The following is a 144,179-nucleotide window of genomic DNA, read 5'->3' as shown; positions in this document are numbered from 1 at the left end:
CATATCATGAAAGCATTTTAAATGTAGCTGCTCAAAGTCCTCCGACATTCTTAGTATCAGTTTGTATCCTATTTCCTTGAATATAATTTAATAAGTGCCAAATCTTGGCAATGTTTAGTGAATTTGGGCCTTAGTGGTCGGTTCAATATAAAGAAAAGAAATAAAAGACAAGCTTTGCTAAACGCTGGGATTCTCATTTTAAAATACTTTTAACACTGAATATGATGCTATACATTAGAAAATGTAAAGAATAAAAAAGTTGGGGCGATGAATCTACCTTAACATATCCATTACAAAGCACAAAGATAAAAAAACAATACATGAAATACAGAAACCAACTGTGACCTTGTCTATCTACCAAACTGAGGCAAAACGTTGAGCAAAAAACATAGCATTCAATTTATCAAAGCAAGAAATTCAGTTGAAGGCAATGCTGTTTTTTTTCTCATAAATGTAGTGCTATATTTGTGTTCCCCTTTGGCAGAAGAAAGACCAATACATTACCCTCATGGTTTGTAAGACACACTTGCATATCCCATCGGCAATCTATGAATATTTACAACATGAACTGTCTGCAAATACTATGTACATCTGGGACCTTTAGTCCTTACCATTAAAAACGTACTGATTCATGAAAGTTCTCTTTTGGTGTGTTTCAAAAGCAGGTGATCTGCTTAAATTATTTTCTAGCTATTGTTATGTTGCTTTTATCATACTGATCACATACTTGTTAAATCTAGAAGTTTGGGATTGAACTTCAGATAAATAGATATAAAATCATTAAAACAATTACTGTCAAGCTGTTGCTTTAGTCCTCTGGCTGCAACTTTCATCAGCATGGGACCTGAGGGAGATTTGTTGTTCTTACACGTGTATGTGCTCACTCGCACATTTCTGCAAGGAGATGAGACTGAAGGGATGTTTTCAAGTCATTTTAAAGACTTGAGGGGGGGGGGGGGCTATTCAAATATCTTCAATAAGTGATTTAATGCTTGTAAAGTTCACCTTACAAGCGATTTTGCATGTGTAGCCACTCAGAAAGCCATAACATGTCAAAATCACCCGTAAACGGCTTTTTTACAAACGATACCACTTTTGCAAAAACAAACCAAGCGGTAGGTCAAAAAAATGCTGAAACTCGCATTTTTTTTGTGCCACCTAAAGGGTGGTGAGATACTATAGGATTGACGATTTTCATCAGGTGGAGTACATCTTATTTCTACTACATGGGATTGAAGCTTGGGGTCTCTGGAGCTGACCCAAATTAATTTTAGCTCCGGGAACCCGCTGCTTCAATCCTATGTAATAAAAATAACAGCCGAGCTTCATTACCGTAGTGGCTAACCGCTAAAGTAATGAAGGTGTTAAACAACAGTACCTGGTTGGTGGCAAAGCGTGATGGTGCTCGTCTAAAATCAGGAGGCGGATTCGCAGGGCTGAGGTAGAGATACAAATAAACCGAACACAACCCAGGGATAGAGTCCTGTAAGAGTATCCATAGTTGGTATGGAAGCAGGGGTCAGGGCTGGCGGCAGAGTTGCAAAGTCCAGGGGACAGTTAGAGAGAGTTCAGGGCTGGAGGCAGAGGTGCATAGTCGAGGAGGCAAGCGGAGGTCAGGTCAGGTGGAAGGCAGCGAGGTCGGGGTCACGGTTTGGGGTCAGCAACAGGAATTCAAAACAAGCAAGAGGATAAGGTATAACTGCAAAGACCGTCAGGAGCTGCAAACACACCAAACTTTGCTCGGCGATTCCCTATTGTAACTGCAGCCTTATAAAGCAGGCTGCCAGTACCCACAGAGAGCAAAAAGGGCACGTGAGACAGAAAACCTGGACTCAAGTGAAAACCCGTCATGGATCAAGCAGAATCCTTACACAGAGGTGGTGGGTGATGGTTGAAGTTGCCCCAGAGTAGGTGGCTATGCCTCCTGGGAAGGTTCTGGGAGGGGTTAACCCCTTCATTACCTTAGCTGTAGTAACTGCTAAGGTAATTAAGTGGTTAACCCCTCCCACTACCCACCCGGGAGGTCTAACCACCCACCCGGGTGAAACTACCCCTTCACACACCCGCTCTGCCACCAAAAAACTAACCAATTCATGGCAGAAAACAATTGGTGGGCAGTGCACAGCTAATTCAAAAGATCAAACGCAACTTGTTGAAAAAAGGAGATTTAATTTGAAAAAACGGACAAAATATATAGACAAGCGCACTCTGACGCGTTTCGTTCCGATAGGAACTTGTCAGAGTGGATGTAACCAATTGGTGGATGTACCATGTGATGCCTTCCCTTTTTGGGTCATGTGATGTCACCTTGAAAGGAAGGGAAGCATATGGTACCTAATTAGTTGTTCTTCCCTCGTTTTAAGGTGAAGTTACAGCACCTAAAATAAGGGAAGGCTTCACATAGTACATCCACCGACCGGATTGGTGGATGTACCATGTGATTCCATCAATTTTGGTAGAGAAGTCCTTCTCTGCCCAACTTGATGTCTAGACACATGGTACATCAACCATTCAGATTGGTGGATGTACCATGTGTCTGTCAAATGTGATGTCACAGGCCTTATATAAGGCCTGTCACATCTCATTTGATAGGAAAAAGAAGGTGTGTCAAAATCTGCTGGACCTATTGAAGAAAGAAGAAAAGAAAGAAGAAAAGAACATCTACTCACCGGTGACTTCCCTTCAAGCAAGGGGGATCATGAACTTCTGCACATCAAGCTGTACTTCAAGATGAGGATCATTGCTTCTTGGGTCAAGAGTTGATTGGTGCCACAGTTGGATTGAGGAAGATAAAAGCCTACATCCTGGCAGGGGTTAGAGACACATTGATTGACTATAGGGTGCCCATTGATTTTCGATAGGGCTATCTTTGCCCCTGTTGAGAACATAGACAATCACAGTTACATTCAATGGATTTCTTGCATTGTACTGTGTATTTTATTTAACTGTGTTTATTTTATAAGCCATATTTGGCTAATAGGGCTATTACCCATTTGAGTGTGGGGTGATGGGAGTTAAGGGGGTAGACATGGGGGTAGTTGCCCCGGGGAGTGTGGATAGGCATTCCGGGCGGTTAGCGGGGGGGTTAACACTTTAAATTACCATAATGGTTACTACCCATTAAGGTAATTAAGGGGCTACTGGCAACTGTCTTCTGTAGTGTGTTACTGTAAATGATGGTGCCACTTAAGATGAGGACAGACTTCATCCTGGCAGTGGGTAGTACAACTGTTATTTACTATAGGGTGGCTGGCTATTGATTGATTTTGAATGGGCAAAATTGTTATTAGGCAGATCTAGCTAATAGGACTATTGCCCATTACTGTGTGTGGTAGGGGGGGTTGATGGGGGTAGAGAGGTTGGGTAGTAGGAAGACCATTGATAGCCACATTGGCAATCTATGCCCCTGTTGAGGGCATAGGTAACCACAGTGACAATCAATAGATTTAATGGCTAGTATTTTTTTTTATAGTATTGTAATTGGTATTTTATTATAATGTGCAGTATTGTATATTTGAGTAGGCAAAAGCGCTATTAGCCATATTTGGCTAATAGGGCTTTTGCCCATTCCTCTATGATGGTAGTGGGAGGGTGGGGATTTGTTGGTGGTAGAGGGGGTGGGTGAAGGGGGTAGTTGCTTGTGGTGGTTGGTTAGGCATCCTGGGGGGTGGTTGCGGGAGGGGTTAACATCTTCATTACCTTAGCGATAGTAACTGCTAAGGTAATAGAGGGATTAACTCCTCCCGCAACCCTCCCTGGAAGCCTAACCACCCACCCTGGGGCAACTACAACTATCATCCACCACCAACATAGAGAATATTGGTGGTTAACCACTTCATTATCTTAGCGGTTAGCCACTAAGGTATTCCTCTGCTTGAATTTTAATAACATAGGATTGAAGCAGGGGGCCTCTGGAGCTGAACTGCATGACTTTAAGCTCCGGAGACTCCCTGCGTCAATCCTATAGTACGTTATTAAAATTAAAATAAATACAGCTCTATCTCCTGTACGAGCTGTGTAGGGAGATGCAGTTTCTCTCTGTTATCTCTGCACAGCTATTCCCAACTGATGGAGGGAAATCGCACGTTAAGGGCATTTCACTGGTAAAGCAACTACACTGGCGACACACTTTATTCGAGCTCGGCTAGTCCCACGAATTCGGGTATACCCGGGTGTATTGAGGTTTGTGACTGTTTTCTGCCCGAGTGCATTGAGGTATTTTCCAGGCAGGGATTGAAGCATTTTATTCCCGCTGGCTGCAATACTGCACAGTATATATATATATATATATATACTGCATTACAATTCATGAATTTATGCCATCTGGTAGACACGCGAAGCATTGCAGCCTATTAAATCCTAATCATTATCATTTAACATATCAGCCGCCCGTCAGCCAGGCATGAACCCAGGCTGGGAAGGCAAACGCAAAGGGGCTTGTCTGAGGTGAGGAGCGGCGCATTCCAGGTATCTGCCAGGTACATACTGGGTATTTGCTCGAATAAAGTGTGTCGGTGCAGTACTAACTTGTGCGGTGTGTAATTTTTTTTAACAAACGTTATTTAAAACGCGATTTGCCTTACTAAATAAAGTTTTTTTTCACATATTTCATGCCAACATGTTTGATTTTGCAATGATAAAATTAAAGCTACTTGAATAGGCCCCTCTGTGTATTACTAGTGATACTGCTCTGGGCTAAGAAAAATATGTAGGAACCTTTCTACCGTGCAGCTGATTCATACAGGAGTCTGAACCATTTACTGCATTTTTTGGGATAGTTTGGTAATTGTATATTAATTATCTGACACTGTTTGAAAAATAAATTATATGTCGGCAATGCTGCATTAATGCAAAAAACAACAACAAAAAAAACAAAGCTGTTGTAATGCGCTAAACAATTTAAAAATTGTATCTGCGTGAAATGTATGAAAGACTTGTGCCTGGTTTGCAACCATTACAAGTTTCACAACGCAGAAGCAGTGATCAAGTTGAAACTGAAGGGTCCACTGAACGCCTTGTTCCAGATTCAGCTGATTAGCTTGTAATACTGCAGGCACAAGCTCCAGGGACTCCATGTAACAACGGATAAGAATCTGAAAGTGATATACAATACCCAGTGTAGTCATTTGCATGTCGCTACCCAGAATTCTAGTGTAACGGTGTTTCCCCCATCCAATCGCAGATAGGGACCATTACAGGGTGTATGGTTCATATACCTGCTGGTAACAAGAGGGCTGAGTCGTCTGCGATGACATTGGGACACAGGATCAGGCTTCTGGGGTCCATACCCCTGATAATACTTAGCAATGCAGCGCCTCCATCTGCCGTAGGCTCCAAGGATGTATGGAGATGATCTCCCATGGTAGAACTTGTACTTTCCCCCCAGTTAGATCACATACCAGGCCGGAGGTATATTGCAAATAGGAACAGTTTATTACTACACACTTTGCCTTAACACAGCTACCCAGCAATCGTCTGCCGGATACAGTCTCCTTAGATCAGCTTTCACTGGAGATGGTCCCTGGACCGTCACTACAGGCCAAGGGCACCCGCAGCCGTCCTAACTCAGAGTTATAATCACACTCACTCCTCTCCGCAGGGAAGAGCACATGGGTAGGCCCCAATCTCAGGCTCCCAGAAGTGTGACCTGCCTTCCTCAGAGGTAAGGAACAACCTCCAAATTTAGGGCGGTCCTGCCCTTAAGTACAGCCAGAAGGCGGACACCCCGTTGTCCCAGCTACAACAGGATGTACCACCCCCTGCTGTTACTCAAGTGCAGTACCAAAGGTGAAGGGGAAAACCCCCATACCAACTACTGGCAAGCCTGTGAATACCAGGGTTTACTGCCAGCACATTGGGTAGAATAGTAGCTAGGGGGTACCCCGCTACACTAGTCTGCAGCTTAACCACCGAATGATGTAACAATGAGGTGAATAAAGCTTGAGGGACCTGTGAATGGACATGCAGAAACAGTACACTCATATACTCTCTATCTTTAGGTTATATTTGTGTGTAACATGCTCCCCCACCCTAAGGAAGATTCACTGCTTGTTACCTGGGTTTGATGCTACCTGTTAGGCTCACAGAAGGCTCCTAGCATCCGCCGCTGGTAGTGGGTTTAAGCAGGACAGGCTTTTGGTGCATGGTACATTCTCTTTTTGGTGCAGCGCCTCCATTCCAACAGGGCCTATCAGGAATATGTGCAGTCCCCTGTTGGAAAATACTCTCACCTCCCCCTGAAGAACTGCAGTCTCAGGCAGGAGTATAAACCAGAACTGGGGTCTTTATTCTCATACAGCAATGCACAGCATACATTACACTGACATCATCCAGCACTCGTTCGTCCCTGGACTCAATCCCAGGGCTTGAGGCACCTAAGGTCTATCCCTGACTCCCATACTCCCTTGTAGAGTATGAGGTAGATGATCCCACTCCCCGGAGGGAGGGGAAGGAAGGTGAACCAGAGCCCTAGCTCCAAACTTCCACAACACAGACTAATTTGGCTGCAGCCCCTTTTTGTGCCCTGGGGAGGGTCCCAGGTCGCAACCCTTATTATAGGCAGTACCTCGGTCTTGGGGACCTCCCCCCTATCACTTCTAGGGAGTTGTTTACTTCAGGTGGCCAAGATTAACCCTAACACTGCCTGCACTGGTACCAGGGCTTATGTGTAAGGCAGGGCAGATTAGTAGCCCACGGGGCGCCTGGCTTCATTTGATACACATCATTAGCAAGGGAAAGTAACACTACCTCACTCACACCATGCAGATATCTTGGACACAAGTAAAAAAAAAAAAAAAAAAAGATGAATAAATAACTCATAGAAACACAGAACTAGATGCCACCCTTCTTACTTACTTCTAATGATACCTAATAGAAAGCTAATGCATACAGGACATACTGACCCAAAGGATCTATTTGAAGACAAAAAGAAGAGCGAAGTCTGAGGGTGGAGATATATATTTTTCCAAATACATGTATCAACTTATTTCCCAATATTGTTTATGAAATCCCTGTCAGTAGCGCACTTTGGTAGAACCGCCATATTAAATAAGCCCATTATTAGCCACCAGAGCAGTGTGTATTTATGTTGAATAGCAGTGTGCTTTCTCTTTATAACAGCGCCAATATATTCTGCTAATTGGGGTTGTGCCTTTAACAGTAGGAACAATTTACAGATATGAATCTGTTAAATCTTGTGTAAGCTCCACACCTTTAATAGGTTGTGGCTGCCCTTTTGTATTATTAAATGTCACATAGAAAAAGGTTATCCTTCAGTGGAGATGATATTAAAAACCTAAATCCACTGCAAATAGAAGAAACGTCTTTCTGTACTGTCTCAAACTTTTTCTCGGGAATGCTTTCCTTGAAAGAACATTGAAATATTTATGTTAACCCTTTATATCCTTAGTTACTGTTAGGGTTGCCAGGTGGCTTCTCCAAAAATACTGGACACAATGGTAAAAGATGCGACCCCCCAGCCCCCCTCAATACATATAAAATTACAACCCCTCCCCCCCAGATGTGGACAGCTGTTCTCTGTATGTGCCAGGGATAATTCTTTATTGTGAGCTTTTGTGTTTGTGTCAAACATGAAAAGATTTTTTCAAGCTTTGTACATTAAACTCAAATATCATTGACAGACAATTTCAGCTCAAATCTAGATGTTAAATTAGTGTAGCCCCCTGTAAACAGCACAGGCTATACCTATCTTCCTTCTACTGTGATAAGCCCTGTTAAGATCAGGCACCAGTAATCATTATGGGTTTTCCCCCTTCATAGCCGCCCTATCCTGAGTGGTAGACGCAGGCCTGGACTCTGCTGCAGGCGTGAGCATGAGGGGAGGTTCTGCTGACACCACGAGGGGCGGGGCTAGCTCTATATTTAGCAGCCAACTCCGGTGAGAGTGGTTTTTTTCTTTGTTCTTCGTTCGAGAGAGTAGTTAGGAAGAGTTCGAGTGAACAGTGATAGAGAGTCTGGAGTTGCCGGTTAGTATGCCGTGAGCCAACGAGTCCTGCGGATCGGTCCGAGGAGTATCAGGAGGCTGCGGTCTCCCTGGCGCAGCGTGCCGGATCAGAGAGAGAGAGGAGCGGAAAATAATCAGCGTCAATAGGTAGAGCTGATACAATTATAGACTGGTGGACCAATGCCCTCACCCCACTGCCAGGGGTGATGGGGGAGAATTCAAGACCCACCTCGAGGCTAATCTCGGGGGTGGGCCACGGGGTATTGAAGCCCTAGCTCAGACCATCCTGCCGGAAGAGTGACTTGGAGGGAAGGAGAAGAGGAATTATTTGGGCGAAGGCGAGTGTCGTGATAACCCGTCTTGAATATTGTTGTTCCGGCTGTTGGAAGCCACTATCGAGAGGAGAGTGCTGCTCTGTCAAATAAAGAGACTATTCGTTATTATCAAAGACTGTGTGTGACTTGGAGAGTATTACCCTGGGACCCAAGGGGTTCTTCTATACTGGTCCTGTCACATATTCCTGGGAGTATAGAAGATGGAGGCGCTGCACCACTAAGAGATCAATGGAGGCTACCACCCCAGAAGCCCGGTCCTGGCTCCCCCACAACATCGCGGAAAGCTCATGCCCTCCTGTTCCAAACAGGTACTGCACCACCCACCACCATGTAATCCGCCCTCACGCACCCTAGATACATCAGTTGAGTCTAGGGGGGGGGGGAATAAGGGTTACATTAATATTCAACAACTAAAGATATCTGAAATTGTAGCAGACATTTTGAGAACCAGGTGACTTTAGCCAATTATTTGTGTGAAAAATGTTGCACAAATCTTCCACCGTAAGTACATACCTGTATATACATGCTGCAGCTTTCAGATTAAAGCAATAAAAGCATTGTCAAGCATGCTTAAACCTATCTCACTGACTGCCCCACGCCTCTGGAATGCCCTTCCCCTTAATATCCGACTACTACCCTCTCTGTCCACCTTTAAGACCCACCTTAAAATAAAACACACTTCCTTATCGAAGCATACTGTATGAGTAGCTCTTCGTAGCTGATACTATACACTCATACTTAAACCTTGGCCCCTTGCAGATGTACTTACCAGAACACCATCCTACTGTCTCTATACCTTCCTTCTACTTTCCAATTGGATTGTAAGCTCTTCAGGGCACTTCTTTTCCTAAATGTCACTTTTATGTCTGAAGCACTTTTTCCCATTATGTGTTATTTGTATTATTTGGTATTTATATGATTATCACGTGAATTACTGCTATGAAGTGCTATGTTCATCAATGGCGCTATATAAATAAAGATATACATATATACAGTGGTCGACAAATCACCAAAAAATCTACTCGCCAAACAAAAAAATCTACTCGCCACCTAGTACCAAGCGTGTGCTGCTTGGGCCAATAGGAGTTCGCCACGATGTTAAATCCACTCGCCCGGGGCGTGCAAATGTATAGGTTTGTCGAACACTGCATATATACATACATGCCTAGCATGCTGTACTGCCCAACTGAGATGCTGTAAATTTGAAGAGATCAATATTCATTATGGAACTAGAAAAAGTGCAGGGAAGAGTCACCAAATTAATAAAGAGGATGGAAGATCTGACTTATGAGGAGAGGCTAGCTAATGTATATTAGTTTACATTAGAAAAGAGGCATTTGAGAGGGATATGATAACTATATAAAAATATATTTGGGGGCAATACCAGGAGCTTTCAAAAGAACTGTTCATACCATCGGGTGGTACAAATGACACGCGGTCATCCTTTAAGGTTGGAGTAAAATATATTTCACCAGCAACAAAGGAAAGGGTTCTTTGCAGTAAGGGCGCTTAAAATGTGGAATTCATTACCCATGGAGACTGTGATGGCAGATACAGTAGATATCTTCAAAAATAGGTTGGACATCTTTTTAGAAAGGAAAGGTATACAGCTATATACCAAATGAGTAAACATAGGAAGGATGTTGATTCATGTAGAAATCTTATTGCCAATACTGAAGTCATGGAGGAATTTTTTTTTCCTCTTATGAAACATAATTGGATCATATTTTACTGTGGGGGTTTGTTTGCCTTCATCTGGATCAATAAACTGTAAGTACAAATATAGGATAAGTATCAGACATCTAAATATAACATATATTGAGCTCAATGGACGTATTTTTTTTCCAACCTCATCTACTATGTACCTACAGTATTAGGGTAGTGATTCTCAAACCTCTACTTGGGGACTACCAGCCATAACCAGGTTTTAGGGATAATCAATACAATAGTTTAATGCATGATTTGCTTTGGAGTAGAATGTTGGGTGGTTGTCTCAGAAACCAGGTCTGACTCAGGTCCCGGAGGAGCGGTGTAAGGACTGCATTAGGGTACTCTTATGCGTTTTTAGGCTGAGACAGGTTTGTAAACATTACATCAGCTTTGTGCTTTCATTATAAAAATAGCATGCACCCAAACTGGATTAACTTGCTACATTCAGTGTCTTTTCATAAAAAAAAGAATGATATCAAGCGTATATAGAACATACAAGCTCACTATAAGAAACTGTCTTGGTGGAAATTTGATTATGGAAAAGAATGCTAAATCTAAATGAAACACCCCTATCACCCCTAAGGGAGATCTGTAGTTACATGATGTTACTGTGGTGCTGTGTAGCTCACCTGTAGGCTCTCAGGAGGGCTGAGTCTCTGCGTTAGTATGAGAGTAGGCAACAGGACAGGTTTTCAGTCTTTGGTGCAGTGCCTCCATCCTATAGGTTATTCCCACAGGAACACTCTCAGTAAAGCAGCCTCATACCAGGAACTGTATAACATGGTTTATTGGCAGACCAGCTCACGCTTCTCTTTCTCGCCATCTTCTCTCATGCAAGAGAGGTACTTATCACACAGCATTATTCATTGGACATTTCCCTCGCAGCTTGCATCTTGATCATTTTCCTTGACTAGGCCCCCAGGAGCTTGAGGCTCCTGGGCTAGTCCTTACGCCGTTACCCCCTGATGGGGCAAGGTAGAATCCAGAACAGAACTAAATTTGGAAGGATGCCATGTTTTACACCAGGGAGTAACATATTTTACTGCAAGTGAAACTTCCTCTATTTACTCATTTGTCTGAGTCATTGAATGTAGAGGAAGACACTTGCAAGAGTATGAAAATATCATTTGCATATTTTTTGAATTTCTGTGATCTAGAATTCCTTTAAAGTACCACCCAGCACTTAGTTTTATTAAAGATCAACACAATTCATTTTACAGGGAACTACACAGTACAGTATGCTAGCACGCTTTGTTAATAAATAACTGTATGCTGCCACCTTGTGGTTTATCAATAGAAGGCCACTAATGTAATTATTTTAGTATACTACTATGCTGCATTATTATTATTATCATGGATTATTTGTAAAGTGCTAATACATGCGGCATTGGGGGTACAGAGTTATGTAAATTACATAAACAGAATGACATAACAAATAAGGACAGACACGCGCCAACAGATACAAAGGGTGATGATGCCCCTGCTTGTGAGAGCTTACACTCTACAGGAATAAGGGGTAATGTTACATAGTAGATGAGGTTGAAAAAAGACATATGTCCAGCAAGCTCAATCTTGTTTAATTTTAAACGGCAGCTACTTATCCTATATTTTTATTTACAGTATTTTGATCCAGAGGAACAAAAACCCAAGTGAAACATTATCCAATAATGTCTATGGGGGGAGAGGGGGCATCGGTTCATTCTTGACTCCAAATAATGGTAATCGGATTTCTGCCTGGATCCACATCCTTTCTAAAAAGATGTCCAACGTTTATTTTTTTTAAGATATCTATTGTATCTGCCATCACAGTTTCCACCATGGGTAATGAATTCCACATTGTATCTGTCCTTACTGAAAAGAACCATTTCCTTTGTTGCTGGTGAAATATCCTTTTCTCCAACCTTAAAGTATGACCCTGTGTCATTTGTGCTGCCCTTGAGATGAATAGTTATTTGGAAAGCTACTTGTATTGACCCGAATATATTTGTATATAGTTATCATAACCGCTCTTAGACGCCTCTTTACTAATGTAAACAAATCTAAATTAATTGGTGGCTCTTCTCTGTACTTTTCTAGTTACATAATGTATTTTTATGTAGTGGTGCCCAAAACTGTACTCCATATTCACTGTGTGGTCTTACTAGTGTTTTATACCGTGGCATAATTAGGTTTACTTCCCTTCCATCCATTCCCCGTTTAATGCAATACAAGATCATATTTGCCTTTGTAGCTACTGCATGACATTAGGCACTATTGCCAATCCTGCTGTCTACAAGCACTCCTAAATCCTTCTCCATCATGATTTACCTAATTTTCCCCATTTAATTTGTAAGTCGTCTGTTTATTCTTAACCTTAAATGTATCCATATTAAACCTCATCTACCATTTACATGCATAAGTTTCCAGGCTCTCCAAGTCCTGGAAATTACATCCTGCTTTGATTTTACTGCCTTACACAATTTAGGGCCTCATGCAGTAAAGTCAGATAGAAAACTCGCCATGGATTTGAAATCCCCATTTTTAACAGCATTGCTATCACGGTATGCAGAAAGCCCCGAATACCAGTGAGAGCAACATTTGCAAACATGGCGGCAGAGAGAGAGAGCCGCCTCTCATATGAGTGTGAGTAAGGATTTTAGTTGTGACATGAGTTAGAAATAAGATTATATTTCATACTTTGCTAACTGTACATTCCTAGAGTACAATTTCTATAGCAACAACTAGTTGTATTTAATTTTAAGATACCTAGAATGATTAATGATATTTGCACACAAACAGCAGCTGATTATGAAATTAACACGTAAATAAACTATACACACTACAGTACTTTTACTGTAAAATATCACAAAGATATGAAGAGAATTACATTACATAGGATATTATAAATAACAGAGCCAATAATGGTAATCATCAAAGCTTAGATGCTCGTTCTTACCTGTATAATTGACCACCTTTTTCAAAACAATCTGGAAAATAAATGGCTATAAAATCATCAAGGTTCTTGACTTGATAAACAGAAAGGGACCGAATCAGAAAATAAATATCAACTCTTTACTACTTTCTTAAAAATGAAGCAATACAGACAGAGAAAGGACAGAGGTAGGTTGTGTAAAACAGAACATGGCGGATTCAAAATACAGAGGTATGGAGTGCCGGTATCAACGTAAAGTTTAAATGTCCTGGTCACGTGATGTGGGAGAATTAAACCTGCCAAGATACCGGCACCCCATACCAGTGCATGTAACGCGAGAACCAGGGGGTTCCCGGACCTGAAATGAATGCAATTCAGCTCTGGAGATCCCCTGCTTCAATACAATACTGTAATTAAAATAAAAGCAGCTTCATTACCTTAGCTAGCCGCTAAGGCAATGAAGGGGTTAAATCAAAGTACCTGGTTTGTAGGGGGTAGAGGTTGTGGGTGAAGGGGTTTTGGCCACAGGGTGCCACAGTTATCTTAGCGGTTACTACCGCCAAGTAATTAAGGGGTTAACCCCTCCCACAACCCTCCAAGTAAGCCTAACCATCCACCCAGGGGCAACTACTATCTTCACCCACCCCCTCTACCCCTAACAACTTGTACCCAAAAAGGAATGGGCAAATGCCCTAGTAGCGAAATATGGCTACAAGCGATTTCACCCATTCAAATATAGTAAAATATAGTACTGTACAAATTAAATTAATAAATGTTTTACTTACCCCTGCCAGGCATCCTCCTTGTCTTCTGCATGAACATGTAAGGGCCGATACCCAACCATTAAAACACCAAAAACCTTATTAAGGTTACTACCACTATAGTAATGAAAGGGTTACTGGTGTTTTAATGGGGTGGCTGAAGAGTGCTGTATTAGCCCTGGGAAGGGTGGTTAGGCCTCCCAGGATGGTTGCAGAATGGGTTAACCCCTTCATTATCTTGTAACTCTTCCCGCAACCCTCCCGGTAGTCCTAGCCACCTGCCCCTCAACAACAAACCCTCCCCCCCAACATGGACAGTAATGGGCAAATCCAGATGTGGATTTGCCCATTAAAAATAAACATTACCCAGCCAGCATATATTAAATAAAAGTTGTACTTATCTCTACCAGGATGAAGGTCATCCTTGTCATCTACAGCCTCCGTGTCCTCCTAATCTTCAGTGGACACTGACGGTAAAAAAAAAAAAAAAAACAACTAACTGCCAACCAAGGGAGTAGGGTAAAAAAATAAAATACTTTATTAGAACATTGTTAGAAAAGGATATTCACGGCTCTCCTACGCATTTCGTACAGTGATGTACTTTATCAAGGCGTAAAAACACATTTTCCTGAAATCCTTTTTAAATCTGAAATTTGTGACGTTTTCGCTCCAAAACATCATGAAGTCACGCGCGCGCACCCCCTTGCGTGAGCGGGCATCCCCCTCTGACGTCCGACCGCTCGATCAGCCTCACAGCCCTTCAATATAATGGAGGCCTGCAAGCACCTCTTCCCATAAGCCGCACCCCCTGTCATGACGCAGCGACGCACGGGTGCGCGGGTGCGTGAGCCCACACGTGCTTGCGCATGGGCAAACCATCCCCACACATCACCCGCCCAGCTGGAGGACACAGACAAACGGGACAAGGGCTACTGAAACAATTATCTGCATGTACACTGCAGCTGGGTGGGAAATAATAACGTATGGCCATTACCAATGACACAATAAAACTTAATATCAACAAAAAGTGCAAAAACAAACATGCAGGAAAATCGTTACATGCGTCTATCACTATGTAACGGAGTGCTCACCACAAACAAGGCGTGACCGTGAGGCCGAGGTGGGATATACAGCAACAACCCACAGCCGCGTGGGCTCGTTTGGAGTGTAGATTGGTCGGGATAGTCGGGTCGGTATTGGAGTGGTAACAGTAGTCAGGGGTACTTGCTGATGTCAGGGTTGGAGAGGTGCGGAACATTGCAGGTACTTAGCCGTGGTCAGGATTGGAGAGATGCGGATCGTCGTGGTACTTTGCCAAGGTCAGGATTGGAGAGGTGTGGATCGTCATTGGTAGCTGGGGTCAGGAGATTAGAAGAGCGGAGTCTAAATGAGTAGCCGAGGTCAGGAACAAAAGGAGCTAGGAACCGGAGTACAAGACAAGACTGTGGAGGCAAGGGTAGCAGTGAACACTTCGAACAAACAATTGTTTATGCTCAGCCGAATTGCCAGTGTGATGGCTGAGCATATAAAGGAGACAGGCACCAGTGAGGATGCAGAGTAGAGGTGCGTCAGCAGCGCCTGCTGTGATTGGCAGTTCCGGTGCAAGAGACAGGTGTGAGAAGGGTCCGTGATGATGGAGAGTGACGCGGTGCTGGCGCTGCGCTGACCGTGCAAACAAAAAATATGCTATAAACATGAGGCCAGTTTCCTCCTGGGTTTCCCATTGCCACCCTTTACCTCCCGATATGGCAGCGGAGGAGTGTGGGGAGCTGCGGCTGGTGCGGGCACTTAATGCAGGCACTGCTGTAGGTGGGGCAGACCTGCAGGTGTTCAGGATCGCGAGCGGGTTGCTGGAATTCCGCGGCGGGTCCCGTTGCCGGGCGCCGCCATCTTCTAGCTGTCGCACCTGCACAGAACGTTTCGCGCATGCGCAGTACAGGTATGGGTTGAGGCGGCCATTAGAGAGATGGTGCCATTACAATATAGCTCCGCATAGGGAACTATAATTCCCAGCAGCCCCAGGGGCTGCATAGATCACATGCAGCCAGACAGCCAATAGTGCTGCATGGATTATGGCTCAACACACACATTCCCAGCTCGCTCAAACTCCTACACCCACCACATCACATCATGAATATATATATGTCAAAAAGAGTGCTACTGGGTGTGGCAAATGTACACAACAAAAGACAGGGGTGCCTAATGCTACACCCAATTGACAAAACATATAAAGTAATAAGTATAAAGTTTAAATACTTCACTATTAATAATAATAATATTTACTTGGTTATTTAGTTAAACCCTTTGGCCAAAGCGTCATAAACCTGCATACCATGTCAAGGTATAACCAAAATTAATGCAGGTCCTACACTGCTCTGTGAACCCTTTCCTTTACCTCTGTATGAGGGAAAAGAACCAAAGTAGATCCTGTTCTTTGCAGCAAAGTGAAAAGACCTCCCAAGTTAAAAAGGTGAGGCTAAGTGAGATCTGGGGAAGGTGCCACCTACCTCCATACAACTGTTACCAGTCAGAAATTAATTAACACACACACATTCCCAGCTAGCTCAAACTCCTACACCCACCACATCATGAATATATATTTACGTGAAAAAGAGTGCTACTGAGCGTGGCAAATGTATAGAGGTATAGAGGTGACGCTTTGGCCAAAGGGTTTAACTAAATAACCAAGTAAATATTATTATTATTGAAGTATTTAAACTTTATACTTATTACTTTATATGTTTTGTCAATTGGATGTAGCATTGGGCGCCCATGTTTTATTGGGATTATGGATCAGTCAGAAAGATACATTTGGTGCGCTTGCAGCCACGCCAGTCGGAGCTGGGAGACAGGAAGGTGAGGTTGTGTGCAGGGTGTCAGTGACCCCTGCACTAGGCCAGAGATCCCCTATAGGCTCAACTCATCCCTAAGCTTGTGGCTGCTGCAGGGACAGGCCCATTAATTAGGGACACTACCCCTGTAGTGCCAAGTGTGAGAAACACAGCCAGGATGTGGCAGCGAACTGGCAATCTGGTGGTCTGGACCACATCACCCCACATAGAGACTCTCTTCATGGTGGAATCATCCAGCTCGATACCACCCCACGCAGAGGTGGAGGCTTCGCTGACAACGTCACTGGATCAACAGATCCCTGCTATCCTTCTGTCGGCGCTACCAGTTAGAGAACCCGGCAGGTATACCCTCCTCTACTAAGTGCATTAACGATACATTGTGGGCAGCGCTGTCGCACACATTGGGTGAGTTGGCTCTTGGAATCCCATCAGAGTGTGGACATTGCGGTTGGAGGGCACTGTGGGGTTACGGCTGTGCGAGGCCTATCTGTTATGTGTTGAAGTGATATACTTATTCATATCTGTGTTCAGTAAACTGTTATTATATACACGGTGTGATCTTATTGCATTGGGTCCTGTGAAGGGGTTATCCAGCTCTCTCAGGATCCCTCAGAGGTGGAGGCGCTGTCACCAGACGATCCAAGAACACCCTAGGCTCCCAGCAGCGGAGGTTCAGGCCTCCTGTGACCCACAGGTAAAACACCACACAATCAGTAACCATTACATTTCTCATAGGGTGGGGGAAACTGCGCTAAAAACATAACACAAAAAGTACCTCCTATTGATTTATACAAGATATTTCACAAATGAACAATAATAAAACAATAATTAAATACTTGTCTATTCATTTCAAATATATTCAGCTAAAATATGAATAATAATTATTAAATGTGTGAGACTCCCTTGAAAGGATGTAGGAAGGAAGGGGGGGAAGAGGGAAATGGGAAGGGGAGGAGAGACAGGGACAGGAAGGAAGAAGGAAAGGGGGGTGGGGGGGAAAGGAAACATACCAAGAAAGGAAGGAATATGAAGAACATGATTAAATATAATGGAGTGTGTTAATAACCTCTTATTTATGCAGAATTGATTTAAGGTTCCACAGTAGGGGGAAATATATAAACTATGTAAATATAATCCAGGAACCCAAATCAAAACTTGGTTAAAAAAAAAACATACAACCCAAGAAATTACTAAAATTCCATTCTACATTCATGCCTTCTGGAGCACGTGTTCTTAAAGTGAAAACCAAAAAAGATTCTCTACGGTCCAGTAGGTTCTTTGTTACCACCACGCTCATTCAGGGTGATTTTCTCAATCCCCATAAATGAAAAATTATTTATACCCCCCTGACCGCACTCAGAGAAGTGTTTGGAAAACGGATGGGTAAGGTCTTTTTTCTTGATTAATCTTGAATGCTCCATCACTCTTAACTTTCAGGGCTCTCGTAGTCCTCCCTATATATCATTTCCCACATCCACAATTCAGCATATAAATAACATATTCGCTGTTACAGTTTAAAAAAAATCTCAATCAACAGTTTTGTTATGTGGGAGAAGAAACATGTGGAGGGTCTTATATGTGGGCACACCTTACAGGTCCCACATCAGTATGAACCCTTCATCAAAAAAGTGAAGATTCTCTCGCCTGGAGTATTCACTACATTCAGTGCTACAAATGACGCAATGGTTCTTACCCGTCTGTACCCAAATCTAGGCCCTGAATCTACATATTTACGTAGATTATGATCCATTCGGAGTAAGTCCCAATGTTTGTGTATTATGGTTTTAACTTGGTTGCTACACTGATTGAATTGTGATATGAACAATGGGACCTCATCCCTTTGCTGAGCAGCACTATTTGTCTGTCCACTCCAATGTGTTGCATTTTTGTTCCAGAATCCTTTATTTGATTTCACCCTAGAGCATGGATCAGGAATAAGAGTTTGTCTATCTATACTGCAAACCCCATTGAGAGCTTCCTGTAAATCTTACTTTCTGTAACCACTCTCAAGGAAGCATTCACTCAGTTCCTCAGACTGTTGTGCAAAATCATGTGAGGTAGAACAATTCCTCCGCAGTCTGAAAAACTGACCTTTGGGGATACCTCTAATGAAGGCTTGCGGTGGCAGCTGTCCGCCCTTAGAAATGTGTTCCTGGAATTGGGTTTTCAGAACACCATCTGTTTGAATATTTTTCTCTAAAATCAATATACAACAGAAGGCTTAGATAGTGAAAATGATGAAAATAAAAATTGTGAGCAAAGATTAAATTATAAGTCAAATAGAAAAAATAGGAGAGACGAGCTCCCCTCTGTGTGCTCCAAAGCAATGACAGCGGATGTGGTGAAATGATGAACTATGAAAATAAAAGTGATGGGACGGCAATTGAATAATAATAATGGGTGGATGGGGCCATGGTGCAGGTTGAAGTTCATGTATGATGTAACTCTTAGTCCAGTATGTGTCACCCCCTATGAATATAACCGGGTAAGCCTCTCCGTGTCTGGTAGTAGCACTAAAGAATATCTAATGTGCCATACCCATTACACGGTGTATAACGGAGGCATGCCGGCAAATAAATGTTGTGAATAAACAGGGGGGACACTTAACTGAAAGCCGATATCCTAGATGATAATGGATCTGGCGAGCAGGGCAGACAATCCCTCGGGAGGAGCTCGCAGCGCTGCCAGCTTCTTGTTACAGCGTGAAGACCCAGTGGGAAGTGGCGACGCTATGACATCATCATTCTGCGACCCGCTCACGCTGGTTCCTGACGGCTTGTGACTCTCTACCGGGACCGCCACAAAGACGCCTTGTATCTGCCGCTCACACCGTCAGCCGACCACCACCCCAGACACCACGGGGGTTGAAAGTATGCCATCCCCCGGCGTGCTCCGAATGAGACAGCAAGATAGAGTAGTAGAAGAAATTCGGGCACTGCATACAGTGAAAGTTGAGGCTGGAGTAATCTTGAAAAAATCCTTTATTGTGGCATATAAGTCAAAATTAAAAGCAGTCTCCCCTGACGCATTTCTCGCCTCTCAGGGCGCTTTCTCAAAGGGTGTTGTCATTGATGTAATAAAAAAAGGACAAAAAATGTGTCAGTATCCCCATCCAAAATAATAATTAGATCATCAATAAACCTTTTGTAAAAAAATAATAGTGTGTCTAGAGTGATTGGTGCTCCCAAAAATACACTCTGATCCCCACTAATGCATAAATAAATTTGTATGACGGGGCGAAACTTGTCCACATAGCAGTGCCCCATTGCTGTAAGTAAAATGTGTGATCAAACAAAAAGTAATTCTGCGTGAGTAAGAGATGACATCAAGAATAAAATTGGGCTGAAGTAGTGAACTATCTGTACCTTCTAGATAGTGGCGTACAGCCGCCAGCCCCCGGTCATGACTTATGATCGAAAAAAAAGAGATGTCACATTAAGGGTGAACCAAATATATTGTTTACCCCATCGGACATCACTGAGTTGGGCAAGTAAGTTTTCCTGAGTTCAGAATGAACGAGGGAAGATTCCTAACATAAGGCTGTAAATAACAGTTGACATAACGGGACAGCCCATCTCTCAAAAAACCAATGCTTGAGACTATTGGTCAGCCCGGTGGGTCGACAAATGTCTTATGGATCTTTGGGAAATGGTGGAAGATTGGGATAACTGGACAAGGATTGACTATGAATCCAACTTCCTCCTTTGACAGGACTTTAAGGAGGAGCTGTAGAAAGAGAACCGGGATGTCGGAGTCGGACCCAAAGAACGTGCAGGATCTGACCGTGGTGGTTCAGAATTTGCTTCAACAAATGCAGGACAAGTTTCCTGGATCAATGAGATACATAAAAGCCTTCATAAACTCATTGGTAGGGTCTGATGGTAGTTCAGAGCAGGAGGACACATCTCTAAGTTGGCAGAGAGCCTCCTTGAGATAGTCTGTCTTACTCTGAACCACCATGCCCCCTTTGTCAGCATTCTTAATAATTAGCAGGGAGTTCTCCTGTCGGGATTATTACGATCAATATGGGAAAAGGAGAAAGCTTGTGCTAGCAGGTGCAAGTCCCTAATGACAAGGTTTTCAAATATTGTTAAATATTGACCTTTCACATGTGTGGGATAGAAAATAGATCTCCCCTTGTGTTTTGAGGGGTTCTCCCCTAAACGTTGCCCCCCTGTACTTAACTTTTTACATTTTTCCCTCCTCCCTATTTTTTACTTTCCCTCCCCTTGTTTTCCCCATCCCTTTATCTCCATTTTACCTTTCCCCCTTAGTTATCTCTATACACCTGGAAAAGGGCTAAGTTCCTTAGGGACGAACAAGATTATAGTCTTGGCAAAGTATACTCTTGGCAGTGGAAGGCGTACCAAAGAAAGGACCATCGCTGGCGTAGCCAGAAACCTCAATCTAAATTTCCCACTAACACTGAGAATATTGATTCATCTGAGTGATTCATCAGTAGCACAGCTCCCAGTTTATTAGATCAGTGACCCCCGAGAGGTAGAGCAAGGGGCCAGCGCAGAGGGCGGGTCGCAAGCACCAGCACCACCGACCTTCCATGGAGAGGGATGCAAACCAGGTCCCACGTGTCTTGGTGGTAAATATCTCTGATAAAATCTTCAGATGTACTACTCAAGGTACTAAACAAAGGCCTCTCCTTTGTACCAACCACCATGATTGATCCATTTGAGATAGATATTGACCTATTTTTTTGTAGAAACCTTGTTTGTTTACCCTGGTGTGTTTGGAGGTTAGGGTAAGGGAGAGGGAAGTACCTATGGTTGTGTAGATCATAGGGAATGGGCCAGAAGGGGTTCTCCCCGAAACGTTGCCCCCTCTACTTACCGTTTTACATTTTCCCCCCTTTTCCCCTCCTCCCTATTTTTTACTTTCCCTCTCCTTGTTTTCCCCCATCCTATTACCTCCATTTTACCTTTCCCCCTTAGTTATCTCTATACACCTGTAACTAGTTTTAGCTTCACTTTATCATTGTATTCATATCTACTATTGTGTAATATCTTTTGTTAGGATCTATTTTGCATATTAAATTTGTATTAGCAGATTTTCTGTTTATTCTATTCTTTGAGTGCTGGGAGCTACTGTGTTTTTAGTTATATTTGGAAGGGTTGAGGGCCCTCCTTTCACCACATTCATTTATTTGTATTTCTTGCATTTACAGTGTGCTGTCTACTCCTTATATCCTAGGATAAGGTCCACCAAAGGAGTATGGGTAACATCCAGCTGAATCCTCTCTTGTCCACAAGTAGTGTGTATAGGAGTTGGGTGGGTGCTCAAGTGCTTGGTCACATAATGATATTCAATTGAGCAAAGAGGTAGCAATACATGGTGATAATCCATAACAAGTGATCCAAAAAACAGTCTTTTTAACCTGTGTACGGCTCTATTATTCCCTGAAGGTGGAAAATGTTGTAGTAATGCCTTCCTCCTCCTCATTGGGATGGCACATAGAAAAATATAGGTACTCACTTTATGTCCCCTGTAGTTTCCTCCAGCGTGCAGCCGTGTCCAAGATCCAGAGATATCCAAAGAAATGTATTGCGTGGCGCACAGCAGCAGAGGTAACCCCCACTTACATGCGCTCCGGCGTCATGACGTCACGTTGCCATAGCAACGTGATGTCACATGACCTCGCGGCGTCAAAGCGACGCAGGAAGGAAGCCGCCGGATCCTAGGTAAGTAAAGGTTTACAGAGGCCCTGCAGCTTCACCGGCACTTAATTTAAGTGCCTTCGGGAAGCGCGCGGGGCCTCTGTAAACCCCGCCGGCAGTCTCGCGCCCCTCCAGTTTGCGCACCGCTGGATTAGAGAAATGGTCAAGAGTGTGCAACTACAATTTATTTGTGAAAACATACAAATCATGCACTTGGGCCACAAAAGTCCAAAGGCAGAATACAGGACTAATGGCACTATAATGTATACCACTATAAAGGAAAGGCAAATGGGAGTCATTATGTTGGATCACTTGCAATGGAAAAGGCCAACAGGATGCTAGGTTGTTATGGGAGAGGCATTAGAAGCAGAAAGCGATGTGGTGATGCCACATTATACAGATCATTGAGAACATTTCACCGAAAGCTATAAAGACCATTTTGCCAGGAGGACATAAATAAATTACGAGTTTGTGCAAAGAAGGGCTACTAAAATGGGGCTTACCAGAGAGGAAAATGGGCAAACTAAATGGCCAAGTGGATCTCTTATGATTTTATATTACCATCTGACATTTAGAGGAGTAATTATGTAGCATAGTTCTTCTTTCTTTATACCCTTACTAATATGAATCTCCTTGTCAGAGAAATTCTGGACTTGAAATTATTTTTGTTTTATTATAACACATTTAGTAACTGGCAATGCTTTCAGCATCTCATCAAGACAAAATGGGCTCTTTATATACTGTAGATTGTAAGAGGCATGGTAGTTGTACTGTGCTTTAAAGTAATACAATCATAACCTGGTAGCACATGTAATAACAACAAAGAGGATTTTTTTCGACCTGTATTTTTATTAGAAATAATCTGTATGGATGAAACACAGCATTGTAAGATGTGTATAAAAATAACTGCAAAAACTGAAGAGGCGGCTTTCTAATAAAAACCCAACACCATTTGACAAGTATAACTTAAAATTATCTATAAGGTTTATACATATTCTATAATTACATATGCTTTGATTACAAGATAAGTAAAATAATTACCAAGGCTCCAGCATCTGTTGAACAACTGACAAATTCTGTTTCAGTGCATATCTAAATATTATTAACATAAACAGTCATTTGTCCTCAGTTTAACATTACATGTGATACAAATAAAAAAAAACACTTTGCAAAGAAAACCAATTGTACATAGTATAAAATGCAAATGCAAGTATAAACATTTATGTGCCATGAATTTGCTGTAAGATATAAAACTGTATTTTTTAATTGCAATAATATTGAAACCAGATCCAGCTGATTATAGCAATACTGTATATGTAAGTAAGGTCATTGGAACAAATATACTTTACAGACAAAAATGCCTATACAAAGGAATTAGACATATGACAATACTGGAGATCAAATAAATTGTGAAATGGAATTCTGCATTAAGGATGGTCTAATGTGCTACTGAACTTTGGTTAAATAAAGTGTGCTTTAATAATATGCACATTAATTTACATTTTATATACAACTCACATTTTTCAGCTGTCTTATTCACATTGTACATTTTACTTTAAGGCTCAGAGAAATGTTTGCAGTCAGTGGGGGAAAGGGGGGGGGGGAAGAATCCTGCTCAGCTCAAAATAGACTTTCTAGGGAGGTGCTATCAGGGTGAAACTTAGCGTATAGGAGGAGAGAGAAAGAACCCTATGTGATGCACTCAGCCCTACTAATAAAAATAATAAACTTTTATTTATTTATTGAAAAATGCAAACATAACAAATATATTAAAACCTAACAAGTGTACTGTGCAGTTCTAATGTGCATTCACTCTGAATGACCAGATAGTGTCATAACTCGTGTGATGCACAGTAGATGCAAGAGGCTGTAGATTCTAACAACACTAGTGTATAAATTTGGTGGATGCACAGTGTATATGACCCTGTGGGGGAAACAACTGATGTGCACTCTACACAGGTGTTGTAATACACAGGCACTGGGAGCATTAGTAATGCATAGGTGGTGCAGCTCTGTGTAACAAGGCTGCAATGAGGTGCATAACACTGCTGCATACACAGGGAGCCAAATGCAGACCCAGATAGGGAAAAGACCCCCCTGGTGACAAATCAATGGGAGCCTTGCTAGGAGGTGGGTGCAGGTGAGTATACCCCGTTATTAGCCTCGTGAGAGTACTCCAGACTGATAGCCAGGACTCACGCTTTGTCAGCTCCTTCCAGAGGGGGGGGAGAAATGTTATCACACCCCTACTGTGTATGTATGCTTTAGAGCTAGCCAGTGCCAGCAGAGACTCTCATATGCCTAGCGTCTAGCTAGTGGGATCCACATCTGTGGCCCACATCAAAGTTTAAAGCTAATCTACAGGACGTGAACAAACTCCTATGAGTTTGACACTGCTACAGTACAGCCGGCGTCGCTATGACACAGAGCTGCACCACCTATGCATTACTAATGCTCCCAGTGCCTGTGTATTACAACACCTGTGTAGAGTGCACATCAGTTGTTTCCCCCACAGGGTCATATACACTGTGCATCCACCAAATTTATACACTAGTGTTGTTAGAATCTACAGCCTCTTGCATCTACTGTGCATCACACGAGTTATGACACTATCTGGTCATTCAGAGTGAATGCACATTAGAACTGCACAGTACACTTGTTAGGTTTTAATATATTTGTTATGTTTGCATTTTTCAATAAATAAATAAAAGTTTATTATTTTTATTAGTAGGGCTGAGTGCATCACATAGGGTTCTTTCTCAGAGAAATGTTTAACACGAAGATGCAGATTCTCTAAGCTGTGAGCCTGCCATACCCGTGAGGTCTGACACTGAAGCCCCCTGACACTGAAGCTCAACTTCAATGCTGCTTTGGTGTCAGATCGCACGAAACGGCAGTATCGAAGCTTAGAGAATGTTGCCGCTAATCTCTTGATAACCATAGCAATATTGGTATAACCAAGCTGCAAAAAAATGGGTTAACAATCTTCTGTATATGCAGAAGAATATGCTCTAAAGTCTATACAATCATAACCTATTCTGTATAAAATTTTCAAGTTTTATTATTATACAAGCAGTGCATTCCATCACTCTCATTGCAACTTCAGAAGTAAATCGATCATTTGGAATCTGTGGAAAGGGAAGCATGTCAGGATAGCGAGTTTTCAAACCATCTACTCCATAAGCTTCTAATGTCTGAACATCATTAGTAAGACCTTCAAGTTGTTGACCATATTCTTCTATTTTTTGTGCAAGTGCAGTTGGTTTCACATCTTTGTCGGACTTTCCTCTGACTGCATAGTCAGCTGCAATCAGAGCTAACTTAGTAGAAAGATAGCATTTAAAGCACACCCACTCATTAGCATTTTTGTGCATATCATTTCTTGCAGAGGAAAAATTAGCCCGGGCTTGCCTTAGCCATCTGCGAGCCTCAACTGGATTACCAACAGACTTAAACGTAGGTGGTACAAAAAATCGCTTGGAATCATATGACCCTGTAAAAGATGAAAACTTTTCTTTGTATTGTTGTCTTTCAGACTTATGACTTGTTGCTTCTTGATTCCATGAAGTATAAAATCTTTGAAATGAAAATTTGTCTGATTGATATCGTGTAGACGCTGCTGAGAATGTTCTTCTAGAGGTTCTGTCTGCATTTTGGTCAACAAAAGCCTGTTTTTCTAGTCTGTTGATTTCATTTTGCAGATGTTTAAAGACTTCGTTTGCTACATCTAGATTTTCTGCATTTTTATCAGGGTGCCACTTTAGGTAAAGCCTTCTAATAATCTTTTTTCTTTCTGATTCAGGAAGCTTCCAAGCTTGTTCCATTACTGAAGTAACCTCTCTTAAGATTTCTGGCAAAGAATTTGGTTTAATCTTTTTAGGTGAATGATGTTTAGCCGATGTTTTATGGTTTTCTTTACCAGGAAAAGAAGGTGGTACGGTCCTCGGACCAGGTGGTGGAAATTCTGTTGGACTTGTTGGCGTTGAAGGAGTGCTATCTTTGTTATGGGCACTCTCATCTGGTCTTGAAAACTTGTACAAATCAAGAGAACTTACAATCTTGTATTCACTGTATCCAATATCAATCTGGTAAAACTTTCCCAGGGAACCCGAATTATCATCTTCCTTTTCCACTTCTTGAACAATGATTGCATACGTATATGTTGGTTCATATGAGCCATATGTATCACCACCTTCAGCATCAACCAGATAGCCAACATATTCCCCTGGATAGAAAATGTTCATTGGATCCATAAGAAGCGTACAGTGAATTTCTGATGGGATTGGAGTACCAGGCATAGGTAATTCAAGTTTTGATTGCTCAGTAGAAGAGTCATACTTCACTCCCAAACTATCAAGCTTTTCATTGATTCTGTAAATATCATTGCAGCCCAACATAGCAATTAAATAAGAAGTGTCCGAAATTAGATTGTCTGTTGCAGACTTTAAAGTCATTGCTAGTGCCAACAAGAAATTTATGTCTTTGCTGTCTGAATGCTGTATATAAAGTAGTATCACTGCATGCCCATATCGCTTCAAAAAAGCCAGTGTTTCACTTTTGCTATGGGGAATCGGATTAAATCCCTTCACTCTTAATGTGGTTTGCAATTTTTCAAAACAGGATACCTTTAAACCTTCTCGCAATGCTTTGCAAAGTTTTATTGCTTTTTCCTCGTTTGCTAAAAATGCATTGTCATTTTCATGCTTCATGATTCTGATAAGTCCTGTGATAAACTGTTCAGAAGACAGCAATAACTGTAGCCTTCCCTGCAGAGAACATAATGTACCAAACTGGCATGATTTGGGCGTTTCTTCATCCAACTGTTCTTCAAGAATGCTACTAAGAAGTCGGGGTCTCAATTTCTGAGGGAGAAGCATTATAAGTCTTGTGTGAAAACCATGATCCTTTCCCAAGTAGCACTGACTAAGATCAACAAGCATCTGAACACCAATATTTCCCTGTATTCTACTTTTGTAATGCGGTGCATCATCAAACACTAGAATGCTTGATTTTACCAGTCTCCCATCTTGACTTGGCAGGTAAAGAGCAAGGTCACGAACATTGTCAAAGTCATTTCGTACCTTCACTGAGTCATTTTGAAGACTTTTCAACAAGCCAGAAACAACTCTTTTAACAGTGCGCATTTCATTAGGGTCAAGCTGTTTTCCATCAGAGATCTTGAATATTCGACTTAGAACTTCAACATACTGCTTTGTTGAAACAACATCTTCAGTGCCTAAATGCTTAAACAACTGGTGAAAGGTACCAAGTTCTAAAGGCAGCTTATATAAGTAAGGTTTAAAATCTGACTCATATTCAAGATTAATTACAACCTCTTCTGGCTTTAGAAGTTTCCATCCATCTTCAACCATTACAAATGTAACTCCTCTCAGTTGAAATTTGTATTCCCTTTTCTCCGTGTTGAGACAGTCATAAATACTTCTTAGGACTTTTGACCTTGTTTTTATGATTTCATCATCCACTGTTGTTATGTTGCATATGTTTCTGCAATTGTTTACAACTTTGTCAAGTGATGGATCCACATTTACATTAAGCATTGTTAAGATTTGCTCAAGTTGTTCTTGTGGAACAATGCCGCTACTTTCCTGCTCTTTAACAGTCAAAGGGGTTGCTTTCTCAGGAAGAATTGGGCAAGATGTCCAAAGTAGTTGCATAACATCTGTTTGCTTGAATTTTGGATTAACCTGTGATCCATTAAACCGTATAAGAGGAAGTGTACCATTTATCTCTTGATATTGAGGATGAAAACGTACAAGTTCTGCAGGTGCTCGTTCTGGACATAAAAAAGGAATTAAAGACAATTCCTTTAAAAAGTTTCCGGATAGCAAGTCTGTTCTTTCTTGGAAGACATGATTGAGAACCACATCTACAGTGTTTTGCAGTATTTCCTTGGACCATTTTTCTGTGTTTGCTCTCATGCTGATCTCTTTTGCAAACTGCAATAATTGTTGTTGGGAAATTATGTGCTTTAGTCCTATATTTCGAAGAAAATTGATCCAGGACACAAAAAATGCAGCTTGATTCTTCGGCTTTATAATTTGTTCCAGTTTTTTAAAGAACTCCTGAGGTATAAATAATTTTTCAGAAAGCATTACTTCAAACACTTTTACAGTCTTATCGTAAAAATGCTTTGCAGGCTTAAGACGATTAGTAGTATCATGAATTAAAGGAAGTCCTTCCAGTTTTTCAAACAGCTGCTCTTTTATGCTTGAAGTTTCTTCAATGCTGCATAATTTATTTTTTAGATAAATCAGATGCTCTAGTTTAGCATTGTAGGACAGATTGTCAATCTTTGGTAAAAGGTGTTTTGAGTAAATTTCTAGATCATCCACGGGGACACATCCAAGTATATTGTACAATTCTTTTAGATTTATTTTTTCTTCGAGGAAGGCTGATGATGAAGAGTGAGCCCATTTATCCACCTCAGCTAAGGGTATACTCTTCGCAAGTACATAGCAGGCTCCGTATTTTGAAATGGTCACATAACGGCCACTGACAGACTTGTAGCATGGAAGCGACTTCAAAATGCTAATATTTTCCTCAGACATTAGATGACATAAATTGCAGTTAAAGTACATTAGAAGTGCATCAAAATCACTCTCTGCTAGTTTATCAGTCCTAAATGTTGAGGTTTGAATCATATACTGTATAGCTTTGAGTATGCTTGATGGATTATCTACATTTGCAGTGTGTCCCGACAACAAAGGCAGTAAGATATTTTCTTTGGAACAAATTTTGTTTACTGCAAGCTGAATGCAGCCTGTTTTCATCAAGGTATGGAACACTTTATCACTTTGGGCATTTGGAAAAATTGCAATATGCATAAGGCTCAACGGCAGCAAGATATCGTACTCTGGAACAATGAGATGATTGGATGACACCGTAAACTTTATACCTGGTAGCAAAGCCCAATCCTTTAGAATGTCAACTACTGCATCAAATGTAGTCCCCACATCTGTTTTTTCTTCTTTGTTATGAACTGACTCACTGATAAAATGCCATGTTCCTTTAAGCCAGGATTCACTTGCAAAATTTTCTTTCCATCGTACAACGATTTTGGTTTTGTACTCCCTTGGTAGCACGGATGACAGTAAATCAGCAAACCTGGTGATATCAAAAACATTTGCCACACCGCAAGAAAGAAAAATATTGCTGTATCTCATATAAAGAGTATTCATGAACAGATCTTTACGAGATGGAATCAATTCATGGTAAGTAGTTAGGAATTTAGGATGCTTTGAATCAAAAACCTGCAATACACTGTCAAGAGTAATTAAAAGTGGCAGTCCCTCAATCTGAATATCATTTTCATCTGCATCTTTGAAGCAATAATCTACCAAAAGCTTCAAACTATGAAACAATTTCAGATTTGTCTGCTGGAGACGACATGGCAACTTTCCAATATGGCAGTTAGAGTCAGGAGAAGAAAAAGTCATCAAAAAACTGCGAACATCACAAGGAGTTGCGTAAGTTACTGGAATGCCTGCATCAACCAGGCAGTGGTAGAGATTTGAAGTTTCATCACAGTAGTAAACCAAGTTGAATCCAATTTCTAAAAGAAGATGTTTAAGTCTATAAACATTTTCTGCTACTGTCTTGCGTGTAGTTATGTTATATTCAATGTTTTTCATGTGGTGCAATTCATCTTGTAGTAAATTGTCAAAGAATGGACGGCCAGAATTTACTGCAGCCATGTTAATCCATGTAACGATAACAGCTACCTGCAAGTCTGAACTATCAACATTTGGCGTTCGCACTACAGGTAGAAGACGTTTAGAATCTGCATAAATACAAATGTAAACGGCTTTCACAAGACAATACCAGTCTGGCTGCAAATCAAGTCTGTTTACAGGAAAAAAGGACAAAAACTTTTTCAAAATGTCTTTGACAACATGAATAGGTGTATTGTGCAATACTGAGATTGTAGGGTCAGTACCGGGAAAATTTCGTTTTTTCAACTGAACCAGTAGTTCAACATAAGCTGGAGCAATCAATGCAGTCATCAAGCTGCAGTTCCAGTCACTTCTTACTCCAACCCCATCATCATCCCGCCACAAATTACGTCTAGCAGAATCTAAGGCAAAATGTCCATTGACATGAAAAGGTAGCCCTGTTTCCAGAGAAAGAGGCAAGAAACAGAATGCTCTGTATGGTTTTTTGTAATTGTGGGTAATGCAAGCAGCAACCCCTCCACGTGGAAACAGAGTAATGTCTTCATTCTTGTGAGCAGATATAACACTCTTCAACACTTTCTCCATATTGGAAAAACCTGAACGGTTACAGATTAACCATGTTGTCAGATTGCCTTCAGAGTCCTCAATGTCCATATTATATGTAATCTGTTGCACAGGTATGTCTCGCAATTGTTTTTTCTTGGTTACACTTTCAATTACAGATGCATGGAATTGTTTTCGTTTTAGTCTATCCCCATCGGTGATTTTGCCCCTTACTGAATATAGTACATTTAAGGCACCAGTAGTTTTCTCTATTTCACAAATGGAAATTTTTTCCATATGATTCAAAAACATTAGAAGTTCCGCTCCATCTGTACGCAATTTGTCAAGGAGATTCTGAACCATCCGGTCTGAGCTGGGAACTGAAGAAATTTCAGAATTTTTTGCCATTTCTGCATCCCGAAGTGGAAATCTAAACATTGTGGATTTAGAAAGGTTGAAGTGATTACCCAAATAAAGATTTAACACATCAGAAAACTGTGTTCTGAAGTCAGCATCTAAATCTCTGAACATTCGTCCAGGGCTCAATGATGTTGCTCCTGGGGAATATCTTGCATGTGGATCAAAGATACATATGATGTCATTGGAAGAGATGAAAGAAGGACAGTCAGTGATATGGTATACAGAATTGAATCCTATGCCATACTGTCCAGTTTTGCAAGGGTTCCCTTCCTTAGTGCCCCTTCCAAGGTTTTGTATACCTCTAACATCATCATCTGTAAATGGCTGATTGTTGAATACACAAAGTGCTGGTCCTTGTAGAGGTGCCCATTTCTCATCAAAAATTCTTTCTACTGGGTGGTGTCTAGTATCAAACACAAAACAAATTTCTGTAGCTTTTGCATCATCAGCATTTTGAAGAAGTTCTTTCAACATCTCTTTTTCTGAGGGATAAGCATTAAGAATGCTTTTAATTCTGCTAGTAAGTTTTTCTTTCTGTCCAAATTCTGTTCCAAGTGCAGTAAAACAAATATTAGAAGCATATCTTTCTAAAGCTTTGTGCCTTTTTGGTACTGAACCAAGTTTTACTGCTACCTCTCTTGGAATGTCAGAATGGCAATATTTCACTGCAGTATCTTTTACCCGAATCCATGGACAATCATTATAACATAATGACTTAGCGGGTAGGAGATTAAGATTAGTATCTGGCAGAAGTATGTGACCATAATTTTTCTCACAAAATTCTTGTTTCTTCTCCCGAATAATTCCCCATATTCCTTCACTAATAATTTTCCTGCAAAGCTGAAAATCATTTTCTGTTATTTTTCTACCTTTGCTTTCTGTTTTTCTCCCTTCAAGCACTGATGCAAAATCTTCCACAGTGAAAACATGCTTTACACCTACACTTTCAAATAGTTCACGAAAACTGTTTTTGTACTTATTAGGCAGCTGATACAGATAAGGTGCTGCTTCAAAATTTAGTTGAAAAGAAACTTTTCCGGGGTCAACATATGTATTCTCAATAAGAATAAAGTTAGACATCTTTAGTTCTTCAGCGACCATTGCTTTTGTTTCACTTTGTAACACTGCTTCATTAAGAAATTTATAGCAAGCATTTGTGATATTCTCCTGGTACAGAGTTATTCCATCTGAATATTTAGCAACTTCTTTTAATTGGTTAATCACCAATTCAGATGTTGGCTTCTTGAGTAAACCCAGGAAATCTTTGACTGCCAAAGGTATGGATCCACAGCCCTTAAAAGAAGGGGAATTTTCATTGAGAATTGGTTTCAAAAGGCAAACTGTGTCTTGATGTTCAGCCGTGTAAAGATCAGCTGCTGCAAAGATTTCTTCAACTTTGAAGTCACTCCCTTTCCAGTGTAAGGAGAATCCAGCTGGCTTTGTTAAAAATGGTAGGAAAGGAGAAGTTTGACATTTTGCACAAAATTCTTTGGCCCTAGGATCTCTAAATTGTAGTTTTTCATCAATCAGATTTAGAATGATGTTGCTTCTTATGCAAGCTGCATTATGATCACTTTTGTTAACTTCTGCAATGGACTCAATGCGTTCAATTAAGTCATCCCATAAAATATTATCCTTTATCATGCCTAACTGTACCAGTTTCACCAACACTACTTGGTTTAAGTAATTCTGCTGCGTTCCGAAAGGAAATCTTCCATCGCTGTCATCATACAGTTTTGCAACTCTGCCTTCTGGATGGATTAATCTTGAAGGTGTAACTAATGAATGCCCAGCACAAGAGCACGGAATGCATGGTGTAACTTGCAAAATTCCACCAAATTCCTCTATCCTTTCATTTAACAAAAAAAGCATTAAAGGATCACGTAGCTCAGGCTCAATTTCTTCAATGTGTGGAAAGAACACCTCTGAAAAAAACTGCCTTTCAGAAAACGTGTTTTCACGTAGAACTTCTGTACACCGTGCCTCTTCAAAACCAGCTTTTACCCAAGAAGGTAGTTCTACAGCACAAAGTTTTTTTAAACCTGTTTTTTTTAAGTACTTAAAGAAAATCTGAAAAGCTGGGGGTCCAATATCTGCTCTCTTAAGTAAAGAATCATCTAGAAACCTCACTTTTTTCATAGAAACCCAAGAAGATCCATCTGAAAATACTTTCATACGTTCCCTGCCTCTCCCTTTGGCAATGTCTTCATATATTCCTTGGCAAATTAGAGAAAAATCATCATGCACAAAGCCAGGATCTGGCCATATAGAGTAATAGCTGTAGTCAAGTAGCTCTCCATTGACTGACATGTCACGTAAAACACAAAGAGCCTCTAAGTAACAGCGAACAATCACATGTCTCATGAAAACTTTATTCCATCTTCCTTTAGTGTCCGTTTTCCAAATCTCTTTACGATTTGAAGTTACAGCAAAGCAGCCATTAATGTGAAGTGGCAACCCAGTTTTTATTCGGAGAGGTAAGTAACAAAAAATTTCCCCAATGCTATTTGAAAATGGCTTAACAGTCCACTTTCCCTTTTGATTTTCAGAAAGCATTACTGCAACACCACCACAGGGTACAAGTCCGAGTCTTTTCCCACTTTCATGTAATGCAAATTTCAAAGCCTCTCCAATATCCATGCAGGAACATACAAGCCATGTTGTAGAATCTACAGTTTTTTGTGGCAGCTCTTCTGTAGTTCTTTTAGTCTGTCCAGACTTGGCCATATCAAAAAAGGTAGTGGGGTCATCTTCTGGACCTCTAAATAGTGGAGAATGGAGATCAACTATGCGTCTAAACACATGATGAAACTCTTCAACAGCAATTTGTAAGATGCATGATGATTTGGGCATATCAACAGGAAGCTTTTTCGTTATGCTGCAAATATTCATTACTTTTGCTGCTTCCTTCAAAATTCTTACAGGGGGGGTTAAAACGTTGGAGGAACACACGGATTTAGAAATGGTTACTGTGTTTTGTGCTAAACCTGGATCCGATTCTTCAGTTTTTAGATATTTCAGGACCATCGAGTTCACATTCTGAGTAAAGAGTATCAGTCTATAACCACAAAGGCTAAACTCATCAACAAGCGTATAAATATCTGCTGTATTGTAGCAGGTATTACTGATTTCACTTACTTTCGCCTCTTGATGAGTTCTAAAGGAGAGTCTAAAAAGTGTTCCTTTAAAACAATATGGAGTCTCAACAGCAAGTGGAAGATTACAATTAAAAACGCCCAAAAATGGCTTGAATTGATTGGGAAATTTGCGTAGTCTTTTCTGCTGTTTGCTCCAATTAATTTTAATGCCTGGGTTTGACTTGTCTCTTATGTGCTTGCTAATATGATTAATATTTGGATCAAACATAATCATGAACTCCCTGCTCATAATAATAGGAATATCTGTGATGTGATACACAGAGTTGAAGCCTAGACCAAATTTTCCAACTTTGTCCACCTCACTTCTTTTCAAGGATTCTCCAAGTCTAGTTATGTTTAAAAAATCTGAATCTGTAAATTCAGAGTTGTTGAATGACCACAACGCAGGTCCATGACATGTTGACATGCCTGGATCTAGAAGATTTTCTCTTATATCCATATTCCTTCTCATATCAATCATAAAATTGCACTCAGTGGCAGAGGCATCATCAGCATTTTGAAGTAATTCCTTAAAGATATCAGATACGGAAGGGTATTCTTCCAAAATGTTCTTAATTCTTACTGTGAGAGGTTCTCTTTGTCCTGATTGTTCAAATCCCATATTTTCTGGATTAATTAGCCTAGTACTTAAGCATGGCACATTCAGCCACTCTGCAGTCTTCATTGGTATGTCCTCATGTACCAATATTATTGGTTCCACAGAATCTTCAAGCAAATCGTTCAGGTCATCAACTTTAATATCACAATAACAGCATTCATGGATAGGTCTCATCACCAGTTTAGAAGGGTCTTTGCTACAATGCACAGGCAAAGGTGTGTTTAAACTTGCAGAAATTTGATGACTATACATCCATCGCACAATACTCAGCATAATGTTAATACTTTGCTTGTTTTCCTCTTTATCATCTGTTTCTTGACAACTTTGTTCATTTATTTTTTGAATAACTACAAAGATATGTTCAGGTGTTAGTTGCTCGATTGAACCACAAAACTTAAACAAATTGTGGAATTTAGCCATTGTTGTTGGCACATTATGCAAATAGGGTTGAAGATCAAGATTATGCACAGATTCTATTATTGCTTGTTTTGGGAAACAAAATGTTTTACCCGTCCAAACCCATGGAAATGATAAGGCTTTGAATAATTCTTTGCCTTTCTCAAGGTATTCCTGCATAAAACTGTAAATTTCCAGTAATATATGCTGAAATTGGTAATAGTCTTCATCAGTAATAGTTTTTGAATTATTCCAGTCAACAACAACTTTTAGATGTTTCAACACTGCTTCAATGCTAGGTTCTTTGGCAATACCAAGGGATTTTTCAATGCTGTCATCCATGCTCTCCACCAGTGGTACTGATGAACCAACCAAAACAGCATGGGATAAATTGCACATTTCTCCTGGAGCAAAAAGTCTGAAGGGGTCTCCCATCCAAACCAAGGAATTAGGATAATTTGGCGGTCGTTCTTTGTATGCAGGAATCCATTTGATCTTTTTTAAAATTGCTCTCGCTTCAGATGATTGTAACAGTCTGTGATCTTTCTTCAAAAGACTTAATAAAGTTTTAGCTTTTCTTAAGACAATGTCGTCATTTGTAACTGGTACACTGTGCATGCTCTCAATTTTCTTTGCTACCTGTAAAACCTCTTTTTCGGACACATTAGATTCGTTTTTCAAACCTATTTGCCTAAGTGAGTGCAGTATATCTGAAGATGATGTAAAAACAGAAGGTGGGAAGTACATCTGATCTTCAGCGCAAAACAGACTCTGGAGTACATCTACCTCTGGATCAAAGAGTTCATTTGCAGCCACAATTTTATCTTTGGAAATCTGAATAAATTTAAGGGGTGTAAGCCAGTTAATTACAGCTGAAGTCTCACTTTTTAAAAAAGTCAAATTTTCAAGAACCCAAAGCATAATATTTGTTCTTTCTTCACCCGAATAAAACCCCTTTTCAATGTCTTGCAAAATAATTTTTAGGCAGTCTGTACTTTTTAGCTGCTCTACTTTCAGCATCTTTGTCAACCGAATAGTTTCTTCATCACTACTATCAATTATAGGAAAGGAAAGCCGTGTCTCTGGTGGAAGCCTGGCATTGTGATGCAGAACTTTACAGCCTCTTAAGAAAACAAAAATATTTTTTTGTTCTGCTGCCTGTTCGATTCTTCTAAATATCATTAATTCCTGTATAATTTTCTTTTCTTTGTCATTAACGTCTGTTAAGCTAGCAATGAATCTCCTCAGAGTATCTTTGTGTACTGGAATTAATGAGGCAATTTGGCTGGACAATTTCTGTAGCGACATCCTGTCCATTATCTGCAAAAGAGCACTGGCTGTGGGAGGATAAACATATTTTTTAAGTAGAGGGTGCTGTATAGAAGGATCCAAATTGTTAAGCACAATACCACCAAGATTTTTAATTATTTCCGGTACATATTCTGGAAGCTGGGTATCGGATCCATCATCAAAAATGACTGGGGAGGGGGTCCTAAGTCGGATTAGTTCCAATGATGTCTGATCTTCCTCTAGTGTTGTGATAGGAATAAGTGGCATATCATCCAGGCATGCTAAATCTTCTGAAAAATGTATATACAAAATTTTCCAGACCATCTTAAGCCATGTGATAGGGGGGTGATTGTTTTCTTTGTTGCCTGGAAACCACTTTACCACCAAGTCTTTTGTAGGCCAAGTAGTATTCAGAACTTCTTTAATAAGACGTATAAAGCGCTCCGGATTTAGGAGCTGTAGTTGAGTACACGGTCTTCCTGTAACAAAAGAAAACCAATAAAAGCTGTCAACAGAAGTAATTTCTCATTCGTAACTCAGATAACATATTGATAACAACGTATCTTGTTATCCATAAGAAGATATTCCACTATAAATATATATATATATATAAATATATATATATATATATATATATATATATATATTGTCCTTTTTTTTTAAATCTATTGTCACAGAAATACTGTAAATGAATGTAACCCTTTCAACACGCTAGTGATGTTCAGGAAACATCACAGGAGTCCATTGTATGGTTTTCAGAATGTCACCCACGTTGGGACTAAAGTCTGAGTAATTACTTTAAAAAAAAATTTTTTTTTAAAAAATCCTAAAAACCGGAACCCCCCTCTCACCTTCAAACTCTAATTGAGTCTTGTGGCAGAGGTGAGAAATAGTAAATCATTGGTGATCAGTGGGGAAGAAGAGATCCTCCCCAATACATTATTCCCCCTTTAATTTACACATCCTGGTTCCCTATATGCTCTGATGATTGGTACGGGGATAGGGAAGCTGTTGCATTAGCAGACTTGGCAAAATCCCAAGTCTATCACGAACTGTATTACCATTTCTTTATCTTTTCCAAATCCTACATATTACTTAGCAATGACATTGTAATTCCCCCATGCATATAGAATTTGTTTTAAATTCGGCATGTTTTGAAAAAATTATTTAGCATGAACAGATGCAAAATATACCAGTAAATATAGTTCCAGTACAATATTGTCCTACTGTTCAGTGCATGTAAACACGTAACAGAGGAGGAGTGGAACAGGTGTGTACAGTACCTGAAGAAAAATATGGGGAGGAGGAAAATCAGCACAACAACCTCACTACTTTGAGGAATGAGAATCCCCAAATTGCCCTCCCCTAACAAAGAGTACAGGCATACCCCGTTTTACGTACACCCGCTTTACGTACACTCACAAGTACGTACATTTATTTTTAGTTGCACAATACCCCTGTGTACCTACGCGTGCTTCGCGAGTACGGACACCAGAGGGCGGCGTGCGCACCTCAACACTCCCGCAACCTCCTTCATGCTTGTCTTTATTATGGTGCGCTCGATCTCCCTGTTCCCTCTGCCCTCCCATCTGTCTCCGTTCCCCCTCCCATCTGTCTCCGTTCCCCCTGCACTCACGCTCCATAAAGCAGCAGCTAAACCAGTGATTCCGCCCGTGACTCTGCTTCCTCCGCTCTCCTCCCCCCTCCCTCCTCAGAGCTCTGCGAAGCTTTGCATGTTATGTGAACTACGGAGCAACAGTGAGGGGAAGGAGAAAATCTTCTGCAGCAATCTTTGCGTGTGTGTGTGTGACTGTGTGACTGTGTGACTGTGTGTGTGTGTGTGTGTGACAGTGTGTGTGTGTGTGTGTGACAGTGTGTGTGACAGTGTGTGTGTGTGTGTGACAGTGTGTGACTGAGTGACAGTGTGTGACTGAGTGACAGTGTGTGACTGAGTGACAGTGTGTGACTGAGTGACAGTGTGTGACTGAGTGACAGTGTGTGACTGAGTGACAGTGTGTGACTGAGTGACAGTGTGTGACTGAGTGACAGTGTGTGACTGAGTGACAGTGTGTGACTGAGTGACAGTGTGTGACTGAGTGACAGTGTGTGACTGAGTGACAGTGTGTGACTGAGTGACAGTGTGTGACTGAGTGACAGTGTGTGACTGAGTGACAGTGTGTGACTGGGTGACAGTGTGTGACTGGGTGACAGTGTGTGACTGAGTGACAGTGTGTGACTGAGTGACAGTGTGTGACTGAGTGACAGTGTGTGACTGAGTGACAGTGTGTGACTGAGTGACTGTGTGTGACTGAGTGACAGTGTGTGACTGAGTGACAGTGTGTGACTGAGTGACAGTGTGTGACTGTGTGTGACTGAGTGACAGTGTGTAACTGTGTGTGACTGAGTGACAGTGTGTGACTGAGTGACAGTGTGTGACTGAGTGACAGTGTGTGACTGAGTGTGACTGAGTGTGACAGTGTGTGACTGAATGACTGAGTGTGTGACAGTGTGTGACTGTGTGTGTGTGAATGCGTGTGTGTGTGTGACTGAGTGCGTGACTGACTGAGTGCGTGACTAACTGAGTGAGAGAGAGTGCGTGACTGACTGAGTGAGAGAGACTGAGTGAGAGAGAGAGACTGCGTGAGAGAACAGAGACAGAGAGACTGACTGAGTGAGAGAGACTGCGGGAAGGAGGGAGAGACTACGAGAAGGAGGGAGCTGCTATACAGTACTGACCCGCGTGCGCGCCTCTCACCTCCTTGCTTGCTCCCATTCATTTTATTTGAATAAAGCCTACTGTATTTATTTTGGTTACAAATGCGTTATTTACATCAGTTATGCACATATATGACGATTGCAGTACAATACATGCATTGTAAAGTGGAAAAAAGGTAGTGCTTCACTTTAAGTAAATTTTCACTTTACATACATGCTCCGGTCCCATTGCGTATGTTAAAGCGGGGTATGCCTGTATATCATTAATTTTATAGTTCATTTAAATAGCCAATTTGAAAGTGAAAACACATTCTTATTTTCCCATAAGAAATCTGGCCAATATTATATCTCGTGGACCTTTCCGTTCTGAATCCTGGCTCCTTGAGATTTTAGTGGTTCTGAAAGCTTGCAATCTCCGTTAGCCATTAAAATGGATCATTTTTACCCTACATTTGTTCTTATGTTTGCATGAAAAACAGTGATAATTCGATGGGCTAACATGGTGCCACTCTCTCTACATGCATTCTTTCCCCCCAAACCCAAGAGAACACATACAGTAAGAAAGACAGAAGACACAGACTCCACCTAAAGCCAAGCAGTTCATTTTCTTCTCTTCTCTCAAATGACCAAGAAAACATCTCAAAGGGGAAGCAAAGGAAGTACACTATTTTTATATGTGTATCCTCTCCTGCTTGTAAGATCCAGACTGGGTTATATTACAGTATATACATTATGATAAACGGCTATTACAATATTTGCAAAAAAAATTCAAATTGCCTCCAAAAAGAAACCAGACAACCACCCGTTTCATTATCATTACAAAGTGCCTGCATATTCAGACCACATTTTCTATTTCTTAACTTTATTGACTGACCATTATAAAATATACATGCAAAAACCATTTCAAACACTTCAAACATCATGCAAACACACCTTTGTATTCCAGTCCTGAATGTCAAAATATAATTTTGAGGCATTCATTTAAAGAAGGCTTTTTCTATGAAAATAGAAAAGCCTCCAGTTAAGTTAGACATGATAATAAAAAAAGCTAAAGTTTTGCACGTTGCAAATTAGAGTAAAAATATGATAGCATCTCACTCAAACAAAATCAATTATTTTCAGTTCTTACATTTAAAATTAATGTATTTAAGAAATAAACATACTACTATCATTTTCAGTTAACTTTATAAATAAATATTATGGGTTATATCATGAGGAAAATACTCAAAAACAAGCAGCTTGTTCTTTTTTTAAGTAAATAGGTTCTTTCATTAATAGAAATTATACATTCAAAAACAGGTATGTTAAATTGTTAGTTATTTGGGATTACAAAACAGTCTTGCAAGCTATGTTTCTGTTAGCTTGTTCTACAAGATGTGTACTGTAAATAAAAAGCAAACACTTAAAGGTTTTAGATGCAGATGAACGTCACTCACTCAAAGCATACAACAAACATACCTGCATATCCCCATAGGAGCTGCTGCGCTATAATGCAATAAATTATACAGTTTAAGAAACAACAACAAAAACGTATATTTCTAACCGTAAACGCAATTTTATTGTATACACATTCCCATGATTATAGCAAGTAAGCAAATATAGGTGTTCAACACATTTATCAATGAAACATTAAAAAGAATGAAAATGCACACACAGGTCTCTGACCAAAACTTCTGTTTCCATTGTATTTTACCATTAGGTTAACTAAGGATACATTTCTGATGGAATACACCATAATCATGTCAATTTGTGTGTTGCGGTTTGGAGTGGACAATTTAACGTTTACTATGTAATATGTAGTTACAGTATTTGTGCTATGATTTGTTTGATGCAGATTACTGATCGTTTTTAAAAATGTGAGTTCTTCATGGTTGAATTTGTACATGACAGGAGGCCCGACCGAGTATGCTGCACTAATGAAGAGGATTGTAAGGTCTCAAAAACGCGTATGCACCTACAACTAAAGAAAGTCTATGTAACTTCATAAAAAATAGCATAAACTACAATAAACCCTACAGTACATCTCTACAGGTCCAACACATAGCAGAACTAGGCTTGCAGTAGTCTTTTAAATGTTACCCTAGTAACTATATGAGCACATACTTAATTTTACATAAAACAATTAATTTAAGACCTAAAAATATATTTAAACCTATATGTAGTTCAACAAATAAACCACAGAAAGCCCTACTCTGTAACAGTGCCAATCTGGTGGCTATTTCACAATTTTTCTGGTGTGCAATATAAATCCATTTTGGATTTTTTTTATCTGAACCCTCAAAATCTATCAAAACAATTTATCCAAACCATATTTGGATACAAACGTTCTCCAAAAATGTCATGTTTCAGCCTCAGACAATGCAGAATTACACGTTAGGAGCAATAGGAAAAAGGGACTAAAGTTGCGGTGCCTCTTAACACAACTGTTCACACAACCTACACACACCAGATGATGAGCACAGGCAAACATTTTCCCTATCTTTGTCTTCTTTATAGTCCTTCTATTTGAATATTTTCAAAAGTATTATTAGCTATATTATGTGACAAAATATTAGAGTAATAATGCACTGTTTCTATGTTTCACCCTTAAGTTTATTTGATCAATTCCTAATTCTATTTTCAGGACTATCTAGTGTCACTTATGAAATTGGCTTTCTCCATTCTACACTCCGTGGATTACCTGAGGGGTTCACAACTCCAGTCCTCAAGATTCCCAACAGTTCAAGTTTTCAGGATATCCCAGCTTCAGCACAGGTGGCTCAATCAGTGGCTCGGTCGTACTGAAGCAGGGAGATCCTGAAAATCTGACATGTTGGGTGGACTTGAGGACTGGAGTTGAGAACCCCTGGATTACCCCATTAATGACGTCGTTCCCTTACTGAGCTCTTTTTTTCCCAACCCTTGCCTTTAAGTAAATTGTCTTTACCTCTACTAATATTTATCATTTTACACTAGAGAAAATATATCCCTGTATACAACTTAGGTTCTTTTCCTCCATGTTCAGAGACCAACAGTGAGTTTCATTCCCTTAGCTGCATCCGTAGCATTACTGCTATTCAATTTGATAGTATGAAAACCTGCTACAAGGGTTTAATAAGGTCACTTTTAGAATACTCAACCCGTACCACTGACATCTTATTATCTTTCGCACAATTATTAATTTTACCTATTCTGAATTTGAGAATTACCACAGTTAATCCATCTGATCACCACAAGGGGTTACATTGTTAATAAATGTGATGCTCACAATCTAGAATTGCTACGTTTGTAATCACAATGATACATTTTGGGATCCCTTCACTTTGGGATGTGCTATATGCAGCTTGGTATGGTACTGTATTTTGCAATCACACTACCATGTTGAAAAACAGCACAAAAAAGAGTGACTTTACATGTATGGTTTCTTTTGTGATCAGAGTACACACATTTCATTACTACAAATAGGTGCACCTTGTCAAGTGATAGAAGACACTTTCTCAATCAAACAACATCAATTCCATATTGTTTAGGTGAAATTGTCCTTGAAGGGATATATAAAAAATAAATACCTCCCAGTTGCATTTACATTTGTCGATACAATTTTATTTACAAATACAAAATATTACTTTTCATTTACAGTGAAAAAGCCCTTTATTATTAAATCGCGTTGCCATGCTTGTGAGAATATCCTGCCTGCTCGGGCTGCCAATGTGTACCTCCAAATCCAATCAAACAACCCTGAAATAATATGCTCTAAATCAGGGGTGCGCAAACTTTTAAGTTTGTGCACCCCCTCTCTCCGCTCCCCCTTGCCTACGCCACCCCTCCTCACCTGCACTTGGGCTCCAAGCATCATATGACATCACGACGTCATGTGACATGTTGCCATGGCGACGCGTCAGGTAAGAGCTGGCTGAGAGCAGGCAAGTGAAATTGCAGAGGCCTTGCGCATCTGCCGGCATATAATTTACATGCCTGGGGGAATAGCGCGGGAGCTCTGCAACCGCGCACCCCCATAGAAAATCCCGCGCACCCCCCAGTTTGCGCATCGCTGCTCTAAATTAACTATCAAACCCAGCAATCTATCCTTCCTTACCAGTTAACCCACATAACTATCAAAATGATACAGTAGTTCATAATGACTAAGGCCGGTTCTATAGTGCGTGCGCGAGCTACGGTGTGTGCCCGCGCGGCAGTTTTAGTTGGCTGAGGTTAGTCAGCCATTCTAGAATGGTGCCGCGCGGACGGCAGGGAGCGTGGAACCGGCCGACAGGGGGGAAGATGAGAAAAAGAAAGAAATCGCGCCGCTACTGTCGCTGAAAATTTAAGTACATATATATGTGTGTGTGTGTGTGTGTGTGTGTGTGTGTGTGTGTGTGTGTGTACAGTACAATGTTATTAAAAAAATTATTAAAGGATTCATTTATTTATTTGAAAACACACACACACACACACACACACACACACACACACACAGCACCTTACAGTCGCGCACAGTATACACACAAAACATGTGCGGCACGCGCCTTCGCACAGGCACACGCGCGCACTCCGCACACAGTATATAACAGCCCTAAGGATTTCTCTGCTTGCTTGCTGAAAGTGTTATTTGTATGTAAATTTTGCACTGTTTAGCCAAATGCAGATACCAGTGTAAAAGTCACATGCCATTTTAGGGGCCACTATTTCTCTATAGAAATATTAACAGTAAGCAATTAATTTTATTGAAAGCGATATATTTTAATAGTATGCAATGTCATTTGCTATACATTTTCTAGTAAAAATCCTATACTTTTGCAAACTAATTAGAATGGTATGGTCACATGGACAAAAATCTACATGGGACTAGCACAAAACCAAAGCTGAGCTTGTTATAATAAATGGTGTACGAGTTTCCAGGACACCACAAAACTGACACAGAAGTAATACTAAAGCGAAATGCGAATACAAACATGTTCTGTTACAGTCCACACTTGGCATTCAAATGGCACTAAAGAAACAGTTAACAACTGTACTCAATTTTATCATAATGCTTTTTAGCAGAGTACATTTTTACCAAACTTTTTGCCTTTCATGCAATGATTCATACATTTACTTTTAAGCTGCTGTTTCTTCTGTAAACTCGGTTAGCTGGTAAGCATCTTAACAATTGTCATTCGCTTATCCACTTTTTCTGGAGCAATAATGCAGCAATGAGACTTTTATGTTTGACCAGGTTAACATCATTGTTATCGCTAAATACATAGCTCAAAAGCATACCTGCCTAAATATATTTGACTCTCTCAAATACTTGCTGCAAGCTATGAGTATTGCCGGGGATAGAAGGAATGGAGTGTGGGCGAGGAGGCATGGAAGCATTTTTGGAAGGAGATAGGAAGGAAATGAAAATGTTTAAAGAACCGGAGGAAGCAGAATTGGGGCTGTACAAAGGGTGAGGAAACCTCATGTTGGTTGTACCTGGCACAGCCCATGGACTCACAGGAGGTTAAGGCCTGAAACCGTTCACTAAGCAATACCTTAATAACAGAATTCTATCCAATGCTTGTGAAGTAGCCACACAGTTTGTTGCAAAGCTTGCTTGTTAAAATCTGTATCTATAAGTTATGTCCTTAAATAAACTGTAAAATTATATAGGTGAATTAAAAAAAGTGCCGAAATTGAATTTAGTTAAGGATCTAACATGATGGGGAAAATTATCGTTATAATATTGCACTTCAACTACTTCTACAAAGAACAAACTACAGCTCACCCCCCTTATAACGCTGTGATTGGGGTCCAAAGAATCACATTGCGTTATAAGCAGATCATGTTAGAAATAATGTACAATTGTATGCATTGTACAATAAAGTATTTAAGATACCAATAATAGCATTTCAAAGTATTCATCAATACGAAAATTGGGAGCCACGCTTGCATCGCGTTATAAGCGGATTCGCGTTGTAACGGATCGTGTTATAACGGGGTTGAGCTGTACATGTAGAAATAATATTTTTTTGTGGGAAGAATCGATGCTATATTTCAAATGCTATATTTTCATTAAATAATAAGTGTATGAGATGGATATTTAAATACAAAGGAAATGGCAATAAAAATAATTTATACAGAGAAGGGGTCACAGGTTGGCCACAATTATGAAAATCGGTCTCTAATCTAAATACAGTATGCCAAGCATTGCATTGAACAAATTATATAATGTAATGTAAATCATTTCAGGCTGGGGTGGGGAAAGTTGTGGAAGAAGTTATTTCTTAAAGACAAAGTTTGGTTCGCAAACAGAGACGTTTCTGCATTATATACATTTTGAAAAAGGGTTAGAAAAAAAAACTATTGAATTTAAAGAACTTTACTGGCTGCAAATTAAGTGGAACCACAAAAATCTCTAAAAGGAACCATACTCCTGCTATTACCTCGACTTTTAGAAGCATTCTTCAAGGCAGTTAGAATTTCAGGCTTCAGGTCTTCAGAAAGAAGTCTTCCTTCCAGACCTGGAAACAATGTCCTAAAAGACAAATGAGAATTGATTACGTATTCAGCTTCAATTACTTTTCACATCTATTACCAAGCATATTTAGGCATGCTCTAATTTCATCCCACTAAACTGCCTACACAACAGTATTATTATTTTTTTTAAGACTTCTGTAGCCATTCAATAAAATCTATCACATTATTACTCTGTAACCCTCATTCTGTTTGTTTGTTGTCAATGCAATCTTAATTTATGAGTTAAGATAGAAATATGATTGCTATTCCCATATTCATTCATATAAAGGGATTCAAAAGAATGACAGCAGGAAAAAGAAAATGTGTTTTTCAACAGTATATAATGATTTATAATGAAATCGGTACCTTGGGTAATCCTCTGAGGTTATGTAAACTATATCTTTATCTGATACAGATGAAGAAAAAGGAATGAATTTTCCATTTTGTAAAGGAAGCAGTTCGAGTCCAATAAGTTCACTATAGGCTTCGTCACTTAGTACAAAGTCAAGAAGGTGAAGTTTCTCATCAGCAGGTCCCTTGTGTCCACATTTCCTCAACACCTGACGCAGAAGTGCAGGCGTTACCTTCTTCACTGGTTTGGAATTATTCTCAGAAAATTTGAATGCAGCCGCAACATTAGCTGGCACTTTAGCAATTTGAGTTCCTGAGATCTGGAGATAGTTCAGGATCGTTTTTGTGTACTCTTTGTTGTCATCCATTTCTGAGAAGTTTACCTCTGCTTCCTTCAACCAACTGTTATTGGCTGAGTAAATAACTGCATTCTGGAACAACTCCTTTAGCAGAGGTTCTATGACTGGTTTCCAGTGTACCCGTATTTTGTCCACATTAGGCCATACTCTGTAGATACTCTCTGCAGAGAGGGGAAAATCTGAATTTTTCTCTGTCTCCATCCTTTTGATAGCTTCCAAAATAAGATTGGCAAATGCTTTTGGGACAACATTTTTCACAAGAAGTTCATTCCAAAGTGCAGCAGGATCTCGCCACTGATCCAATTCTCGCCATTTGATGCTCCTACGGTTATCAGTTAAGCCAAAGGAGCCACTGATGTGAACAGGAAGACCTGTCTTGCTCTCTTCCCCAGGAGGTAAAGGAAGAAAGCAAAAAGCTCTCCCTGAAAATTCAGATACTGCTCCCTTTCCATCTCCATTGCTGCAAAGGGGCATGGCAATTCCAATTGTTGGAACAAATTTTAAGTCATCAGCAAGACTGTCTAATTCACTGCATATGCCCCGGCCTCCTACACTGTTGCAAACCAACCAAGATGACTTATGTGCCTCCTTGGCACTTTCATCCTCTACAACAATGTTTACATGATAGGTTACACAAGTTATAATGTTTTTAGGAACTCCTTTACAGTAGCCATCAATTGCAGTTTCAAGAATTTTGATGGAGTTGGGTTTGTCATGTTTCAGTGATTTGTTGTCACTAGCTGTCACACGAAATATAAGCTTCTCGGTCCCATCAGCCTCTCTAACATGCAACGATACATTCTGAACACTTTTTAGGAAAAGAAGTACAGTGTCTGCATCTGCCCTAAAGGACTCATATAGTTCAAGAACTTTTCTCTTATTGTACAAGTTATGGCTTAGCAAGGAAGGTTGAACACGAAGAGGAAATCTAAAAAAGGTTCCTGGAAAATAGCCATCAGCAAAAGTTTCCTTGGTGCTCTCAAAAATACCAATAAATGGTGCAAACTGGTCCACAAGTTCATTTATTTCTGAGCGGTCATTTTTAATGTTCCAACACTGGCCTGATTCATGGCGTCCAAAAAGGGTTTGATGTGGATCCAACATTCCAATTTGATCACCACTGAAGATACTGGGAACATCTACACATAAAAAAAAACAACAATAAAAGCGAAATCAGTACTGAGAATCAGCATCAACTATCAAGTTTATAAACCAGAAAGGATGACAAAAAACACAGATAGTTTACGTAATCATAACTTAAATCGCAAAGTCCATCTGCGGAAGTGCTCCCAACTATGTAAATATAGATGGTTGCATATAACAGAAAAGCAGGAAGTGATCTGCATGTAACTCTTCCAACTGAGATCTCAGTAAAGGAAAGGAGAAATACAAAAAGCGCACAGTAGGCAAGAACAAAATATTATTTTCCCATAAAAAACATCACATTTGTCACTTCCAGATAAGCAAGTTGTAATGGGAATCAGCGAACAGCCTCTGGGTTCTTAAGTTTCCATATGATACATATTGCATGTGGCTCTGCAGGCTACAGTCCTGCTGTGTTTACAGACCAAGTGTGATTGAGTCTGGCAGTCGGCATTCCCACGTGACAATGTAAAGACAACGTGACCTCAATATATTTCATACTTTACATGCTATTTATTAATTGGATTTCCCTTATAGTTGTTTATGACCATTGATTATTAATTAAGCTAGTTATCTGTAAGGTTATAGAGACATGAACCCTTAATGAAGGACTTGAGGCTGTAGACACCTTTCCCAGTATGCATTGCAGATACTGTACCTGTCGGTCCTCAGAGCTGAAATAAAAGTGACTCGGTTCTGGGAACCACCAGCTTTCATCCAATCACAAAAAGGGAGGGATGCAGAGTGTGAACTGCTCCTTTAATATAGCCCTCAAGTATAGCCCATGAAATCCCTTGACAATTGTAATGGACAAACATAATTAACAGATTTAATACATGCTTGTTTTGTGTGTCAATTCCAAAAACAGTGCCTTTCTTCATTTAAATGCTAACGTAGCATTTTAGGCTCAGTGATAAACATTTCCACTTCTGGAAAATGAACACACAAAAAGTGTTTATAATATAAATAAAATGTATAGAAGACCAAGGAACCCACAGCACTCTACAGTTCATCAATAAAAAGTGTGTTTATTTACTTCATCCAATTAACAAAATAATAAAAATAGGCAACGTTTCATGCTATCCTGGCCATTTGTCAAACACCTACTGCAGTGCAGTATACACTGCCACTTTATAGAAGAGGAACAGGCAATATTGGCACCAAATCGTTCTACTTCCAGTATATGGTGGCACAGGAGTAACATATAAAAAACATTTTAAACACAAATATGCAGCCCCCTCAGTTAAGCTATGGTGTCTCAATAAGGACATGCCTCACATATGTCACACAGAGCCAGCTGCCGCCCTGGAGAACATCAAAATAAAAGCATAGGAAAAATAGTGCCCGCTAGCTGCTATACAGTTATAACTCCCCACCCATGACTAATAACATTACCTATTAAGCAAGCAATTAGAGGAATTAGAGGAGGTTAAGTACTGTTTAAGGGTTTTCATAGGGCCCTGCATAGAAACAGTAAGATGCATCAAGCCCCATTGCCTGTATGTCTTCCATACATAACCCCATCCATCCACTGTTAGCCCTTACATATAATACAAGACCGGAGCAGGGAGAAATTCAATGCACATCTAATGTTTATTTTGTTTAATTGTGCATTTTTTCCATCACAAATCTGCAAAGGCACTATTAGCTATTAGAGCTTTTGCTCATTTGTATGTGTTGGTGGAGGGGGGTCTAGAGAAGTATGGGGGTAGTTGCCCTGGTTACAACCACTAAGGTAATGAAGTGGTTAACTCATCCTACAACCCTCCCCGGGGCAACTACATTACACACTTCACCCACCCCATTAAAACACCAGTAACCGCATAACTACCTTAGCGGTAGTAACCGCTAAGGTAATTAAGGGGTTAATGGTGTTTTAATGTTTGGCCATCGGCCCTTACAGGTTTGGGCAGTAGATGAGAAGGACGCCTTCATCCTAGCAGTGGTAAGTAAAATATTTATTACTTTAATTTGATATGTATTTTACTGTTTTGAATTGGAAAAAGCGCTAAAAGCCATATTTGGCTACTAGGTCATTTGCCCATTCCTTTGTGGGGGAGCTATTTGTTCAGGGTTGAGGGAGTGGGTGAAGGGGCTAGTTGCCCCGGGGTGGGTGGTTAGTCCTATCGGGTGAGTAGTGGGAGGGGTTAGCACCTTCACTACTTTAGCAGTAGTAACCGCTAAGGTAATGAAGGGGTTAATCCCTCCCGAAACCTTCCCAGTAGGCCTAACCACCCACCCTGGGGTAACTACCCCCTTCATTCACCCCCTCTACCCCCAACAAACCAGGTACTTTGTTTTAACCCCTTCATTACCTTAGCGGCTAGCCCCTAAGATAATGAAGCGGCTTTAATTTTAATGGCATATTATTGAAGCAAAGTGCCGGCATCCCTCTTTAATTTTCCCGCGTCACGGCCCACGTGACCGGGATATTTAAACATGGCTGAGATACCGGCACAAACGAATTTGAAGTGGATGCCACTATGTCACTTGATAAAGACCGCTAAGGTCGAAAATGTTGTGTTTGGCTCAATAAATTAGTCTAGTTACTTCAAATCCGTTTGTGCCCTGTGTTTCTTCAGTTACTACCTGCATTGGATTGATCACAGGCTATCGTTCAAGCACGGGAGCACCGGTAATTGTATCATAGGTTATACTATATTTTTATGGGTGTGCAGCATTGATGTTATATGCATTGGAGAAACGGCACCCCATAACAGGGCCTGTAACTCGGGAAGCAAGAGGTCACCAGGGCTGAAATTAATGTGGTTCAGCTCTGGAGACACCCTGCTTCAATCCAATACTGTAATTAAAATAAAAGCAGCTTCATTACCTTAGCTAGCTGCTAAGGCAATGAAGGAGTTAAACCAAAGTACCTGGTTTGTTGGGGGTAGAGTATGCCTGTTTGATGTGTGCAGTGTGACTGATTATGTCTACTCTCACTGGGGGTCTCTTGCAAACTGATGTGGCCCAGCAGGGTCCCCCGCTTTTAATCCTGATGGGCCATTCCCCCCTTCTATGCACTTTGCCATGAACGCTCCACGTTTGGTCCGCGGCTCACCAGCACATGTGTTGCGGCAGGTTAGAGATACAACTGGCTGCATCTGTATGTTCATTTTTTCCACAAGACTAAAAGAATTACAAAATGTCCTGGTCAATCAGACTACAGTATTGCAATAAGTATGGTAGCACACAAAAATAAATTATAAAGTGGGAAAATATCTGTCATATAATGACATACAAAATAACTCTCACCTGTTATGTGATAGACTGAATTAAACCCAATTCCGAATCTTCCAACTTTGAGGGGGTCATCCTTTTTCCTACTTCTTGCTATTTCTTGAATTCCGTGCCAGTCCTCAGAAGTGAAAACTGCATTGTTGTATACATAAAGTGCAGGTCCTAAACAATGAAAAAGTAATGTTTGGATAATTGGTACTGTAAATCAAATATTAGCATTACAAGGCAGTTCCGTTCAAGATTACTTTATTAATAAGCAAATCGTGAATCTATTTTGCTAATTATTTGGGCAACATAATAAATGCTTATGTTTTTAATATTTTTGTTTTATAAATTTGACTGAAGAAGTTTTTTTATATCATGTGTAGGAAAAGGTTGGTATAGGTGTAAGTCATTTGCAGTTGATGTGCTAAAATGATAAATTTATGGTTTGATTATTATTCAAAACTATACAATTATCAGTAAGGACCAATATTCAATATTAACTGTTTAAGTTGTCTGAAATGATAAGTCAACCAGCACATGTATTCATCCTAAATGACAAAACAAAAACTTGAAGATGGTGGAGAATGTGCTATTGTTAGAGCTTCCATTTGTGACATCTCAAAATATGTTGCTATGTGAGAAAGTCATTATACATGACAAAAGCGTAAAACAATAATTTATAAAAAAAAAAAAAGAAAACCTTTTATATTTGTACCAAATGTATGTGCACATATAAAGAGGGAATATAGTTACCATACCTTAGGTGCAAATTACAAGCCCGGAAAACCTAAATGAGGAGGTTTGCTGGGTTGCAAAGTGATTTGGCCTCTATGTGACCATGGATATATCAATTAATTTACACCTGTGTCAGATTATACATTAAAGGGATAGAGTGAGGTCAAGTTCATCTATTTTATGTAATCTTTCAATCTTGTATTCATACATGGACAGGTGTGGAAATGTAATTTTAAGTCCCCATACTGTAAGTTTTGTTTTCATGCTTTTGTATCCAGCAGGGTCACAATTTGTGTAATTTGGACCAAAATAAAGTTCAGAACACAATGTGACTTGTAGTAATGTTTCAGGATACTAACACACTGGACAATCACCACATTAATAATGTTTTTGTTATTAATTGAAGTATTCCCATAATGTGTCTTTGTTCTCTGTGCACTACCTTTAGAGAGTTACTAATTTGTTTTGACATTCAGAATTGCTTTATATTGAAGGATGTTCAATTGCGTTTAAACAATAAGAAACAGCAATAAGCTCTATGGGGCAGGGTATTGTTGGGGGTAGAGAGTGTAAAAAATTGATGTACAGCACCGTGTACAATGTCAGCGCTATAGAAGCAAAAAAATAAAACCATTATATTAATGTACATACCCTGATACTGGACCATATCTTTGGACAAAAGAGAGTTGGTGCCATGTTGCGTTTCATCATACAAAAATTTGACTTCTGTGGCTCCCGCATCTTCAGCATTTTGGATCAGCTCCTAAAAATGTAATATTTAAAAATGTAGAATTAATTAAACTTTCCGGTATTAATCATGCAAAAATATAAGGAAGAAACTGAGAGCAGATAAGAACCACTTGACCATCACAGTCTCCACATTCTCCAACCTGCTGTTAAATCTCAGACCATGACACACAATCCCTGCAAGCTCTAACCCCAACACCCACCATATCATATATATGTTGTGTCAGGAGTGCTATTAGGTGTTACCAAACGTATACAACAAAAGACAAAAATTCCCATTACTACATCCAATATGAAAATATATATATATATATATATATATATATATATATATATATATATATAGTTAAATACTTAAACTGTATGTCTTCACATGTGCTTGCAGGCTTATCATGCTTTTGCCAAAGAGTTGAACTAAATGATCCTTACTTATGGGAGGACACACCGTTAAGTATTTAACTACAGTATATATTTTTTGTCAGAGATTGGATGTAGCATTGATCATTTTTGTCTTTTGTTGTAAACCTCAGACCTTATTAGATCTTTTTTTGTTTCTTTCGTATTTAATGTAACAAAGCAATGAAAAAAAAGTTGTGTGTGGTGAGCACGCGCATTGTAAGTGAAACTTCTTTGCGTTTTGTCAGTTTTGTCACAGAAATTGTATTTTGTGATGGTGATGTTTTTAATTCAATTAAATTATTTATTTTTGTGTTGAAATGTCCATGCTATCACTTTGAATACATGATATAATTGACATATGATAACTAAAGTAAGATACATATATTTTGGATAGTAAAGTATCTAAATACCGATACTCTCAAAAGTCTTTCATTCAATGTAAATTATAAAAATCAAAAAACACAATTTTAGTGACAAAACTCCGTTTTTTATTTTGGTAAATTTCTAAAAAATGTGCCATTTGCACTTCTATATTTATACTCACTGGGAATTCCTCTAATAACAGTGACGTGTGGGTGGGTGCATGTGCGGCACCTGGCAACCGCTTCTAACCATGCGCGGCACGCGGCGGCCACTTCTTAGCATGCGCGGCACCGGGCGGCCACTTCTAAGAATGCACGGCAACCAGCGGCCGCTTATGCGCATGCGCAACCATTACCACGGGTGACGTCACTTCCGTTACGCTTTTTCGTTACCATCAACGAAATTTGCCCCATCAAAATCCCCTAGGTGCCACTAAAGAAGTTTCACTTAAAAAAAGGAAATGTAAATGGGTGAGGAAAAAAGAGTGAAGATGTGAGGTGGAGAGAGCAGGATATCTGTATATTGGGTTACGTAATTACAAATATATAATGTATTTATATATCATAATGATAAATTGATCCTTGACCCCAATTGATTCCTGTATTCAGTGTTTCAAAAGTTTGCCAGGAGTTTATATTCCCATGTTTTTCTCTCTCTCTCCATGTTCTGAAATTCTCCTTTTAGGCATTGATGTGTTTCCCTAACCATCTGCCCGACTCCTCACACCCTACTTCTAGTTCCTGATCCATTTACATTGCCATGTTACTTCCAGTATCACACTAACATCTGTATATCCAGACTTTCTAGGATGTAATCCTTGTATAAATGACATGCTATTTTTGCTTTATTTTTAAGTATCTGTCTGAAGAAGGGATCTTTATGGTCCTGAAAGATTGCACTCTTGTTAACCACTAGTTACCTATTAAAGGCATTAATACTACCTTACTTTTGTTCTGTGTATTCTACTGGCTAACACAGTACTATCCTGTGATTCAGATTTAGGATAGCCTTGTGTCTACCGCAATAATTTTTTGTATTCTCTCCCTATACAGATGTATATGGTTATTGCTCCTGCTGGCTCATTATGGTCGGATATTGTTATCTTCAGCATAATCACTGCTATTGAATCCTATGGAAACTGTGATATTCTTCATCAGTAGGTAAAGTAAAGCTTGCTACACCTCTAGAAGATTCTACTACCTATGTTGGGAGATTACTCCATGTCAGAAAAAGGTCAGCAAGTTGAAAATGCATTAGCCTCTTTTAAAGTTCCACATGGGATCAAAAGCGAGCTTAAAGGGGGTGGATAATCAGATTTATGAGGAGAGAGTAGCTAAATTAGATTTGTTTACATTAGAAAAGAGGCGTCTAAGAGGGGATATTTTAACTATATACAGGCATACCCCGGTTTAAGGACACTCACTTGAAGTACATTCGCGAGTAAGGACATATCGCCCAATAGGCAAATGGCAGCTCACGCATGCGCCTGTCAGCACGTCCTGAACAGCAATACCGGCTCCCTACCTGTACCGAAGCTGTGCGCAAGCGGGGAGACTATAAAGTCTGTTACAAATGCGTTATTTACATCAGTTCTGCACGTATATGACAATTGCAGTACAGTACATGCATCAATAAGTGGGAAAAAAGAAGTACTTCACTTTAAGTACATTTTCCCTTTACATACATGCTCTGGACCCATTGCGTACGTTAATGTGGGGTATGCCTGTACAAATATATATTCGGGGACAAAACAAGGAGCTTTCAATAGAACTATTCATCCCAAAGGCAGTACAAAGGATCAGGGTCATCCCTTAAGGTTGGAGGAAAGGAGATTTCACCAGCAACAAAAGGAAAGCGTTCATTTCAGTAAGGGCAGTTAAAATGTGGAATTCATTGAAAAAAAAGGTTAGACATCTTTTTAGAAAGGAAAGGTATACAGGGATATACCAAATAAGTAAACATGGGAAGGATGTTGATATAAAGAGCAATCTGATTGCCAATATTTGGTGTCAGGAAGGAAATTATTTTTCCCCTTATGAGATATCATAAGATGATATTTCACTGGAGTTTTTTCTTTGCCTTCCTCTGGATCAATATAATGCAAGTACAAATATAGGATAATGTATCTGTTATCTAAATTTAGCATAGGTTGAACTTGATAGATACAGTATATGTATTTTTTTCAACCTCAACTACAATGTAACTATGTAAAAGAACTAGCATGCTTAATAGATTACATTTACAGATGGAACCAGTTGCATCTCCAACCTGCCACAGCACATGTGCTAGTGAAACACAAACCAAATGTGAAGCATTCATGGCCAAGAGCATAGCAGGGGGGGGAATCGCCCATCAGGATTAACACATCAGGTGTGCCTGCTTCTGAATCGGACTCCCGCTGTGTGAATCCTACCGGGCTACAGCAATCTGGAAGAGACGTGCAGTGAAAGTAGACAGAATCAGTCACTCTCTCTGCGCACCGCTAACAGGCGATCGTGCCGCTTTTATTTTAATAACATATTATTGAAGCAGGGGGTCTCCGGAGCTGAACCGCATTGATTTCACCCCTTGGGATCCCCTGCTTCCGGAGTTGCAGGCCTCGGTATGGGGTGCCGGCATCTCTAAATCTTTATAGCATTTATTTTGTGATAGGAATATTTGTGGATCTTGTCATCATAATTACTTTACAAAGAATAAGTGATATCATCACTGACAGGGATGGGAGTTCATGTTTCACATTTCCTCTACTCTAAAAATGTAATCAGGTTTGTTGACTCCCCCTCTTTGTCCTACAGTCAACTAAGACAAGCGAGGGATATATAACATGGACTAAGACAAAGAAAAGGCATAACCTTACCTTTAGTATTTGCCCACCCTCGGGATATCTTCTCAAAATGTCCTTAAGAAAGTCGACAAGAGGAGGAGTTGTCTGACCAAATTTACCTACAAATACAAAAAATATTTTATTAACTGATGTCTCGATGCACCATCATACAGGTAGATAGAAATACAAAAGGTCGATTTTAAATGTGTGTGCAAATACTATACCTCCTCCTTTCAGTCCTTTGGATTGTAGGTTTAAATAAATATTTGAGCTTGAAGAGACCAGAATATCTCCAATCTTGGTCCAATCACATAGCTGAAAGGAATGATGGAAGAAAATGCTCAAAAATTAAGGAGTTGGCCAATGCTATGTTATGTTATGTTCAAAATTCATTTCACTTTGACAACCTTTGATGAATACACACCTAAAATACTTTTCAAAGAATGCTGTTGTAAATGTGATTTCATAAATGTATATTAAAGTTCCATTAAATGTATTTAAACTTATTTACCATGTAAATATATCATCACTATCAGGCCTACTATGTATTGAGTAGCATACAGTAGGTTACATTGTGACAATTATGGACATCCCCTAAGATCGCCTCTTGCTAGTAAGCCATACATATCATTCTTCACAACAAAGATCCCAACTCAACAGCTGGAGGGGAATGGAACAATGGGCGTGAAAAATGCAAGTATTTTTAACCTGCTATAGAAACTTTTCAATAAGGCAATCAAATCTAAGCTGCTGTATGAGAAAGAGCAATTGGCCGTACACAGCTGATAGGCAAGGAGGGCTAGAAAGCGGAGAGCTATTACAAATTATGTGGTACAAAGTACCAGTTACCTCTAACGAATTTCGCGTTAAGACAGCGCTTTATTAAAGCGTTGCTGTATGTATCAGTATATACAATAAAAGTTTACCATGTTAGGGTAACTCACAATCTGGGTACGGACGTGATGTTTGTGTATCCTACTCACGGTACATGCACAAATAATACGTGGAAGAATCACTCACTGATTATTATTCAATGTCAGATATTCATTTGTAAATGTACATAGCTTAAGTTGTTTTTAATTGGGCCTTTCGTCACAGAAGCAGAAGGAGCTATATTTGAAGTGCTTTTAAACATCTAAAAATGTCTTAAGAAAAACATTGTAAGCCTAGAAATAGGAAAGAACAACAGGGGCATATTTTGCAATAAATAAAAGCAAGAAATCCATTTTTAATTTTCTTGTCAGCTGTCAACCAGTTATTATGACAAAAAAGCAGCTCTAAACAATATTTAAACATATTTCACGAATATCTACTCAATCCGCTTATATATAAACATATTTGTGCAATAATACATTAGGACAACATTTTATCATCAGATAGAAAGCCAGGGAATAATCGGATATTGATTGTTAAGGAAAAGTTATAGGGCAAATTCAGCTTTACTTTTTTTGTAATTATAACAAAGCTTATGTTTCTACTTTTCCTGTACCCAAATGTATGGAGATAAGCAAGTTCATTATTGTCACTTGTGATGTGCAACAAAAGCAATATGTTTCTACATTACTGTAAGTAATTTAGCCAAAACTGGTAGTCATCATCTTTTCTTCTTGTGACTAGAACCCAAAACAGAATGTTCTTTTTGACATTTTTGTAGCAACAGACAGGCTAAAAATATATATATATTGTTGTTAACTGATGTCCTGTCACACCAACATAAATAAAAAAAATACACGAGTAATTTGAAACGTGGGTGCAAATATCTCCTCCTCTCTGCTGTCCTTTTGATTGTGGATCTACAAAAATTATTTATGCAAGGTTTTCAGGGAAATACAGTACATACATATGCAAGTTGTTTTATTGATAATTAAGGTCAAGGTAATTGGTTAAGTATGTGTTAATTAGGGAAATCCTGCAAATCTGGCCCTCAGGGAATTAACTTGAGCACCACTGTTTGCAGGGCCTTAAATTAAGCAAGTCATCCTAGACCCAGGATAAATTTGACTTACAAAATGGTGGCACTGCCAGTTTCTTATATGTTAGTTTGCAATTATGATTACTTACATTACCCTTCAAGCTTTACATCAACCAATGATTCAAAATTATATAAACACGCAATCAATTGGTCTTATGTTACACAGTAAATTAGAAAATACAAATCCAGGAACCATGCAAAGCTTTAAAGTCAAGTAAGTCATGTCCTTACTTAGGGGCTGATTCTATATGCGCTCAAGCAGCCGATCATGTGGTTTTTGGATGAAATTCACCACCGACTTTAAAAGGGAATTTCGGCTCAATCGGCCACATCAGCGAATCTACTATATATTTCTGAAAGCACTGTATGTCTGCATGGCCTGTGTCCCTAGCGGCAATCTCATTGGTCCCTTGGCCCGCCCGCCCCCGCACACCTCTCATTGGCCTGAGGCGGAGTGACGGGCCAAAGGACACACACACACACACACACACACACACCTCTCTCTCTGTCCTCCCCCCCCCCCCATCACACTCACCTCCCTCTCCACTCACCTCCCTCCACCTCCCGCTCCACTCACCTCCCTCTCCACTCACCTCCCTCCCGCTCAACTCCCTCCACCTCCCGCTCCACTCACCTCCCTCTCCACTCACCTCCCTCTCCACTCACCTCCCTCCCCGGCGCGGGGACAGGCAGTGGGCAGGGCAGCCTGCCGCTGCCTCCACTCACCTCCCGCTCCACTCACCTCCCCGGCGCGGGGACAGGCAGTGGGCAGGGCAGCCTGCCGCTGCCTCCACTCACCTCCCCGGCGCGGGGACAGGCAGTGGGCAGGGCAGCCTGCCGCTGCCTCCACTCACCTCCCGCTCCCTCCACTCACCTCCCTCCCGCTCACCTCCCTGGCGCGGGGACAGGCATTGGCCAGGGCAGCCTACCGCTGTCACGTGGCACCTAAGATGGCGGCGGACGGAAGGACCCCTTCCTCCCTCGCGGACTAACATGGCGGAGGCCAGAAGGAGAGGTGAGTGTGTGTGTGTGTGTGTGTCACAGCGTGACAGTGTGTGTGTGTGGGACACTGTGTGTGTCTGTGTGCGTGTTACACTGTGTCTCAGACACTGTAGAGTGGGGACCGGAGCTACACATGGGGGGGGGGGGGGGTCAGGAGCGGAGAAAGATACAGGGGGAGTGGAGAGGAGGGACCCGTCAATTTAAAGCAAACCAACCCCCCTCCTGTCCACTGCCCCCCCCCCTCCTGTCCACTGTCCCCCCCCTCCTGTCCACTGTCCCCCCCCCCTCCTGTCCACTGTCCCCCCCCCTCCTGTCCACTGTCCCCCCCTCCTGTCCACTGCCACCCCCCCTCCTGTCCACTCTCCCCCCCCCTCCTGTCCACTGTCACCCCCCCTCCTGTCCACTCTCCCCCCCCTTCCTGTCCACTCTCCCCCCCTCTCCCATCCCCTCCTGTCCACTGTCCTTTCCACTGTCCCCCCCCAACCCGGCCACTGCCCCCCCATCCCCCCGGCCACTGTGTCCCCCCCCTCCCCTCCTTTTCCCCTGTCCCCCCCCCCTCCCCTCCTTTCCCCCCCCCCCCTCCCCTCCTTTTCCCCCGTCCCCCCCCCCTCCCCTCCTTTTCCCCCGTCCCCCCCCTCCCCTCCTTTTCCCCCGTCCCCCTCCCCTCCTTTTCCCTCGTCCAACCTCCCCTCCTTTCCCCCCCCTCCCCCCCCCTTTTCCTAGCGCTAAATGTAACTCACGGGCAACGCCGGGTCTCTCAGCAAGTATAGAATAAGCCCCTAAGTAGGGAGATTCAGAGCTCCCCAATATCCTGCATTTAAATACAACAGAGAAGAATAAGGGCTTTAACTCGCAAATTGATTGAAACTATTTGCCAATTTTAGCTATCTGAACACAGAAACATGCACAGGAACTATAAAGTTATCTGAAAACACTGTATATTTACAACCAAACACACTGTAACTAGGTCAACCTGGTATGCAAACTAGCCTTGTATACATGGTTTGGTGATCTCTAGCAGACACACGGATAAAGTGTACCAAATATACAATTTCATTAAATTGATGATGAATAAATAATACATATGAAATGATGAGCTTTTATGACAATATTTTTGGAGTCTATAATTATTCTGGCTCAGCAGCTTTCAATGCCAGTTCAATAATAAGGAGCGGTGTATTGAGAAAACGATCTCTGTATCACAAAACAGATAAGCTGTGTAAGACAAAAGCTTAATACAGGCATACCCCGGTTTAAGGACATATTTTCAATAGCTCCATACCCGTGTCCGTAAGCTCGCTACGCGAGCACGGAAAACTTATTCTGCCCTACAGACCGCCATAGTAGCGACACACTGATTCCCCTCGCCCAATAGGCAAATGGCAGATTGTGCATGCGCCTGTCGGCACGTCCTGAATAGCAATACCGGCTCCCTACCTGTACCGAAGCATCAATAAGTGGAAAAAGGTAGTGCTTCACTTTAAGTACATTTTTGCTTTATATACATGCTCTGGACTGCATACGTTAATGTGGGGTATGGTATGCCTGTATGCATTGTTCAAAAAATCTAAAACTCATCACTATGAATTTGTTCCGTTAGGCCAGGGGCAAAATTGTAAGTGAGGGGAGGAGGGGGTTAAATTGTAAGTGAGGGAAGGACGGGGTAAAATTGTAAGTGAGGGGAGGAGGGGGTAAAATTGTGAGGGTAGGTTGGGGAGGAGCAATTATAAGGGGGAGGATTGTAAAGAGGGGAAAGGAATTGGGAGGGAAATTGAGAAAGGGGGAGTGAGTGACACTGCGGGGGGGGGGGGGAGAAACACGGTGGGTGACAGAGAAATAAAGAGGTGGTGAGAGCAAAGAGGTAAGATAAAGAGAACAGGGTTGACAGGACTGCAGACATGGTGGGCCCAGGAGGAAACTCTAGTGCTGGGCCCCAGGAAAGCTGTCGCCGGCCCTGCCCTCTCTTCACACAGACTGCCGTCGTCCCCGCCACTGTTACTGCCTCCCTACAGCAGCAACATGGAGGACAGTGGCCCCCAGAATATTTTGGCCCATCTGAGAAAAAGGTTGGCCACCCCTGCGTTTGTCATTGCAGACTGCTAAAATGCATCTGACCTTGTTGTTAATTATTTGCAAATGATTTTCACTTGCACTAAAAGCAGATACATCACAGGTTATATTATGTTTAAATGAACATGCAAGAGCGTTTTTAATAGATGTGATTTTATTGTAAAGCACTTTCAAAAGCCTCATGTTTGCAAGAATGTGTAAAAGGATAACTCACTTTCATTATTTCCAAGAGAAATACAGTTACAAAATGGGCCTATTACGTAGGACAACATAACACAAAACAATAGACTTTTCATGACGACGATTAGTTTAAAATTCTAACCCTCATTTAGAACTCCCCTTTGATAACGGAAAATTCTAAATTGCTGTAGCAATCTATTCTCAACTAATTATTGCTATTTTGCCATCTCACATTAAGCTATTGGTCCAAATGTTAAAATCCTGTTCAACATATACAGCTCAACCCTGTTAAAGCGCGTTATAGCGCAACGCGCTATAAGTGTGGAACCTGTTTAAAAAAAAAGGGGGGGGTGGGTTTTTGCGCACACACACTCACAGCACACACTCACAGCACACACTCACAGCACACACTCACAGCACACACGGGCGGGGGAGAGTGGGGGGATCGGGGGAAATCGGAGCGGGGCAAGCGGGGGGGAGTGAGGCTACAGGGGGAAGTGAGGCTGCGGGGGGGAAGTGCGAGGAGAGTTACGGTGGCTGCGGGGGGACGTGTAGGACTGCCGGCGCCTCACTCCACCTCTTCCTCCCTCCTCCCCCTGATCGGGCACACGGCGGCCATTTTTTTTTTAAATTAGCGCGACCCCGGTTATAGCGCTGGCTGATAGGATGGCCCCCGGGGACCGCGCTATAACGGGGTTGAGCTGTATATAGATATAAATATATCGATAGATAGATCGGCGACAAAAAAACTCCACCGTATAGCAAATCAAAAGATCACTTGTGAACACATTCACATGTCTAAGACAATGTGCTCACAAGTTATCTTTTTATTACATGTATGTATAAATGGAAATATTACTGTATGCTCATTTGCATGTCTTAGACAGGTTTTCAGCCCTGCTTTTCACCTTTATCACCCAGCACACAGTGCTTCCACTGCAGCAAGGGATTCTGGGAAATGACATGCAAATGAGCACACAGTACCACCTTTTGCTTCAAACTCATAACATGGTCCCCTGTAAGCTTATGCTTGCTGCATTTCACAGCTTTGAGAACAGCCTGGGTTAGGGTAGGAGCACACTTGTTGCTTCGCAACGCTGCGTGGCCGCGTGCACGCGCCTCCGTCTGCTGGGCGATGTGTGAACATCCCCAGCAGACGGAATGATCCGCGGGCGGGAGGAGCAAATGGGTGGGGGAGCGGTTGGGCGGGTGAGTGGACGGGCAGGTGAGCAAGCGGGCGGCGGATAAATAATGTAATATTATAACAATAAATAATAAATAAAATAATAAACCCCGTCCCCCAGCTCCTATTGCGCACAGACAGCAATTTCAGCAGCCAATTAATGAAAACGTCTTGACATTGAAAGACTACTGAAAGTGACGTAGCGCGGCTGCAGCCTGGAATCACAGTTTTGAAAGACTCCAGCAGCGGCGACGACGCCGTGCTTCGCAGCCAATGGTAGTTTCAACAATGAACACTACCATTGGCCGCCAGAGGTTGGTGAAGAGAGCGCGCGCGCCCGCACGTCGTGTAGCACCGTGTGTGCTCCAGCCCTTAAGATGCATAGCCAGTAAACACACCCCCAAACAGCTGTTTTGACCTTAATGGGTCCCATCAGTGTGGGTTGGTTATACTGGCTTTGCAAAATGAAGCTTAGGATTGGTTTCACCACACTTAGTTAAGTTATGGTGGGTAAAAAAAGTGACAAAAATCCTCCACAGTAAAGCATATAGCTAATGGAAATATTACTGTGTGCTCATTTGCATGTCTTAGGTTGTGTCCCCGCTAGCGCTGAGCCTGCCGCTTTTACTTACATTTATCTATATATGTAAGTTCCCGCTCACGTGGTGAGGGCGGGCACGCCCTCTCACCCAAGCTTGGTGCTTGGGTAAAATAAAAAAAAATTAACTTTCGAGCGTGCTCAATTTGCCCGCAATGCCCACCCGCGTGCTTTCGAAATAGCGAGGACACCCGGCGCTCATGCTTGGAGAGCTGGTGACATCACCGCTCTCAAGCATGAGCGCGGTCAGCGCCAGTGGGGCCGCAGCCTTAGACAGGTCTGCAACCCTGCCTTTCACCATTATCACCCAGCACAGAGTGCTTCCACTGCAGCAAGGGATTCTGGGAAATGACATGCAAATGAGCACACAGTAATATTTCCATTAGCTATATGCTTTACTGTGGAGGGTTTTTGTCACTTTTTTTACCCACCATAACTTAACTAAGTGTGGTGAAACCAATCCTAAGCTTCATTTTGCAAAGCCAGTATAACCAACCCGACAATGATGAGACCCATTAAGGTCGAAACGGCTGTCTGTGGGTGGGTTTACTGACTATGCATCTTAACCCAGGCTGTGCTCAAAGCTGTGTAATGCAGCAAGCATAGTCTTACAGGGGACCATGTGTGCTCATTTGCATGTCATTTCCCAGAATCCCTTGCTGCAGTGGAAGCACTGTGTGCTGGGTGATAATGGTGAAAGGCAGGGTTGCAGACCTGTCTAAGACATGCAAATGAGCATACAGTAATATTTCCATTTGTTATATGCTTTACTGTGACACACACACACACACACACACACACCCATTCACCCACCCCATTGTGTTAATAAATGGCTGAGAAGTTTAACTTTAATGCAACTCTCCTAAATACTGGCAAGTGGGACTGTACTTTAAAAGTCAAATCTGAAAATAAGGTGCCTGTGTAGGAATGCCAACTACTTTAAATTACCCGCCCCCATAGAGGTCACAACAATATGGCAAACGCCTATGAATTGCACCTGGACTCCCAGAAGTGTCTCAATTCCCTTTTTTTTCCGTTCCCCAGACTGAAACGTTACAGATCTCTTACTGAAAATGTTTAATACCCAGGAAATCTGTGAACTTGAAGCATAGCCTTGTGCCCATTAGTGTCTCTATTCGATAAATAGGAACAGAGTCTTATCCTTTATTGGGAGAACCAGATGCAGTTTGGAATGTGGAATTAAAAAATAAGTATTGTTCCAGGCAGACATACATCTTAAGCAGAGAGTTACAACAATGTCTAGACAGCTGTCGTAGAAAACAGTAGTGTTGGTGATACCATATTTATTTTCCATGACACTAAGAGCCAAATGTGCCGCCTTGGACTCAGAGAAATGTTGAATAGAAATAAATGATGGCATGAAAATGGTCAGATACAATTAAAGTATTTGTGTCAGATATCACCATATAACTCCTCTACTGCTCCACAGATTAAATTCTTATTTATTTGCTGATACAAACAGGCACAACATTTCTTCATACATAGATAATATGAAACATGTTCAATATAAACCATGCAAACATCATTTTATCAACTTAATACGTATTCCTGTAAGCCTTATTCCGGAGATAGGCTTTGCATGCATCTTATACACTAATGATATCACTTGTTAATAGTCAATATTGATGTTCCATATAATTTCACAAAAATCTATGCTGAGCATCACAACTCCATATACAAACCTCTGGTATAAATTCATAAGTATGTATTTGAACATTTTGTCACAGTCGTATTAGATGTTTTGCGGATACAACTGAATTACCATCATTTGTGCAGTCTCTCTTAATGAATCATTATTAGGTTCAGTTTCTTCCCTACTCGCTTCTATCTCTTTTAGTACTTATGGCAAAGAGACGCTGTGACCTCTAGAACATTGGACACCTGTTTCAGAGCATTGGGGAGTCAATGAATAGCTGTTAGAAGATTATACAAAGTTATGGCAATTCGCCAAACCAAGTAATGTTATCTTCCACTCGCTAACCTATTACAGCATTGGAAGAACGCCTTCGGAATTAGCTGAATGCGTCACACGAGTGACTTAGTTGCTAAGAAAGGGGCTTTGTGAAAAACAGAAATAACATCAGTACTCAACTTTAGCTGTGCATAGCTACATTTTAGTCCAAAAACATGAATTGCTACTTTTTGACTAGGCTTAAAAATACTTTTATTCTTAAAAATTATATTAGTTATTGATGCAGATTGCATACTCCAGTAAGAAATTCTATTTTAGACATATACAGACGTAAAAAGGTTCAAAGTTATATCAAAACTATGGTCACTGCAGCATTCCTAGCTCAATTAGATGATATCACACCAAAACAAAATCAGAATTAATTGTAACTCACTTACCTGAATTGAGCCGGCTTCGGGCCACTCGTCGCCTTGGCAACGCGGCATCAAATGACGCAACGAGTCACATGACGTCACATGACCCCTCTGCATCATTTGACGCCACATTAAAAGGTAATGGGGGGTGCGCCACAGGGGGAGAGCAGGCTGGGGGGCGCGGAGCAGGAAGTCTGCGCACCACCTGCTCTATTGCGTGTGTAAAAGAGTTTATTGCTGAAGGAAAAACTAACCTCCTTATTGTGAAATACGAGCCTCTGTTCTGAGACAGGGAAATCAGTGTCTCCGAAGATTAACTGCTTGATATCCTTAATAAGAGCTGACGGAGGCACCTCATACGTCCTACAACCAACATATTCATGTAGTACAGTTACCCTGGACAACCTGCCAAAACACAAAGATATAAATTCAATCCAAGATATAAAGCTTTGCCAACCTGGTTTACTTTAATGCAGCAATTCAACTTAAAATCACTTATTTTTTATTTTGTATTACAACATTTGGACTGGGGAGTCGTTTGGAGGTCAACAGCAGTTACTTACATTACAGTACATGTTTTGTTGCTATTTCTCCTTTCTGGACATTTAAAGTGTCATCCAACAGGAAGCCACAATGTTTTTACCTGATAACATTCCAGCTTCCTATTAGCCCATACAGATACATTTTCATAAATGTGAAGCGCTCATTACGATGTTTTCTCATGTAACTAGACATTCCAAAGTAGGTGAGAGCATCATAGCAAATATGTTGACTGTTGTTTACCTTAATAAAGTTGTATTGTATTTTTATTTATACTGCGCCAGGCAGTATAGGAAGCTCTTTACAGAGCTATTTTAGAAGAAATACAGTATTTTAAACACTGAGACAAAGTTAAAAACTCCCAAAGAAAAGTTTTTTTTCTTAAACATATCAGCACGAGCTGCTTGATTGATGAAAGCCCCTTATGTTGTTCTCAATGAAGAGAATTTAGAATTTAAAGCCCTACTTTTTAATTATGAGTTAGATTTCAATGAAGGGAGTATCTAACGTCAACAAGATACGTGAAGTGTCATACTTTTCAACTCAAGATATTTTTGAGGAAGAAACTTTATACACTTTTAGTAGTAACGTATAGGAATTCTTTGTTAATCCTTTTTTATTTGATGACCATCTAAATTTATAATGATTGTATATTGGTGAAGTGCCAACAAATTCTGCAGCGCAGTACAATGGGTTACAGAGTTAGGTATGTATTTGTGGATGAGGGATGAGATGTAAGGGAGAGGCAGTGTCTTTGAGACCTGTGTAAGTCATTATTAAGGCTTTAATGTAGGGATATGCGTAGTGGACTGTATTATAACTGTATGTTTGTGTAATCTTTTTCTGTAACCTAAGCACAGTATATTTTGTATTTTAAAGCTGAACATTAATAAGTAATACGTTGGATTCTGATTTAACTGTTGAACGCTTAAGACAGAGTAATTTACTTTTTCGGACCAATTGAACTATAACTAATGTTTGTGTTTTAAGTGCATAGTTTTTCTTTAGTAAACAGGGACTGAAGATCCTGGGGCAAACATTTCTCTCATTCTGGCCACAAGATGAACGATCTGAAGGTGGCCATACTCAAAGGTAATCTTAGGGCTGGGACCTGCTGCGCCCAGTGGCGCGGGCGGCCGCGTGAGCGCAACTCACTATTGCTGTTTAGCCTCACGATCTGGTCCCAGTCCCTCCTCACTGCCAACTGACTACGTACTGTGACGCGTCAGCCAGCAGGGGATACCAGAGAATTGTGTTCCCGTGCGGCGACGCGTCACATGGTACGCGAGTCAGCCAATGGGGAGGAGGGGATGGAAGGAGCTAGATGGGAGGCGCCTTGGGCGGGGAGCAGGGAAGGAGCTGCAGGTTAAAGTGTGTGTGTGTGTGTGTGTGTGTGTGTGTGTGTGTATATGTATGTATGTGTATATGTATATGTGTGTGTGTGTGTATGTATGTATGTATAAGTGTGTGTATGTATGTGTGTGTGTGGGGGGGTGGACGGCACCACGATCAGATCCCGCCCCCCTCCCTCCCTCCCGCCCCCCTCCCTCCCACTCCCGCCCCCCTCCCTCCCACTACAGACCGCATATCGCGGTCTGTGTCTGTCAGCGCCCCGCCTGTCTGCAGTGCGGGCGCGCTGACTGAGGGAGCGGGGCCTTAGCCTTAGAATACCGAAAGAGAGACGGTTGCATGAATACAAATTTATGCAACTGTTCTGGACACTTAGCGATGGCCTAAACCGAGACCGAAGTTTTATGAGCCACTACTGACACGAGAGAACTCTCTTCCCATGAGTGCTAAAGGCCATGTCTATACATACTGCGCTATATGTGTGCCCACACAGCTGTCTCTTACACATACAAATACTCTATGCAATTCCATCCCTATATACCAATAGGGACCACATAGTATCTACACTTTTAGTAATGCTACAGCCTCTTACATTTCCACGCCTACCCACACCATTGATATACACTCCCACTCCACAAAAACATTTGTAGAGCGCTGTATACACTGTGGGCTCTTTACAAATTTATATTTACATACATACATACATACATACATACACACACACACACATTACCAACATTCAGGGACTATTTAACACCTCAAGTCATAAATCGCATACTACACAGGGGGGTGTTAGGTTTCAGTCACAGATAACATTCTTATATGCACTGTTTTTAAGTTAAACGCTTGCTTTATTCAATGTACCACCGCCGGTGTGTGTGTGTTTAAATACGTTTGCAAATAAATAAATGATTCCTTTAATAATTTTTTTAATAACATTGTACATAAACACACACACACACACACACATTTTCAGCGGCGGTAGAATTTGCGCTGCTTTCTTTCTCTCATCTTCCCCCCTGTCGGACGGTTCCACGCACCCTGCCATGCGCGCAGCACCATTATAGAATGGCTGACTAACCTCAGCCAACTAAAACTGCCACACACGCACTATAGAACCGGCCTAAAGCAGCAGATTGGTGAAGCAGAATGTGTATGTATTAGATTGTAAGCTCTTCGGAGCAGGGACTCCTGTTCCTAAAATGTTACTTTTATGTCTGAAGCACTTATTCCTTTGATCTGTTATTTGTTATTTATGATTGTCACATGTATTACTACTGTGAAGCGCTATGTATATTAATGGTGCTATATAAATAAAGACATACAAACATAATTATTTTTCATTTGCGCACCTGCAATTTTCCTTCATAAGGGAACATTGTTACTGGATTATGCATGTTTTTAATTGCACCACATCACAAAAAGCATTATGCTTCATTCATTTAACCCATTCAGGGCACTTTCACATTTAATCATGCCTATAGACCAGACTTGAATTATGTTTTGATCAAAAGATGCAACCAAATGTCTCCTTTGTTATTAGACTTAGGCGCGCTTTTCGTCCGTGCTACGGTGACGCCATGCTGCGGTCGCTGAAAAATCAAATTTAATTGACTTCCAGCAATCGCGACCAAGCCGTCGCTCCTACTATAAGCGCAAGCGACAGATTCAATACAGTTGTTTTGACGCGACGTCGCGTTGCCGAGACTATAAGCGTGGCCTTAGCCATGAGCTTGCTGCTTGGCGAGACAGTCAAATTTGATTTTGCTGCTCGCTGATCCGTCACGTAAGCAGTTCGCCCAATGAGGGCAAATCAGATCCGTGACGTCCCGGCCGGGCCCCTCCCCCCCCGACACGCCCCCTGCGCGCGCAACTAACAGGACACAAATCGCCGGAGAAAAATGAGTGCCAACGTGCTCTCATTCACCCTGTCTGCAGCCTTAGGCTGCGGTCCCAGTCACTGCCACAGCGCACGGCTCGGTGTGCGCTGTGCTATCAAGCCCCCCATTCCGGCCAGTCCCAGTCCCTACCGCTGGGGAAAGGTGCGCGACAGGTTTTCAGGGAGGCAGGAGAATTTGAACTCAACATCTGCGACGGAGGCGTGGCCACGCCCCCGCCGGCGGTTCAGCCAATAAGGGCGAACCAGGCGCGGGACGTCATGGCCATGCCACCGCAAACCCACAGCCACGCCGCCTCCCGTCGCAAACCTTCCCTCTCCCCCCAGACCGCAGATCGTGGTGTAGCGCTGTGCACGCGCCGCCCCCCCGCCGGGCGCGCGTGTCACAGTGAAGACTGGGGACTCAGCCTTAGGCTGTGTCCAAAGACATTACAGCCGTGTGAAGACACGCGTAGGCTGAGGGAAAGCGGGTGGTTTCCCTGGCCATGGTACGCACGCCGTCCGTGAGCGTGTCTATGGGCGTGCCAGAGATGTCACGAACCGCTCACGTGACCGCCGTATCACGCGAGAATTCAGTTTTAACTGATTTCTCACACATCGCGCGCCCCCTCCTGCCTCCGCGCGCCCGCCCGCTGCATGTACGCGAACACTGCCTTAAGGCAGTCTGTTTGCTCAGCGTGCGGACGCAGCCTTAGGCCACGTCCATAGAAGGATGAGTTGTGCGGAAGCTCCGAGCTGAGCCCCTGCATCCTCAATGAGGATGTCTTTAGAGGGGGCTCACGCGATCATCCGCAGGCGTGCTGAGGAGTTGGATTTTTCAGCCGACAGCCAAACTGTTTTTCAGAGCGCTGTCGGCTGAAAACATCCAATCAGCGCGAAGCAGCGTCAAGGCGCCGTGACGTTGGTGCGTCGCGGGCGATTGGCCCAGCGACGTCACTGCCCCGCCTCCCCATCGCACACGCTGGCTCGCCTGCATGTGCATGAAATCGCACAGAATTCAGCAGGCGAGCCTCAGCGTCGGCGCGGCTCCGAACTGCTCCCCCCTCTATGGACGCAGCCTTAGGTTCTAAATGTAGAAATGTCAGTAGTATATTGCAAGCCAATTTGGGAAGAGTGATGGAATTGTATTTTTGTTTTCCATGAAGCTGAATGAGCTGGAAGATTTTATGGTTTAAGCACAGAGGTAATTTGACACCTTTGGAAGAGCAGTTTCATTAGAAACAAAAGATATGAAAGGCTAATGGAAGAGGGTCAAAGAGAGCGTAAATTAAGGAATTTTAGAATGCATGAGAAAACAAGACATTCAAGAAGTTTAGAGGTGATTGGCAAGGGAGAGAGAAGACCACTGTGTGAGAGGCAAGCAGGTTCAAGAGTGCTCCTCTTGACTTTTGCATTTCTGAAGAGGGAGGAAAATTTGTCAAGTGAGGTGCTGAAGGTGTGGGGACCAGGATGAGTAGAAGTTAATAGAAGTTGATAAGGCTAAGGCCCCGCTGCACGCGTCCGCACGGCTGTCTTGCTTGCCGGAGCGCGTGCAACTCACTGCACCGCGATCTGCGGTCTGCAGGAAACTTTTCTGAGCGGGGGCGTGGCCGAAACAGGTCGGGTGGGTGTGGCCAAAATGGGCCGGATGGGCGCGGCAATGACGTGGGGGGCGGGGCCATCACACTTTCTGTGCCAGAGGTTACCTCCCCCGCCTCCCCCCCCCCCCCCGTGCATCTGCTGCTGCCTCTCCTCCTGGGGCCGACAAGCTGTGCAGAGATAGCAGCTAAGAATGGCAGAATGCATCGCTTCCCAATAAACTACTTTTAGTTGCATTAATCAGAGTGCCACCCTGTAACATTATCCCTAATGAGGAGAGAGTCTGTCCCCGGCCTCAGACCTCCCTCCCAAGCCGCCTCCCTACCGACAGCTCCCCTCCTCATTGGCTCACTGTCGCACCACGTGATGCGGCAGCGTTGCAAAACACCAGGAGCTGGTAGCTCCGGCCGGCTAACGCGTTACAGCACGCAGTGAGCCACGTCAGAAGGAGGCAGCAGGGACAGGCAGACTAGAGCAGGGGGGCGCAAACTTTTTTCCTAGCGCCCCCCTGCCGGTGGTTCCCCTCACTCCAGCGCCCCCCCAACCCCCACTTACCCGCGCTCCGGCATCATGACGTCACGTTGCCATAGCAACATGGTCACATGACCACGCAGCATCATTTTGCCGCCGGGTTGCCATGACGACACAGGAAAGAAGCCGCCGGAGCCAAGGTAAGTGAGGTCCTGCAGCTCCCCCAGCACTTAATTTAAGTGCCTTCGGGAAGCGCGCGGGGGCTCTGTAAACCCCGCGCCCCCCCCCCCGTTGGCAGTCTCGCGCCCCCCCTGGGGGTCGCGCCCCCCAGTTTGCGCACCGCTGGACTAGAGGCAAGTTGCTGGTGGCTCGCGCGCGCCCCCGAGCACAGCGGGTCCTCAGCCTAATGTAGCAGAGTCCCCCTCCTTACCTCTGGTGAGGGGAAACTGATCGGGAGTGTGGGGGCGGCCATGTTTGCAAGGCGCGCATGCGCAGTATGGGGAGTGCGGCAGTCATCTTGGAATGGCTCTGCATATACAGCAGCGGGACTACATGTCCCAGAATCCTCAGGGGGAGGGACAGCCACATGGACTGTCCCAACCAATGGGATTCTGGCGGTGAGGACAGGATATCCTCCGCGTGCGGAGAGCACGCAGGTCAGTCCTGAAGGAGGAGCGAAGGAAGAAGGTAGTGCCCAGGGAGCAGTGCTTCATGGACTAGGCCCAGACCTTGTCCCTAAGGCCCTGAGCCAATCTAAGTTCTGTGCTATAGGGAAGGCCTCAGATAAGGACACTTCCCCTTTAGTACTAGTGCTACGCTGGTGAACGGATGGCCACACAGCACTCTGCGGCCTGGGATAAGGCCATAGTATTCCAGGACACTTGGGTGAGACACTCCAGCTGGAGCTCACCCCACGAGGATCGGGACCCTTAGGAGGGGAATTGTTGTCAGAGGCCCCGCTGCGTGGGACCTACTCCAGCGCACCTCTACACGCAGCACCTGGGTACTGGACTACCCAGTCAGGTACCCAACGTGCACCAACATTCACAGGGGGTAGCGCTACCTCACACTTGGGTGGGATTGCTGAAACGGACACCAGGGGTTGTTGGTGCCACCGCACCCTCAGTACTTTGGGGGCACCACTCAGTGTTTGGGGTCACAGCCTAGTAGTGTGTTATATATTGTGTACAGTAAAGCTCAGTTATACAGGCATACCCCGGTTTAAGGACACTCGTTGGCAAACGGCAGCTTGCGCATGTGCCTGTCAGCACGTCCTGAACAGCAATACCTGCTCCCTACCTGTACCGAAGCTGTGTGCAAGCGGGAGAATATAGAGCCTGTTACAAATGCGTTATTTACATCAGTTATGCACGTATAGGACGATTGCAGTACAGTACATGCATCAATAAGTGGAAAAAAGATAGTGCTTCACTTTAAGTACATTTTCGCTTTACATACATGCTCTGGACCCATTGCGTACGTTAGTGCAGGGTATATATGTATATATTGAGTGGTGTGTTGTTTACGACTGTTGTATTAGTTCCTGTGAGGGGTTATCCCGCCAACGCTGGGATCCCTCATAGGTGGAGGCGCTGCACGCACAGAGATAGAGCTCACCCCAGGCTCCCAGAAGCGGAGGCTTAGGCCTCCTGTGAGCAAACAGGTACAGCAGCACGCATAGTTGCCCGCGTATTTCCTTTAGGCATAGGGAAAGGGGGCTACAATAAAATGTGAGGATGACAATCAAGAGGACATGTGGTTGATGGAGGAAAGTGAGATACTTCCTATAACAAATAAGGAGTCATAGGTGGAGGACATTCAATATGAAAGTTTTGTGTTTATATGTTTTACATATTCCATTTCTAGTACCACGTTATACCCAATATTAAAAAAAGAGAATTATAATCTCTGCTGCTGTGATATAGAGGGAACTGTAAAGGTTTTAGCCCTGTGTCACTGATGTTTAGTATTCTGACTGATCTGTAGCACAGGGACCGTGGGACCAGACATACAATAAAGAAGATTAATAAAAGGAAGAGCGCATGTTGCACAAGTAATTTCAGATATCCATCACTGCTGATGCTTTGGCATTGCAACAGTAGCAACACTTAGGCTAAGGCCCCGCTCCCTCAGTCAGCGCGCCCGCACTGCAGACAGGCGGGGCGCTGACATACACAGACCGTGATATGCGGTCTGTAGGGAGCGGGAGCCGGGGCTGGAGTGGGAGGGGGGGGCGTGGTTTAAGCGGAGGGACCGCTACCCCCCCCTCCTCCTCGGGCTCGGGAGATGCTGCGGGCTCACACGCTGACACTCATGCACACATACACACACTCATGCACTCATACACACACACACACACACGGAGGCAAGCACTCGCGCACGCAGGCACACACATACACACACACAGACAGACAGGCACTCAGACACACACAGACAGGCACTCACGCTGCTTTCCCTCCACACGCCTCCCCGCTCCCCGAAGCCTCCCCTCCTCCCGAAGCCTCCCCTCCTCATTGGCTCACAGCCACACCTTGTGACGCGTCGACGCTAGGGATTACAATTCTCTTGTATCCCCTGGCGGCTGACGCGTCACAGCGTGTAGTGAGATGTATGGAGAAAGGGGGGGGGGGGATCCTCCGGCGCTGTGCTTCACTCAAATTTCCAGGACACATGCAATGTAAAACAAACAAGGGACCGCGATCAGGAAGGGTTAAATCACAGTAGGGTGCTATGGGTGAATTTGCAATAGACACACTTACATTTAACCACTAGATTCCCTCTTCTGTACAGTATATCTTGTTAATATAACCTCAGGAAAAGGGAGAGAAGAGAAAACATAGTATAACACTGTTTATTGAACAAAATTGATTAAAAATATAGATTTCCAACTCACAAGCGACCATTAAAAAATGGCATTGAGTGCAGAAGTTTCAGTCTCTGCCAGACTTCCTCCCAGATGGTTAGGTGTCCGCGCGGAGTCTGTCCCAGTCGATAAGATGGTGGTGCAGGAATATGGATGAAAATCGGGTGGTTCGCCCAGACTTGTGCACAGCCTGTTCTTCCTCCCGTCAATCAGCCTCCCTGCAGTTCTTTCCACGTCCCGCGCATGCGCATGCGCAAGCTTCCTCAGTGACGCCGAAACGCTCAGTTTTAGCGAAACGCGTCTGACGGTCTTTTGGTCCTCACGAGCCACCGTACAGAGAAGCAGAATCCCATTCTGATACACACTACCACTGGGGCGCATGCGCATGCGCGGGACGTGGAAAGAACTGCAGGGAGGCTGATTGACGGGAGGAAGAACAGGCTGTGCACAAGTCTGGGCGAACCACCCGATTTTCATCCATATTCCTGCACCACCATCTTATCGACTGGGACAGACTCCGCGCGGACACCTAACCATCTGGGAGGAAGTCTGGCAGAGACTGAAACTTCTGCACTCAATGCCATTTTTTAATGGTCGCTTGTGAGTTGGAAATCTATATTTTTAATCAATTTTGTTCAATAAACAGTGTTATACTATGTTTTCTCTTCTCTCCCTTTTCCTGAGGTTATATTAACAAGATATACTGTACAGAAGAGGGAATCTAGTGGTTAAATGTAAGTGTGTCTATTGCAAATTCACCCATAGCACCCTACTGTGATTTAACCCTTCCTGATCGCGGTCCCTTGTTTGTTTTACATTGCATGTGTCCTGGAAATTTGAGTGAAGCACAGCGCCGGAGGATCCCCCCCCCTTTCTCCATTCAGTGACCAATACAGAGGTTGGAGAATCACCTCTGAACGAGACTGGCAGCAGGACTACACTCTATGAGGGACTGAAAAATCAAACCCATTTTTATACGGTTGGCGCAGTTATTTTATTTCTTTTTAAGTGTAGTGAGCTGTGCAGCCAGGGGGGACCGGCTCGGGAGGATTCCCCTGCTGGTGGGGAAAGCCTGTGCAGCCGCCCGCACCGCCGGGCGCAGCGGGTCCCAGCCCTAAGGCTGCGATCCCAGTGCGTTCTACAGCGCACACCGAACACAAGCACTGCCCCCCAATCAGTCCGGTCCCAGTCCCTACCTCAGCGCTCTACGACGAGTTCTCTCAAATCCAAATATTATTTTTTTGTAACTCGCGCCGGCGGTGTGGCCACGCCCCCGCCGGCGGTTCCGCCTATGAGGGCGAACCAGCCGTGTGAGGTCATGCCCACGCCCCTGCAAAACCCCCACCACACCCCCTCCCGTCGCAATCTCTCCCAAGACCGCGATCTGCGGTGAAGCGCAGTGCACGCGCCGCCCCCCCACCGGGCGCGCGTGCTACAGTGCTGACTGGGACCGTAGCCTTAGGCCATGACCTAAACGTCACATGGGAACAAGAGTCATGTGATGCTCTCAATTGTGACCAGTCCTGTATTGTACATCCAATATTGTTTAAATCCACTGTGGGTTGATCTGTATAACGATAGAGTGCCCCCAATAAAGTTGATTCACAACTGGTGGGACAGACGTTTACCTGTCCGTTCCCTGTGTGTATTTTCAGCATGCAATAAACATGACAATATTTTTTCACTTTTGGAGTGGCCTGGCTATTTCTCTTTCCTGATTGATACTCTCAGGACTCTCTGGCAGTGCGCTATCAACGCTCTCTACTCTTCATGACCTCACGCGGCTGGTTCGCCCTCATTGGGTGAACCGCCGGCAGGGGCGTGGCCACACCTCCATCGCAAGTTCTAAACTCAATTTCAGTGAGTTTTAAAAACCTGGCAGTACGGCGCTGCTGCACCTTCAGCGGGAAGGTGCGTACTGGGCCCAACCGCAGTCACTGGGACCGCAGCCTTAGGCCTCGTCCAAGGTGGCGCTGAGCGGGCTGGCACGCTCAATCTGGCCACACACATTGCCGCAATGTGTTTCATGTGAGCAAACGCCTGCGTCGTCGGCGCTCAGAGCAAGCAAATTTGAATTTGCCGCTCGCAAGCGCTTCGCCCAATGAGGGCGAACCGGCTCCGTGACGTCTTGGCCGCGCCCCCAGGCGAGCGCACGCCTAGCCGCCCACAAATCGCCCAGCCGAGTTCCCTGCCTGGCCGCAGGCCGAGACCGTGATGTTATCAGTCCCTAACTTGTAGACTCGCTGTACGATATTAGAAGAGAGGACTGTATGTATGTATGTATGCATGTATGAGCGTGTCTGTAGTGCTTTGAGTAAAAACAGCCTCTTATCAAAGAACAGATGGGTAGAAGTATCTAATAACTGTGGCAGCTGCACATGCACTGGGCCTCTGATCACCAGGACATCTGCACACGCCATGTGCCTGTGATCTGTGATTCAGTTGGATGGATGCTCACATAGCGGGGAGGTCTGGTAATGACTGCAGGTGACCTGATGTTGCAGCTACTGCCGCATCACCCCGCACACCCTCCCTCTATTCCTCTCTGCGGCTCCTCCCCACCCAGCGCAATTCCTTCGCAGTCACCGTCTCCCTGAAGAACACCCCAGTGTCTCCCCCGCCGCGCCTGATATATACTCACATCCCCCCTCTTTTCCTGCGGGTTGCTGCCGCTCCGGGTCTGCCGGCTCCAGCAGGAAATCAGCCGCGCGCTGCAGGAATTGACGTGTCCGCGCGCGAGACCCGCCCCCCGTGACAGACAAGGGACCCGCTGAGCGCGCGCGCGACTTCCAAAAACCGTTACACCCCCCCTGCCTGACCCGCTCTCCCGCCCCCTGTGTGCCCGTTACTCCGTACGACACGTGTGGCGAGTGCTCTGTCACTGTACAGCAGTTGTGTAGCTGGCTGGGTAACTGGTTGTTTCAGTGCCACTGGTTAAAATAATATGTGCAGTTTCTTTTTTTCCGCCTGCAGAGCTGGGTCTTTGCCAGGACCAACAGGGACGCAGAATGTCCCCATTACAGCTTATATAGCGTGTATTCGGTAATTGTTGAGAAAACAACATTTTGTGGCTATATTATGTAGGATGGATGGGGGGGAGGGAGAGAGGATGGAGGGGGGGAGGGAGAGAGGATGGAGGGGGGGGAGGGAGAGAGGATGGGGGGGAGGGAGAGAGGATGGGGGGGGAGGGAGAGAGGATGGGGGGGGAGGGAGAGAGGATGGGGGGGGGGGAGGGAGAGAGGATGGGGGGGGAGGGAGAGAGGATGGGGGGGGGGGAGGGAGAGAGGATGGGAGGGGGGGAGAGAGGATGGGGGGGGGGGGAGAGAGGATGGGGGGGGGGGAGAGAGGATGGGGGGGGGGGAGAGAGGATGGGGGGGGGGGAGAGAGGATGGGGGGAGGGAGAGAGGAGGGGGGGGAGGGAGAGAGGATGGGGGGGGGAGGGAGAGAGGATGGTGTGGAGGGAGAGAGGATGGGGGGGGAGGGAGAAAAAAGCAACCTAAAAGGGGGGGCAGAAATATTTTTTAATGTGTCCAGGGTTTAATCTTGTCACCCTAGCTATATACGAATAAAAAATATATATATATATAATGCAGTCATTCTGGCCTAAATGAGTCAATATTAACAAGGTGGTGATTGTTACCACAGTAATCCAGCCACAATACTCTGTCAGGACTGTTGTTAAATGTGTGGATGAATAGTCAGCCTTGCAATGTAACACTCACTGATGATGCATAACAGGCCTGTAAACCACTTCTTTACCCTGCGTTTCACTGCATGTATAGGGCGCTGCCTGGCAGCAATGATTCATGTCTTTAGAAATTGCAGAAGTGGAATTACCACCAGTCCGGCTAATTAACAATTGAGCATCTCCAAGTGACCAGCCTTTTGACAGTCCCATATGCTCACCCTGATCATGTACAAACCAATGTTTTTATTGTTTGTAATGGTTTATTGTGCAGCACCACCATGCTTACTTTAAACTGATCGAAAAGGCTGCAGGCTTTAGATGCATTTTCTTTCATTAATTGTAAGGGACTCCTCCAGGGTCCACCTCGAATGTCTAGGGGGAACATCAGTGGTCCAAGGCATTCAGTTTGAGAATCCTAGAGCCCTATATAAAGCATATTACAAAGTAATAGTGCTATACCTGATTTCAGCAGACCCTACTTCTGTTAAAAAAAACCAGACAATTGGGCCATTTTTTAAAAAATTTAATGTTGCATTTGTGTTGTAAAAAAAATATACATTTAAAAGCTATTTTTAGATCTAATAAAATCCTCGTAAAAATTTTTAAAAGAGGGGGAGGCAGCTTCAGTTTTAATACCTTTGACTGACGCTAGTGTTTAGTAGTAGGATTCTGTAAACAGGATATGTATAGTACAAAGGAAGGAGTCAGCAACACGACACAAAGAAAGCAAGACCAAGTCAGCTGCTTATTTTGCAGGGAGGTGACAACAGTATAAAATACAGTAGTTGTTGCCGCCAGCCAGCCACCATCATCTCCACTCCATACAGATGCTGATTTAAACTATAAGCCATCCTAAGTACTTTCCTTATTTAAAAGTTGGTTGGTAAGAGTTAGGCCTGGGACCCGCTGCGCCCGGCGGCGCAGGCAGCTGCACGAGCTTTCCCCACCAGCAGGGGAATCCTCCCGAGCCGGTCCCCCCTCAGGGCACAGCTCACTACACGCTGTGACGCGTCAGCCGCTAGGGGATTCAAGAGAATTGTAATTCCTAGCGTCGACGCGTCACGTGGTATGGCTGTGAGCCAATGAGGAGGGGAGACTTCGGGAGGAGGGGAGGCTTCGGGGAGCGGGGAGGAGAGTGTGGAGGGAAAGCAGCATGAGTGCCTGTCTGTGTGTGTGTGTGTGTGTATGAGTGTGTGTGTGGCTGTGTGTGTGTGTATGAGTTAGTCTCCTGCTGCAGCCGGATACAGTGTCCCTCTCCCAGTGCTGTCTGTACAAGCCCAGCCGATCACACACCTAGGGCAGCCCGCAGCAGCTCCCTGCTGCAGCCCGAGCCCGTGGAGGGGGGGAGGGGTAGCGGGTCCCTCCGCTTAAACCACGCCCCCCTCCCCCCCACTCCAGCCCCGGCTCCCGCTCCCTACAGACTGCATGTCGCGGTCTGTGTCTGTCAGCGCCCCGCCTGTCTGCAGTGCTGGCACGCTGACGGAGGGAGCAGGGCCTTAGCCTTAGTCTCTTAGGCCTCGGGCATGGTCAGCGCTTATGCGCTGACCCGTGCTGAGGCGCGCTGCTGCTCGGCAGTGACCCCCTGCAGCCGCAATGAGAGCAGCTTTAGCAGGGGCTCGCTTCCGGAAGCGTAAGTCTTAGAAATTTTTTTAATTCAAGCGCTCAATGGAGCGCAGGGCCGGTCACGTGAGCGGTTCGCTCAATGAGGGCGAACTAGCTTCGTGACGTCACAGGGCCCCCCCCGACACGCCCCCGGACGGCACGCGGTCTAAGGCCAGGGAAAGCACCCGCTTTCCCTCAGCCTCAGCACGCCTCCGCCCGGCACAATTCACCATGGACGCAGCCTTAGTCAGGTCTTCACTGCAGCCCCACCCCACAAAATACAGTCTCACTTATATATAGTCTCATTGATCCGAGACATCAATAGAGGTAAACAAATTTATATCAGATGTAGCCAAGACTGGGTTCTGGCTACCAGTGTGTTCCCCCCCTTCCTGGCAGTAAGCTCTGGTAAAAACTGGCCTGCCAGGAGTTATCATGAGTTTTCCCCACTCCCAGTAGCTTATTGATTGTCAGGGAGGCAGTGGAACTAGGCCTGTGTTTGTCCAATCAGGGACTCAGACCTGGTACCTACTTCCCTTGTACTTAAGGAGCTGCACTGCTAAATTAAGTCAGTGCCTCTACCTCCTTCTGAGAGGCTGGTCTACCCTAACAACTGTGCAGGGCTCTGTCAAGTTTGTACTCCCTCCCCTAGGGGAGAGGAGGGGGAGACTATACCCTTCACTCCACCAGAGAGTAAGGGAAGAGCATGGACTGCTTCAGGTGCCCTTGACCTGGAGTGGAGGTTCAGGGTACATCCTGAGGGTGAAGCCCCAGGAAGTGAAGTATGCTGTGTATGCTGTTCCATCTGCAGGTGTACAAGTGTAAAGTGATCCTGTTCAAAGATATCTTCCTGCCTGAGACTACAATCTATCAGGGGCAGGGGCAGTAAGTTCTCCTGCAGGGATTGTCCCCAAATCCCTGGTGCCCTACAAAAGATGGATGCGCTGTCACCGTGAGAGAGAATCAGCTACTATCCCAGAAGCCTGTCCTGTTCTCCTCCACACCAACGCGGGAGACTCAGATCTACTATGAGCCAGCAGGTATGCACCACACCACCCCGTGTAATGGCGGAATCTCCCAGAGAGGGGAGGAAACACCGTTACACAGACGTTTTGACATTAAAATGTAATTTTTACGGTCCAGATAAACACACACGTAACAAAACTTTCACAACTACTGTAAAGAGCTGGGGGGCAGGAAAATCAACTTTACTTATTCATTGTGGACATTAGGCCTTGCCCCCGCTGCCTGCTACAGCGTCCGCTGTGGCGGACGCTGCGCTCATGAGAGCCCTCCCTGCAATGGCGCCGGGCCTGCTGCGAGGGGGGGCCGCAGCGCTCGCGCGAGAGCTACTCCTGCTCTCAATAGAATTGAGAGCAGGAACTCGCGTCGAGCGGCTAGGCACGCCCCCCGGCGGTTCAGCCAATGAGGGCGAACCTGTCGGGTGACGTCATGGCCGCGCCCCTGTCACTCCTCCGCCACGCCCCCCCCCCCGGTCTCTGCTCCTGCAGTGAGCTGCAGACCGGGGAATCGCTGGAACGCGCAGCCAAAAGCGCGGCCGCGCATTACAGCGCCGTGACCGGGGCCTTAGCCTTACTCCTTACTACAGTACCTTAGAACTGGAGTTTGAAGGAGATGTGGATGTGGACCAGGACTGCAACAAGAAAACATTGTGGACTGAGACTTAACAACATACATTCTAAGATGGAAATGGTTCTCTAAGGAAGTTCCACTGAGAAGGGAAGACTTTAATACAATTAAAAGTAGAAACATTTTCCCTGGCAAAATATCATTGTGTCTTTGATAAGAGATACAGTAATTGTAATTTACAAAAAAAACAGTGTAGGCGGTTTTGTTCATCGCCCTCCCAGGTGTTGTGCAGAGAAAGGGATGAAACGCGTCAGAGTTCGCTCTGTAGCACCTTTTTAGTGTATATGCACTTTAATAAACTACCCTTTTATTGATTTATTCTGCGTGTGGACTTGGATTTCCTTAACCCGGACGGCAGCAGTGCACCGCCTACTTGTTCTATTTTTTTTTTACTTTCCCGGCTTGGAGCACGCTACACGTCACTTCCGGTTTGGAGTATCCTGACGTCATCGGCTGATGGTGGATGCCGAACGCTGAACGCCGAGAGCGGAGAGCGGTCAGAAACATACTTCGTGTCAAGACAGTGAGTTATTTGCCCTTCTTTATATCCCTAGTTACCTCTGCAGTGGGGTCCTTAGTCTAGTGTGGCACAAGGAAGTGAGAGGCAGTGGCGGAGGGTGGCGGCACACTCAGCCGGTTTGTCTCTGTTCAGGGGACGCGGCGGTAGTGTTACCACTGTGCCTCCTTACCACAACACGGCCCCTACCCATGTGAAGCCACCATCACTTGATCAAGTGGGATGATTATAACATTATACAATATATATACCACACTGGGACTCTGACGGAAGTTGACTTTATTTATATATATATTATCAGATTACTCTGGATGATTGTTATTGCTGGTATACAATTTGGAGCATCAGTGTTTCCTGTGAAGTGATTCTGGGATTTTCTTTGTTTTGTTGTGCAGAGATGTTGCAAAGAACTGGGAGATGCTGACTTCTATTGTTTGTGTGTCAGTGGCTCAGATCAGCGGAATGCAACATGCTGTTCAGGATAACATTTGATAACATTTTAATAGTCTGTAAGAAAAGTCACATTTTAATAAAGCAAACAAAACACTACCAAGGTCAGCTTGTACTACTACTGTATTCAAAGTGGCAAATTTAACTTTCCTTATTTAACGAAAATATTTGGTTGTGAGATTATGTTTTATTTATTTATATCTTTTGGAGAAATAGTTATGTGACTGACATTCTTCATGTAATGGGCACTATTATGTGTTTCTGAAGAGCTATTTTTAAACAATCCTTACAACTATTTTTGGGTTCATTGCTTCATCGTTCTTTCCTTAATAAAATTTGATCCCTTCCCGACAATAGTTTTATGTATTTATGTATTCTGTTCTATTTGTGTTTTGTTGTATATCTATATACAGTATCTATTTGTTTGCAAAGGTTGCTAAATTGTGTTGTGTAAGGAATTGCACTATTAAATAATTGTATTTTTAAAGTATATACATATGAGTAATGTTACTTCTGGATTCCATATCCATAATGAAGGTGGAGCTCCACCAAAACCATTCAGATACACCAATTAGAGAGGAAATCCAAGGTTTGGAAGCGGTGCACAGCTGCAAAAACGGGGCCAGCACCAATGCTGATGAGGTAAAAAATTAATTATTGAGCAACATAGTAAAGGGGAAAGAGACACACTCTGACGCGTTTCAGGCAAACGCCCTTTTTCAAAGAGTAAATTCGCGTCTGATAAAACTCTCTGTCTTATAGAGAATCCCCCGCCTCCAAACGCCGATGTCACAGTGTAAAAACATATGGAGTAATCTTATTGGCGGAGCCCTCTTCCAATCCACTGTCTAGAATGGAAGGTGCGTCTCGTGTGGACGGGGGATACTATACAGACTTATAGAGAGCAGATATAATACAATTACAAACAACGTTGAGACAAGAAGACATAAAGTAGATACAATAACATTAAATACAAAACAAAGTAATATAAACTAGCAAATTTGGTTCCCTATATAGGTCAAGGACATAAAGAAAATAGATGACTGGCTGGAATTATATACAAAGACCGATTAATTTTAAGTAATCATAATATATATATATATATATTGTGACAAACGCCCCTCTTTTGTAGTGCTGACGTCTGTCTGGGTTCTTCCCGACACAGTCTTCTAGGGTTAATTATACAACAAACAGGATCATGCAAAGTATTATGCTGCTTAACTCAGGCTTCTGCCTGCTTTATTTTCATCCAAGTAAGGTACTGCAGCTTTAACATGTGAAGGTTAGAGGTACTCAGATACTTTCATTCAGCAGTTCACATATTTCAGTGTTACAATATTTCCCACACTGTTATTTCAAGAAATAAAACCAAAATCATATAAGCAAAATCCTATCCCTTTCAGGGATCTAACTACACATCAGAATCAGTCTCTCTAACAGCTGCTGGCCAACTAAACTGGTTCCCCAGCTTAAAACAATGCTCTCTCATTTAGGGTCACAAGATACAGCACAGTCTTTTAGCAACAGCAGTAACAATTTGTTTTGTCTTATCTGCTTGTGGTGTCCAGGCAAATCCTCTGGTACTGTGATACGTGGAGGAGCCGTCAACCCCGACACTGGAAACAGGGGAGCAGCGATACCCCCAGCCTCCAGGCTCTAAGGAGAGAGAATGAAATGCAAAACCTCTCTGATCTAAGTACCTGTGCATGTGATTAGAAGAGCAGGTGAGGGAGAACTAGAGCCATTGTAATCTGTGGTCTGGATTTTCCATCCAGCTGCCTGAGTTAATGGGAAGATGTGGAACGGATCATTTTTAGCTATTCCTGCACTTTCTGCTCTAAAATGGGGCAGAAAGCTGCCTAACATCTTTGGACTATGTCACAATATATATATTAAAAAATCACCAATTAGGAGTATTTTTTATCATAAATAATGTGTATTTGTAAGGTAGTTTTGATCAAAATGCAGTTTTTTTCCGTTAAAATTACATTGCAGTTGAATATATTTGAAACCGGAATAGCACGCTCAGCATTATCTGGAAAAACACTAATGCAGTTTATTTTTTAATGTGATTTGCACAATATATATATATATATATATATATATTTATATATATATATATAAATATAAATGTGACTACATTGATTTGAGTAAGAATATTAGCGAGTCCATTAGGGTGATTTGCACTCGAAAACGGGAACAATTGGAGAGGTGCAAGGTAAAGCAGGGAAGTATAAGTAAATGAATGATTAGCACTGCTCAAATAGCCAAATATGTATTTTAAGTCATCTACGTTTCAAAACGTAGATGACTTTAAACAAATGTTTGGATATTGGAGCAGTAGAGAGATATAATCTCAATAGCAGGGCACTCTCCAAATAGCACAGTTACAGTAATGTAAGTTTGGGTGCATACCGTCTAAAAAGTAGTACACAAATCAAAGAACAGGCACTCCAATCTGCAGCAAAGGTTAATTAATTAGTTCCATGTTTCGGTCCATACATGGGCCTTTCTCAGGAGCAACTGTGTGTGTGTGCGCGTGTGTCTGTATAAAGAGTTATCTTTCCAGCTGCTTCTGAAATTAGAGGGTCGCCTTATTTTCAAGGTCGCCCTATAAAATCGGGCAAATACGGTACTACAGGATTGAAGCAGACAGTTTAAGGACAACATTCTCTCCTGCACAACAATTACTCTGTAAACAATGCAATATGTAAATTGTGAAATAGCACTCAAGACAATACTGGCCTCAATCCTATACTGCTGTACATGTGGCAGAAATTCAGGCAGTACCTAAATGGGGGGGTCAAAAATTGATGATCTCCACCGATTATCTAAAACCTGAGACAGTTGGATTGACCCTACTCAAAAATAGCCCTAGTGCTAACCAGTATAAATATAGCACTAACACTGCTAGACAGATGCAAAGAACCTACCAAATAAAATAAAAATAAAAATACTCAAGGCATGATGCCAGATATGAAGGAGACGCTCAAATAAACATTCACTGGTAGAGTCCAGTACATGGATCCAAACGGATGGAGATCGTTCAGATTGGTACACCAAGGGTGAGTAAATTGCAGGCGTGCATAATGGAAAATGGAGAGAACCAAGAGGATGTAGACAAGAACCAGCCCAACGGGCATTTTGCCATGCGAGCGCCCGGAATTTTGTTCGTGTCCACAGGCATTTAAAGAAAGCTAAAGTGATTTTTCAGTTCTACTTGAAATTTTCTGCTGTTATTTCTGAGGCTATTGATGTTGATTGTTTTTATCTTCTTTTCAATCAGTTTTCTTCTTTCCATCTTTGTATTCAGATTCAGTAATTTGCAGTGAACCAATCAGTGATCACTCCATCTGTAAAAAACGGTTAAGGAGTGTGCAGTCTTCAATCACGTGTTTCTTGTTAGCTAGGATATAGTAAATGTCATTCTTTATTCTATTCATTGCATGTCCATTTTCTATTTGGATTCTTCTTGAAGAATGAATTCATGATGTACAAGTTTTCATATTCTGTAAATTCTACCAATCTTTCACCAAGTACATTCATGTTACCGTACCAATTGATGCTTTTTCTTTCTGCTGGAAACCAATGTTTGCATGGAAATCTCCCATAACAATCTTGGTGACAATTTTTCATTATTGTCAAGTTGGTTGATTTCATGGTAGAAGTCTTCAACTTCATTATCTGTGTGACTTGATGTTGGGGCATATACTTGGTTTATTTGAAGCCTGTATCTTTTTGTCAACTGAATAACGCTTTCATACGCCACTGATACTTCTATTCTTTGTACCTCAGTAATATAATAGGTGTCTGCTTTTGAGCACAATGAGGCCGACATCGTTTCTTATTTCATTAAAGCCAACTGTATCCCATTTAATCTTTTCAAGTTCATCTTCCAGTGCTGCTTTCCTAGAGAGAGTCCAGTCATTATCATCTCTTGCCCTTGACGATCCAATCCACTGCTGGATTAAGGCCTGTCCAATGACCTTCCAGGTACTGTGGTTGCAACAGGGCTGATATTCTGCCTTTGAGCAGTCAATGTGCGCAGGTGATAGTGTCAATCACCTCCGGGCATCTGAAAGTGGTGATCAAAGCATGCTTGAGCGGCCGTGTGTGTGAAGGAGCCATCGGGCCACAGTACAGGCAGCAGGAGCCACCTCACTCCTTTTCAGCCCTACTGACTTCCTAACCCCCCTCCTAGGCCACTGGGTAACGGTCACAGGGAAGAGGTGCTGTGAGAACCAGCAACATGTGTTGCGAGGAGGTGCTGGCTATGTCCCGCGTGACTTTTGAGAATGCGGGAGGAGAGAGGCCGGAGCACAAGATCTGCAGTATTATCAAATGATGCGCAGTCCCAAATGACAATCCTACTTGTGTGGTGAGAGAGAGGGGGGAAGTTAGCAAAGGAGAGAGAGAGAAAAGTAAGAGAGGGGGATTGGCAGAGCGAAAGAGGGATGGCGAGGGAGAGAGGGACGGGAGGAGTGGTAGAAAAAGGTGGTAGGGGGAGAAAAGAATGGAAAGGGAGGATGGGGTGGAAGAAGAGGGATGGAGCAATGTGGGGAGAAGGTGAGGAGGAAGTAAGAGAAAGGGGAGTGAGAGAAAGGGGGATTAGGAGAGGGAGAAGGGGGTAAGAGAGAGACACACAGGTGAAGTAAGCAAGAAGTGGGAATGAGTGAGAGAGGGAGGGGTGTGTGTGTGTGTGTGTGTGAGAATTGGCTAATACGCTCAAAATTAAAAGGCCGCTCTATATTGATCACATGTATCCTTATGTTGATAATCAACATGACATGCTTGATACTGATGCTGATAATGAATATGCCATGTTGTTTAATTATGCTGAAAATGAACATGCCACCCTGTAAAATTATGCCGAGTATCTGTACCCCATTAATGAACAAGCTGCACTATGCAGATGCAGCCACCAGTATCCACCCACTTGCCTGGGAAAATAGTGGGGCAATCTCACAGTAAATGCTGTAACATTTCTGTGAGATTCTGCAGCCAGACTAATGGCCCATCGTATTAACACAGCGGAGGTTCTTGCAGTCCTCTTCAGTTTGAATGGGACCTTCAGGGACCCCCACCGTGTTAATCAGATGAGCCATTAGTCTGGCTGCAGAAATCTCACAGAAATGTTGCAGTTTACTGGGAGATTGCCCCAGATTTTCCAAGGCAGGTGGTCGGATACTGGTTGCTGTATCTGTATCATGATGCGGTAATATTGAACATGCTGCGGTTTCAGGTCTCTCACAATGCACTATGCACACAAGTATATCCCTGGGGCGGCACCAAAAGCTTTGAAATTTTAATATCATCCCTGGGTGATCCCTCTTCTCCATTTGCTACAAACAAATTCTGGTTTCAACCTGCTATTTTATGTTTGGTCATCATGCTGCGGCCAGGTTATTAACTAACCAGGCCACATGACACCTGTTCTCCATTCTCTGCACTGGCTGCCTGTAAAATAGCACATTTATTTCAAAAGTGGCGTGTTGACAATCATAGCAATAAATAACCAGGGTCGCAGATATCTGAAAGAGCTTATAGTTCACTGCACTCCCATCCGCTCACTTCGATCTGCAGATGAAAGACTCCTAACAGTTCCCAGAATCTCCTTAACTTCCATTGGGCCCCAAGCTTTTAGACAAACTGCTCCCACTCTCTGTAACAGTTTGCCTTGTATAGTTCAAGATGTCCCCTCTGGAAATCAATAAAAACAGGCTCAAGAGAAGAAATGGGCGAAAAAGTAAAAATCAATTTCTCGGAATTTCCAGAGCTTTCCATGCAAAATCGTTCTTCCGTGCAAAATCCGTTTGTGGATTTTTCCAGTTTCAATCCGTGCAGATGAAAAACCACCATTAGATACATTCGGCTGGAGGATCTTACCAATCAGATGCGCGCATTCCACAATTCTCTTAAAATCCACCAGCGGATGGCGGAATGTCAGCGCGCCGGGCCTTTCTCTCATGCCATTGCGCGCCGGAAACTGAGCCCAGCTTGCCTCCGGCGCGTGTTGTCAGAGAGGCCCGGCGCATGGCAGCATCAGAATTTTAGCGTGGGACAGTCAGTGAGGGAGGCCCGCAGCTGGGGGAGAGCCAGGACCGGTGGCAACGAGAGGACTGGCAGCCAAGCAAAGAAGTTGGGCCCGGGCAGAGGTCAGGCCCAACTGCTTTGACTGGCCGCCGGGCCCCACAGCCACCAGGCCCACGACACTTATCCCGGCTTTGCCCCCTCCCCCCTGTCAGCGACCCTGAGCAAGGGTGCCCCGAGATTGAAAAAAATCCTTCATGGGGGCCGCAGCTCAAAAAAGGTTGAGCACCTCTGTGTTACATCACAGCTGAGAGTGTTTGATAAAGTGCATGTGCAGAGGATATATATGCTTGAATTTGCCAGATTTGAATGGCCTCAGTGTAACTGAACAAACCTTAGGCCGTGGTCCCAGTCTGCACTGTAGCACGGGCGCCCGGCGGGGTGGTGGCGCATGCACAGCACTTCACCGCGATCTGCGGTCTGTGGAGAGAGGCAGAGATTACAACAAGGGGGCATGGTGGGGTTTTGCAGGGGCGTGGCCATGACCTCATGCGGCTGGTTCGCCCTCATTGGCTGAATCACCGTGGGGGGGGTGTGCCCATGCCTCCGTCTCAAGTTGCAAATACAATTTTGTTGTATTTGGAAAAACTCGACGTAGAACGCGGCTGCCAAGTGCGCATCAAGGTACATTGTGGGCCCAGCCCCATTGAGGGCCGGTACTTGTTCGGAAAGCGCACGCCGAGCCGTGCACTGTAGAAGGCACTGGGCGCCGCAGCCTTACAGAAGCGAGTACTGCAAAGAAAGATCTAAAGCTCCAGTTGCTACAATCTGCAGTGTCTGCAGACAAGAAACAATGACTCTGCATCTATTATTCAAGTCATGTAAAATACACAAAGAAGAAAACAGCTTCTAAATACATCCAAATGGTGCAATTGATACATGCATTTAAATAAATAACAAGTGTAGCTTGTAATTATGCATCTTGTACTACAAGAACTGTTGCATTTACTAAATGTAAGTAACAAAAATAAACAGTTACTTTTTTTGTGCATTATTCTTTTATGTTCACACACCTTTACTAGCTTTAATGTATGTACTTTTCTTTAACAAATGTCCCCAATTTTACATTGAAAAAGAAAACTATCCTAGATTGTATAGGAATAAATAGTAACCTGCAAATATATGCTGTATACCCATACTGAACGCATGCACTATACCCATATCCAGGGCCGCCAACTGAAATTATGCGGCCCAGGACAAATTAACAGACCATCCCTCCTCCTTGTTAACCCACCCCCTGGTGCACAGGGGCTTGGGGTCCTGGAGGAGATATGGGCCTGGGTGGAGTTGTTGTGAACCTGGGTATAGGGTAGTTCTGGATCTCGGTGGGGGGTGGGGTGGTTATGGACCGGGGAGTGGACCTGGGGTGCGGGAGAAAGAAAGAAGTAGGCGCCTGGGGGAACCAAAACAGAGTGGGGGAGCCAAGTGGATCTACCTGATTTCTTGGAGGATTTAGGGGGCCCACAGAGGTGCTTATCATAGGGGGCCTGTCTGATGGTGCCCACAGAGGTGCCTGAATCAGAGGGGCCTTCCTTCGACCGTCTGACCCCTCTGACAGTCATCTCCGCAAACTCTAGCATGCCACCTCTGCTCTGACAGGCACCTCTGCGGACCTGGCACTACATGTTGAGGTTGTCCGTCCGAGACAGGAGTCCCCGCTGTCCCTTCCTGTCAGCGGCCCTGCCCATGCCATGCTGACATAAAAAAAAGTTCTGAGAGATCTGCTACAAATGCTATATGCTAGAATTGCTGTATAGAAAAACATTCATACCTTATGTCAGCTAGAAAATACCAGCAACAAGGATAACATTTAACCAGAAAACACATTACTTCTGCTGCAATATGTCCTTAATAAAACCACGCCAGGGTCATTTAGTTTGTGAAATAAGTAATAGTAATATACTAATAGGTACACATTATATATCAATAGATATATTATTTGTATTATCAGAGGATAAGGAGTTTGGAAGAGCAGATACAGCAACTTGAGTAGTTACTGATAAGTCAGTGGTCATTGCTTTGAGAAATGTTAAATTCCTTATTCACCACTACAGTTTATATCATAATTTTCCTAGTTTTAACATAATCGTACTTGCATAAATGTTCTCTGCTATTATTATAAATATTTGACACAGTTAAAATTATTATGTTGCCTCTCAGTAAACATATTGCAGAACAATTAACTTCTAGCTTGTACTAATCACAATTAATTGTTCTGTCTATAAGTATATTTGCAGAGGTCTGCGAGGTTTTGAAAGCTCATATTTAGCTACGAAGACCTGTACTTAGTCCATTAAATGTTATCACAACATGCAATGAACCTGAACTGCTATCATAACTAGAATCCAAAAGGTGACACTCTATTCATTACCGACAGAATAACAGACTAATATCAGGTATAAACCTGTACCGGGCAGAAGTACTCATTCGTAATCACATAAGCCTTTTGTAATATTACATCTAACATTGAATAAGTAATGTATATGAACTCTAATTGAAACCTATTACGTTTTGAAGAGATTTACTGTATTTTCAGATATGTTTTGCTAAAAAAAATAAAAAATTATTACATATTTTTTAAGTGGAAGGGGGACCAAGGATGCCTGAGGTGTAAGCCCTTAAATTAATATTGGTGGTGGCAGCATAGTTGAAGTGTGAGTGCTAATTTCTGATAACTTGGGAGGAGGCGAGCGAGACAAGAAGAGAGCTGATTGTCACATTAACACATACACACACATACACACGTGTAAGCATGTACATGCAAATTAGTGACAGAGCGGTGAGATCATTTTAATTTGGTTAATATAAGAGCCTTTGGGGCTTATTCTGTAAGCTCCGTTAGCGCTCTGCCAAGCGATCTGCACAAAAAGCCCCATTGACTTGAATGGGGCTTTCCGTGCAGAACGTACAGTAAAGCGCTAAGGTCTCTGTCCCGCTGCGCTCGTTGGCACGGGCGGCCATGTCGCGAGTTCCCCACCAGCAGGGGAATCCTCGCGAGCCGGTCCCGGTCCCCCCTGGCGGCACAGCTGACTACACGCTGTGGCGCGTCAGCCACTAGGAGACACAAGAGAATGGTGTTTCCTAGCGTTGACGCGTCACGTGGTGTGGCTGTGAGCCAATGGGGAGGGGAGGCTTCGGGAGGAGGAGTGGCTTCGGGGAGCGGGGAGGAGTGTGGAGTGAAAGCAGGTGAGTGCCTGTCTGTGTGTGTATCTGAGTGCGTGGTGCCTGTCTGTGTGTGTATGTGTGTGCCTGAGTGCGTGAGTGCCTGCCTCTGTCTGTGTGTGTGTGTGTGTATGAGTGCGTGAGTGCCTGCCTGTGTGTGCGCGCGTGTGTGTATGAGTGCGTGAGTGCCTGCGTGTGTGTGTGTTTGTGTGTATGTCAGCGCACCGCCTGTCTGCAGTGCGGGTGCGCTGACTCTGGGAGCGGGGCCTTAGCCTTACAGAGCTTACAGAATAAGCCCCTTGGTGTTTTCAGTTGTACCTGTGGGACAAGCTGAACACCAACAGGCTAACCCTGTGTGAGTCTTGTGAGAGAAACACAGCTCAGTCCCCAAAGACATTACTCAGTGCTTACATACGTGCAGCAGACAGTTTTCCCTACCCCTCTCTTGTTTTTCTTTCTCTATCTTTATTTGGCACAAGGTGTGTGAACATGGCTACTGTGTATAAAGGCAGACAAAAGAAGCCCTAATGTCTCAGTGTGAAGAGACAGTATCCCTACAGTGGGGTGTACTAAATAGGAGCTGATTCACAATGTGCTGGAGAGTGATAAAGACAAGGATGCTACACTGTGCCAGGATGACTTTGCCCTGGAAACTGCCCTAATATCATGGGACCCCAGACTGATGTATTCAGAGATTCCCAGCAGTTCTAATCCTCACAGCTCCTTGGACATTTATATGCAGACTTTTCTAAAGCATCTGGGACAAGCAGACGGTTGCAACTCCTTCTCTAGTATCATCAAGCAGAGTGAGAGCTAGAGAGGGTACAGAGAGCGAGGCAGGTCAGAGACACCTGCTGTAACCTGCCAGACTCCAGAGGGAGAACGCATCACCCAGCAGCAGAGAGTTACGTTTTTCCAGATCTCGTGCAGAGCATTTTCCTACCCTGGAAAAATATGGGGACATGGACAAGTACCTGCATGGGTTTGAAAAAGCCTGCAGGCAGTATGAGCTGCCTTATGATCAGTTGATAAAATATCTAACCCCTGAAAGGAAAGGCAAAGCTCTGGACGTGTTTGCTGACCTTTCCGTGCATCTCGGCCAGGATTAAAAGGCCATCAATGCTGCACTGCTACAACATTTTAACATCAACCCTGAGGTCTATTGCCACAAGTTAAGGCCCTGCAGCATGGTCCTACCAACTGCTTTGCTGAGCTGGTGCCAGACCAATTTATGCAAGCAGTGGATGAGAAGGCTGGAGATTATAAGTTTTTGAGGGGCTGCAGGATCTCATACTCCAGGAGCAGTTTTTAACGTTGTGCTCACCAGAAGTAAAAAAAAGTAGGTGCTGGATAGAAACCCTAAATCAGCCTTGGAGGTTGGAAACCTTGCAGATATTTACATGGCTAACAGGGCACCAGCAGCTAAAAGGTGGGGTCCAAGGATAGAAAGGAGTGCAAGCAAGAGAAACCCCACAGCTCCCTCTTGTTCAGCCTGCTGAGGCTTCATTGGGGGAGGGGAGGGACGGTAGTTCACAAGCTATATCCACCATGTTTGTCCTGCAACAAGCTAGGGCATATCAGCACTGCGCACGAAGAAAAGAAGAAACCTGCATCTGCATGGGATCGCCCCACAGGAACACACCCGAGTGCCTGCATGGTATTTGGGTGCAGGACAGTAGAGCTGACCACTTCCAGCAGGTCAGGGTGGGGCAGAAATTTACCTAAGGACTGAGAAACTCAAGTGCTTAGTTAGCCTGGTGCACCCGGGGTGGTGGAGCCTGAAGAAATCATTCCTGGGCAGACCATGCCTGAGGTGGGGGGGGGTGGCTGGAGGAGGCCAACACGATATGCCTGTGGCAATCGTGTACCTGGATTGGTGTGCTGGGCAGGGTGTGTGGGAGGTGGGAGTATTGGATGATATTCCTGCCAATGTGTTGCAGGGGAATGATGTTGGGAAAATTATTAGCCAGGATGATCCCGCCGCACAATCCCAGTTACTGAAGCACACTTGGAACCAGCGGGCGGGGTTATTGATGAGGGTTGTATTGGCATCGTAAACTCACATTACAGACCATCGCTCCAGACCAGACAATGTCAAGGGACCTGGGGAATTGTGATGTATTTGGTAAGATCCCGACTGCCGAGGGAGTGGAGCATAGTCAGGCATTTCGGAAGGCCCAGCATGATATATAGAGAGATAGCGGACATGCTACGGCTTGGGGTGATTAAGAAGTTCTATAGTAACTTGGCCTCACCAGTAGTCCTGAGAAAAAAAAGGATGGGACCTGTATTATACCTGCAACATGTGGATTTTTATATTTCCTATTTCATGGCCTATTTAACAATCTAATAGCATTTGCTGGTAATGTATTAAGTTTTCTGTTTTATTCCTTTTTATTTTATAAACTGTCTGCACCTTTGTATTACATATTTCTAATCCTTTTTTCTGTAACAAGCCCTGTACGCATTTTGCAATATTAAATCTAAAATGTAATAAGTAGTGTCTGAGTTCGAATTCAAGCTATTAACTTGGCAATTGACCGCATTTTCTGATATGTTTTGCTAAATTGGGGTTTTGTTTTAATTACATATTTTTCTAGTATAAAGGGGACCAATGGCCGAGGTCTGAGCCCTTAAATGAATCCTGGTGGTGGCAGCGTCATTGGCGTGTAGTGTGATGGTTTTGGGGTGTGAGTGATCCTTTTTGGTGGCCTGCAGGGAGGCGAGTGAGACAACTGGAGAGCTGGTTGTTGTTAACTCTCTCGCACACATTTATTCGCAGATATGCGTGTATGTCACTACCCTATTTTGGGTTGGTCAGTTGTGCTACATGTTGGTTAAATCCAACCATTGTCCCTTAGTTCCAAGATGTAGTTCAAAGGTCTAGTAACCGTATGTATCCTGGAGAAATCCAGATTTGTTGTAGGTTTTTGAACATTCTGTACAGTATAAATTCAACTATGAAGAACACTTGTTGGTCCACTAAAATATATCACAACCTACAATTAATCTCTATTAGTTCCTAGGAGCTGTTAATGGCACTCAATTTTTTATTTAACATTTTAAGGTTACACTTGACATGTCTTTTCAAGGACTTTCATAACAGCCCATCTCTGTGCATTTTCAAATAATGTTATAGTAATTTAAACACAAGTGCCTACAGTGGTCTCTGTACCAAGAACAAAAGGAGCATTATTTTTAAAGGCACCGTAAGGTATGCGTCAATAATTTTGTGCATGAAACTGAATGACACTAGAGGGTGGAGTTAGGCCGAGATTATAGAGGCCGCGTGACCTCGTTATGGCATGCAAATCTTGTACTGTATGTAGGCAACAGGCAACAGGGGGCGTGGTGGAGGCGTGGCCCGTGATGTCACACGAGCGGTTCGCCATGATTGGCTGAATGTAAGGCTAACATCACATGGCCATTGCATGGAGAAATAAATTCATTTGTCTCTCTTGTATTTTGCCGTTCCGTCGCACCTCCGCCTGGTTGCGGTATCGCCCACTATGTGCAACTCAACGGAACACAGGCATTTGTTTTGGCGGGACGCACAGCGCCGCGGCCACTATAATCTCGGCCTAAGTGGAGTTCAGATGTTTCTGTGGCGCGCATATGTAAATGCTCAACTTTTTGTGCTCGCGGGGAGACTGCGCATCAGTATTGAAGGAGGCAATGAGGAGACATGTAGTGTCCAGGGAGCAGTAGCATCCTGTGCTTGGCCTAGACCTTGCCCCCTAGGCCCCAGTTAGGCCATGAGCCGTATCATAGTCAGTGTTGTAGGGAAGGTCTCAGATAGTGACGCTCCCCTTTATACTAGAACTGTACTACTGCGCTGGTGACGGACGCGCAGGTGACACTCTGCGGGCTGGGACCCGGCCACAGGACCCTGGGACATTGTGTGAGACCCTCTGGCTGGAGCTCACACTGCGAGGAGGATCAGGGCCCTTAAGAGAGAGGGGATTTGTGTTGGAGACCCTGCTACATGGGACCCGCTCCAACACACCACGCCAAGCAGCACCTGGTACTGAAGTACCCAGGCAGGTACCCAACGTGCACCTACATCTACAGGGGTGAACGCTACCTCACATTTGGGTGGAATTGCTGGGACAGGACAGCAGGGGTTATTGGTGCCATGGCTCCCTCAGTACTTTGGGGGAACCACTCTGCATTTGGGGTCACTGCCTTATACTGTGGGTACCCGTTTATTGTGTTATCTGTGTTTAGTGTGTGTGTGTACAGTAAAACTTAGTTATATACATTGTGTGGTGTATTGCTTATTACTGTGTATTGGTTCCTGTGAGGGGTTATCCCGCCAACGCTGGGATCCCTCATAGGTGGAGGCAGTGCACGCAAAGGACAAAGAGCTCATCCCAGGCTCGCAGAGCAGCATGGGTAGTTGCCTGCATAGTTTCCTTAGGCATAGAGAAATACATACATACATATTTACTCTGTTGTCATGTGAGTGTTCATTAAGTAAATATAGTTCCTGGCAGGGATTACACCTGCCTATTAGGCTGGGCCCCTTTTAGGTGGAGGCACCGCCGAACGCATACCTCAAGCTCTCACTCAACGGAGGCTCAGGATCTGTCCCAGTTACCAACAGGTGAGCGCCAGGGACACCTTTTCACATCAATATCAAGATCTCCAGGAAAAGGTTTTTACATGGGAAAAATACGAGTAGGCTTTGGACTGCGGCTTTAAATTTTCTGGCACACTCTTTGGCAGGATTGCTGTAAGGGGTGGTGATAATATTTGTAATTAAATAATAAACTTAAATATAGTGTTATGGATCATATATACATAACTCTGTATTCCCAATCTTAGCCATGATTAAGGTAAATCAATGTTCACTTGAATCGACATCGTAATTAATATAATAAATACAACACAGAAGTGTATTCAATTGCTTTAACTATAATATGTTCTTTCTCCTTTCCTCCCCCTAAAGTTTATCTAATTGGGTATCCCATATGTTGTCGGATCTGAAAAACACTGTCTACGGAATAAAATGAGAGAGACACATATTTACCTTATATCCACAGGCTCCATCTTTTAATTGTTGTGGCTCCTCATGTAAATTAAACCATTTCATTCATTATTTCATGATTCCTGTGTTTGTTGCCTGTTCTATGCTGGAAAGATTGTCCGGTTCACTGATCTGTCCACTTCTTAACTCATCTGCTCTTCTGTCAATGGATGGTTTGTCTCTCACAATAACGCTCTGCTACAGCAAAGTCAATCAAAACAACCTGAATTCACCTCATCCAAGGGGTCACGTTTCCTTTTCACAACTTACTCTACTTCTTAGCTTGGAATACCGGATATTATTCTGGGTGTTGCTTATTTTTCTTCTCTTTCAGAATGTGCAGCCAATTCGCAAAGCAGAATCATTCTTCTTCTCTTTCAACATGGACTTCCTGAGTAAAGTCAGCAGCACCACATCTGAAATGGAGGGGGAGAAAAATGTTACACTTTCAGATATAAATAGAGAAAAAGAAGAACCATATTTCGGGCAACTGGAACAATTTATCACCTGCTGAAGAAATTAAAGGTTTATAACAAATTGTGTTTTCATTTTTGAACTCTACACCTATATCGTCTTTTGAGTACCCCTTAACAGTCTCTGATATGTCCTGCTCATTGCAGGTGTATCTTCACTGGTATAATATTGTTATGTGTACTCCCACACAAAGTGAAAGCACACAGCCATGCAACATTTCCATTTCTTACATTTCCATTATTAAGGTTTAACATAGGGGTAACAACTAAGGGAAGTAGGGAGATTTACATATCATTACTGATGATTCTGCTGTTATACTGTATATCTTCCGGTTGGGGCTGACACATTGACAGCATTTCTTTCTGTCATCACCTCTAGGAAACCTCTTTATAGATAGCTGACTTGATGACCTGGCTTCTGGCTATTCTATTTCTCTCTTTAGTTTTGCACATGCATCAGCTGGTAAACTTGATCAAGAACCTTAAAAGGAATTTGAGATATTTTGTTGTCTCTACAAGTTTAACTTGGACTCTGTGTAAGAAGATATCGAAACTCCCTTTGGCTTCGAGTTCTTCTCCCGCTTCCAGTTGACCTGCTGATATACCATTGAGCTCACTTTTGGATTGCAGCCAGAGAGTTTGGTTCCATACAATACATACAAGTTGGGGTTATCCTGCAGTTAAGGCAGAAATCCTCTCCATAAACCTATATAAGTTTAACTCGTATAATGCTAGTATCTTGCCCCTTGGGCATGCTATACACTAAGACCCATGGGGGTCCCAAAGAATCCTACGATATGCACTCACTGTGGATGTCAGAGTAGTGACTATATAAGTGCTAGAGATATCAATAACCTAGATCACCATTAGTGATTTTAGGCGGATGACCTAACTAATGCACAACTTCCTATATTGATCATGTAGGATATGGACAAAAAATAATTACATTTTATTGGAATCATAATATTTAAACATACAAGGGAATATATACAGTGATAATAAATTAAAACACCTGCATGAACGAAGGGGATAGGCAGCTAGCCTGAGCTTGAATTATAGTGAGCCTAAAAGGCAAGCACCAGCACATACTTAAAGCTATATACACCTAGGTAAAATGTATGGGATATGCTGCAGATTCAGCCAAGTGATAATAATACCATCAATATCACATAGTAGTCCCAAACCACATTGGTGGATGTAACAACAGGGGTGATACTATAAACTTAACAGTGTGCATGCAGATAGTGAATAACAGATCTAAATGTAACACATTGCCAATGCATGAATATAAAGCGAGTATGTCCCATGTATGCAACCATATAGCACCCTGCCTGCAATAGGTGCAGATGGCTGTAGTCACATAGCTATCTTAAAGAGTATACAGATAGCTGACGCAACTTGTATCTACAAGAGTATACAGTTGACAATTGGTGTCCTATATATGTGCTATAAAAGCTGGTAGTAAGCCTACATGGTGAAAAAAGCAATAGTAATCAGCACATAACAACCTGGTAAGTAACTAACAACTTATGGGATCAAACGTATCCACCTCAGGAATACTCTGTACAAAGTGAATAAAGTTGCATGCGGACAACAGTAACAATGTAGTCAAGGCTGGAATTGTGAATTGGAATCGCTTATACTGGCCGTGTATCTGAGAGCTCAAACTGCCATTCCCCTAGGACGTCACCGTTGTGACGCCAGTGATTCCCTGACGCCGTTTTGCGTGACTGTTAGGAACAGTAGGAAGGTCAGAAGCTGCATTTGTGTTAAACCATCCATTTTGTCTGTAACGGCCTGCTAAAATCAACAGTCTTTTGCTAAAATATAATTTCTCATGTATTCAGCTTCTGCCAAGATACATTTTCTCTTTACTCAGCCTTTTGCTGAGATACATTTTTCTATGCTGTCAGCTTTCTGCTGTTTTAATCAAGTAAGTAATAGACTAGTTGTCTGGGAAAGGCAAAATCACCTCACAGTTGCTAGAGAAATCAAGGATTTTGATAACATAGAGCGTAGACAATGAAAAGGCTATGTTATTCAGACAGTGCCTGCCTTGGGAGAATTACGCCCCAAGATCATTCCACTAATATGTTCTGCCCCTAAATCATGCCTCTAATCTAAGTCATGCCTAAATCCCGCCCAAATCACGCCTAGGTTACACCTACGTTACGCCTCTAACCAATACTTTCTTTTTTCTATATAAAAATCTTCATCCTATGCTCAAGAAACTGAGACGGAAGGATTGAAACACTGTCTGTGAGTCGGTTCTTCATTTTCCCGGGCCCGTACGTTTTATCAGATTGGAGATCAACAGTGCCAGGGCGTGGTTCCAAAGCTTCCCGGGGAGTCTACGGCAGTGTGGTGCTGTGTGTGTTTGTATCCAGTCACAAAGGCCTCCAGCCCTTTGCAATTGGCAGGGCAATTCTCTTACAGTGACACACACGCTTCATCAGGGGGAAGAAGCCTTGAGCATGTCCTGCTCTTTAAGAAAAGTTGTTTTAGTGTTAAAAATAATGCTGTTCTTAATCTCTACCACCTGAAGTTACCTTTAAACTGCACTGGCAAGAGAGGACAACATTTTAACCTTCCCGATTTTTAATGCTTACAAATCCTGATCAGAGCATCAGATTTTAATAACGAAAAACAAAGTTGGAAAGGGTAGATAGAAACATCTTAAATGAAGTAAAAACGTTCAACGCAAAAAATGTAGATGGGTGTGGAATGCTGCGTTAAGGATTTAGAGCTATATTTCAGAATTAGCCTTGTTAGAGTTTTATTTGTACCCTCTTTAATTATGTGTTAAGCATCAGGAAAGGGTTCATTTTTGCTTAAATCTGCAGGATTTGGTACATTGGGCATTCCTTATACATTTTTATAGTATTTATTTGACGTATACAAAATGGAGTGGCATTTTCCATAAAGTGGATACCATTTTCGGTCCCACAATATTCTGGACAGTTAGTATAATAGTTTTTTTTAAGTAATCTTCAAAGGTTTTCTTTCTCATCTTTCAAGGGCTAACTAGAGACTTATATGGAACAGATAAAGAATTCCAAAGTTGTAATAATCAGTTTAAAAAAAAATAAGAAAAAAAATGAGGCAACAACGGTTTTTAATTAATAATTTGCCAAATTACAAATCCTCGTTATAATTTCAAAAAGTATAGCAGGGGCAGACACAGCACTTAAGTGTTTATAGTTTAAAGTGAATATTTTCAAGTGTCTGGAGTTATACAAGAGTTGGACAAGAGGTGAACTTTAATCTACCTCGAACCTTCAGTAACTTCATCTACATGAGGATATTACTGGACAGCTTGCTGTGAGCTCACTTATCTACACTAATATTCTACACCATTAACCCTCCCTTACCTTCACCTACCACAGTATCTCTCAATACTTCTGTTTGCTCACAATCACCACACTTGCTTACCTTACTATCCCATCTCCCAATATGCTCCCCTTCGGTTTCCTTGTTTGCTGCAACATCTTTTCTCAATAACACTTTCTCTTCCTTTAATATAGATCACAGCTCTCCTTACCAGAGCCAGATAGAGGGACGGCCAGCAGGGGAAATTTATTCTAAAGGTTATGTGTTCAATATATTTATTCTAATATATTGAACAAATAACCCTGTTGCAAATAAGCAACGATCAACAGTTAAAGGGGGAGGGAGGATTGGACTATGTAAAAATAGAGAGAGATAGAATGGGATAAAATACTTTCAAAGTCAATGGAAATTGCAGGACAGTCCGAAATTTCAATAGAGTTTCACACAACCCGCATTAAAACACAGTCCAACGCCCAAAAACATTACTGAATTGACGTGGGTTTTTTTTGTATTATTGATTCGGTTAAATCTGGATGGACACATTAATTTGGAATCCTATGGACTTTTGAGGATTTAACGGACGAACATAAAAAAGCACGAAAGATGAGATAAACTTGTTTTCGTGAAGAAAATGTACAGAACAAACTTTAATTCAGAACCAACTCCAGCGAATTTGCTACAGAACATATTGAAAACTAATTTAATTGAGTTGTTTCCTTATATCACTTCAATTTTTTTTATTCTACCGGCTTCTTCTAAGCAACTTCTGCGGAAAGAAGTTTTAGCGTTATGAAGAGAGTGAAAAATTCTAACAGATCTACAATGTCTGAAGAAAAGCCAAATGGAATATCAATTCTTCACATCAATTCTGACGTTGCGCGGACAATAGATTTTTCAACAGTCAAAGACATTTTCAAAAAATAAAGCTCGAAAAGCATTTTTAAAATAATTTAAATTTTCATTTCGGGTAATGTTATATACATCATCAAATTATATCTGAAATCAATGTCAATTATATTTCAATTGTGACGCATTGTAATCAGTAATGTAAACAAGTTCTGTTATATACATTAAAATTTCTTTTGATAAATGTGAAAAAAAATCTTTTTTTTTAATGTTATATTGATTTTATTCGTATATTTGTATGGCTTTCGGAGTGGGGTTGGACCTCACATTTGTGACTGGCCCTGGCCCTGGCCCCATCTCACCTCTCTCAGGCACTGCTCCTTACTATATACATTTCTCCTCCTCTCCCTCTCCCCTTCTTGAACACTGCTTTTTGCACTCACTTCTGCCACCAACTTCCTCTCCTCATAAGAGCACATGCTCTTATATGTCTTCCTCCCACCTTCTGTCCCTTGCCCTCCATCTCTTGGCTGCTGAAGACATTTCTCCAATCCCTGGCCTCTGCCATACCCCCATTTTCTCTCGCCTGACAACGCTCTCATCTGTAATATCATCTGTAATATCTAAAAGCTCCAACCCTTCGAACCTGATATCTATTCCCTGCTCGCCCCCTACTTCTCTCCCTTTTTCATGGGCTCTCTAGAATGCTCACTCTCTAAAAAAAAACCACTAGCTGTTCATGTCCTGTTCTTCTCTCGCTCTCTTCACCTCTTTGCACTGACAGAAACTTGGCCCTCACACTCGGACTCAGCCCTGGAGGCAGCTACATCCTATGGCGACCTTTCCTTCTCACACACACCTCGCACCTTGGGACGTGGGGGTGGAGTAGGAATACTTTTCTATTCTCCCTAAGTTTCAGCCCATACCTACACCTGATTCCCTAACATTCTCATCCTCAGAGGCCCATACTATTAGCTTTTTTTTCTCCCCACTCTCTGTGTATTGTTGTCATCTGTAGACCACCTAACGCTACATGCTCATATTCCAATTTCCTTTCTGACTTTGAATCCTGGTTATCCTACTTCCTCTCTTCTGACTCACCCACTCACCTCTCAGGAAACTTTAACTGTCACATTCATGATCCCTCTCTGTCCTGGGTATGTCGTTTCCTCTCTCACATGCTTCTTTGACCTCTTTGTCTTCACAAAAAAAACCTGTTGTTTATCCTATTTCTCCATCTCTCTTTTCCCATTCTGTGCATAACCTCATCACATTTTCCCTCTCTCCCACTCTTCATACTCAACCTCCAGACTCTCCTTGCTATAGTCGCAATCTGTGTTCCATTGATCTTCAGTCCCTGGCTAAAATCCAACATAAAATCAAAGTTTTCTTTATCACCACTCACCTCTGACCCAAACACACAACTTACAACAGTGTCTTTGCCTCCTCACTTTACCAGTATGTTCCTCCTCTATACCGACCGTCATGGAACTCCAACCCACAACCTGATTAAATACACAGACACGTTTGCTGCGCTCTTGCACTCGTTCTGCTAAACACCTCTGGAAGAAGTTACACTCTAGCTGATCTCCTTCACTACAAATTCGTCCTGTCCTGCTTTAATTCTACTCTTTTTCTTGCCAAATGGGGCTACTTCACCTCTTATAAGCAGGAAGGTGGGGGATGCTGCTCTCACAGGCTGTGATAAGTAGGGGGAATTAGGCTCAGGTGTGTCCCATTAGCAATCCTGCACCTGATGTGTTGCTTGCTGAGAAGTGCCGTTTCTGGAGTGAACCTGCAAATGGAAAAGGCTGTGAAGGATTCTGGGTACCTTCCCTCTATCACTTTCCCTGAGAACAGTCTCAATACATACAAGAAGAATCCCAATATTAAATGGACTTGTAAAGGAATAAAGAATGAAGTTAACTACATGCTATCTGACAAGAAACACTGTCCTCCACTGTTTTGACAAGAAGTGCCTACCAATTGGTCATACGAATATAGAAAGAAGAAAACTGATTACAAACAAGTCAAAAAACAACAATATCTAGAACCTTAAGAATAACCGCTGAGTATTCCAACTAGAGCTAAAAACTTCAGCTTGCTCAAGATGCTGAGAGACACTTTGGCAAACAATTATGAAAAATATATTAAGAATACAGCTGAAAAGGTAGAGAAAACTGGAGGAATTACCAACAAAATAGCAGACGAGATAAAGAATTTGCTGAGAAAACTATTGCTTTCTGTAGTACACTGATCCCTAGACAGGACTAAATGTTTGTAACCAGAAGCTGCTGGCAACCCAACTCACAAGGTTGATGGATGATGAGACTATTGGCCATGTAGCCATCTTGTGACTCAAAGCATTTGATCTACGTTACATTTGGGCATTTGTACGATATATGTACCCATAATTTTGTGCATAGCTCCATACAGATGTAGCAAGACTCCCTGCCTCCGGCACCTTATTCCAGGACGCAAAAGTCCACAGCACCGGGGACAGTGTCTGCCAAGATCGTGCTGCGGGGGTTCTATGCATCTGAATGGGACCCTGCAGCGTTAATCCCCCGGAGACAATAAGGTTTGGTGCATCTGTAACTACTGTGAATATTTAGGATTAAAGATGCAGACTCAGTATATCATTTATTTTCTTTTGCTCAACATTGAGCCCAAATATCCACACACACATATTTATTGTTACATTGCTGTATATTGACAACATATACAGTTAGGTCTGGAAATAATTGGACACTGACACAATTTTCATAATTTTGGCTCTGTATGCCACCACAATGGATTTGAAATGAAACAACCGAGATGCAATAGAAGTGCAGACTTTCTGCTTTAATTCAAGGGGTTGAACAAACATATCGTATGAAACGTTTAGGAATTGCAACAATTTTCAAACACAGTCCCCTTATTTCAGGGGCTCAAATGTAATTAGACAAATTAACACAATCATAAATAAAATGTTCATTTGTAATACTTTGTTGAGAATCCTTTACAGGCAATGACTGCCTGAAGTCTGGAACGCATGGGCATCACCAAACGCTGGGTTTCCTCCTTTGTGATGCTTTGCCAGGCCTTTACTGCAGCTGTCTTCAGTTGTTGTTTGTTCGTGGGTCTTTCTGCCTTAAGTTTTGTCTTCAGCAAGTGAAATGCCTGCTCGATCAGGTTGAGATCAGGTGATTAACTCGGCCATTGCAGAATATTCCACTTCTTTGCCTTAAAAACTCCTGGGTTGCTTTCGCAGTATGTTTTGGGTCATTGTCCATCTGTAAAGTGAAGCGCCGTCCAATCAACTTTGCTGAATTTGGCTGAAACTGAGCAGACAATATATCCCTATACAGTACACTTCAGAATTCATCCGGCTGCTACTGTCACATCATCAATAAACACTAGTGACCCAGTGCCATTGTAAGCCATGCATGCCCATGCCATCACACTGCCTCAACCGTGTTTTACAGATGATGTGGTATGCTTCGGATCATGAGCCGTTCCAAGCCTTCTCCATACTTTTTTCTTCCCATTATTCTGGTACAGGTTGATCTTAGTTTCATCTGCCCAAAGACTGATGTTCAAGAACTGGGCTGGCTTTTTTAGATATTGTTTGGCAAAGTCTAATCTGGCCTTTCTGTTCTTGAGGCTTATGAATGGTTTGCACCTTGTGGTGAACCCTCTGTATTTGCACTCGTGAAGTCTTCTCTTTATGGTAGACTTGGATAATGATATGCCTACCTCCTGGAGAGTGTTCTTCACTTGGCTGGATGTTGTGAAGGGGTTTTTCTTTACCATGGAAAGGATCCTATGATCATCCACCACTGTTGTCTTCCGTGGACCTCCAGGCCTTTTTCTGTTGCAGCGCTCACCAGTGCGTTCTTTTTTCTCAGAATGTACCAAACTGTTGATTTGGCCACTCCTAATGTTCCTGCTATCTCTCTGATGGATTTTTTTTTTTTGCAGCCTAAGGGTGCCATGTTTCACTTGCATTGAGAGCTCCTTTGACCGCATGTTGTGGGTTCACAGCAACAGCTTCCAAATGTGAATGCCACACCTGGAATCAACTCCAGACCTTTTACCTTCTTAATTGATGATGAAATAACGAAGGAATAGCCCACCCCTGTCCATGAAACAGCTTTTGAGTCAATTGTCCAATTACTTTTGGTCCCTTGAAAAAGAGGGGGCTACATATTAAAGAGATGTAATTCCTAAACCCTTCCTCCAATTTGGATGTGAATACCCTCAAACATGGGCGTCCGCAGAAATGTTTTCAGGGGGGGGGGCATAATGTTAACTATACAGAGAGAGAGAGTGGTTGTGGGGGGGGGGGGTGACGGGGTGGGTGACTGACACTTTGACTGACTGACTCGTGTGTGACTGACACTTGGGTGACTGACTGACACTTGGGTGGGTGACTGACTGACTGTGGGTTGGTGTCTGTATTCATTCACAGACAGACAGACACAAACACACACCCTCCCTCTCTCAGACTCTCCCCCTCTCAGACTCTCCCCCTCTCAGACTCTCCCCTCTCACTCTCCCTCTCAGACTCTCCCTCTCCCTCTCAGACTCTCCCTCTCCCTCTCAGACTCTCCCTCTTCCTCTCAGACTCTCCCTCTCAGACTCTCCCTCTCAAACTCTCCCTCTCAAACTTTCCCTCTCAGACTGTCCCTCTCCCTCTCAGACTCTCACTCTCCCTTTCACTCTCCCTCTCAGACTCTCCCTCTCCCTCTCAGACTCTCACTCTCCCTCTCAGACTCTCACTCTCCCTCTCAGACTCTCACTCTCCCTCTCAGACTCTCTCTCTCCCCCTCAGACTCTCTCTCTCCCCCTCAGACTCTTTCTCTCCCCCTCAGACTCTCTCCCCCTCAGACTCTCTCCCCCTCAGACTCTCTCAGACTCCCCCCTCAGACTCCCTCCCCTTCAGAATCCCTCGCTCACTCAGACTCTCTCTCTCTCACTCAGACTCTCTCTGTCTCTCACTCAGACTCAGACACACACACACCCCACACACCACACACCCCACTCTAATGCAGATAGTCCCAAGGTGTAGCCCCATCTCTTTCTTACCCCCTCTCTTCTTCATTCACTCTCTCCCCTCACCCCTCTCTTCCTCTATTACACCCCCTGTCTCCTCACTCTTCCCCCTCCATCAATTATGCCCCTCTGACTCAAACCCACTCCCTGAATCCGTCCTCCTCACATTCATTCCCTCCCCCCCTGATCTCACACACACACAGACACACACTCAGACACAAACTCAGACACTCGCAACAAGGGGGAATCGGAGCAGGGGGGGGGAATCGGAACGGGAAGGGGGGACCCGGAGCAGGGGGGGAATCGGAACGGGAAGGGGGGACCGGAGCAGGGGGGGGGGAGGGAATCAGAGCAGGAGGACAAGGGGGAAGCGAGAGTGGCATGGAGCAGTAGTCACCTGACTTGCTCCATGCAGGAAAGGGCAGGCCTCGCCAGGGAAGGTCAGATAGACTCGCAGGGGTGAGCAAACTTTTTATGCCGAGCCCCCCTTTTCATCCATTTAATTTCTCGGGCCCCCCCTGCCTGACGTAATCAAAATCACATGAACCCCCCCCCTTTATTAAACGATATACAATGTAAATACAAATATGTTTCAACAGCTCGCGCTTGCAAAATTAGGCTGCGTCCACGCTGCCGCCGAGAGTGGTGACATCACCAACTCTCCAAGCATGAGCACAGGGTGTCCTGCATAATTTTGCAAGCACGAGTGGGGGGTATGGATCAGGGCTATTTCTGTGTTTGTGTGTGGGTGTGGGGTTGTGCGCATTGACTGCTGCTGAGCATGCTTCAATGTCAATTTTGTTTGTCTCGCCAAGCACACAATCAATCACAACACAAACAACACCCCCCACACCACACACAATCACAGCACACATTCAATCACAAAACACATATATATATATATATATATATATATATATATATATATATATATACACATATACATACATATATATATACATATACATACACACACACACATCACTATACATATATATACACACACACACACACACACACACACACATCACTATACATATGCACACACACATCACTATACATATATACACACACACACACACACACACACATCACTATACATATATACACACACACACACACACACATCACTATACATATATACACACACACACACATCACTATATATATATACACACACACACACACACACCACTATACATATACACACACACACAGTGACATCACTATACATATATATACACACACACACACACACACAGTGACATCACTATACATATATACACACACACACACACACACACACACACACACACACACACACACACACACACACACACACACACCTGTACTGCTTGCTCGGCTCCCCACTCAAGTAAAGACAGGAAGAGGAGGGCTTGTGTCTGTGTGCAGAGGGACGCCCCGCCCCCTCTGCAAGCACAGGGAAACACAGCACGGATCTTCTGCCTGGCATTGCTCTGCTCTGCTCTGCCCCGCTCTGCTCTGCCCACAGGTTTCGCCGCACAGGCTGCCCCCCCCCCTAAATAATTTGGCGCCCCCCAGTTTTGCGCACCGCTGAGATAGGGTTGCGAGGGACAAAAAAAATAATCCTGGCAGCGTGCCAACATGCGCCAGCCAATCAGGAGACAAGGGAGGGTTTTGTTTTTTTTGCAGAAGAGCGCGCTAAATCCTGTCACGCCAGTGCCCTCTGTTCCCCGCTGTTGGCGGCCCAGGATCCAGGGGGGGGCAAGCGCCCCCCCTTGCCCCCCCCTGCGGACGCCCATGCCCTTAAATTAAAGCTGATTGACTGCACTTTAAGCCCATATTCATTATTTAACTGTAACTTGAATTTTATTTTGGTACACAGCCGAAATAACAAAACTTGCATCAGTGTCCAATTATTTCCGAACCTAACTGTATTTAATTTGTTATGAAACTTCAACTTTGTTTATATTTTTTCTCCGTGATGTATGCCAACCTACAGTATGCCCAACAAAAACTGCATGCACTGTATAATCAGGGATATATAATATTATGTTTTTACAAGTATATTTTTGGGGCCAAGTTTAAGGGGTCAGTTAATATACTTGAAGTTAGTGAGACTTTTTGGCTGATAACGGTCACAATGGCTGCTTCAATGTATAATCAACTGTGTTTAAAAATGAAACAGCCATTAACTCTTTCAATAGCAAAAGGGCCAGCAACGCATTGCAGGGACAGGGCTAAAACATGGTATGTATCACTACTGGACACGCTATTAAGAGTCAATAACATTTCTATTAGACTAGTGTCAGGTAATCAACTGTAGACGTATCAGATGCTGCCGTCACAATCCTCAAGTACTGAATGTGCCCTTTATCAGTTATCAGAAATACAGTATAACGTTTAAACTTTAAAGGAAACAATGAGCTATAAAACTGTCACGCTGTGCTCACCACAAACTGGACGAGATCCCGGTACTGAGATGGGAGTAGTAACAACACCAGCCACAGGCACGGGGGCCATGTCCGGAGTGTAGGTTTGTCTTGACAGCAGGGTCAGGGATATAGATATCAGAGTTGTCTTTATACTTGCCGAGTTCAACGTAGGAGATATCCGGAGCGTAGAAGGTACTTTTGCCAGAGTCAGGGTTGGAGAGTGGAGAATAGTCGAGGTGCAATGCCGAGTTCAGGATTAGAGAGGAGCGAGGAGTCAGAGGTAGCCAAGATCAGGAGCCAGAGGTTGGAGTAGTCAAAGCAAGCCGGTTCGGTACACAGAAGATCAAAAACTGGAACAAAGCAACAGGACAGGGACAAGGCAGGAACAGCAAGGGTAAACACAGAGTAACAGGAATCTATGCTCAGCCAATGTGCCTATAACATTGGTGAGCATATATAGGCTGGATCAGCCAGTCCGCATGGGGGGTGGAGCGGGGGCGCGGCCTCTGCGGTAGCTGTGATAGGTCCAGGACTCAACGAGCGGGTGTAGCTCTTTGTGCAGCTAAAGAATGCATCTATGAGCAGGTGCAGCTATTAGTGCAGCTAATGAATCTTGACACGGAGCTTGGGCGTGTGGTGCACGTGTTACATGCGAGCTCTGTGCGCAGTCAGTGTGCATCATGATCCGGGGCAGAGCCAGAGTCCGCGGCGTCGGATGACGCTATTTTGGCGCGCATGCATGCTGCGCGCGTCTGGTAAGGAATGTAGTCCATAGGCACCCCGCGCGTGTGCGGTGGTGCTCGAGAAGATGCGCGGAGCGGCTGTACTTCGGTAATCCTTACAGTACCCACCCCTTCAGAGGAGACCTCCGGACGAACGCTGCGAGGCTTCAGGGGGTATTTCAGGTGAAACATTTTGCTGACTTCGGGTGCGTGGACTTGCTGGTGTGGAATCCAGGATCGTTCCTCGGGACCGTATCCTCTCCAGTGAATGAGATACTGGATAGTCCCTTTAGAAAGCCTGGAGTCTTGGATGGCCTGAACTTCGTACTCCTGCTGGCCCTATACGATTAGAGGACCCGGTGGTGCAGGAGATGGATCAGGGAAGCGGAGGCTGCGGTATGCAGGTTTCAGTAGTGAAATATGGAACACGGATGGAATCTTCATTGAAGAGGGGAGTTGCAGGTGGTATGCCACCGGATTGATTTTTTCCAAGATCTTGAATGGACCCAAGAATCTTGGGGCCAGTTTGAGTGTGGGGACTCTTAGGCGTATGTTCCCTGAGGACAGCCATACTTTGTCTCCCGGTCTCAGCTCTGGAGTTTCACGACGGTAGCGGTCTGCCTGTCTGGCGGAAGCCTTTCTTAGGTTACTCTGGATCTTTGTCCATGAATTTTGCAGTGCTTGGATCCAGTCGTCTATTGCAGGAACCCCAGAAGGTGGGGAAGAGTTGGGCAGTCGTGCCGGATGAAAACCGTAATTTACATAGAAGGGCGAGACCTGTGTGGATTCATTCCTCAGGGAATTATGGGCGAACTCTGCCCACGGGAAAAGGTCTGCCCAGTCGTCCTGAGTGTCCGTGATGAAGCAGCGCAGGTACTGCTCTAAGGACTGATTGGTCCTTTCTGTCTGTCCGTTTGTCTGCGGGTGGTACCCGGATGAAAAATGCAGGGAGATGTCCAATTTCTCGAGACAAACTGGGACCCTCTGTTCGATACGATAGTCGTGGGAGTTCCGTGGAGATGGAAGATCTCCTTACAGAATATGTACGCTAGTGTGGGAGCGTTTGGTAGACCTTTAAGTGGAATAAAATGTGCCTGTTTCGAGAAGCGATCTATGACTACAAGTATAGTGTTCATACCTCTGGATCTTGGCAGCTCTACTATGAAATCCATAGATAGGTTCCTCCAGGGGTGGTCTGGGATGGGTAGGGGATTCAAGAGCCCTTGTGGTTTGCTGCGGGGTACCTTATTCCTTGCATATGTGGTGCATGCCTTGGTGAATTCCTTTATGTCGCCTTGCATGTCAGGCCACCAGAATGTCCGTGTGATTAAGTCTGCGGTTCTTTTGGTACCAGGATGACCGGCGGTTTTTGATGAGTGACCCCATTCCAAGATCTTTTTGCGGAAGGGAAGTGCTGCGAAGACACATCCATCCGGGACTTCCAGACCTTCCGGAATGTTAGTTTGATCCCGCAGGATGTCATCCATTATGTCAAATGTGTTGGCGGAGATGATGAACCTGGCAGGCAGGATGGTTTCTGATTTGGCTTCGGTTTTGTTCTCTGTTACGAACTGGCGGGAAAGGGCATCTGCCTTTACGTTCTTGGAACCGGGTATGAATGATATGATGTAATTAAAACGAGAGAAACATAGGGACCAACGGGCTTGACGGGCTCCAAGTCGTTGAGCGCTTTCCAAGTACATGAGGTTCTTGTGGTCGGTGAGGATTGTAATGGGGCTCTCTGTCCCTTCTAGTAGATGTCTCCACTCTTCTAAGGCTAGTTTGATAGCTAGTAGTTCTCTATTGCCCACATCGTAGTTTTGCTGTGCCGAGGAGAATTTTTTAGAGAAGAAGGCACATGGGTGTAGGTTTGCAGACGGTGATCCTCTCTGTGACAAAATGGCACCGGCTCCGATGTCTGATGCGTCTACCTCCAATGTGAAAGGTAGTCTGGGATTGGGGTGAATCAGTATGGGTGCAGAGATGAAGGCTTTCTTTAAGGCGTCGAAGGACTGGATAGCTGCAGGTGGCCAGGACACAACGTCAGCTCCTTTCTTTGTGAGAGTCGCGATGGGTGGGACAATGGAAGAGAATTTGTGGATAAACTTTCTGTAGTAATTTGCAAAGCCGAGGAACCTCTGGATGCCCTTGAGGGATGTGGGAAGCGACCAGTCCATGACGGCCTTCAGTTTGGAGGGGTCCATGGAGAACCCCGAATCGGATATGATGTATCCTAGAAAGGTAATGGATTTTTGATGGAAGTTGTATTTTTCCAGTTTGGCGTAGAGGTGGTGCTGACGAAGGCGTAGAAGTACCTGTTTGACTTGGTTAATATGCTCTAAGATGGTCTTGGAAAAAATTAAAATGTCGTCCAGGTAAACGATAACGAATCTGTTCAGCAGGTCTCTGAATATTTCATTTACAAAGTCTTGGAAGACCGCTGGAGCATTGCACAGGCCGAACGGCATGACCAGGTATTCGTAGTGGCTGTCCCTTGTGTTGAATGCCGTTTTCCACTTGTCTCCTTGATGGATCCTTACTAGGTTATAGGCACCCCGGAGGTCCAATTTAGTGAATATGGTGGATCCCTGTAGATGGTCGAACAGCTCTGATATCAATGGTAGGGGGTAGCGGTTTTTAATGGTGATCTTGTTTAGTCCTCGGTAGTCGATGCAGGGTCTTAGAGTACCATCTTTCTTTTTGACAAAAAAAAATCCAGCCCCTGCCGGTGACGAGGATTTTCTGATGAACCCTTTTTGGAGGTTCTCCCGGATGTATTGGGACATAGCTTTCGTCTCCGGGAGGGAAAGAGGGTAAGAGCGCCCTCTAGGCAGGGTAGAACCAGGCAGGAGATCTATAGGACAATCGAAGGATCGATGGGGGGGTAGTACCTCTGACCTGGCTTTGTCGAATACGTCTCTGAATTCAGTGTATTCTTCTGGTAAAACGTCTTGTGGCTCCTCTGGGATCTTCATGCTGCAGATCTTTTGAGGTAGAACTGCACATGTTGTGGAGCATTGTTGGTTGGTTGGTCTTTGCTTGGCCGAGTTAATGAGTGGGTTGTGGCGTTGTAGCCAAGGAAGGCCCAGGATGATCTCGACGGATGGTGAGTGGATCACGTCTAAGATGATGTTCTCCCTGTGGGTCTGTTCGCATACCAGGGAGATTTCCGCGGTCTGTAGGGTGATGAAGGCCGGCTGCAGGGGACTTCCATCAATGGCCTCCAATCTCACCGGGGTTTTTCTTTTTTCTAATGGGATGTTGTTCCTTGTGACGAATTCTTGGTCAATGAAGTTTCCTGCGGAACCAGAGTCGATGAAGGCGGATGCGCTCACCGCGAGACCCGGAGCCTGAAGGGATACAGGAATCAGGATTCTGTTGGGTAGGGGTTCTTTGGTGATGGAAGAGTTGAAAAGTACTCCGATGGGAGTTCCTCTGGGACTCCGTGGAGGTTTGTCATCTCCCGACTTGAGTGGGCAGCAGAGTGCTAGGTGGCCCGGATTGCCGCAGTAGAGGCACAGGCCGGAGGTTCGGCGACGTTGTTTCTCAGAGAAGGAGAGTTTGTTGCCATCCAACTGCCTGGGTTCAGGAACCTCGGTCATAGGTGTCTCTGGAACGAGGGAGTGGAAAGGTGAAGACCTGGCGGGTACCTGATGGTTCCATAAACGCTCGGCTCTCCTCTCCTGCAGACGTTGGTCTACCCGTATGCAGACTGCGATGAGCTCCTCCAGGTCCGCTGGGCGCTCCTGCGCGGCAAGCTCGTCTTTCAGGGGTTCCGAAAGTCCTTGCCAGAAGGCAGAAGCGAGGGCCTCCCTGTTCCATCCTGTCTCTGAGGCGATTGTCCGGAATTCCACGGCGTATCTTGCCACTGGACGATCTCCCTGGGAAACATGAAAAAGGGAAGATGCTGCAGTAATTTTAAGCCCTGGGGTGTCAAAGACACGTCTGAACTCCTTGGTGAATTGTCCGATGTCTAGAGTAAGATCTCTTCTCTGCTCCCAGATAGGAGAGACCCACGCCAATGCATCGCCCGTGAGCAAGGAGACAATGTATGCCACTCTTGACCTTGGGGCCAGGAACCGGGAGGGTGTCATCTCAAATTGAATGAGGCATTGATTTAAAAAAACGCGACATTCTAAAGGGTCTCCGGAATACCGGTTAGGCGTGGGGAGTCGTGGTTCAGACGGTGTGAGGCTAGACAGTGGTGTGGGTTGTGGGTTAGAGAAGGTGGGTGTGCAGGATTGTTGCACTTGCATTGAGAGGGTCTGGATGTCTTTCTGTAAGGAGTCTAGGCGACGGTCAGACTGCTCAAGATATTTCTCCAGTCTAGTGGACATGGCGGCATGAGATGCCACCACCCCTCCCACCTCAGCGGGGTCTATGTTTGTAGGGCTGAGCATAATGTCACGCTGTGCTCACCACAAACTGGACGAGATCCCGGTACTGAGATGGGAGTAGTAACAACACCAGCCACAGGCACGGGGGCCATGTCCGGAGTGTAGGTTTGTCTTGACAGCAGGGTCAGGGATATAGATATCAGAGTTGTCTTTATACTTGCCGAGTTCAACGTAGGAGATATCCGGAGCGTAGAAGGTACTTTTGCCAAAGTCAGGGTTGGAGAGTGGAGAGTGGTCGAGGTGCAATGCCGAGTTCAGGATTAGAGAGGAGCGAGGAGTCAGAGGTAGCCAAGATCAGGAGCCAGAGGTTGGAGTAGTCAAAGCAAGCCGGTTCGGTACACAGAAGATCAAAAATTGGAACAAAGCAACAGGACAGGGACAAGGCAGAAACAGCAAGGGTAAACACAGAGTAACAGGAATCTATGCTCAGCCAATGTGCCTATAACATTGGTGAGCATATATAGGCTGGATCAGCCAGCCCCCATGGGGGGTGGAGCGGGGGCGCGGCCTCTGCGGTAGCTGTGATAGGTCCAGGACTCAACGAGCGGGTGTAGCTCTTTGTGCAGCTAAAGAATGCATCTATGAGCAGGTGCAGCTGTTAGTGCAGCTAATGAATCTTGACACGGAGCCTGGAGGCGTGGTGACGTGTCACATGCGAGCTCTGTGTGCAGTCAGTGTGCGTCATGATCCGGGGCAAAGCCAGAGTCCGCGGCGTCGGATGACGCCATTTTGGCGCGCGTGCATGCTGCGCGCGTCTGGTAAGGAATGTGGTCCACGTGCGCGGTGGTGCTCGAGAAGATGCGCGGAGCGCCTGTACTTCGGTAATCCTTACAAAAACATTGTAACCTGTATGTTTTCATAACAACGGTGACATTTTATTTTACTCCACATTAAAGAGGCAATCCTTGAGGCACTTTAAAAAGAAAATAATATATGCAGCCTTTGAGTACCTTTATTGAAAACGAATTACCTAAACTTCCGATCAATTCATTCTCCTATGATCGATCAGCAAATATACTGCTTCCCAGGGTTCACGAAATGGCTGCCTTTCAGTTGCAATCAATCCTTCAGCCAATGGAACTCAGCAGCTACAATGTATTCTTATATTATGAAGGTGACATTATCCATTGTTACAACTGGCGGCTCAAACTGCTGGGAATATTGGCAACAAATGATCACAAACAGGAAAGTGTTGCAAATATCTTTCACTGCAGGGGAGGTGGCTAAAACCTGCTATAGAAATCAAAGGATGCTCAGTATATTAAAATTATTTACAAATGGCATTAAGAGTTGAATAAAAAAAAACATTTTTAGTAAGTATTATCTATTATTACAGAACTGATTTATTAAAAAAACAAAAACAAAAAAAAACAAAACATGCAGGATATTGCTTAGATTGCACCTTCAAATGGTCATAGCTTAACCCTTTGCAGTTTATCAGATCCTGAAGAGCTAAGCTGTGTTATAAACTGGATCTAAAAGCACGAGCTGGAACACATCCCCAATTTTTCTTTACTTTATATAACAATATGTAATTTGTTATTATTTTACACTCTAAGAAAAAAAATCTCAATATATTATTTTCACTGGAAAGTATTAATCTGGAGCACGGAATACAGTCTGCTGCAGTTAGAGTGCCAGGCAGTAAGTGATACTGACTCCATATGTACAATATGCAGTATAAATCAATGACTGACATACTGTACATGAGCATTTGTAGCAGATGGTAACTGGTTTTCTATTAGTGTCCAAAAAGGAAATGCTTTCCATTCCATTTTCATTACATTGTGCTGACAATGTACACAGTGCCCTACTGAGAATTTTTCAAACGCATGTTCCTGCCCTAAAGATCTTGTAGTCTAATTTTTGGGACATGAGAAGGCTTGCCCAAGGTCACAAGGATTACTGTACCTTTAAACTGGCTTCCTGCTGTAGTAGTCAAATTATTACTACAAGAAACAAAGAAGGTCATACAACATTCAATGACCTATACAAATCTGTTTAGCGTTTTCTTATAGAGTACTTATTTTTTAATGGGACTACAGTACGTGTGTGATATATATTATAAAGGATGTAATGATATATTTAAATAAACAAGACGATGATAATAATAACAAATGTAAGAAATGTATCATATATTGTTGTGGGTAGAATTAGGTAGCGCTAAAATAAATATCACAAAGTATATGTCTATATATATTTATAAACATACATGTATGTCTACACACACATGCACATATATAAAATTCAAATCCTATTAATTCACAATATTGTGAACAAAGGGCGGCTGCCAAATCTAACACTGACCACCCGGTCACTGAAAAACCATATAACACACATGGACAAGGCGCCTATATATACACGTTAGTGCAAATTAGTTGTCAAAAAATAGTTAATAATTGAATAAACAACTATACAATAATGTGGAACACAGGGTTCTTGAATCATCCAATGACGTGGGTGTTTATCCATTTGTGTTATACTGTATATTGTTTATTCGATAATGTAATAATACTATGTTCATACATCCGGTCTTGAAAAAAAAAACATCTTTGCACCAATTATATGGTTTTTTTCTACCTACCTCTACATCACTTGTAAGAAACTTGTTACATTTCATATTGATTTGTGAAGTGTATGTAACCTCAGACTTGAAAAATGCATGTAATGTGGATAAAAGGGTACCATGAGAAAGCGTCAGTGTGACAGGAAACGATCGTCGGTGGGCGCACACTCTGTGACGTCACCCTGCTTTCCAGCATGGCGAGAGCAGATAGCCGATAGAGACTATCACTATAGCGGTTAGTGTAGAGGGACACCTGAAGTATATATTAAGCATTTCTTTCCCCACTCATCAGTCCGGTTCTGTGGTGTTCATGAATACACCACGCTGAGTTAGGGGTATAACTACTTGGATATTCACTGTTACTGTTATTCCGTTTTGTTTTTTAACATCAGTCGCTCTGCTAAAGTAGATACAGTATACAGCTAGATATGCTAATATCCATCTAATGTATAGTATACACCGTAGTCTATTGAAAGCAATATTACATTATCATATACTTTAGTGCTCTCTACCTACCATAGAAGTTACTTTCCTATATCAGTCTGTGGTGCACCACGCTGATTGGGGTAACTATCAACACACTCCCGGCTGGGGTAATACATTTAATGTACCCACCCATTATAATAGGGCAATAATACTAAGCAGTTGATGTCATCACAGAGTAGTGGAGCAGCAGTCCTTAACCATTATTACATGTTAAGACTTTATGGTTTAATATAATAAATATTTGACTTTACTACTAAATAAACTATTCAATCTACCATATACTGTTCCAAATAGGCATTGGTGTTTCGATTACATTATACACCAGTGTGAGGTTGTGTGATGGACATTTTCATCATTAGCTACAAATATAATTGATCTTGAGCTTACCACTCACCAACCCTGTACACCTAGTTACATTGTAGCCTATCCTGATACTATTTCAGGTTTTTTATTGCGTTGCTAACAAGGACTATTTTACACGACTAATTTTAGATGCTATTTTTTCTGAATATAACGTGAATATAATTATTTGGCAAGATTATAGCCTAAAGAATTCATGCTATAGGCTGCATTAGGTATATATGATCTGATATTAAGCATATACCAAGACTAAATCACAACTATTAAGTTGGGCGTTGTCTAACTGCCCTCTTTTTATTACAGCCTGTATTTGTAATTATATTTCATTGTGACTATTCAGTCGGAGTGGTATAGATGGTGTGTGATTTTCATCTATAACACATCATCTTTACGATATATATCTGAATTCACCACTCCGATGTACCTTTTCTAATATTACCAAAATTAGTCTAAGGGTGCCAGTCATATATATAGGCACCTAGTCCCTCTGCCAACCATCCCAACCATAGCATTTTGGCTGGGGTGTATTTTGTTTAATACTCATTTTATTAGTTCATGAGATTAGCTGTCTTAAGTGTTGTCTGTCTGTGTTTAGTGTTCTCACTAACCATACATATATTAATTGGATAACTAATAAAGGTTAAGTTTTATTTCGTATATATCATATATCAATTTAATGAGTGCTAGTTATATAGGGGTCTCTTTTTTCATTTGCCTAGGCAAATGTGCGTCTGACCATTATTTCTTCACCCCTGGCACTGTACTCTAGACTGTAGCAAGAGCCCTCTTTTCTCCCTCTCTCCCCCATCTTTTCCATTCTCTTTTTTGATCTAAAAACCACAATACAGATCTTGATGCATACCATTATAATATGTGAATCACATAATTGAAAACAGAGATATATCATAAAAAAAACCTTTATAAAATTCACACAAGGAAACATGTTACCAAAATGCTACAGTCTAGCATCAATTTCATGTCAAAAAATGTAATTTTATACACTGCCCTTAAGATGCATCTTTCTCAAAAAGATTGATATTTTTTTTCTGGTGCTTCAATTAAAGAAACACCTTAAAAATACACTTGCCAATACTGTTGGCCAGGCACTGTCTTCAGTTGCATTTACTCCTTACCCCACACAATATGTAAGTTATGATGGGTCACAAAGTGACAAAAACCCTCCACTGTACAGTGTACAGCAAATATAAATATCACTTGTGAGTACATTCACATCTCAAACAGGTCTGCAACCCTGATTGTCACCATTATCTCCTAGCATATAGTGTTTCCACTGCAGCTTGGGATTCTGGGAAATGACATGCAAATGATCACAGTGTCACCTTTTGCTTAAAATCCATTTTAACATGGACCCCTTTAAGATATACCTGTCACAGCTTTTCACCACAGCCTGGGTTAAAGTGCATAGCCAGTAAAACCTTCCCGCACTAACTCTGCAAGTCTACCATTTACATTGTACAGTATGTTCTATAGTATGTCTTTTTTCCCTGCGCCCCCCTGCCAACGGTCTCCTCACTCCTGCGCCCCCCCCCCTCATCCCCACTTACCTCCGCTCCGGCGTCATGACGTCATGTTGCCATAGCAACGTGATGTCACATGACCTCGCGGCGTCATTTGACGCCGTGTTGCCATTGCGACGTGGGAAGGAAGCCGCCGGAGCCAAGGTAAGTAAAGGCTTACAGATGCCCTGCAGCTCCCCCGGCACGTAATTTAAGTGCCTTCGGGAAGCGCGCGGGGCCTCTGTAAACCCCGCGCCCCCCGCAGGCAGTCTCGCGCCCCCCAGTTTGCGTACTGCTGTTCTATAGGACATGTATTGCTTTTCCTGTTTCATGCACTTATTGTATTATACTTTACCTGTATTGTAATGAAGGAATGGCTCAGTGAGCTGCATTGAACACTGCATTGAGTTTGAAGCATGGCAACCTGGTTCAAATCCAAACATCAGCTCTTTTTGACCTCAGGCAAATCACTTTATCTCCCTGTGCCTCAGGCACAAAAAAATAGATTGTAGGCTATACAGGGCAGGGACACGTGCCTGCAAAATTTCCATATACAGAGCTGCGTACACTGTCAGCATCGCTATACAAAAACAAATTATAATGTCTGATTTGTAAACATCTGTGTATGTGGTTAGCACTATATAAAAACAAATATGCAGACATCCCCAAGGTACCAGCGAGTCAGAGTCTGTGTAATAAACCAGAAGCCTACCTCTTCCTCAATCAATTTATAACGGTCCACTTCAGACAGTAGTTTTGTTATAGTACCAACCTGCTAGGACTTACATACAATCTACAGGGCAAGATCACCTAAAAGAAGCCAACCTAAGGCCAAGGGAATGTCAACCTCTTTCCTGCAGTCTACTGTAAGTGGTGTGGTCAGAGATATAATGTAACAGCAGGAATCATTGTAAATGCCTTGGGAATTCTTGGTGAAAGTGCATTTGGCAAAAGAGTGGTGTAGTCATTAGTTTTCATGCTATTGAAATGCATGCATAAAAATTGATTTTCAGTGGAACCTTGGCATATAAATCAATGGAACCTTGGCATATGCTGACATAAATAAAGTTCCATAAGCAGGGGGCAATCAACAAAATGCTGCAGATGTGAAAACAGTGGTGGGAACATGTAGGGCAGAAAGAACTGAAGGAGACAGAATTGCAAACAGAATATGAGGCAAACAGGGGGTTTTACACCAAAAAAAAAGATGTGATTAATCTCCAAGTTATTTATCATTTGCGAACAGCATATATTCAGATTCCATCAGTAGTGCATTTTAGTCACTCCCAAATTGTATGCAAACAGCACTATAAAAATACTAACTTAAACTAATAACAGTTGATACATAGGAGTTTAACGTACTGTATAGTACCACATCATTTATGTCTAGAATCTGGGTTTACATTTCCTCACATACAGTATAGTGGGTATCTTCTTATCTAACATTGGGCAGTACAGTTTATTTCCTCTATGGATGTGGGATACAGGAGCTTACAAGCAAGCCCCATAGCACAAGCAATTTATTATATGCAAAGATCTTTTTTTTTTTTTTTTTTTTTTTAAACCAACACTTTTGTTTGAATATATTTGCAAAAACTTATATATAATTAAAAAAAAAAGTGATACATTCCCCTGTAGCACCCTCATCATTTATCACATTAGTTATCGATCTTCAAGCTTCGGTAATTAAATGAGGTTCAATCAATTGAGTGCTCCATGTCTCTCACATACACATGGCTTATCATGTACTGAACATTAATAAAAATGTTGCACAGTGCCTGTTAAATAGGCACAGTTGGAGCGTATGTGATACAGAATGTATCCTTGTGAAAAGAGCAAGCATACTAACAAATCTTAGACACTGCGACTTTGAAAGAAATCAAAGCACTCTTTTCAGATGGCATTATCCAGTTTAATATTAAAAATGAATTACTCAGACCTCTATGAACAATAGCATGCCAATAATTTACATAAACCAACACAGAGGCCAACAGTGAATATGGTACTTATTTTTAGAATTGTAATGACAGTATTACACACAAATAAGCATGATACTATTGAACATTGTTTTTTTTGTTTTTTTTAGAAATCTATTTACTAGTCATTCGGAATAGCGACATGTACCCCACCCTAACAAATATCTGATCATGATACAAACCCTTTGGCTGTATTAAAACAAAGTACTGTATCATGCACACAGAGCTAAGTTCCATACGACACACAGATATTGTTTTTCATCTATTTAAATCCATGAACAAGGGTCATATGTTGCCTAATGTCAGATGAGTTTTCTAACGTTAAAATAATGTGTGCCACAGAACAAAGTGAACGTGTAAAGCAAGAACAGCCACAGTGAGCAAAATATTCAGATCACAGGAGCTCTCAGGATGTGAAACCGCTCTGCTGCACTGGCTGCTGAGAAATGATGCAAGCTTGTAGTGAGTCAGGGATGAGCTGCACCGCAGCGTCCTGATCCATGAGATGGATTTAAACCCAGGAGAAGGCACTGCACGGTAGTGTAAGATCGGCATCCACTCCATGTGTCTGCGGAGACTCATTCAGTTATCAATGCCGAGAATACAGATCAGCGCCAATCTGCTGTGCCATGCAAAGCCATAGAACGCACTGATGTCATTAGCAATGAAACATGCGAAATGCGTCAATTTGTTAAAACATACAGTAGTATGTGGTCATGCTTATAAAGCTCCAACGTAACAACTGCAGCCAATACATGTCTCTATAGTAGCAGAGTACTTATAGCAGAGTACTTACACTCAGCCTCACACTGAAGTCTCCTGCAGCTGTGTTCCTTTTGACATAGATTCAGGGTTTTCCTCGGGTACAGTATGAATTCAGCAGCTGCTCCAGGGGATCTTTATCCCTGTCCCTCCTGTACAGTCAGCAGGTTTGACACATGCTGCTGCGGGGCTTGTGCGGCAGCCTGGTCGTATCCAGACAAGTTCAATGCAGCAGAAGGCTTAGCTCCCCCTCCTCTCTTAAAGACACACGCTGCATATTTGGCATGTATAACCTTGTTAAACTGGCATATGCGTGTTCCTGTTTGTGAGTATGTACACAGCTGAGTCATTGTCACAGCTATAAGGGCTGTCACTTTGATGATGCTCCCTAGAGCTATTATGGGCATGGCAAATGTTCAGTTGCAAAGAGAGTTGTAGCATGGTGCCATGTTGAAGGGCATTGCACATGCTCAGTTGGGCACAAATAAGTATTTCAATAGTACTGTACTGGGCACTTCAATCAGTTTCCCAAAGTGGCCAGATGCAAACTAAAATAGAAGTTGAAGGGCCACAAGAGTATTATAATGGAATTGTGGGATCATTTAAAGACATGAAAGTTATTATTCTTCAAGAATTTGCATTTATAACACCTTTACTATATATAGTTATAATACCTTAAATTACAAGTGAAAAATTGCACTTAACTGCCTGAGCAACTACAAGGAAAACAGCAGATGCAGAGAGTCCAATCGGGCTGCAATTGGCCCCTGGGCCACCAGTGGAAGAGCCCTGCAAACTGTAGGTGATATTTAATTATTATGTAGAGCAGGGGAATACAAACTTTTGGAGTTGCGCCCCCTTGCCTGCTCCCCCTCGTTCTCGTGCCCCCCATACCTGGTTTGGCGGCGTCAAATGACGTGGTGTGACGTGACCCCGTTACCATGGAGACAGATGAGTGACGTCACTCCGCAAAACACCGCGGCATCATTTGACGCTGCGTTACAGCATCGCATCTGAACCCCGGTATGTGAGTAGCAGAGGCCTCACGCGATCCCGGCATTTCATTTAAATGCCTCGGGGAAGAGCGCGGGGCCTCTGTTACCGCCTCCCCCCCAAAAAAGTCCCTCATTTTGCACACAGCTGATCTAGAGGGTATACTTTGAAAATAAACTACAGTAGTCTATTCCGCATCCTGTTTAATACTCAGAGCGGATCTTGCAAACAGTCACAGGCCGGCTATAGCAAATGTGGGGCCCTGTGCGATATCCCATGTGGGCCCCTCCGTCCCATGGACTCACTATTATTGGTCTTGCCCATCAAACAATTGGTCAGGGACTTGTAATAGTGAATACAAAATAAAGTTTTTATATCTCCTTCTCTCTTTCCCTCTCCTCTCCTCCTTTCTCCCAATCACTCTCTCCTGCCCCTTCTTTCTCACCCCCTCTCTCTACCTCCCACCCCCTTTCCTCTTTCTTCTTTCTCCTCCTTTCTATCTCTCACTCCTCCCTCTCTCTCTTCCCTTTCTCAATCCCCTCTCTATCTCTCACCCTTCTCTTTCTTATCCCACTCGGTCTCTCAGCCCCCTCTCTATTTCTCTCAGCCCTGTCTCTTTCAGTTCCACCTCTTTCTCTCAGCCCCCTCTCTTTCTATCTCTGTCCCCTCTCTCTCTCTCTCTCTCTCTCTCTCTCTCAGCCCCCATTCTCACCCTGCCGAGGGGGGGCTGGGGGGGGGGGGGATGGGGGCAGAGAGTCTCGATTTTCCCTCCACTGTTGGCAGCCCTGGAAGGGCGAAGAGGCAGCCAGGCAGGTGCTACAAGCCCAGCGTGGTCCCACCAAAGCCTGTGCAGCCCCACCAGTAGCAAGAATGGGACTATTCTCTGTGCCATTCTTAGGTCTCGGGCATGGTGCCTCGGGCCGCGCTGATCAGCGCTCCTGCTCTGCCTCGCCTGCTCAAACTGGAGCTTTTTTGTGTCCTGGCAGGCGAGGCAGTGAGCGCGCTTTGGGGGCGGTGCGTAGGTGGGCGGAGGCAGGCCGGAGGTGTGGCGGGAGGCGGGGCTAGTCTCTCGCTCCCATTGAGATGTGAGCGGTCACGTGACCGCTCCTCCGCTTCCCTGAGCGGCAAATTTTAAATTTGCCTGTCTCTCCAAAATACCTGAGCCTCCGCACGCATGCGGAAGCGGATGCTAAAGCCGCGCTAATGACAGATGCAGGGGGTAAGTGCATATTCTCAGCGCGGCTCAGCACGGCTCAGCAAGGCTCACCGTACTATGTCCCAGACCTAAGTCTCAGTGGATCTGTCTGTGGGTCTCACAAAAATAGTTAAAACTGGAAAGAACTCACTGAGTCCTTCAAGTTCATTGGAAAAATATCTTGTTTAATTAAAATGTTGCTTGAGGTTTACACATGAAGAAGGAATTTCTTGCTGCATAAACTCATTGTAGAAAAAAAACCTAGGTATAGCATTTCATAATCAAGCAATGTTTTAGGACTTCGGGCCCTTTTCTCAGGAGGGTTATACCCAGGAGGGTCATACACATGCCACCCATGTAGTGGCATCCCAGACGCCTACCAGTGCCATTGCAATGACGTCACATTACTTCCAGTTTTGCCGCATTGACATCCATATTTATTTATTTATAAAATGTTTTACCAGGAAGTAATACATTGAGAGTAGCCCATGTTCCCCCCCCCCCCCCCAGACACAGATCGCTATCTAGGGTGTAGTGAGGGCTCTGGCTACATGTACTTGGGATGTGCGTACCTGCTTGGAACAGGAGGGCCTGAGTCTCCCGCGCTGGTGTTGGGGACAACAGGACCAGGCTTCTTGGGTAATGGCCTTCATTCTTTAGCAACGGTGCAGCGCCTCCATTCTCTATAATCCCCAGGGATGTGGGGTAGGACCCTTACGGAGGTGAATGCTCCAGAACTCACACACAGTCTTATGTAAAACAGCAGCAGAGAGACAAGCAGGATCATTACAAACAATTATGATCGTGTGTGAGCAACCCCATATCCGTATTAAGTCCTCTTGTTTTGGTGTCAAAGAGTCTTATCATTCTGAGTGCAAATATTTTCCGTTCTTGGGTGCGTTTAAACATTCCATTGCGGATTTTTATTTTGAAATCATTTATGGAATGATCTTTTAGTGAAAAATTATGTCCCACAGGTGAGCAGTATCTTCCTTCTTCGTGGTGTTGTATAGAGTGTCTGTGTATATTAATTCTGCCTTTAAGCTTTTGGCTGGTTTCCCCAATGTACAGTACTGTAGCATTCTTGGTCACATTTGTTACTTTGAATCATATATACCACATTCCTGGATGTGCAGCAGTATGATCCTTTAACATTGAATGTTCCATTGTTGTGACTGGCTGTAGGATCTTGGCATATATGTTTGCAGAGTTTGCAACGTGTGTTGTTGCACGGTTTTGTGCTATTATCAGTCTCTTTAAGTTCGTTATGAAGTTTTCTGTTGACTAATTTCTATTTGAGGTTTGGTGGTTGCCAGAACGCAAGGATGGGCGGTTTGGGGAGGATTTCTTTTAATGTCGCATCCTCTGCCAGCATGGGTTGCAGATCTTTGATTATTTTTCATATTCCCTCTAGGGTAGGGTTGTATGTGGCCACTAGTGGTATGCATGTGGTAGGTTCTTTCTGTCTGCAGGTGTTCTCGTGGTTCTTTTAGAGCAGATGTAATAGTTCTTGCAATAGTCTTTAGCTTGTATCCCTTCTGTCTGAACGATTCGGCCAGGGTTGTCAGATGTCTGTTTCTGTCTTCAGTGTTAGAGCATATGCGATGGTATCTTACAGCCTGGCTGTGTATGATACCTTGTTTTGTATGGGTGGGATGGAAGCTGGAGTTGTGGAGGTAACTGCATCTGTCTGTTGGTTTATTGTATACAGATGTGTGTAGTTTGCCATTTTTTCAGTGTTACTGTTGTATCTAGAAAGTTTACTAGGTTTGCTGAATAATCCATTTTGAGTTTAATTGATGGATGGAATGAGTTCAGGGACACTTAGAATTGTTTTAGGTTTCCTTCACCCTCTGTCCATATTATTAACAGGCCATTAATGTATCTGTAATAATATTTGTAAGGTTTGTGGGGGCATGTGGTTAGGAATCTTTGTTTAAGATTTGCCATGAAAAAATTGGCATATTGCGGTGCCATCTTGGTACCCATTGCAATCCCCATTAGTTGTAGGTACATTTCCTTGTTGAAGCTGAAGTAGTTGTGTGTGAGGATGTATTCTATCAGTTTGGTAATTACTTCAGCACTGTATTTCTGATCCAGGGGAGATGTTGTAAGAAATTGCAAGCATGCCTCAATACCATCCTTGTGGGGATGTTGCTGTAAAGGGATTATACATCCATGGTAACTAGCAGTGTATTGGATGGTAGTTGGTTGATGTTAAGGTTATTGAGAAAATCTGTGGTATCTTGTATGAAGCTGTTGGTGCTTATGACTAAAGGTTTGAGGATATTCTCCACTAAGCCTGATATTTGTTCAGTGAGTGTATCCATACTTGTTATAATAGGTCTGCCGGGGTTTCCTGGTTTGTGGATTTTGGTAAGCATATAGAAGATCCCAACTCCTGGGTTGTCAGGTATTAGTTGCTTCAATTGTGGTTGCAGGTGGTTAGGGAATGATTTGATGAGATTCATGAGTTGCTTTGTCTATTCCTGGGTTGGATCATGAGTGAGTTTCTTGTAGTAGGTGAGTTGTCTGTTGCCTTCTTCTATGTATTTATTTGTTTTCATAAGCACCACTGCACCTCCTTTATCTGCAGGATTGATGGTGATGTTCTGGTTGTTTCGCAGTTCCTTGATTGCAGATCTCTCCGTGGGGATAGGTTGTACATTGTTTTTTTCTGCTAGATACAATAATAACACTGAAAAATTGAAACTACTGCTGCGGCAGACTTTATTCTAACAAATCACCGGTTTGTCCCTGGCTTGTTCCTAGAATGCGACACTGTTCACCCGGAGCATGCCGCGTTCCAAGCCACGGGTCAGGCCCGGCTGATGCGCGATTGATGTGTTAATTGATAATGGTTCAGGATTTAATAGGCTGCAATGCTTCGCGTGTCCGCCAGATGGCATAAATTCATGAATTGTAATGCAGTATATATATATATACATATATATATATATATATATATATGTATATATATATATACTGTATAACAACAACCCCTATAACCCCTAACATACAGTACTGTACACATACTGTACAGTACTGTATATGCACATCAATGATACTATGGGCCGGCGGGCGTCATTAAAAGTCACATGGCCGTCCACACATGGTACGGTAGCCAATCAGAGCGTGGGAACCCCATCCCTACTCTGATTGGCTCTAGTACCATGTGACAGGTTTTCATTGACGTCACATCCTTTCTCCCCCAAGCCTCTGTCACATGGTATACTAGAGCCAATCAGAGTAGGGATGGAGTTCCCACGCTCTGATTGGTTACCGTACCATGTGTGGACGGCCATGTGTCTTTTAATGACGTCATCTTAAAGGCAATTGAAGCAAAGCCATTCTGATTGGCTGTGCTTTCATTGCCTTTAAGTGACGTCATCATTTTTATTTTTTATCGGCCAAAACACATGGTTTTCACGGCCCAATCAGGACCGTGGGAACCATGACGAAAATGTGACGTCATAGGCCTTTAAAAGCCTATGTCGTCTCATTTTGAAGCCAGACGCCGCGGAGGAAGGACCTCCGGAGAAGAAAGATGACAAGGGCGTGGCCGAAGGCGGGAAGAAGACCCCGCCCGGAAGAAGATAGAAGAAAGAAGAATACAGATGAAGATGGATTACAAATAGAAGACCCGTGGATTGATTTGGATTTTTAGTTTAAGGTTTATTTTTTTATGGTTTTTTATTTTATGGGTTCCTGTGCCTGGTGGATAGGGTCTTGAGTAAGGTGCGCAACAGGAGTCGGTGGGGCCAAGTAATGGTAAGTGAACTAAAGAAATGTATTTTATTTAACTTGTTAATTTTTTTAAAAGCTTTTTTAACATGTGTATTTTTTTTTTGTGGTATATCATTTCTTGCCACTGTATGTATGTATGTATATATGTCTAGAGAGATATATACATACAGGGTAAGAAATTATGTTGTTTTAAAAGCTTTATTTGATGTGTTTTAAATTAATTTGTCTATGCTGCTATGCTTTATTGTGTGTTTAAAGTATTTTAAAATTAGATAGATGTAATCCTTGGTATTGTATTGTGTGCTTGTGTTCAGGGATAGCCTTGGTTTTAAAGTTTGTATTCTGGTTGGTACTTATATTTTTTCACATGCTAAATTGTTCTGCTCCAGGCGTGAATTAGTTAATTGTTTCATTGTTCGGGATGGAATGTCAATTGTTTAGGGATGTAAATAATGATTGCTAATTGATTTTTGTTTACTTGATTGGTTAAAATAGTTTACTTGTTTGAAGGTATTTGTATTTTGCTTGCAATGATATTGTTAACATTCATTTGCAGAATGTATATGGTGCATAGATTTTATGCATCATTTATACAATGTAAATGCAATGTATTGATTGGAATGTGAGGTGTTTCATTGGCATTTGATGATTTAGATTGTAAGATCAGTTAGGATTATTAAAGGAAATTCATTGTAATGTAGTGTGTCTGTATGGAGAAGTGTTATTTGTAGTACAGTATAGTTTTGATAACCCTTCTACATTTATTTGTATATTGGTTCATCATGTGTGTGTATATACTGTATATATATATATATATATATATCTCTGTGTATATACTGCACCGACACACTTTATTCGAGCAAATACCCGGTATGTACCTGGCAGATACCTGGAATGCGCCGCTCCTCACCTCTGACAAGCCCCGTTGCATTTGCCTTCCCAGCCTGGGTTCATGCCTGGCTGACGGGCGGCTGATCTGTTAAATGATAATGATTAGGATTTAATAGGCTGCAATGCTTCGCGTGTCTACCAGATGGCATAAATTCATGAATTGTAATGCAGTATATATATATATACTGTGCAGTATTGCAGCCAGCAGAAATAAAATGCTTCAATCCCTGCTTGGAAAATACCTCAATGCACTCGGGCAGAAAACAGTCACAAACCTCAATACACCCGGGTATACCCGAATTCGTGGGACTAGCCAAGCTCGAATAAAGTGTGTCGCCAGTGTATATATATATATATATATATATATATATATATATATATATATATATATATATATATATACACAGAGATATATATATATATATATATATCTCTGTGTATATATATATATATCTCTGTGTGTATAGATATATATATATATATATATATATATATATATATATATATATATATATACTGTATTTATAGTTGCATGATGAAGCCACTGTACAAATTCATGGGTGAAGGGTGGGTATCGGGCCAGTGTGGCTTAACCCCTTAATTACCTTTGCGGTTATTATCTGATAAGGTGTTTAAGGGGTTAATTGATATCTGAATGTACTTGCAATGTATTGGCTTTGTATTTGCTATGTATTTTGTGGGCAAGACAAGGATGTTGCTGGCGACGGACACTTAGTATTGATGAGGTCAGTAGTACTTTATTTATTTGAATATGCTAGTTAATGTTTTTAATAATGGGCAATTAATCTATTATCCATATCTAGATAATAGTTATTTTGCACATTATTGTACTGTAGGTGTTGGGGGGGTGGGGGTGTATGTATTGAATGTATAGGCCAGGTTTATTTTTTTTACATTCAGGGTTTGTTCCGTGGTTCTGCGTGGGACCTCTGGAGACCACCTGTGGATCTCCTTGGGTATCCCACGGGTATCAGGCTGGTGGTTCCACGGGTGACACATGCGGGGATGAAGCGGTGGCCTCACATCTGAGGGGGCACCGCCGACCCGTAGTCTGCGGGGATGAAGCTGTGTGGTCCCACTTCTGTGGGGGCACCGCCGACCCGTAGGTGCGGGGATGATGATGTGTGGTCCCACTTCTGTGGGGGCACCGCGGACCCGTAGTGAGCACTCGTGAGTTCCCCAGACCCCCGTGGGAACCACCCGAGGCCCCGCAGACACCTGTGTGTCTGACCCGGGGCTCCCAGACATCCACGGGCCTACCATGGGGACCCAATTGTGGCCCACTGTGACACAAGGAGACCACCTGGGGGCCATGGTGCTGGCTGACCCACCAGCAGGCCTCTGGAACCTGTTTAAAAAGGGCTGCTGGTACCCTGTAGGTCTGTCCAGGTGCCCCGCCAGCCCACCGGGGACTCGCGTGGGGCTGCGTTATGAACCCTGTTTGTAAAAGGATAAATCTTGTATTTATGGGAGGGCACAGGGGGTGGGTAATGTATTTAATAAATATAATGATGTTTATTGTGGGCCTGTGTATTGTTTTTATTGTGGGTACTGGGGGTGGGGGGGGGGTTTCCCCAACGGTGTGTGGGTAGGCCTCCCTTGTGGGTAGTGGGTGAGGGTGGTTAGGCCTGACGGGTGGGGGGTTAGTGTGGGAGGGTATGTAGGCGTCCCGAGTGGTGGGTGAGGTTGGGTTAACCCCTTAATGACTGTAGCGGTTAATAACCGCTATGGTGATTAAGGTGTTAGGGGACATTACTTTGTATGTTTTAATTTTTGTCTCTGTTTTGCAGCAGCGGAGGGGCCATGGGCAGGTGGGTAGTGGGTAAGTGGGTGTGGGTGTGGTTAGGCCTCACGGGGTGGGCCATTGACAGTGAGGTGCTGCATTATATTTACACGGGATCCCTCTCCCCCTCCCCACATTTACATACACTGCACTCACAGAAACACAGGCCAGGGAGATTTAACCAACACAATAGGGGGAGGGGGGCTTACACAGATTAGTCAAGGCAGGGAAGTTTAACACACACAATAGGGGGAGGGTTTTTTACATAGATTAGTCAAGGCAGGGAAATTTAACACACACAATAGGGGGAGGGGGTCTTAAACAGATTACAGTCAAGGCAGGGAGGTTTAACACACACATTAAAAATATGTATTTAATGTATTTATTGTTTATTCTGCCTTAACCCTTCATTGCCTTAGCGGCTATCAATTATGGTAATGAAGTAGCATTTCTGTATTTTTAATAATATTGTGCAGGAGCAGGGGGTCCCCTGAGTTTTGATTTCTGGCTTAGAGAATCCCCTGCTCACTGTACAATATTATTAAAAATACAGAAATGCTGCTTCATTACCATAGCACATAGCCGCAAAGGTAAAGAACGATTCTTTATTGATGTGTGTGTTTTATTTATACTGTAGATGTGCAGAGGGTCTCCGGAGCAGAAACGTTTTGGTTTTAGGTCCGGGGACCCCCTGCTCCCCGAGATACAGGCCCCTTTAGGGGGTGCCGGTATCCCTCTGCTTGGTTTACAGGCCGCGGTCACGTGATCGGGACCTTTAAATGCAGAGGGATACCGGCACCTCATAAAGGGGTCTGTATCTCGGGAAGCAGGGGGTCCCCCGACCTGAAACCAACGCGCTTCAGCTCCGGAGACCCCCTGCACATCTACACTATGAATAAAAATGTATTTTAAATGTATTTATTTATATTCATTTATTTATTTATTTATTTAGATTTATTTATTTATTTTTGGGGCGGCTGCTGTGTGTGAGTTTTTTTTATTGTGGGTAGCGGGGGTGGGTGAAGGGGATATTAGCCCCAACGGTGGTTGTTTAGGGCTTGCGGAGGATTGAGGGAGGGGTTAACCCCTTCATGACCGTAGCGGTATTAACTGCTACGGTCGTGAAGGGGTTAAGTGCACCCGCAACCCCCCCGCAAGTCCTAAACTCACACCAAGGGCCAAATACCCCCTTCACCCACCCCCGCTACCCACAATAAAGCGGGCACGGTGGGTTAACCCCTTCATTGCCTTAGCGGCTATCAGCTTTGGTAATGAAGCAGCATTTCTGTATTTTAATAATATTGTGCAGGAGCAGGGGGTCCCCTGAGTTTTGATTTCTGGCTCAGGGAACCCCCTGCTCACTGTACAATATTATTAAAAATACAGAAATGCTGCTTCGCTACCATAGCACATAGCCGCAAAGGTAAAGAACGATTCTTTATTGATGTGTGTGTTTTATTTATACTGTAGATGTGCAGAGGGTCTCCGAAGCAGAAACGGTTTGGTTTTAGGTCCGGGGACCCCCTGCTCCCCGAGATACAGGCCCCTTTAGGGGGTGCAGGTATCCCTCTGCTTGGTTTACAGGCCGCGGTCACGTGATCGGGACCTTTAAATGCAGAGGGATACTGGCACCTCATAAAGGGGTCTGTATCTCGTGGAGCAGGGGGTCCCCGGACCTGAAACCAACGCGGTTCAGCTCCTGAGACCCCCTGCACATCTACACTATGAATAAAAATGTATTTTAAATAATTTTTAATGTGCCGATGTTTGCGCAGAGAGAGCAGCGGATCTCTCTCTGCTGCAAACACATCTCGCCCCCGCCGGCCCATAGTATCATTGATGTGCATATACAGTACTGTATGTGTACAGTACTGTATGTTAGGGGTTATAGGGGACGGCTTGAAACACAACAGCTCGCAAACGCCCCCATGTGTTTTTACACGGCATTGCAGTATTGCAGCCAGCGGGAATAAAATGCTTAAATCACAGCCGGAAAAATAACGCAATACACTCCAGGCGAAAACGATACAAAACCGAACATCACCGGGATATTCTGAAATTCGCGGAACTAGCCGAGTTAGAATAAAGTTGGTCGCCTCTGTACACACATCTGTATACAAGAAACAATCAGAAAGATGCAGGGACCTCCAGCTTCCATCCCACCCATACAAAATGAGGTATCATACACAGCCAGGCTATAAGATACCACCGCAAATGCTCTGATACTGAAGACAGAAACAGGCATCTGACAACCCTGACCGAATCATTCAGACAGAAGGGATATAAGCCAAAGACTATTGCCAGAACTATTACATCTGCACTAAAAGAACCACGAGAACACCTGCTACAATACAGACAGAAAGAACCTAGCACACGTATACCACTAGTGGCCCCATACAACCCTCCCCCAGAGGGTATACGAAAAATAATCAAAGATCTGCAACCCATGCTGGCAGAGGGTGCGACATTAAAATAAATCTTCCCCAAACCTCCCATCCTTGCATTCCGGCAACCACCAAACCTCAAATAGAAATTAGTCAACAGAAAACTACATAATTAACTTAAAGACACTGATAATGGCACAAAACTGTGCATCAACACACATTGCAAACTCTGCAAACATATATGCCAAGATCCCACAGCCAGTCACAATCATGGAACGTTCAATGTTAAAGGATCATACTGCTGCACATCCAGGAATGTGGTATATATGATTCAAAGTAACAAATGTGACCAAGGATGCTACTGTACATTGGGAAAACCAGCCCAAAACTTCAAGGCAGAATTAATATACACAGACACTCAGTACAACACCATGAAGAAAGAAGATACTTCTCTCCAGTGGGACACAACCAGATCATTCCATAAATGATTTTAAAACCCTCAATGGAATGTTTAAACGCACCCAAGAACAGAAAACATTTGAAGTAAGAATGATAAGACTCTTTGACACAAAAACAAGAGGACTTAATGCAGATAAGCCCTATTAATGATAGGATGTTGGGCATTTGGAAGAAACAATGCAATCATGCAAGGTAACCATCAACAGTGCCTCAAAGGGAAAGGGTTTGACCAGTGTAACCTGCCTATGCTCATGTATAGATATGTAATTTCAATGCTAATGGAAAGATAATGCAGAAGTTTCAGACAACACAAAGACGTATAGAGAAATATATGATAAGTATTACCTGAAGAAATAGGTGTGTGGGGAGGGGGGGCGTTGTTTTGTTTTTTTTAAAAAGCTGTACATTGCTTTTTTTGTGTACTAATGTCACAGAAATCTTCAGCTGCACACATCTAGATATTAAGGAGGGAGGTTATTTTAGATTTCAAGTTGCAGCCACTGAAAATATTAGTGGAAAAAATAAGGCAGTGCACTGCCAAGAGTAACAGAAGGAGGCTCACGGTTTGTAGCAAAAAAACCTGATTTATTTCATAAAAAAGTGGACAAAATGGTCCCCCCTAAGCCGCAGCAGGGGTCCACCAACGCGTTTGATAAAGGGCATTCTGCCCGACACGCGTTGGTGGACCCCTGCTGCGGCTTAGGGGGGACCATTTTGTCCACTTTTTTATGAAATAAATCAGGTTTTTTGCTACAAACCGTGAGCCTCCTTCTGTTACTCTTGGCAGTGCACTGCCTTATTTTTTCCACTTGTTCCTGCTACCAACCTGGGAGATTGCACGCCTATGAAAATTCTGATGTTGGATACTCCAGGAGAAACTGAGTGAGTGCACTTTATGGGTCGCTGTACCCTTTCTTTCTCCTCTGATTAATGGGACGTTGGTCTGTACTATTTATTTATGGTGCCGCTGGCATTAGGTACTAGTCCCCTAACCCTATTAGGGCTTCGTTATGCTATATGCTTACATGGAAGGAGTTTATCCCAACTGCAGTTTATTATGCCTAACAGGACTTGTCTTTTCTGATGCACTGGCTTTCTATACAACACTGAAAATATTAAACAGATTGAGGAGGACCCCAAATAGGTACAGTTTGGTTTCTGAGTTATACTGTACTCTCTGATTTAACATGGACTTTATTCCTTCTATATTTGAGTTTACACACCGTTTACTGCTATAAAGCATCTGGCTCTCCTGGATCATGTCGTCGTCCTTGTTGTAGAGGTAAAAGTAATTAACTACATTCTTTGAATACTGAGGAAAAGGCAATTCAATGTTCTTTTTGACGGGAAACATTTTGTATTGAAAAAGGGAGGTATTTTAATATGGCAAGTTCTGAAGATTAGGTGTCTTTAATGAGTCCTTACAATGTTTTTCTTTACTAAGCCTATTTTCATGAAAAAGGGTATAAAAATGCACTTAATGAGTTTTACCTCTATAAAGACGATATGCTCTTTATGTATTTTTGTTTATTATATGTACAGGGAAATTGCTTGCTCAAACTTTTTTTTTCTCGTTTTTTTTATACTACCATCTCTAAGGGGTAAGAACAATAATTAAAAGATAAGATTAGAATTAAACAAGCACCAAAACAATAGAAACATAATAATTTTTACACAGGAAGCAAATAAGTTAACATGTTATATTAAGGCAAACCAATTACACTGCCAATTTGTAAAAGAATATATATATATATATATATATATATATATATATGATTTTGGCCGCTGTGTAGGACTGCGCCCTTCATGTGATCAGGCGACTGACTCCGAAGATGTGATCACTACCAAAGTGATCATGTGGTCGAGATCCCTCGAGTCCGGTGGCACTCTAGTGCTGCCAGACTTCCGGTACCAAACAGGTTAATAATTATTCCTTTTTGAGTGTTAAACTACATTTAAAAAATCAACTAAATCTTAATATTCTTCAAATGTGCGATGTAAATAGCTGGTAAAGCGGTTATTACAAAATAAGTAATTATAAGTAAATATGAATGCAAATAAATAAGTGGATAAAGTTTTGCAATATCTGGAGGATATACGGCAATTTGTGGGAATAAAACGGAATACTGTATCACATCTATTATTTTTGTCTTGTCGCATGCCACGTACAGTATGCATTATTTCCGCAGGGAAATTCCTCCTGTCTACTTGATTGCTGTTAAGCGTCTTGCCTGAGGAAAATACACAAGTACTTTTATAGAGAGATTTTTTTTGTTTTATAAAAGGTTCATTAAGCCATTCAATAATAAATCAGTAATGCCACTTCATTCAATCCCACCGGTTAAATAAAGTGAATGCATACTTATAACAACACTAATTAGTAGTTTATTTACAGTTTATTTACAGTTTTCCCTTGGTTAGTAGAGGTGTGTACTGAATTAGTCAGCAGAAAATAAACAGTTTTTTAATGTGGATGATCTATTTCAGTTCTCCCTTAACAACCTTTATTTTGGAACCTTTCTATTTTACATATGATTACATAATTAAGATGGCAATTCAAATAGTGGTAAGAATTATGGGAGATTTAAACTGCTTGATGTGACTGGAGTGGATTTGTGGAAAATTCAGCGAGAAGCAGGGGCATCTCTTAGATTGTAAGCTCTTCAGGGCAGAGCAGGGACTCCTTTCCTAATGTATACTTTTGTGTCTGAAGAGCTTAATCCCATTATGTTTCATATTATTTTGTCATTTGTATTACTGTTGTAAAGCACTATGTACATGGATAGTGCTACACATATAAACATATGCATACTGTACATACACACATCTCTCAAGCAAATGGTGAGGGAGACCACGTTATGTATGTACAGTATGTCTTTAGTGTCCACAGTGTATGCAGAACTTTACAAATTAGACAATACAATACAGGGAATGTATAATACAATAAGTGCAACTCCCTGCCCCGGAGAGCTTACAATCTAAGTGGTATGTTGGGAGCCTTACAGAGACCGGAGGTGAGGGAATAAGTGCAGTAGATGGCAGTGCTTGGCCAGAGTGGTTGGTAGGAGTGATTGTGGGTGTGGGACAACAGCCATGGGTCTAGGCTATTGAAATGCTTAATTTAAGAGGTGAGTTTTAAGGTTTGACTTAAAGGTGGGGAGAGAGAGTACTTGGTGTATATGGAGTGTGAGGGAGTTCCACAGGTAAAGGCAGTGAGAGAAAAATGTTTAAGGCGAGAGAGAGCAGTAGAGGTGAAAGGGTTGAAAAGGAGACAGTTATGAGCAGAGTGCAGGAGACGAACAGGGACAAAACGGGTTATCAAAGATGATTCTTGCAGTATGGCTGCGAAGACAGTGGGTGGTCTGAATATGGGCTCTAATTCAGCCTCAAAAGGTGGAACACAAATCAACTAATTTTCTGCATATCATAGAAAACATAAAACAGCTTACTTTCAGCATAACTAGGGCAACGAAACAAAAATGCCTAGCTCCTATATGGAGCGCTGACTATTACATTGATTAGTTCCTAACTATAGGTTGGAGGGCTAAGCCCCTTACCAACTATAATAAACAAAGTCAGTGGTCGTTAAGTTACCTTTTTGGCTCCTAGCTTCCTCCTGGATGGGATAAGAGGGGACATCCAAGTGCAGCATGGTCTCTGCAGTGTTCCAAGATGTGGACCTCCCTGGGTCAGAGACCCTTAAATAGATACTATGTTGCCAGTATGAGTGGTGCATCGAGACAAGATCTAATGTGCAACACTGAGCTCCTATTGTATAATTCTATCAGGGTCTATAAGTTTGATCTAAAAAGTCCTTGTCTGCACTGTGTAACAGCGGTGGTAGGTAGGCTTATAGTAATTAACCACCTCGGGTCGGGTTCTGTCAGGACACCTAAATATCAGTACTTTTTATTTAAAACCCGACCCAACTGGGTTAATTACTATAAGCCTACCTATCACAGCTGTTACCCAGCGCAGATAAGGACTCCTTAGATCAAACTTATAGATCCTGATAGAATTATAGGAGCTAAGTGTTGAACATTAGATCTTGTCTCTATGCACCACTCATACTGTATTGTATTGTATTGTATGTCTTTATTTATATAGCGCCATTAATGTACATAGCGCTTCACAGCAGTAATACATGTGGTAATCCAATAAATAACAGATAATATAAATAACAGATCATGGGAATAAGTGCTTTAGACATTAAGGAAGAGGAGTCCCTGCTCCGAGGAGCTTACAGTCTAATTGGTAGGTAGGGAGAACGTACAGTGATAGTAGGAGGGAGTTCTGGTAAGTGCATCTGCAGGGGGCCAAGCTTTATGTGCCATGTGTTCAGAATAGCCACAGTCCTATTCATATGCTTCTTTAAGCAAGTGTGTCTTAAGGTGGGTCTTAAAGGTGGATAGAGAGGGTGCTAGTTGGGTACTGAGGGGAAGGGCATTCCAGAGGTGAGGGGCAGTCAATGAAAAAGGTTTAAGGCGGGAGAGGGCTTTAGATACAAAGGGGGTAGAAAGAAGACATCCTTGAGAAGAACGCAAGAGTCTGGATGGTGCATAACGAGAAATTAGGGCTGAGATGTAAGGAGGGGCAGAAGAGTGTAAAGCTTTAAAAGTGAGGAGAAGAATGGAGTGTGAGATGCGGGATTTGATCGGAAGCCAGGAGAGGGATTTCATGAGGGGAGATGCTGAGACAGATCTAGGAAAGAGTAGAGTGATTCTGGCAGCAGCGTTAAGGATAGATTGTAGGGGAGACAGGTGAGAGGCAGGAAGGCCGGACAGCAGGAGGTTACAGTAATCAAGACGGAAGAGAATGAGGGCCTGAGTCAGAGTTTTAGCAGTCGAGCAACAGAGGAAAGGGCGTATCTTTGTTATATTGCGGAGGAAAAAGCGACAGGTTTTAGAAATGTTTTGAATGTGAGGGGCAAATGTGAGAGAGGAGTCGAGTGTGACCCCAAGGCAGCGTGCTTGGGCTACTGGGTGAATGATCGTAGTTCCAACAGTAATGTGGAAGGAGGTAGTAGGGCCAGGTTTGGGAGGAAGTATGAGGAGCTCTGTTTTAGCCATGTTGAGTTTAAGGCGGCGGAGGGCCATCCAGGATGATATAGCAGAGACATTCAGAAACTTTGGTTTGTACAGTAGGTGTAAGGTCGGGTGTTGAGAAATATATTTGTGTGTCGTCAGCATAGAGGTGATAATTAAACCCAAAAGATGTTATTAGGTCACCTAGAGAGAGTGTATACAGAGAAAAGAGAAGAGGTCCCAGGACAGAGCCCTGGGGTACCCCCACAGAGAGATCAATAGAGGAGGAGGAGGTATTAGCAGAAGAGACACTGAAAGTATGATGGGAGAGGTAGGATGAGATCCAGGATAGAGCTTTGTTCCAAATGCCAAGAGTATGGAGAATGTGAAGGAGAAGAGGGTGGTCCACGGTGTCAAATGCTGCAGAGAGGTCGAGTAATATGAGCAGAGTGTAATGACCTCTGTCTTTGGCAGCATGGAGGTCGTCAGTTATTTTAGTGAGGGCTGTTTCCGTGGAGTGAGCAGTACGGAAGCCAGATTGTAGAGGGTCTAGGAGAGAATAGGTGTTGAGAAAATGGAGCAAGCGAGCGAATACAAGACGTTCAAGGAGTTTAGAGGCAAAAGGCAGGAGGGAGACAGGCCGATAGTTAGAAAGACAGGTAGGGTCAAGCTTGCTGTTTTTGAGTAATGGTATGACTGTTGCATGTTTGAAGGAGGATGGAAAGGTTCCAGAGCAGAGGGAGGAGTTAAAAATGTGCGTGAGCGTAGGGATTATAGTAGGAGCAAGAGGTTTTAGGAGATGGGAGGGAATGGGGTCAAGAGGGCAAGTGGTAGAGGGAGAAGAGGCGATCAACAGCGACACATCCTCCTCTGAGACAGTGGAAAAAGAGTCAAGGAAGGCAGGAGGAGAGTTAGGAAGAGGTGTAGGATGGGAGGAAGAAACAGAGGGGATGTTCTGACGTATGGATTCCACCTTTTCCTTAAAATAGTCAGCAAAGTCCTGAGCGGAGATGGAGGAAGGAGAGGCAGCGGAGGGTGGTTTGAGTAGAGTATCAAAGACAGAGAACAGTCGGCGTGGGTTAGACTTGTGCATGTTGATTAGTGAAGAAAAGTAGGCTTGTTTAGCTTGCGAGAGGGCAGAGTTGAAACAGGATAGCATAAATTTGTAGTGAAGGAAGTCTGCGAGAGTATGAGATTTCCTCCAGAGGCGTTCAGAGGAACGAGTGGAGGAACGCAGCATGCGCGTGTGGGAATTTAACCAGGGTCTAGGGTTAAAAGGGCGAGTGCGGCAGAGAGAAAGCGGGGCATGTAGATCAAGAGAGGAGGACAAGGCAGAGTTGTAGTTCCTGACCAGTTTGTCAGGGTCTGTAGCAGATCTGAGAGAGGAGAGGGAGGAGTGTAACGTGGACTCAAAGTCAGGTAAGTGAATAGAGCGCAGGTTTCTGCAGAACCGGGGTGTAGATGGAGGTGGAGAAGTTGAGAAGCGAGATAGAGAGAATGAGATGAGGTGATGATCAGAGAGAGGAAAAGGGGAAATGGAGAAATCAGAGAGAGAGAAATTTTTAGTGAAAACCAGGTCTAAGTAGTGGCCATCCTTGTGGGTGCTGGCTGCAGTCCACTGTTGAAGGCCAAAAGAAGAGGTTAGAGAAAGAAAGCGGGAAGCCCAAGAGAGAGAGGGGTCATCAATGTGGCAATTGAAGTCCCCAAGGAGAAGAACAGGGGAGTCTGAGGAGAGGAAGAAAGAGAGCCAGGATTCAAAGTGAGAGAGAAAGGCAGAAGGGGGATGAGTAGAGGTAGGTGGGTGATACATGACCGCCACATGAACAGGGAGAGGAGAGAAGATCTGGACAGTGTGAACCTCAAAGGAGGGAAAGGCAAGAGAGGGGGGAATAGGAATAGTTCGGTAACGGCAGAGAGAGGAGAGCAGGAGCCCCACACCTCCACCCCTGCCATCAAGGCGCGGGGTGTGGGAGAAGGAAAGGCCACCATAAGAGAGGGCAGCTTCCAGAGCAGAGTCAGACTGAGTGAGCCAGGTCTCAGTTATAGCAACGAGAAGCAGGGAGTGAGAGAGAAAGAAGTCATGCACAGAGAGGAACTTGTTAGAGAGGGAGCCAACATAGTATCTGTATACTGCCAACATAGTATCTGTTTAAGAGTTTGTGTTGCTGGTTGCCATCTGATACTTTGATTTGAGCAACCACATTACAAGCAACATTTCTCTGCACATAATGCTAGCAGATGAAGATCACCATTGCTGATCAGAATAGCAGTATATATTTTAAATATCAATATTTTACTTTACACATATAGGTATTTAACCCTTTTGACTTAGTTATCATTTTATTTTGGCGTCTTGCGCATACCTCAATTTTTTTTTAAATATATGTTGAGTTTATCTCTAATAAAGTGTTTATGTTTTTAAATACTACCACTTACCAATAAGTAATTGTTCTGTGAACTGAGTGCTCTCATAATCTTTTTATTTCCAGTTCGCATAGGCTTGTATTCTTGCTGGCATCGGAGGACATGGACCTGGAGTATGCTGAGGAGGACGCCCTTCATGATGATGATAATGACAGGGGTAAGTTGAACGTTTTATTTACTTTATTAACGCTGGCTAATGTTTGATTTTATAATGGGCAAATGCACTATTATCCATATGTGGATAATAGTAATTTTGCCCATTACTGTACTGTATGTGTTTTGGGGGTGGGGGGGTTGATGGGGGTAGAGGAGGTGGGCAGTAAGGTTGTTGTGTTTTAAAATATTGTGGTTAGCGAGGATCGCCGCCTTCTCTGGAGGTTCTCCCCAGCCTCATGCCAACTTTTCCTGGCGGGAGGATTTTGAGAGGAAATATCCATTCTAGAGCCTCGATTAGCCCCAATAACCTACTGGAGGCTACTAGAATTGCACAGATGTGAGAACCTGCTGATAAGTGGCTTATCATGGCTCATCTGGCGATCTTTTCTTTTGAGGGAAAAAAAATGCATAAAAAGGCTTTTATCGGCCACTTATCGAGGCTTACTGAATAGCAGTAGGCCTTTTTGGTGAAAAGTCCTCGATAAGTGGCTTATCGAGGCTTATAGCATAGGCCCCTATCTCGGATCACACTAGTCTGGATACATCAAGCTGAGGTAACCTAAAAACGCGGTATTAATCGACAAAAAGTGCCGTATTTTTATTGTGCAATATATTGCAAAGCCAAAAATAAAGCTCTTTTTATTGGATCCATTAAAAGTATTAGATCTGAGAAAAAAAGAGGCTAAATACCGCATTTGTAGCTAACAACTGCATATATCAAGTCCCAATATTTAGCGGAACAGAAATCCCGCGAATAATTTATCACCTCATCCAGGATGGCTCCCCTCCTGCCAACCTCCCCGAGAGGGCTAACCACTCACCTCAGGGGAACTACCCCATCACCCAGTCCCTCTACTCCCAACAAGGATCCGCCCCCATAGTAAAGGGCAATAGTCCTATTAGCCAAATATACATAGGACTTACAGTATGCCCATTGAAAAGCATTAAAAAAAACATGAAACAAAATAGACATTACAATACTGTACATAATAACAAAATAAATATTAAGCCATTAAATCCATTGATTGGCACTGTGCCTACCTAAGCCCTGAATGGGACCCAGATTGATACATCACCAATCAATGAACACCCTAAATAAATACAAGTGTAACTAACCCCTGTTGGATGGAGGTCATCCTCCTCATCCTCAGAGGAACCCGCTGCAAAATCCAATAAAAGGCCAAAGCCCAACCATAAAAATAAACCCCCAGCACAAAGCATGCCCGTTTGCCAAGAACATTAAATACACAATTAAAATAATGCTTGCTCGATGACACAAAAATAAGGACAAATTAAAATCTGTTCAAATAGATCCAGGCCCGATGACCTTCAAATCCGATGCCACCCTGGATGAAGGTTGATGAAGCCTCAACTTGACCCGAAGCAATGGATCCTCTGTGCGAATGTTTAAAAAATAGCTGTCGTTTTTAAGTCATCAATTAACCAGATGTTAAACTTAGTTCACCTTAATCCTACATTGGAATGCGGAGATCAAGAGAGATAGACAAAGATACCCTTTCATAACTATGATAACCACCCCCCAACATTTTTAGTTTGTATATAGTTATCGTTTTTATCTTATTAAAACTGATTACATGTTATATTTTAATGTCAGAATCATTACTATACGGTATCTCTATGGTATACTAGATCTCTTTCATACCTTTAGACACTGCGTAATTGGACACTCAGTGTGTATTTTATGAAAGGGTATCTTTCTCTATCTCTCTCTTGATATCAATATTATATTATACCCTACACGTAGCACCTGTCGATGCAGCATGATTCGATATCCTTGAGCAGTTCCACCATAAAATCTGTAAACTACACTGGAATGCAAATGAAAGTTGATCATTTATGTAACATTAGAACTCTTTGTAAGTTATATTCAAGGGCAGATTATCATTTTCATAAGAGTTCTTTACATTTTCTCTTGACATTTTTAGATTGCTTTGATAGATATATATGTTTAAAAAAAAAGAGGTTTGACAAATGTGCAATTCCTTCAAAACCTTTTGAAAGAAACATGAGACATCATTTCACTCTCTTTTAAAAAAAAAATCATGCATGCAGCTGTTGTGCAATTTTGTAACAGGGCATCCTTCTATGGACTTAATGCAATGGATTCAAAATACTCTATTTCTCATCAATATAATCTCACCTCCTGTATATATTCACCAGTCATAGTGAGTGGGATCCTAACTTAAGAGTTCATGTACAGTAATTTAATGTATACTTTAACAGTAGTCTGAACATTAGCCCTAAAATGAATTATTGCAGTCGGTTTGGGAGCACCAAGTGACTGTGCAACGGTGATAAATGTAGTCCCATAGTAAATGAGGTTGGAAAAAAAGACATATCCATCGAGTTCAACCTCTGTGAAATGTAATCAGCCAAAATACACATCCTATATTTACAGTTAAATTGATCCAGAGGAAGGCAACCAAAAAGCCCCAGTGAAATATTTTCCAATTATGTTGAATAAGGGAATTCAAAATTCCTTCCTGACTCCAATAATGCCAGATTTCCTATCCTACAACATCCTTCCTATGTTTAACTTATTTGGCATATCCCTCTACACCTTTCCTTTCTATAAAGATGTCAAACCCTTTCTTAAAGATATCTACTATATCTGCCATCACAGTCTCCATGGATAGTAAATGACATAATTTAATTGTAAAGAACCATTTCCTTTGCTGCTGGTGAACGCTCCTTTCCTCCTTTTCTTCAAGAGATGACTTTGTGTAATTTGTATTGGCCTTGGGATGAAAAGTTCCCTTCATACTGTAGTTCCTTGTATTGAACTTGAATATATTTGTAAATAGTAATCACATCCCCCCTTACTGCAGGTGCCTCTTTCCTAATGTAAACAATCCTAATTCAGATAGCCTTATAAAATACAACCTTCCATCCCATTTATTAATTTGGTGGCTCTTCACTGTACTTTTTTCCAGTTCCATAATGTATTTTTTATGGAGCAGTGCCCAAAGCTGTACTCAATGTTTAATGTATAGTCTTACTAAGGCTTTATACACCGCAATATTAAATTGATGCTGTTTTATGCATGGTAATACACTGTTACCCTTTGCAGCTACTGCCTGATATTGTTCACTATTAGACTACGGCCCCAATCCTCCTTGCTGCACCCGCGCCTGGCAGGATGGCGGCGTGTGCAGAGACTACAGCCATGATTGCCGGTCTGTAGGGGAGTTCTAGGGGAAGCACGGGGGCGTGGGCCATGACGGGGGATGCAGCCATGACGCGTCATATCTGCCCTGCTATTGGCTGTGTGCAGCCACGTGATGGCATCGCGGCACGGGAAGTCAAATTCTTGTCTTCACTGCCAGCGTACTCGTCACAGGGCTTTTGCGCGCCCACACACACATACAGCCACTGGGGCCTGCCCCATAGAGGGCTGTGCTATGGGGCGTGCATGCCGTAGCGCGCGCCACTGTGACCACCGGGGACTCAGCCTTACAGTACTAAACCTGCTGTCCGAATGTTGTCGAATTTACTATAGTTTGTAGGTGGTATTCTTATTCTTGCTTCCAAAATGCATAACCTTACATTCTGTAGAGAAATTACATCCTACTCAGATTTTATTACACCACCCTACACTTAAGGCCCAGATCATGGACACACCAATATAAATAAGTCACCTATGCTAACAATAAGGATGGGTACTTTCACTGGTGTTTTGGTTTTAGTATTGATTTCTAAAAACAGTGCTGGATATGGGTTTTTTTCTCAAATATTTTCCTATTTAGGTTTTGATTTTGGTTTAGCCAAAACATGATTTGTTTTGGTTTTGGATTTAAAAAATAAATAAATATGGAAATAAAAATATTTTTTCTTTAAATCTGAACTTCTATGCCCATCTTTTATATATAGATATAATATACAGGATGTATATGTGTGTAGGTATATATATATATATATATATATATATATATATATATATATATATATATATATATATATATATATTTTTTTTTTATCTTAGAAAAAAATACATAGGCGCAAAGTTTTCAGGAAAAAAATAAAAATAAAAACACAGTTTAATATGATTAGCCAGTGTAAACGTCCTCAAGTGGTAAGTATTGCACTCACATCAAGTTCTCTTTCATTAATCGTGTCCCCTACCAGGGACAATGTATATCTATATATCTGGAACAGATCTCTGTAGGATTCCTTTCTTCCTCAGTAATCTTGCAGGGTTCACCTCTCAAAAAAGCATAGGGACAAACATAGTACTGTATACAGTCTTTTATATATTTTCTTTTAAAAGGTTGGTACTGCACTTACATCAATGTAACTAAAAAGAAGCCATGCAGCAATAGACGGAAAGTACTCAG

General features: G+C 43.0%; 1 protein-coding gene across 4 annotated transcripts; it reads right to left on the bottom strand.

Annotated features, from left to right (window-relative positions):
• Positions 1-24,900: 24,900 nt before the first annotated feature.
• SACS (sacsin molecular chaperone) lies at positions 24,901-121,179 on the bottom strand. Of its 4 annotated transcripts, XM_075592245.1 has the most exons (11): positions 120,782-121,179; positions 95,862-96,274; positions 65,226-65,376; positions 55,845-55,935; positions 55,654-55,739; positions 51,939-52,050; positions 50,583-50,729; positions 45,841-47,323; positions 45,402-45,493; positions 40,474-40,500; positions 24,901-36,779 (listed from the first exon to the last, which is right to left on the bottom strand). In XM_075592245.1, exons 2-11 carry the CDS (start codon positions 95,879-95,881, stop codon positions 25,228-25,230), a joined length of 13,761 nt encoding a protein of 4,586 aa, XP_075448360.1. In that variant the 5' UTR covers positions 95,882-96,274; positions 120,782-121,179; the 3' UTR covers positions 24,901-25,227. The 4 variants fall into 4 exon arrangements, with proteins under 4 accessions (XP_075448360.1, XP_075448363.1, XP_075448361.1 ...); XM_075592248.1 differs by lacking the exon at positions 40,474-40,500; XM_075592246.1 differs by lacking the exon at positions 120,782-121,179 and having other exon boundaries at positions 95,862-96,290.
• Between the last annotated feature and the right edge of the window lie 23,000 nt (positions 121,180-144,179).

This window comes from Ascaphus truei, chromosome 3 (genome assembly GCF_040206685.1).
Source record: "Ascaphus truei isolate aAscTru1 chromosome 3, aAscTru1.hap1, whole genome shotgun sequence".
Lineage (NCBI taxonomy): Eukaryota > Metazoa > Chordata > Amphibia > Anura > Ascaphidae > Ascaphus > Ascaphus truei.
The sequence above is the reverse complement of the archived record's forward strand: the minus strand, read 5'-3'. Positions and strand labels throughout refer to the sequence as shown.

Bases quoted from the DNA above. Each gene is read 5' to 3' on its own strand.
- SACS (XM_075592245.1), bottom strand. From the start codon at position 95,881: ATGGAGCCTGTGGATATAAG. The intron at 55,740-55,844 runs GTATAGTATTTG...TTGTATTTGTAG, and splicing joins CAAAGGACTGAAAGGAGGAG to GTAAATTTGGTCAGACAACT. The intron at 47,324-50,582 runs GTGAGAGTTATT...TTTTATGTGTAG, and splicing joins TTCAGTCTATCACATAACAG to ATGTTCCCAGTATCTTCAGT.